General features: G+C 52.5%; 8 protein-coding genes across 16 annotated transcripts; 4 read left to right on the top strand and 4 right to left on the bottom strand.

Moving 5' to 3' along the window:
• The first annotated feature begins 20,186 nt into the window (after positions 1-20,186).
• Positions 20,187-21,621, top strand: Mymx (myomixer, myoblast fusion factor). The gene has a single exon (XM_052743983.1). The coding sequence runs from the start codon at positions 21,201-21,203 to the stop codon at positions 21,453-21,455; it is 255 nt and encodes an 84-aa protein (XP_052599943.1). The 5' UTR covers positions 20,187-21,200; the 3' UTR covers positions 21,456-21,621.
• Positions 21,622-27,257: 5,636 nt separating this feature from the next.
• Positions 27,258-37,403, top strand: Slc29a1 (solute carrier family 29 member 1 (Augustine blood group)). 6 transcript variants are annotated; one of them, XM_052745429.1, is made up of 15 exons: positions 27,265-27,378; positions 28,984-29,057; positions 29,434-29,534; positions 30,589-30,671; positions 32,430-32,511; positions 32,643-32,845; positions 32,929-33,068; positions 33,213-33,347; positions 33,445-33,542; positions 33,677-33,749; positions 34,338-34,435; positions 34,844-34,952; positions 35,163-35,248; positions 36,286-36,485; positions 36,818-37,403. In XM_052745429.1, the coding sequence occupies exons 4-15, from the start codon at positions 30,643-30,645 to the stop codon at positions 36,927-36,929; spliced, it is 1,365 nt and encodes a 454-aa protein (XP_052601389.1). In that variant the 5' UTR covers positions 27,265-27,378; positions 28,984-29,057; positions 29,434-29,534; positions 30,589-30,642; the 3' UTR covers positions 36,930-37,403. The 6 variants fall into 6 exon arrangements, with proteins under 6 accessions (XP_052601391.1, XP_052601387.1, XP_052601389.1 ...); XM_052745425.1 differs by having other exon boundaries at positions 33,677-33,755; XM_052745426.1 differs by having other exon boundaries at positions 29,277-29,534; positions 33,677-33,755.
• An 18,582-nt stretch (positions 37,404-55,985) lies between these two features.
• Hsp90ab1 (heat shock protein 90 alpha family class B member 1) lies at positions 55,986-61,835 on the top strand. The gene is made up of 12 exons (XM_052745421.1): positions 55,986-56,118; positions 57,431-57,577; positions 57,731-57,937; positions 58,187-58,346; positions 58,521-58,654; positions 58,744-59,052; positions 59,380-59,545; positions 59,743-59,933; positions 60,035-60,182; positions 60,291-60,559; positions 61,043-61,376; positions 61,481-61,835. The coding sequence occupies exons 2-12, from the start codon at positions 57,431-57,433 to the stop codon at positions 61,588-61,590; spliced, it is 2,175 nt and encodes a 724-aa protein (XP_052601381.1). The 5' UTR covers positions 55,986-56,118; the 3' UTR covers positions 61,591-61,835.
• Positions 61,836-61,954: 119 nt separating this feature from the next.
• Positions 61,955-65,795, bottom strand: Slc35b2 (solute carrier family 35 member B2). Of its 3 annotated transcripts, XM_052745423.1 has the most exons (4): positions 65,678-65,795; positions 64,963-65,156; positions 64,640-64,794; positions 61,955-63,366 (listed from the first exon to the last, which is right to left on the bottom strand). In XM_052745423.1, exons 1-4 carry the CDS (start codon positions 65,686-65,688, stop codon positions 62,431-62,433), a joined length of 1,296 nt encoding a protein of 431 aa, XP_052601383.1. In that variant the 5' UTR covers positions 65,689-65,795; the 3' UTR covers positions 61,955-62,430. The 3 variants fall into 3 exon arrangements, with proteins under 3 accessions (XP_052601383.1, XP_052601382.1, XP_052601384.1); XM_052745422.1 differs by lacking the exon at positions 64,963-65,156 and having other exon boundaries at positions 65,678-65,792; XM_052745424.1 differs by lacking the exon at positions 65,678-65,795 and having other exon boundaries at positions 64,640-64,790.
• Positions 65,796-66,924: 1,129 nt separating this feature from the next.
• Nfkbie (NFKB inhibitor epsilon) lies at positions 66,925-74,683 on the bottom strand. Its single transcript, XM_052745420.1, is given in 7 exon segments — positions 66,925-68,107; positions 69,447-69,686; positions 69,849-69,937; positions 70,871-71,093; positions 71,749-71,851; positions 74,068-74,228; positions 74,230-74,683. Coding segments are annotated over 7 exon segments (1,089 nt in total). The 5' UTR covers positions 74,437-74,683; the 3' UTR covers positions 66,925-68,041.
• A 5,766-nt stretch (positions 74,684-80,449) lies between these two features.
• Tmem151b (transmembrane protein 151B) lies at positions 80,450-87,961 on the top strand. Its single transcript, XM_052745418.1, has 3 exons — positions 80,450-80,734; positions 82,814-83,254; positions 83,993-87,961. The coding sequence occupies exons 1-3, from the start codon at positions 80,618-80,620 to the stop codon at positions 85,121-85,123; spliced, it is 1,689 nt and encodes a 562-aa protein (XP_052601378.1). The 5' UTR covers positions 80,450-80,617; the 3' UTR covers positions 85,124-87,961.
• Positions 86,944-105,613, bottom strand: Tcte1 (t-complex-associated-testis-expressed 1). The gene is made up of 6 exons (XM_052745419.1): positions 105,520-105,613; positions 102,230-102,314; positions 95,885-96,268; positions 94,154-94,722; positions 89,368-89,817; positions 86,944-88,765 (listed from the first exon to the last, which is right to left on the bottom strand). The coding sequence occupies exons 3-6, from the start codon at positions 96,156-96,158 to the stop codon at positions 88,556-88,558; spliced, it is 1,503 nt and encodes a 500-aa protein (XP_052601379.1). The 5' UTR covers positions 96,159-96,268; positions 102,230-102,314; positions 105,520-105,613; the 3' UTR covers positions 86,944-88,555.
• A 2,543-nt stretch (positions 105,614-108,156) lies between these two features.
• Positions 108,157-121,621, bottom strand: Aars2 (alanyl-tRNA synthetase 2, mitochondrial). 2 transcript variants are annotated; one of them, XM_052745417.1, is made up of 22 exons: positions 121,238-121,621; positions 120,497-120,688; positions 119,513-119,658; positions 119,128-119,295; positions 118,563-118,707; positions 114,140-114,285; positions 113,865-113,973; positions 113,526-113,564; positions 113,316-113,427; positions 112,746-112,879; positions 112,135-112,279; positions 111,724-111,896; positions 111,492-111,605; positions 111,250-111,390; positions 110,885-111,022; positions 110,696-110,805; positions 110,451-110,559; positions 110,048-110,170; positions 109,756-109,866; positions 109,182-109,259; positions 108,946-109,056; positions 108,157-108,564 (listed from the first exon to the last, which is right to left on the bottom strand). In XM_052745417.1, exons 1-22 carry the CDS (start codon positions 121,463-121,465, stop codon positions 108,400-108,402), a joined length of 2,937 nt encoding a protein of 978 aa, XP_052601377.1. In that variant the 5' UTR covers positions 121,466-121,621; the 3' UTR covers positions 108,157-108,399. The 2 variants fall into 2 exon arrangements, with proteins under 2 accessions (XP_052601377.1, XP_052601376.1); XM_052745416.1 differs by lacking the exon at positions 108,157-108,564 and having other exon boundaries at positions 109,182-109,266; positions 121,238-121,620.
• Between the last annotated feature and the right edge of the window lie 730 nt (positions 121,622-122,351).

The following is a 122,351-nucleotide window of genomic DNA, read 5'->3' as shown; positions in this document are numbered from 1 at the left end:
CATCACAAGCCCTCGGCAGAGTACCAAAAGAAGCCATAACGAAGGACGTTAGCGTCCCTGAGTAGGCTCTCAGGAGTACCCGCCAACATCTGGTTGATTTGGCTTCTCCTCAGGGTCCTTCCTCTGGCCTCCAAGGCTGGACTCCAGTGATGAACCTAGGACCCGCTTCTAGCCACTGCGACAGCTACTGGAGTGGCTGGACTCTTGTGTAAGGCCCTTCCCAGGTGGCTTCTAAGGTCCTGAAGTTCAATCACCCATTTTGCCCCTGAAGCAACTTCTTTAGGGTCCCTTTGTGGTCACCACATGTCACCAGGAACTTTGGGGAGTCTCATCTGGGACTCCACTTGTTATCAGTGAAATTTGGGTCAGCTCTTCGGAGCTCTTAGTCTCAATAGTAAACAAATTTAAGACCAAACCAGAAGGGAACCCCAGGACAACTGTATTGACATGCAAAGGAAAGCCTAGGGGGGACTGGAGGGGGGACCCTTGGAGAGGGAAGATAAAGAGGAGAAAGAGGGAAACCCACACCTTCAGAAGCAATGGTTAGGGTGGGGGACACTTCAGAGAAAGGGTAAGGAAATCCAAAGTCCAGTATTCCAAAGAAAGAGAAGAAAAGCAAACCAGAGGCTTTGGGAGTCAGGACTCAGACAAGCTGGAGGACCTAGGGAAGATGGTGGATCTGGAAAGGACTGGCCAGGGAGTCAGGACTCAGACAAGCCGGAGGACCTAGGGAAGACGGTGGATCTGAAAAGGACTGGCCAGTGCCAAGGTTTCTATAGGTGGACTTCTAAGCATGAGACTGATGTGCCGGAGAGAACACACACCTGTGATTATATGAGCGTTAAATTCCCTTCCTAGGGTAGTACCAACCGGTGCTCCACCAGCTACAAGAGGCGCCTATTTCCCCAGAGCATCATACGCAGAGCCTGTGGTGAACTCCTTGCATATCTTCAGCCTGCTAAGGGAATGATGGTAACTGACACGAATTTGGCTGTGGCATTTGGCTGTGGCTGGCGTTTCGTTTTCTATGAGCTGTCTCTATTTTTAGCCCATCTTTGACATTTTTTGTCTTCCTTTATGAAATTCTAGAAACACTTTCCTTGCTCTCTTTTTTTTTTTAAATTGTTGTCTTTTGTTGTTATTGTTTGAGACAGGGTTTCTCTGTGTAACAGCTCTGGCTGTCCTAGAACTTGCTTTGTAGACCAGGCTGGCCTCAAACTCACAGAGATCCTGAGTGCTGGAATTAAAGGCGTTCGCCACCATCGCCCAGCTCATCTGTTTCTTTCTTCATAGCAAAATATTGTGGTGGGAATTTGTTCCACCAATGGCTTTGGGGTACAGGCCTTAGGGCGTGGCTTCTTGTCCATGTACCTGACCCGTTTAAGGGGAGGGAGAAAGGGTCACTCTCTCTTGGGAGGTCAGAGACCTGATGGTTGGTTCCCTTCACCCCTGGGCAGAACGGAGGACAATGATGGCTGTTTACTTGTTCTGTGTCCGTGAGTGTATTATCTCCATTTTATATCTTAATAAATTCTTGATACCCTTTAACAGACTCTCTTGGGTTCTCATATATATACCTCTGTGGGCTCACGTATCAAAATACAAATACTGTTTCATTAGTTTTAAATTTTATGTGTGAGTGTTTTATCTGTGTGCATGTGTGTACACCACATGCAAGTCTTTGCCTCTGGAGGTCAGAAGACCATGTCAGATCTCCGGGGACTGAAGTTACAGACGGTTGCGAGCCCTGTGACGACTATGAGCTGAACCTGGGTTCTCTGGAGGAGCTGCCAGTGCTCTCAACCAAGGAGCCACCTCTCAGCCCAAGTGCTGTTCCTTTTTTTGAAATTCTAAGTTTTATTGAATGTGTAGGCGTGTGCATACCATGTGCATGAGAGTGGAGGCTGGAAACGGGCATTGGATCCTCTGGAGCTCAAGTCAGAGGTGGCTTAGACCTGCCTGACATGGGTCCTTTGCAAGAGCGACAAGGGCTCTTCACCTCCGAGCCATCCTCCATCCTGGTTTGCTTGCTTTTTTAAAGAAGGAGGAGGAGGAAAACACATTTTTAGGGGCTGGAAAGATGGCTCAGCGGTTAAGAGAACCTGCTGCTCTTCCAAAGGTTCTGAGTTCAATTCCCAGCACCCACATGGCAGCTCACAACTGTCTGTAACTCCAATTCCAGGGGATCTGGCATCTTCACAGACATACATGCAGGCAAAACACCAAATGCACATAAAAATAAAAACCTTAATATACAGATCTTTAAAGTTAATATATATTATATATATTATATATAATATATATTATATATATATATCTTTAAATTTTCTCAAAATGCAGCTGGGCAGTGGTGACACACCCCTTTGTTCCCAGCACTCAGGAGGCAGAGACTCGGATCTCAGTGAGTTCGAGGCCAACCTGGGCTACAGGGTGAGTTCCAGGAAAGGCTCCAAAGCTACACAGAGAAACCCTGTCTCAAACAAACAAACAAACAAAACAAACCAACCAAAAGAACAATAACAAAATGTCTTAAAATGATTACATTTGCACACATACCCCTGAAAACAGAGGTAAGTCGTTTTCTTAATCCTTGAAAAAAGAGTTTAGGATCTCAGAGGACAATTATCTGATAGGACAAAAATTGTGCCTGGAGCAGGAGTAACCGGCTCTCAAAGTTAATCCACACCCTCCAGCAGTAGGAACCATGTCATAGACCCAGAATTGAGTCAAGGATCAAGAAGACAACACCTGGGCCAGAGCTGTAAAATTATATAAACACCTCACCTTTTTAGTAAAAAAAAAAAAAAAAAAAGATTTTCTTTAAAGTATAAATTTAGAAACTTGTGTTAATCCCCAACCATCTGGATATCGCCACCTCTGTTTTACCAAAGGTGTCGTGTTAATTAAATACTCCTTTTTGTTCTCTGCCACTATTCTGTCCCTTTGACTGGCATAAGGCCAACCTTAGCCTGGAGAGGCCACTGTAGTGAGGAGTTTCTCTCTTAAAATTTTAGTTTTACTGTGCACCAAAGAGAAGGTGGGCCAGGTAACAACTTGAGTTTACAGGAGCGCTTACAAGTCAATTTGGCCTGAAGTAACTAAGAAAAACATAAGCACATTCTACATGGTATATACATACATGCTCACACACAAGGAGGGCTTTTTTTGTTTTGTTTTGTTTTTTAAACCAATTTTGTGAATGTTACTGCTTGTTGAGATTGTATCTTCTAGCCAGGTGTGGTGGCGCACGCCTTTAATCCCAGCACTCGGGAGGCAAAGGCAGGTGGATGTCTGAGTTTGAGGCCAGCCTGGTCTATAAAATGAGTTCCAGGACAACCAGGGCTACACAAAGAAACACTGTCTTGAAAAAAACAAAAACAAAAACAAAAACAAAAAGGCTCAGAGTTAGAGTGCAGAGTTGGAGGTCCCGAAGTGCTGCTCTGGGGAAGTAGTTCTCCATTGTGCCTTGGGCTGCTCATCGCAGGCAAGAGACTGGTTTTGGATCAGCTGTAGGACGGACGATGCCTCCTCTCCTGAAAAAGCCATGTGTTAGTCCATCTAACCCAGGAGCCCAGGACAAATGAGTCTAGGAGATATGTAACAAACACAAAGTGGGGCCTGTCTTCACCTCCCCAGCACTGAGATTTCCGGCAAACACCGCCTGGCTTTTTTTATTTGAGGGCTAGGCTCAAACCCAAGTCTCCACGCTTGGCAGCAACGGCTTTACCACCTGGCTGGCTGAGCCACTCCCCAGCCCCTATGAACCATTTCCGTTTTAGGAACTCAGCCGTTTGTCAGCCACAAGGGTTGAGTGTCTTTCCTCTTGACGCTGTCTTTCCACTAGGCTGTGTATGTCCGCAGCATAGACTTCGCTCCGTCACTCTGGTCTGTTCTCTCCCAGGCACCTACCACGAAGTTCCGTTCTCTTCCTCGTGACATGTGGCCCGTAGGTGTCTTGTGCCCTTGTGATTTCAGGAACTGCATATTATAATTAGAGGATGGAGTGCTTTGTCTAATTAACACGGGGTTCCGATTCCCCAACCCTACACAAAACAAAACATAGCTAGCATATGTCCAGTAACCCAGAAAACTACCTTTATTACTGCCTCCCACGGAATCCACTTCCTGTTCCGACCTCCCGGGTGCTTCCGTGTGTCTGTGTCTGTGCACATATTTACGTCTGGGCCTCTGGAGGACATGCAGCTCTCTTGCCTCTCTTGGTGTGCTGACTCTGCCTCCCAGGGCGGGCCACAAGGTGGGAGTTTCCCGCCTGGCTCGGATATCCCCACAGCAGCTTCATTGTCTCCCATTGACACCTCTCCCCGCCTGGCCCTCAGAACCCGGGTCTCCCGGGGCCTCGGAGTCACTTTCCGGCATCCGAGTCCATCTGCCACCTCCCCAAGGGCCCCGGGGTACTGCTTCTTGTTCCTGCCACCTCCCTGGAGGGATGTCCAAGGCTCCCTCAGGCTTTGCTTCTGGCCCAGGCCTTGAGTCCATTAGGCACTTCTTGAACTCAGGCTGTTCACTACTGGGCTTCCCGTCTTTGTTCTGATTCTTTGTCCCCGAACTCCCTCTTAGAGCGTGGGAGGGAGGCTTTTGTTTACATCCTAGCCACCCACCTCCGTTCCCAAGGCACTGCCCCACCCACTTCCTCCTGGAGACCCGCTCGGAGGCCCGCCTCCTCCTCTGGCCACGCCTCTTTTCCGCCCCAGCTTCCGCGCTCCGCCCTCCGTTCTCCGACCTTCTGCGTTTACCACCTACATCTGTTCCCCTGTACAGTAACTTCCTGAGTCCCCTGGTGCCCCCTCTCCTGAGTGTGTACTGAGAGCATGCTTTTCGTGGACGTTTGCACTTCCCTGGCATTTAGAGCCTGTGCCCAGTGAATCCTGAATGAGTGAGTGGCCCAGAGGAATGAATGGCTTCGTAGCTCCGCATGTCCCGACGCTCCAGCCGGGCCCCGAGGATCCATCCAGGTTGTGCAAACCTCTGTACCACATCTGCCTTGCTCCCAACCGCTTCTGTCGCCAAGGCTCTCTCTGAACCTCAGTTTCTTAATCCGTCAAAGAAGGAAGCCCAACACTGAGGGGGAAATTAAAAAGGCCAAGAGCACCGCTCACCTGCAAACAGTAATGTGAAAACGGTCTGGAGGGACGTTTTTTCGATACTTGGTTTTGGTTTTGGTTTTTGAGTTTTCGAGACAGGGTTTCTCTGTGTGCCTCTGGCTGTCCTAGAACTATCTCTGCAGAGCAGACTGGCCTGGCCCTCAAACTCACAGAGATTCGCCTGCCTCTGCCTCCCGTGTGCTAGGATTAAAGGTGTGAACCACCACTGTACGGCCAAGTGCATATTCTTGATTAATCATTGATTTGGAGGGCCCAGCCCAGGGCAGGTGTGGTTAGTGCCATCCTTGGTCAGGTGGTCCTCGATGGTATAAGAAAGTGGGTCGAACAAGCCATGGGGAAGAAGCCAGTGAGCCACACTGAGTTACACCCGGCCTGGCTCCAGAGTGCCAGCACCTAGCCTTAATTCAGCTTTCATTTCTCGGTTACCTCTGCTTCTCTTGTTGCCCTCTATGTGAATCTGGTCTGAGAGTTTCCCAAGGGTACAAAGCCTATGCAAAGCTTGTTTGGGAAAAATCCAGCCCACTGTGATAGTCCTTCATCCATTTGCATTGGGCACTGTCCCTTTGGAGACCAGTCTGGTTGTTTTGAGGATATGGAAATCAACTTGCTTAAGTGTAAATTTGGAAATTAAAAATGCCCTCGGCTAAATGAATGTGTCTCAGTCCATGAAGAGGCCAAGTCCCCCTGCAGCTGAAAGGCTAGAGACATCCTTAAGGTGCTCAGTGTCTTCTTCCCACGGACCTGCGTGAACTCACCCGTATAACAACACAGCACTCCTCCATGGCCTCTGTTTCAGCTCCTGCCTCCAGGTTCTGGCCTTGAGTTCTTGCCCTGAGTTCCTGCAGTGATGGACTGTGATATAGAACTAACTGTAAGCTGTAATAAACCCTCTGCTGCCCAAGTTGCTTTGGGTGATGGTGTTTATCACAACAGAAACCTAGGTAAGACCGGACGGCAGAGGACAGCTTGTGGGCTTGGTTCTCCTCCTACTCAGTTCTTCAGGCTTGGTGGCAAGTGCCTTTGCCTGCTTGGCCATGTAGCCAACGACGTTGTCTGCATTCCGGAAATGGGGTCTCCTGGTACTGAGAAGTGTAAGTGAGGATGACCTTGAACTCCTGATGCTCCTGCCTCTGCCTCCCAAATTCTGGGAGGATAAGCATTACACCACCATACCCAGATCTCCATAACACATTTTTATGGCCAGCTTACTCAGATCCAGACAGAAAAGAAAACACAAGTCATTGTTACTTGGCTAGAATTGCGTCAACTATTTTCTTTTTTTAATGTGGCAGTGGTTTTTTGTTTGTTTGTTTTGTTTTTTTTCCCTCTTGTGATTTTCATTTGAGAAAATGCCTTGACTAGATGAATATGGAGGAGAGCTAACATCTTTGTATTGTTTGTAAACTGGTACTTTTCTGACCATTCCTGGGCACAGGCAACCAGATATTTAAATCTCTCCTTTGGTCTCTGTAGTAATGTATTTGCATTCCCCATTACAGTCTTGCCCAATCGTTCTTAGTTTTTTTTTTCCCCTAAGGCCTTGTGGTTTATGCTGTTTTCTCTACCTTCATCGAGTATGTTCAGCATGTCTTTCCTCGTCTCTTCTTACAGACTCTGACCTCCCACCTCCTCCCTCCCACTGTCCTAGAAGCAGCTGTCTAGACTCAGCAGCTGATGTAGGGTGCAGGACTCCCACCTCATCCTTAGGCTGTCAGCTGAGTATGTGATGACAGCCGGCTGTGTGGGCACAGTGGCAGCATTCTCTACAGGACTCACAGGGCCTCGTCCTTCTGTCCGGAGCAACTGTTCCTAAGGCCAGTCTGGCCCCACCTGTCTGCTCCAGTCATCCCTTCCACAGCCTCCGCCTCCTTCGGTCTCCTTTACTCATGGCTTTTACAGCACTTGTAGCATGTTCTGCCCAGCTGCCTGTTGTGGGCTTGTCACTGTCTGAAATTAACTGGTGGGAGCCACCTCTCACCTCGGAGGAACCGCCGTTTACTGAGCATCCACTCAGTTGTCATATTCAGACGTAGACTTCACTTAGGCAGATGGTTACAGATCTATCAGTCTAAGCAGAAAACTGCTGTTTTAAGGGACAGAGCTTGTACTGTCTTGTGTCTGCCCACACTGCCTAGACTTGGCATAAAAATCTCCATCCCTTCTCCTTATAAGGGTCTCCTTATCAAGGACAGTCCTTGATAAGGCTGCCCGGACTGTTTTTCAGAGCTTTTTCTGTGGAGTTTGGAGATACTGCTCAGTGGGCAGAGTACTTGCCTACCACACAAGGAAACCCTGTGTTTGAGTCCCAGTATCTCATCAACCAAGTGTGGTGGTACATGCGGATCATCTAGCACTCAGGAGGTAGAGGCAGGAGGACTGGAAGTTCAAGGCCATCATCATCTGCATACTGAGTTTGAGGCTACATGAGACCCTGTCTCAAAAATGAAAACAAAGCTGGACGTGGGACCTCCGTTCAAGTGAAGTCCCATCCTTGACTGTACGGCAGGAAGGATGGTCAGGATAAGTCGGCGTGAAGCAAAGCACTCGAGTTTGTTTATTCATTATTTTTGTTTTTTGAGATAGGGCCTCTCTACATAGCCCTAGCTGTCCTGGAACTCACTATGTAGACCAGGCTGGCCTTGAACTCACAGAAATCCTCCTGCCTCTGCCTCCCAAATACTGGGCTAATGGTGTGCAGCACCATGCCCAGCAGCATATGAGTTTATTATGTAGAGATTTAGGTACAGTCATCTAGAGAAAAAGACACAGAAAAAGGAGTCTGTATCCAAGATATGGGTGCAGGCATCTCAAGAGAGTCATACTTGGATGTCTTTACAGGGTCTACTGTAGAATATTATTTTAAGGTGTGTTACTTTTGTTTATGTTGCATTTGTTTAACTCTGTGAAGCTGTGTTACTTTGCCTGTGTAAAACATCCGATGGTCTGATAAAAAACTGAACGGCCAATGGCAAGGCAGGAGAGAGAGATGGGCGGAGCTGGCAGGCAGAGAGAATAAATAGAAAGAGAAATCTGGGAGGAGTAGAAGGAGTCAGAGAAGGAGGAGGACTCCAGGGGTCAGCCACCCAGCTACACAGCAAGCCATGGAGTAAGAGTAAGATTTACAGAAGATAACGGGAAAAGCCCAGAGGCAAAAGGTAGACAGAATAAGTTAAGGAAAGCTGGCAAGAAAGAAGCCAAGCTAAGGCCGGGTATTCTTAATTAAGAATAAGCCTCCATGTGTGATTTATTTGGGAGCTGGGTGGCAGGCCCCCAAAAGAGCCAAAGAGCAAAACCCCCCAACAACAGTCTACATCTGTGATTCTCAGGCTTTCTGTGTGACATTGCTCAATGAACATCATTTACAGCAGGTGTGAAGACTGATTATTTTGTTTTGTGTTATTTTGTTTTGAGGCAGGGTTTCTTTGTGTAGCCCTGGCTGTCCTGGATCTCGCTCTGTAGACCAGGCTGGCCTCAAACTCACAGAGATCTGCCTGTCTCTGCCTCCCAAGTGCTGGAACTAAAGGTGTGCGCCACCACTGCCAGCAAGATTAAGTAACGTTTAAAGATTAAGTTTAACATATCCTCTCCCCTCTCTCTTTAGACAAGATCCACGTAGCCTAGGCTGGTCTCCAATTTGATCATCCTGCTTCTACCTCATGCACGTGGGCATTACAGGCGTGTACCACACTGGGTTTACGCAGTGCTAGGGAATAAACCTGGAGCTTCACGCGTGGTCAAACAGTATTCTGCTAGCTAGGTCCCAGCACCAGCCCCGCTTTCTTTTCTTCTCTTAAAGAATTTCCTTCTCTGCACATAAAACTTTAAGGTGCCTTTTATGGAGTTTCTTGTTTAAGGGCAAGAGAAGAGGGCTAAGACACTAGCATTCAAGATCAGAAGCATTATAGGTAAGCATCATTTATTTGCAGCCTTTATTTTTATTTATTTTGTTTTTTTTCAAGACAGGGTTTCTGTGTAGCCCTGGCTGTCCTGGAACTCACTCTGTAGACCTGTCTGTCCTTGAACTCACAGAGATCCACCTACCTCTGACTCCCAAGTGCTGAGATTAAAGGGCGAGTTATGACCCCTTTGGGGGTTGTAAGGCCTTTTCACAAGGGGTCGCATATCAGGTATTTACATTCATAAAAGTAGCAAAATTACAGTTATGAAGCAGCAAGGGAATAATTTTATGGTTGGGGGTCACGGAAACATGAGGAACTGTATTAAAGGGTCGCAGCATTAGGAAGGGTGAGGACCACTGAGCTACAAGCCAGCCCCTAGATCTGTTTTTAATTGCAGGTCCTAGCAGATGTAGTGGTCATGCCACGGAGTGCTCTGGAGCCCCTGGGTGGAGAGAGACAAACGTGATGAGGAGTCTCAGTGCTCCCACCGCTGGCCAGAACCCATTAGCTCTACTAAACTCTCAGCAAGGCATCTTCACTTGACCTGCACAGTGCCCATGACCCTGCTTGACCCTCAGTGCATCCAGCCTCTTTACCCTCTCTTGCAGCACCTGCATGTAACTGGCATGCAGTGAGCACACAAATGCTTGCTTGCAACACAGTGGCCAGATTAACTTGATGCTTTGCATATGGAAGGCTATGAGGGTTTCCAAAATGCTGAGACACAGACTTTTTTTTAGATTGACTAACAGGTTTTCTGTACCTGAATAATAAGTTTTTCCACCGACATAGTAAGCCGGGTCACGCTGAATTTAAAAAGTGAAAGGCCAGGTTTATTCTGACCAAAGCAGCTCATGGATGACTTCTTCAGCCCCCAGAGATTGAGGCAGGGAAATGAGCTGGAAAAAATCATGTGGCCAATCTAAAGGTGGGAACTTAAATACCTTGTAGGCGCAGGGTGATAAGTATCTTCCACAAGCTGGGTTTGTGCTCAATTACAGCGCTTTAGGCCGCTGGCAACTTCAGGGTAGGAACAGCCACTATTGAGCGCCTTTTCTGAGAGGGCGGGATTTGGAGAGGCAGGAATAGGACTTTTTCAGCTGGAAGTTCCTGCCGAACATTGACCTTGAGGAAACAAAAGGTCAGATTAGTCTCCTCAAAGTAGCCCTGCTCTCCCTGTACCCCCCCTAAGAATCATGGGAAACACAGGTCAGGAAGTACAGGCTAGATGCACTGTTAATGTTGTTAGGGTGAGAGCCTGTGCCCTGGGAGCCCCAACAAGCTAGCCTCAGTCACCAGTAAAGAAAGACATGATTGATTAACAAGGAAAGGCTGGGTAAAGAAGAGATGTAGTCAATGTGGCCACATACTGAAAGAGGGAAGAACACAGAGGTCCATGGTTATGGTCTTGTCGTGAATTTAGGTTTAAATAGAAAGTATGTTAGTTTGCTTTCTAAGGCTGTGATAAACACCATGACCAAAAGTCACTTACGGAGTAGTTAATTTCATCTTACAACTTCTTTTTTTTTTTTTGGTTTTTCGAGACAGGGTTTCTCTGTGTAGCTTTGCGCCTTTCCTGGGACTCACTTGGTAGCCCAGGCTGGCCTCGAACTCAGAGATCCGCCTGGCTCTGCCTCCCGAGTGCTGGGATTAAAGGCGTGCGCCACCACCGCCCGGCCATCTTACAGCTTCTAGTCCACCATGAAGGGAAGTCGGGTCAGGACCCGGAGGCAGAGATCGAAGGCCATGGAGGAACGCTGCTTACTGGCTCCTTCTTCAGGCTCAATAGCAGCCGTGTTGCCCAGGAGTGGTACCACCCACAGTGAGCTGGGCCCTCCCATCAATCACCAATCAAGAAAATGCCCCATAAACTTGCCTACAGGTCAGTGTGACGGAGGCATTTTCTCAGTGGAGGTTCCCTCTTCCCAGATACGTCTACATTTGTGTCGTTATCGGAAGCTAGTCAGCACAGAAGAGCAAGAGGTATGCACAAGGAAGCGGCCTGGTTAAGGTGCACCATCAACCTATCATGGTCCCAGCTCCTTTCTTTCCTTCTGGGTGGTCTGAGGAATTGTCAGAACTGAGTGAAACTTCTTGCGAGGGAGACAGGCCTCTCCTTTGGATAGCATCAGTGATTCCTGGGGAAATTTCAGTTGCTTGGGGTCCATTGTCTCAATAGTCTGATAGCCAAAGGGTGGGCCTCTTTAGAATATCTTCTCTCCTGCCAGGAAGATTACACCATTGTATGAGGCTCAGCCAGGAACTGGCAGCATTGTTTCCAGCAGGGAAAATGTTCGAGGCAGGCTAACGGGGTTTAGCAGGGAGGGTTATTCCAGGACAGGATGGAAAGGAGGCTGACAGAGGATTAATGCCAGGATGGGGTGGAGAGAGACCGAGGAGAAGATTCTAGGCATTCCTCGGACACTGCTGGGTTTCCTCATTGTCACTGACACCATAGCCTGTTTCCTCTCTGGGTCTCCCTAGTTCAGGTACTTGAGACAGGACTAGGGAAGGAATATATGTGAAGCCAGCTGCAGAAGACACAGTGTGATATACCGTGTGGTTTCTGGTGGCTGTGGGCATGGGGCGGTATCACAACCATCATAGATGTTAAGCTAGCCCTTGGTGGGGACTTCAGGGCTCTTCAAAGTTTGGAGGTTTCCAGAGGAAACCATCCAAACCTGCTCTTCTTCCCCTTTGCCCTGCTGTGGTTATTAACTGACCAGGCAGATGAAGATATTCTAAAGAGACACTTGTGTCTCTCAATCTATCAGACTACTAAAGCAGCAGACGGTAAAGAAACGACAGTCTCCCCTGCAGTCTGTGAGCCTCCATGTCCGGCTCAGAGCTTTCTAACTACCCCGCCTTTCTGACGTGCATCACCCAACCCAGGCACTTCTCTCCCGGAAGTCCAGCAAGATGAAACTGGTGGACATGGGAGCAACCCTGAAGAAATAACAAAGCCCGTGTTGTTGAGCCTGGTACCGTGTGATTCACAAAGCTCTCACCGGAGACAATTTGGGGAAAGCGCTTTGAGCCCGACAACCACAATCTTCTCAGCTGGTTGTGCCTCCTAGACTTAGAAACTAGCTCATAGTGCATTCCAGTGTGTGTGTGTGTTTTGGGGAATGGTGGTGGTGTTATTGTTTGTGGACCTTTTTAAATTTTAATTTAAATTTTATTGTATTACCCAGGCTGGTCTTGAACTCGTGAACTCACTACATAGCCTCAGAAGGCCTTACACTCTGATCTCACTGCCTTCACCTCTGGAATGCTGAAATTACAGGTTTGCATTGCCAGACCCTGGTTCTAGCTTTTCTTTGCATAGATAGAAATGCTTTGTCTGTGGCTTATGGCACAATCTCCAGACCCAGTTTCAGGAATGTGAAACTTAAAAAAAAAATGTTATTTTACAAATTCATGCATGTATACAGTGTATCTTGATCATCTGTATCTCCAACTCCCTCCCACTCTCCCAGACACCCTTCAACACATCCTCCTTCATGTCACCCCGGTTTTTTGGTAACCTGTGGAGTCTAAGCCACGCTGCCTGCTGCAGAGTTGGCTGGTCTGTCAGCTTGGGTTTGTGGGGGTCTTTCACGATATGTGAGTTCATGAGCAAGATGCAATGTCCCGAGACAGCATTTCACAGCTCTCCTCCCCATCCTCCAGCTCTAACATTCTTTCTGCCGCCTCTTCTGTGACAGTGCCTGAGTTCTGAAGGGGGTAAATATAAATGTCCCGTTTAAGGTTGAGCACTAAACTGTCACTTATTCTCACCATTTGATGAGTTATGATATGAGTCTCTGTGTTAACTGTTGCCCACTGTCGGGGGGGGGGGGGGGGAGCTTCGGTGACTAGGGTTAAGAGCTGCACTGATCTATGAGTATAAGCGTAAGTATTTACAAGGTGATTTGAGAGCATGTCCATTTAGCGAACTAAGGATAGAAAGTTTCCCACTAGAGCCGATGACCTCCAGAACCATGGGCTTTTAACCAAGTCTGAATTTCCTCTTGTGGAGCAATCCTCAAATCCAAAGAGAAAGTGGTTGGTTGTTGGTGTAACACTCATACCACTGGTGCGCCAATGGGCCAACCCTGCCTGGCAGGTTAGGATGCAGTGTCCACCCCGGAATAAGACCATGCATGACTCTCCTTCCTCAGCAGCCTGCATAGTCTTCCAGTCCTGTGAAAGCTAGCCAGCAGGGAAGAAGTGGGAATGTGAAAACATCCGGGGAAAGGTTCAGCTGGGGCTCAGGAGACCTGACTATGCTACCCCAAAACTTAACCTCTTTGGCATGTTGATTATTTCAACTGGCTGTTTGGAGAAACTGTGGGCACGGAGGTCTCTCTCAAAAGCTGCCCTTTTGTGAACGAAACTTCCACAAAGGAAATGACCACTTGTAAAGTCTTCCACAGCAGGAAGACAACTGTTCTAAAATAACTCTTACCACCCAGGTTTCTTTCTTCCCTGTTTTGCAGTGAGAGAAGTCCCCTGCCAGGTCAGCCGTCTTTACCGAGCTGCATTCCCAGCCCTCCTCCTGAGACTTACCCACATAACAAGCCATCTGCTCTCCCCTCTTCCGTGTCTCAGCCCCCCCTGGTTTGTCTCTGTCACCCCAGGAAGGCTCCTGCTGCTCTTCCTTTCTGTGGCTCAGGATGGTACATAGACCTCAATGCTTGCTTTTTTTTTTGGTTTTTCGAGACAGGGTTTTTTTTTGTGTAAAACTTTGCTCCTTTTCTGGAACTCACTCTGTAACCCAGGCTGGCCTCAAACTCACAGACATCCTCCTATCTCTGCCTCTCAAGTGTTGGGATTAAAAGCATGGGCCACCACTACCCGGCACTTTTTTTTTTTTAAATCCATGGACTTCCCATTAGTCCATACATAATTAAAATTGGTTTTCACCTATCAATCTGTTTTCAGGTCAATTTAATTCATACACTAGTCAAAGAACTTAGAAACTTCCAGGGACACAGCAACACGTTTTCTTCCCCTCAGTGCAAAGCCCTAGGCAGAATTTACTGTTCTCTGAGGCACTGTTAGGAATACTAAGGAGGCCAGTGCTGCCTGGAATAGAGAGTAAGACAGGCAAGAATCAGAGGCTAAGGGCTGGAAAGATGGCTCAGTGGTTCAGAGCACTTACTGCTCTTGCAGAGGAGCAAGGCTCAGTTTCCAGCATCCACATGGTGGGTAACAACCATCTGTGACTCCAGTTTGAGAGGATCTGATGCCCTCTTCTTGCCTCAGCAGGCATTGTATGCATACAGCTCATAAATATACATGTAGGCAAAACACTCATATACAGATGTTAAAAATCAATACAGAGGGGCTGGAGAGATGGCTCAGCAGTTAAAAGCACTAACTTCTCTTGCAGAGAACCTGGGATTTGGTTCCCAGCACCTACATGGTGGTTGACAACTGTCTGTAAAATTCCAGTCCCATGCCAGGTGGTAGTGGCGCATGCCTTTAATCCCTGCACTCGGGAGGCCGATCTCTGTGAGTTCGAGGCCAGCCTGGCCTACAGAGTGAGATCCAGGACAGGCGCCAAAACTACACAGAGAAACCCTGTCTCAAAAAAAAAAACTTCAGTCCCTGGGGATCTGATGCCTTTTTCTGGCCTCCACGAGCATGGGCATTCCTGTGGCTTACAGACCTACTTGCAGACAAAATACCATATACATAAAATAATCATAATACATTTTTTAAAGCTTTATTTATTTATTTATTTATTTATTTATTTATTTATTTATTTATTTATTGTTTTTTCAGGACAGGGTTTCTCTGTGTAGCTTTGGAGCCTGTCCTAGAACTCACTTGGTAGACCAGGCTGGCCTCAAACTCACAGAGATCCTCCTGCTTCTGCCTCCCAAGTGCTGGGATTTCATAATACATTTTTAAAGGAAAAGAAATCATGAACATACTTACAAATTCATAAAATATATTTTTTAAAGAATTTAGAAACTAAATCAGGAAGCCAAGGGAGGTCACATTACCCAGGGCCCTTGAGGGTGATAGCTAGACCCTTTGGGTTTTTTTGTGGTGTTTGGTTTTGTTTACGTTTTGGTTTGCCTGGTTCAGAGCTGGGAGTGAAACCTGGGGTCTCAAATCTTGTAGGTGAGAGGCCTGTTACTGAGCTGCACATCCTGAAATCCTGAAACCGTGGCCTTCATTGTTAAGGCCTTAACTTGCCCTAAAGATGAGGTGGGAACCATGGGCAGCTGGAAGAGAAGCAGGCAGATTCAATTCATATTTTACAAAGGCTGTTTGGGTCACAAAAGATAAACAGGAACATCAGTCTCATGGATGCTGTGGTAATCCTAGAGAGAACGGACAGAAGCCCGTGTGAGGGTGGTTCCAGTAGCATCAGGGACTGGCACAGGCTAGATAAAGTCATCAGCAATAGCAGGGTGGAGACGCTCGCTCTTCCTTGTCTGTAGACACTTGAAGAGTTCCCTTAACCCTCTAGGCCCCAGAGTCCAGAGACTTCCACTCAGGGAAAGCCTTTGACACAGAAGAGAGTTTCAGGACAAATCATTGTGAAGCAGAGCTGGAGTTTATCAAAGGGCATTTTCAGCAGATTGAAGAACAGGGAAAAAGTGAGACAGAAGGAAGTGTGGGTATGATTTTCCCAAAGGAGGTCACACACACACACTCACACACACTTTTGGTGGGTTTTAAAGCTATTATATTTAAGTCCTTACAGAGAATTTAAATGAAATCACAGGACAGTTCCTGAAATATGCAGGAAAGATCAGATAAGATAAAACCCTGGATCAGGATTGGGGATATAGCTCACTTGATAGAGTGAATCCCTGGGTTGATCCCAACCTCCACATAAACCAGGGTTTGAATAGGAATGTCCCTATAGACTCATATGTTCGAATGCTTGGCCCATAGAGAGCAGCACAATTAGGAGGTGTGGCCTTGTTAGAGTGGGTGTGGCTTTGTTGGAGGAAGTGTGTCACTGTGGAGGCGGGCTTTGAGGTCTCAATATGCTCAGGCCACGTCCAATGTGAAAGTTTACTTCCTGTTGCCTGTGGATCAAGATGTAGAACTCTCAGCTCCTTCTCCAGCACCACGTCTGCCTGCACACTGCCATGCTTCTCACCATGACGATAATGGATTAAACCTCTGAAACCGTAAAACACCCCAATTAAATGTTTTCTTTATAAGAGTTGCTGTGGTCATGGTGTCTCTTCACAGCAATAGAAACCCTAACGAAGACAAAGATCAATCTGGACTATGTAAGATCCTGTCTGGAAAACAACATAAAAATCCCATTGCGGGGGCTGGAGAGATGGCTCAGAGGTTAAGAGCACTGGCTGTTCTTCTAGAGGTCCTGAGTTCAATTCCCAGCAACCACATGGTGGCTCACAACCATCTGTAATGAGATCTGGTGCCCTCTTCTGGCCTATAGGCTGAACACTCATTGTATACATAATAAATAAATCTTTAAAAAAAAAAAAAAAAAAAAAAAAAAAAAAAAAAAAAAAAAAATCCCATTGCACACGGGATGTAGGAAGTTAGGATAGCTTTGCTGTGAACAGATGTGAATAGTTTTGTTTGTGAGACCCCCACAAATTATCTGGGAGAAGAGTGAGGCCCTAACCATATGAACTGGGGCATTGTTTGTTTTATTGCTACTTTAACATTTTTTTTTTTTTTTGGTTTTTTGAGACAGGGTTTCTCTGTGTAGCTTTGCGCCTTTTCCTGGATCTTGCTCTGTAGACCAGGCTGGCCTCGAACTCACAGAGATCCGCCTGGCTCTGCCTCCTGAGTGCTGGGATTAAAGGCATGCGCCACCACTGCCCAGCTTACTTTAACATTTTTTCGTTTGAAAATATGTCTATATAGGTGAAATATTGTCCCTGTGTTGGCAGCCTTCACAGGAAGTGTTAATTATGCTGGGATGCCTGCTTTTCTGCAGACCAGAGGCTTTAACTGGATTCTACATTAAGAGATTCCTTTCTATCCTCGTGTTCCCATAATTTCGCTGTCTTTTTATCCCACCTCAAACTGTCTACCATTGAGCTACATCCTCAGCTCCAGATTTTTTTTTTTTTTTTTTTTTTTTTGAGACAAGGTTTCATAAAGTCCAGATTGACCTCAAACTCTATGGAACCGATGATAGCCTTGAACGGTTCATCCTCCTGTCTCCACCTCCCAAAGGCTGGGATTATAAATAGAAGCCACCATGCCTTGCTCACAGGTTCCATTTTTTTTAAAGATCTGATTTGATTTTTCCCCCCCAAGACAGGGTTTCTCTGTGTAGCACTGTGTAGCATTCACTGGCTGTCCTGGAGCCTACTCTGTAGACCAGACTGGCTTTGAACTTAGCGATCAGCCTGCCTCTGCCTCATGAGTGCTGGGATTAAAGGTGTACACCACCACTCTCCATCAGTTTTTTTTTAAAGCTGAATCTGTGGTGGCATGTGTTTTTAATCCCAACACTTGGGAGACAGAGGCAGGTCTCTAAGAATCAGTCTGGTCTACACAGTGAGTTCCAGAACAGCTAGGGCCATGTAGAGATTTTCATTTTTATTTTTTTACACAAATTCTGTGTTTGTGCATGCGTGTGCGTGTGTGTGTGTGTGTGTGTGTGTGTGTGTGTGTGTGTGTGTGTGAGTGCAATGCCAGTGGAGGCCAGAAGATGTTGGATCTCTTTTTGGTTTTTCGAGACAGGGTTTCTCTGTGTAGCTTTGCGCCTTTCCTGGAACTCACTTGGTAGTCCAGACTGGCCTCAAACTCACAGAGATCCGCCTGGCTCTGCCTCCCGAGTGCTGGGATTAAAGGCGTGCGCCACCACCGCCCGGCTGGATGTTGGATCTCTTGAAGCTGGAGTTATGCTGCTTTTGAGAGCCGAACTCAGGTCCTTTTAACTGCTGAACTGCCCCGCCATCCTCCCCAATTCCATTTGAAAGTAAAGCCAGCCGCGGTGGTGGCGCACGCCTTTAATCCCAGCACTCGGGAGGCAGAGCCAGGCGGATCTCTGTGAGTTCGAGGCCAGCCTGGACTACCAAGTGAGTTCCAGGAAAGGCACAAAGCTACACAGAGAAACCCTGTACCGAAAAACCAAAAAAAAAAAAAAAAAAAAAAAAAAAAAAAAAGAAAAAGAAAAAGAAAGTAAAGCCATGTAGATTTACTACTGAGTGGAAACAGCATCAGGAATCTAGGAAAACACCCCAAATCATGGGAAAAATGCAAATTCCAGTTACAGAAGATAGGAAAATCTAAGGAAAGGGCAGGCCTGTTCATTCATCCAGTGTGACGGAGCAAGGTACTCTGATCCTTGACCTCAGGGCCCTCACTTTTGAAGTAGCTGTGACTGTTGCTTCCCTGCAACAGGTGGAGGTGAGAAATTGATCATGAACTCAAGACTCACCTGCTTTTGCTGGGTAACCACGCAGCGGCAGGCTGATGGGGTGGGGTATATGGGAGGGAGGTGAGGGCTGGGAAAGGTGTGAGGAAGTAGGAGGGTGGGACAAACTTGTGACTACTGAACCTGGTCACAGTAAGCAGGAGAGGAGCTGGATGCCTGTCATTCTACATTCCTACCACTTTCCATGTGTCCCTTCTTAACCCCTCCATTTTCCCCCTGGTTTTTCTGAGACAGGGTTTCTCTGTGTAGCTCTGGCTGTCCTGGAACTCACTGTGTAGACCAGGCTGGCCTCGAACCTGGAGATCACCTGCCTCTGCCTCTGGAGTGCTGGGACTCAAGGTGTGGGCCACCACCGCTAGTCTCTTCTTAATCTTTAACATTTTCCTCCTCCAGGGTTTTTGATGCTGATGAGGACAGCTAATAATGGCAGATGATAAGTGATCATATTCCCACATCTTTGAAGCTTGAAAACCTTCATGGCTACTGTATTATTCTGGGTTCTCTAGAAGAACAGAACCAATGGGATGGCTATATCAAAATTAGAGATTTTTAAAAAATTTATTTTTATTTTTTAATGATCATTGACAGGTGTTTTGCCTGCATGCTTATCTGTGTGAGGGTGTCGGATCCCCTGGAACTGGAGTTATAGACACTTGTGAGCTGCCACGCGGGGCCTGGGAATTGAACCTGGATCCTCTGAAGAGCAGCCAATGTTCTTAACCCCTGAGCCATCTCTCCAGCCCCCAAATTAAAGAATTTTAAATTAATTAGGGGCAAGAGGGACGCCAATCCAGCAGAAGTTGGATCATTTTCCTTCTGCCATGCTCTTTTGATCTGGACTGCTTCCAGAAGCTGCTGCCCACCACAGGGTGGTTCTCCCTGCTTCAAGTGAGGCAGTCAGCACGTTTTTCAGGAGAGGCCCCCTACTTTGGTGATTTTAATTTGTGGCACGTTGACATTAAGCCAACCATGACAGCCACTGTCTCCACTGAATCCAGCCTTGAGTTACAGCGGCTTTCTGAAGAATGAAACTCTTGTTAAGACTTGTTTATTTGTGTGTTTTATGTATGAGTGCTCTGTCTTCATGCACACCAGAAGAAGGAATCTGATCTCATTGGAGATGGTGGTGAGTCACCATGTGGATGCTGGGAATTGAACTAGGGACCTCTGGTGCAGTCAAGTGCTTTTGTTTGTTTGTTTGTTTGTTTGTTTGTTTTTTAGAGACAAGATCTCTCTGTGTAACAGCCCTGGCTGTCCTGGAACTCACTTTGTAGACCAGGCTGGCCTTGAACTCACAGAGATCTTCCTGCCTCTGCCTTCCCTGAGCACTGGGATTAAAGGCGTGTGACACCACCACCTGGCTCAGTCAAGTACTCTTCTGCTGAGCCATTTCTCCAGCCCTGAGATTGAAATTCTTTTTTTTTTTTAAAGATTTATTTATATATTATGTATACAGTGTTCTGCCTACCTATATGCTTGCAGGTCAGAAGAGGGCACCAGATCTCATTACAGATGGTTGTGAGCCACCATGTGGGTGCTGGGAATTGGACACAGGACCTCTGGAAGAGCAGCCAGTGCTCTTAACCCTGAGCCATCTCTCCAGGCCAGAGAATGAAATTCTTAAAAACAAAAAATACAAAACCAAATAAAATTTGGGCCATACACCCAACCAGATATCCAGATATAATTGGAACTATATATGTGTGTATGTATGTATGTGTGTGTGTATATATATATGTATGGATGTATGGATATATATTATATATATGTATATATACACACACATATATATATATGGAATCTCGTTTAGGCTAAAGCAGTGGAATGACTGGAGACAGTCTTGAACTGCATGCCCCTCCTTCTGTCCTTCAGTGGGCATGCCACCCAGCTGTATGGAACTGTGCTCAGCTGTGACAGAAGCTGTGTGTCCCATCCTCTGCCCCCACAGATGGCCTATCAGAGACCCTGCAGGCTCTGGCTGGCTTAGCCACTGTAGTAGCATAGACGGGGGTTAGGAAATGTGTCCACACACAGCTTTACTGCATCTCAGCTATCAACCACATGCCGTCCTCTTCTCTGATTCCTCCAGTTCTTCTTCCACTTCCAGAGGCAACACAACGAAGTGACTGGAGCCCAGAAGAGTCCGCATGCCTCAAGTCACACAGTTGAACTCTGAGGTCTGTCCTCCCAAGGGGAAATGCCTGCGTGTGTTCCTTTCTTCTCCTCCTCAGACTGGAAGAGGGAGCAGCTGGACTCAATATACCAGGTGCCAGCACACAGCTGTTGCCGCACTGTACCCCTCCACACCCAAGTGAGCTGAGCTGGGTGGAGGCTGAGGGGGTGGGGCTACCTCGTGCTCTCCAGTGATGCCATATCCACAGCCACAGCAGGCAAATGCGTCCTGAAATCCACTCCGAGCAGCAGTTCTGACTGGTGAGAGCCGCCACTGACTGGTTAGAGGTGGTAGATGGGAGGGCAAAGGAGTGCAGGCCTCGGGTCAGAGTATGCGGAGGGGGAGAGTGATTAAAGGAAGTGGGGAGGCCAGAACAGCAGTCTGTAGCCTCAGCTCCCCCCACTCCTGGGCTCAGTTCCCATCTGGACTAACAGTGAGTGAACCCCCTGAGCCAGCTGTCTTGTAGGGGAAAGGCTGCACCATAGCAAACCTAACCCACGAGTCGGGGGCTAGGGAACCAGAGGTGTAAGCGGAAGGGAGGACTCCCGTCCACCCGTGGGCTTTGCTAGGTGAGGTGGGTGGAGTCTGGAGCCTGGGTTCCCTCCGCAGGTCCAGGCTCTGCCATGCCCGCTCCGCTTCTCCCGATGCTGCTCCGATCGCTGCTGTCCCGCCTGCTGCTGCCCATTGCCCGCCTGGCCCGCCAGCACCTCCTGCCCCTGCTGCGCCGACTGGCCCGTCGACTGAGCTCCCAAGACATGAGAGAGGCTTTGCTGGGCTGTCTGCTGTTTGTCCTCAGCCAGCAACAGCCACCGGATGCTAGAGAGACCTCCAGAGTGGACCACTCCCAGAGGAAGGAGAGATTGGGCCCCCAGAAGTGAGGCCGTGGGTCGTGGAAGCAGCAATGTCCATCAAAGTACTTTCTTGTGGAGTGGGCTAGTCCAGGCATCTGCACTGACCGCAGAATGCTAGGATCGAGCAGACCACAGATACGGTGTTCTTCCCTCCTCTCTGCAGCTCCCACCAATGACCTCTGGCCTCCAGGGTAGACCTGTAAATGAGGGCTTCGAGGTCAGTTAAGAGACAATGTCAAACTGAGACAAGACAACTGAGCTAAGAGGTGGTATTTAAATCCAAACTGTCCAGTCTTCCAGACTTAAAATTTACCTTAAAATAATAGGACCTTGGCTCCCTTTTGAGACATGTATTCTCAAAGCTCAGCGTGCAGCACGGAGTCAATAAACAATGGTGGATTATGTTGCTGCTGTTTGTGAGATTGGATTTTATGTCTACCAGGCAGGCCTCAGACCACTGAGGATGATCTTAAACTCTGATCCTCCTGCCTTGACCTCATTACAGGTACACACCCACATCCAAGTCCAGCTTGTGTGGCACTGGGGATCGAACCCAGAACTTTGCATGCTAGGCAAGCACTCTACCGTTTGAGCTCCATCCCCAGCCCGGTGCTGGATGACTGGGGTGCTTCTGAAAGTCTCCCCACCCCTGCGCGTGCCTATCGACACGGTTTATCTGTGAGAAGCTGGGAGGGAGTGGGAGGGAAGCCACTGGCAAGACTTCCTCGGGATAACTTGTTCTATCTGTCTCTCAGTCTTCACAAGCTACAAGCTGTGTAACTTGGTTCAGATCCTCCCACTGAGGCCCAGGAGTGGCTTAGATCTGCAGTACAGCAAGGCTCGCTGGCTGGCGGGGAAAGGAAAGTTGATAGGGGCAAGCTTTGGAGACAGCTCAGCTGGAGGTAGTGGGAAAAGGGAGACTGGCCGGTGGGCGGTGGGCAGGGAAGTAGGGATGTGCATGCCTTTGACCGAGGTCATACTGCCCTCCAAGAAATAGGAAGTCACCTAAAAATCTCACGTCATAGGGCTGGAGAGAGGACTCAGCAGTTGAGAGCACTGGCTGCTCTTCCAGAGGACCTGAGTTCAATTCCCAGCACCCAGGTGGCCCCTCACAACTCTATAACCCTAGTTCCACACTCTCTGCTGGCCTCCAAGGACAACAGACACGGACCTGGTGCACAGACACACACTCAGGCAAAACACCCGAACACATAAAATAATTTTTAAAAACTTACTTTATTTCTCACTCCCCGTAGAGGCCTTGAGATCCTGTGTGTGTGTGTATATGTGTGTATGCATGCGTGGGTGAGCATTGTGTAGTAAGATCCCCTGGATAATTCGATTATGATTCCCACACAATAGTCCTTCTAGGAATGTCTTGGGGCTGTAAGTTAAAAGGGGTGTAGTGCGGAATACAGGCCTCTGTCTCGATCCCCAATCAAGTTGGGGATCCCCCTACAGGTTCCTATAGAAGCTTAAGGCTGGGAAAGGAGTGATATCTGAGCTGATCAGCAACTCCCCGCTCCCACCCTACCTCCCAGGCCCTGCCGCCGAGCTTTTCCCTCCTGGGTCCCAGCTGCTTCCTACAGAGTCCTCAGAAACTAGAGCACGTGCGAGCTGCGGGGACAAGCGGATTAAAGGCAGTCCCACCTTCCCTAACTCGTCCCTTCTCGGCCCCGCGGCCCCTCCCACTGGACCTCCTCCCGGCCACCTGGTGTCGTCGGATCTCCACACCTCGATTAGCACGGGGCGGGGCAGGCGGAGCGGAGGCCGTCCCGCTCAAGTCGGTGGCGGCTCCTCTCCAGCCAGAGACCGGCCAGTTCCGGCCTTGGCAGCTGCCCCCACCCCGAGGTGAGGAGGTCGGGAGGAGGCTGGGGTCCCCAGGGCCTGGCGATTTGGTTCTGCCCCGCCCCCGCCCCGTCCGGATGCGGGTGCCCTAGTCTCAGCAGGTGCGTAGTGGCTGGGCGCGGGAGGAGGGGAGCTGACCCGGACTGCACCGCGGTTCGTCTGTGTCGCGTCCAGCAGGCCCTTGAGGAGGAGGTGGCTCAGCAGAATCCATATCTGCCGCCTCTTGAGGAAGGATTTTTCCCCCCTGGGAATTTGTAGGCCCACAATTAGATGATTGAGCTCCGGACCACTTAAAATTGTCCCCTGCCTACCTGCCAAGCCAGAGGGTTAGGAGATACATCTGAGAATTTGGCTAGAAGCCCAGGCTCAGAGCACAGGAACAGTCACTTCTTGAACCCTGACCTAGTATCCATTCTGTATACACCTCTGTCTTTATTTGAGAAATTGATTTGGGGCATGGGGAGACTTGCTCGGTTAGTTCAATTCTCAGAACCTAAGTTAAAAGAAAAAAATGTTCTTTCAAAGCTGTGATGCCACTTGGAACCCTAACACTGGGGAGGGAAGGCAGGGGACCGATGGTTGGAAATCCTGTATCAAAAAACAGGGTGGGCCCGGCTGGTGGCACACAACACTGCGAGTTCCAGGCCTGCCAGAGCTACTTAGTGAGACCCTGTCTAAAAAACAAAACACACGGAAGCTGGAGAAATAGCTCAGCAGTTAAGGAGTGATTACTGTCCCTGCAGAGGGCCTGGCTTTAGTTCTCAGCACCCATATCATCTAGCTCACACGGTACCTCCAGTTCCCAGAGATCCGAAGCCCTCAGGCCTCCGAACGCACTGGCACCCAGGTGGTGTACACATACAAATGCAAACTCTTGAAAAAAAACCAGTGTGGCTGGTCCCTGGGGAACCGCATCCAGGGGTTCTCTGGCCTCCACACACGCAGTTTGATGTTGTATTCGTTGAGGACTTTTCCCACTACCTTTTTTTTTTTTTTTTTTTTTTAACAGTGGCATTAGGACTGAGGAGCTAGCTCAGTGGCAGAGCATGTCACTAGCGTGTTTCAGGTCCTGAACTTGACCCCTCTCCCCAGCATCACAAAACAAAACAACAAAACCACATTGCCTTAAAATTCCTCCCCATTGTTGAATCTTTTCGGTCTGCCCTTACGTTGAGCATGCTGGGCAAGTGTTTCTCCGGGCCTTCCCTAGTTCCTTTTCTGCCACGGAATTTAACCACAAACAGAGAACTTGAGGTGTGGCTTGTGACAACCCCCCAGGCCGATGCAGACACCCCTGCAGCAAACACAGATAGCTGTTGCTAACAGCTGAGAGAGCGCAGGCCTGGGGAGAGAGGGCTGGGGGTGTGGTATGGAGCCAAGCTACCTTCTAAAGGGGGAGGGGGAGAAGCACCCAGCCAGCCACAGTCCCAGCTGGGGTGGTGGACAGGACACAAAAGTGCCCATCAGGCCGGGTGGGCAAGCCCTCCTAAGCCAGCCTTAGGGGCAGAGGGGAGAGAACCCTGAGGCGAGGACGATGGTGCCTCAGAACCTGTCCAGACCCAGGCCTGTGGGAGCTGGCTTCCTGGGGCTGTCCAGCAGAGGGCCCTGGCACCAGTGACTGGCTCAGGCTGCCTGGGGTGTGGGTGCTGGATGGAACCCAGGCAAAGGAGCTTGCCAGATGGGCTGTTCTCCAACAACAACAGGCCTGGCCATGGCCATCTGCATAGATGGCCAGGTCCCCGTGGGCGTGAGGAGAGGAACCAGCCCTCCTCAGTCCGGCCAGGACCCTCACCATGTCTCTCCTTTCCTTTCACTTCCAGCCCCCTTTGTACACAAGGGCAGGCCCCTGGCCCCCAGCCTGGCCGTGCTTAGTGGATCTCTCTGACAGATGTGCCAGCTACTTGGCCGGGAAGGGAAAGTGGGTGTGAGGCGCGCGCGACCAAGGAAGACGGGAGGCAAAGGCAGGGGAGACAGAGACCGGATAAACAGAGGGCAGGAATCTGGGGTTGTGGACAGACATGAGGCTGCTCTCAAGCCATGGGATAGTGCCCAGAAAAATACCACCCAAGCCCGACTTCCTGCCCTGTTTACTTGGTGCTAGTGGGGAGATGCGTCATCTCTGCAAGGCTGGATGCACCCCACCAGGGTAGCTTGGGAGAGCCCACCTCCTCAGTGGAGTCGGCCACCTCCTCAGGGCCCAGTCTTTCTCTCGAGAGAATGACTGCACCTTTCCCCTGCAGGGTTTAGTACTGGTAATTGTTAATTAGTTACAATTCTTCTCGGGGGACAGGTTCCTTGGGAAGGTAGGTGAGGCAGGCCGCCTGGATGGAATGATCTCTCCTCAGGACCCTCCCCAGCCTCTGTAGGGACAGAGAATGAATCCTTCCCTCCTTGCTGCCAACAGGAAAGAAGGAATAATGAATCCTTGCCGGCCCCAGAGGCACGCGATGGCCTACCCCGCCGCCCCCGCCCCTCACACCCCAGCCATCGGAGGATGTGGATGACAGCAAGGCTTCTAGCCCTAACGGTTATCATCTTGGGTTGGGGCAGCGAGATGCCTGGGATGCCGGCTAGGACAAAGGGATGTGCAGGATGTGAGGCCTTTCCTGGCTCCCCCTTCTCCGGTCTCCAGCTGTGTTCCAGTTTTCCTAGAGACCTCAGGACTGTCCCCTAAATAAACAGCCTTCAAGGCAAAGTTGGTGGGGGGGGGGGGAATGTTGTTGGCAGTGTGTGTACGCCTGTCTGTGAAGGGTGGAGAGAAAACAGAACACACCCCTGCATCCGGGTTCCAGAACAATTAAGTCTGAGGTATCCCACCAGGGTAGGGGCGGAAAGTCTTCTCAAGGGAAAAGGAGGGATGGAAAGGAAGAAAGCTGTGTTGGAAGGGCGTGGGGGGGGTGTGTGCTAAAAGTAAAACGGTGTAAATGATGGCGTGGGCGGGGTTCGGTGAGGGATAACGGAACACCTGAGGTGGAGTGTGGCTGTGGGGGCGTCTGGGCCTGTGCGAGCACAGGCCTGTCTGTGCATGAGTCCCGAATGTGTAGGAGCACAGGCTCGGCGCGGAAATTAGGGGTGTGGGACCCAGCCCCTCCCAGGTTCGCGTACACTAGGGGTACCCAGTGTGGGACTGAGCCCCCTCCCAGGCTGGCATACACTAGCGGTACCCAGTGTGGGACTGAGCCCCCTCCCAGGCTGGCATACACTAGGGGTACCCAGTGAGGGACCGAGCCCCCTCCCAGGCTGGCATACACTAGGGGTACCCAGGGTGGGACTGAGCCCCCTCCCAGGCTGGCGTACACTAGGGGTACCCAGTGTGGGACTGAGCCCCCTCCCAGGCTCCCGTACACTAGGGGTACCCAGTGTGGGACTGAGCCCCTCCCAGGTTCGTGTACACTTGGGGTACCCAGTGTGGGACCTAGGCCCTCCCAGGTTCACGTACACTTGGGGTACCCAGTGTGGGACCGAGCCCCCTCCCAGGCTCCCATACACTAGGGGTACCCAGTGTGGGACCGAGCCCCCTCCCAGGCTGGCATACACTAGGGGTACCCAGTGTGGGACCGAGCCCCCTCCCAGGCTGGCGTACACTAGGGGTACCCAGTGTGGGACTGAGCCCCCTCCCAGGCTGGCATACACTAGGGGTACCCAGTGTGGGACTGAGCCCCTCCCAGGTTCGTGTACACTTGGGGTACCCAGTGTGGGACCTAGGCCCTCCCAGGTTCGCGTACACTAGGGGTACCCAGTGTGGGACCGAGCCCACTCCCAGGCTGGCGTAAACTAGGGGTACCCAGTGTGGGACCGTGCACCCTGCCCGGTTTGCGTGTACGAGTGACGGTTGGGAAGGGTCCCAAGACGTGCTCGCCACCGAAGCAAGCCGCCCCGGCGGCCCGAGGCGCTGGGTCCCTGGGGCTGGGAGCCCAGAACTGCTGAGGGGGGCGGCGGGGAACCGGGGGCGGGGCCAGGGCGGCGGCTGTCGCCGGAGGAGGTGGCCCGCACGGGCCCGGGGCGGGCCCAGCAGAGGGCGAGTTTGAAAGCGCTCGGGCGGGCGCGGGAAGCGCGGGTCGAGCGCGCAGATTTCGGCGCGGGAGGTGTCCTTCTCCAGCAGGTGCTCGTAGGGCCCGGGTCGGGCGTGCCGGGGACTCCGGGGCAGAGAGTGGCGTGTCCGGCCTGCCACGAGGGGAAGGGAGGCCTGGCCTGCCAGCTCCTCGGCCGCGACGGGGACTCGGGGTGTGGCCCCCACGCGGCGCGTGCGGAGCAGCGCAGCACGTGGCGCGCATGGGCCCGGCTCTGGGTTGGGGGTGGTCCTTCGGTGGGGACCCCGGTGGAGCGGGGCCCAGGGCAGCCTGGCTTCTGGGCCTGAAAGCCACTGTCGCTATACTGACCTCATCTGAGGGTCGGCAAGTGAGCGGTTCAATGTCATCGCTCCTGTCTGAACGGGAGAGAGGCTGCGTGGCTTCTGCCCCGAGGCAGGAGGATGGGGATTTGGGTATTCAAATGAAGGCGGGGGTGCTGCTCCTTTACCCGCTAAACTGTCCTTGGCCTCCCTTTCCTGGGCGCGTCCTCATTTACTCAACACGGAGAGTAAATGAGTGACAAGCCGAGGACGCGCACACCCAGGCTCCGGGTGGATGAAGGCTTAGTCACCCGACTCGGGCCCCCTTTCCAACCTAGTGTAGATAGCCAGCCCCCTCTTCTTGATTAACCCCCATGCTGTTCGTCTTGTCCTGTGTGACCTTTGCATGCAATAATGTATGTGTCATGGGATGGCTGTGAGGGGCCTTCAACCCGAGACGAATGTTATGTGGGACCAAGAATGACCTGAATCGCCCAGCTTGTTTTAACCCTTTAACTGGATCAGAATACGCCTCATCGAAGTCTACGGGGCTATCCGGGAAGCCGCTTTAATTTCTCCTCCCTCACCCCAGAAGAAATCTAGAATAATCTGCACATTGAGTATTAATGCTGGTCCCCCACTTGCTAGTTCTGCAGCTTCTGTCAAGTGCCGCAGCCTCTCTGAACCTCAGTTGGCCCCGTCAGTTTAGTAGAAACTGCCTGGTACTAGTTTCTGGGCCCCTGAAAGAGGGGGTATCTGCATATTGCAACTAAAGACTCCGACGTAGCACAAGCTTCATGGAGAAACAGATACGTGAGAGGTGCTGGGACCCTGAGACACAGAAGGCCTCAGATTGGTGGTTGTTTTCAGGGCTCCATCTCTACAGGTCAAGGCATGGCTGAAATGATATCAGAATCCCTGAACTGCTATCAGATGGCTGGACAGACAAAAACAAAGCACCTGGACAGTGAATGGAACCTTAGGATGTAGGCTGGACCCAAGGGCTGCTCAGGGCTTTAACTAATGCCCAGGAGTGGGATGGGGGTTGCTGCAAAGGAGGTGTGTGTGTGTGTGTGTGTGTGTGTGTGTGTGTGTGTGTGTGTGTGTGTGCATGCACAGAAATAAATACTTCTCCAAGCCTAGGCCAGTTTTCTGAAGGAAGAGTGTTAACGTCTGTCTGGCTTGAGGCTACATTCACTCTGCTGGTGTATGGGAGAGGTGGAGTGCTGTGCTGAGGACTGGCTGTGTGTGATGGGGGTCCCTTCCCTACTAGCTAATAGAAACCTGAGTCCTCAGGCTCTCCCCAGCCCCAGCAGAGCCCTCTAGTCCTATTAAAAAAAAAAATAGTAATACTATTGTTTACCACTCTGTCCCTAGTGCCTAGAGGGGTGCCTGGCTGACACACAGAGACCATCAGGAAATTGGAAGGAGCCTTCTGCCTCCATTAGGAGGTGTGTGGGTTTGCTGCCCAGGACTGAGAAGATCTTTGGACAGTCTGGGGTTTACCAATAGAAGGGTAGAAAAGCCATTGCAAGGCCTGGGGTGATCAGCTGTGACTCTTTGTCTGGGTGGGCGGGGCCTGGAGTTCTGGCTGCACCTGAGAGCTGACCTGGCTGCCACTTGCTTAGCTCCCCTGCCGAGTCTTGGACTTCTGCTGTCTTATCTCCCAGCTACAGGGTGGCCCTTTATCTCTCCCAGCTTCGCTGGCGCTTCCAGCTCCCGCAGCGACTTAGCTTATGAGACTGTGCTGAATGGGGCCCCTGGAGGCCTGAGGAATTCTCTCCTGATAAGCCTTTGCGGTCTTTTTCACTCTGGACCCTCACCCAGGACCCAGCCTTCTGCCTGAGCCTGAGCTAGGACCCCCTCCTAGGGACCACCCAGGTTCCTTTGGCTCCAACCCTTCTGCCAACGTCGACTGCACGAATCCGGTGAGTGATGAAGCATGGGCAGGAGCAGCCTGCCCTAGGCAAGAAATGGCAGTCTGAGCTGGGTCCATGTGAGGGGGTGCCTTGTATATTCTGGTCCTGCTTCCCTGCAGCAGCAGAACTGTTTAGCCTGCTGGTGCTGGGGTGTCTCCCCTGTGTGAGTGGGGCACGGGGAGGGATGCTGAGGGGGTGACTAGGAGCTTGGGAGCATCCTGCCTGTTAGCGCCACTTTTCCAGTTTTCCCTTCAAGGCCACTGTCAGAAAGGAGAAGAGGATAGTGGCCTGGGCCTGAGAAAGGAACTGAGCAGGGATCGGATGGCCCTGGGGTCAAAGTCAGGAACATGCTAGGCTGTGGAGAAGGCTACGTCCCCTCCCATCATTATGAGATATATTCTTGGAAAACTGGTCGAGAACTCAGGAAGCCCCTGGGCAGTGCTTGGAAAGAAAGACTTAGATGCTACCAGCAGAGCCCGGCGTCCCGGTTCCTCTAGGGAACAGGACGGGAAGGCCCTCCCCACCAGAGCCTGGATTGGGTGGGTGGGGCACCCTGGAGAGTGGGAATGCAGACACCCAGCAGGCCCTGGGCGACCTGAGTTCCTGCAGGTCTGTTTGCTGTTTCACGCTTTCTCTCCTTGCTTTCCCCCTCCGCTCGGCCTCCTCCCCTCTGTCCACTGTCATCACTGTCCCTGACCTTTCACCTCTTTCCTGTCTTCTTTGACTCTCTCTCCCTGCCTCTGGATCAAGCATCCTCCTCTTCTGATCCCCACCCTTCGGTTTCCAAGCTTACAAACTGCTTCTGCTGCTGGATAAAAATAGCGGTGGCAGCGGCCAGGCCGGCAGCCAGGTGCGGCCCAGTCTGGCAGAGAGAAGACAGAGCGGGCTTCCTGGGGCCAAAGGCCAGATGGGGACGGGTCGAGTGGTCCTGCGCCTGCCGAGGCTCCTAGGGACCTTCCCTTGCCTGCTCTGTGTGCCCAGCCCTACCCTCAGGAGTCTGAGAAAGGCCCAGGGCAGTGTGGAAGCCGAGCCAGACAGGGCCTCAATATTCCTTTACCCCTAGCAAGAGCCAGAGGGAGGGAGCTGCCAGCCAGGCACAGCCGAAAACACTGGAACCATGACAACCAGTCACCAGCCTCAGGACAGGTACTGGGGAGGGGACAGGGAGGGGACCTGGGCTGGGAATCTAGGGAATGGATCTCTAGGGAAGGGGTTGGGGTAGGTGTAATATTTGGGACTTGAAATTACCTTACTACTAGCTGCTCTCGGGCTGGTGGTTCTGAGTCAGGACTACATCCGGGTGGGGTGGGGAACATGCGTACCTTGGCCGGAAGCTAGTGTGCCTGCAGGGCTAGGTGGGCAGCAGTCCCCTGCTGGATTGTGTCCATGCGTCCACTGTTGCCCTGCAGGGAGACAGCAGCTTCTGGCTCCTCCCATGGCTGTGGGGAGACACTTGGCTGCCTCCCTCATTCCAGAACACATCTGGCAGTACTGCCCTGTCCCTGGGGGTTGCCCTGGGGCCTCTGCCTTGTGTGACCTCAGCCCACCCCGCTCTTCGGCCTGACCCTTCCAGGCTCGTGTCTCTGGAGCCTGTGAACGTCCTCAAGCTAGTTAAGGTCGGGAATGTGTGTTATGATGGAAGAGGGTCTGGTCATGTTCTCAGAGGGGCCGAGGCTTGTGAGAGCTGACGAAACTGCCGCTCCCTCCAGATGCCCGCTTTGTCCTTCGGGTCTCTGAACCCTCCCAGCTCCTCTGCCCACCATTGCCCTCCTGGGCCAAAGGCTATGTAACTAGGCCCATTCTGACTGGAAGATTAGTTTCATCTTTCTGGGACCGTTTCCCCACCCCTGTAACATCTGGCGAGAGTGTCAGCCTTCTGTGACTGTTTTCCAGGGGGCAGGTGGGGATTGGAAGTGTGGGTCCGAGCTTCCTGCCTCCTTTCCTTCCCAGGCTGCCTGGTGCCCCGGCCCAGCCCCTTGACATTCCACCCACTTTATTAGGAGCTGACTGGCCCCCTCCTCCCTCTGTCCTCCTGTCCTGTGTAGCCTTCCCTTGGAATTTTGCCTTCCTCTGAACCTCTGGACCATGCCTTGAACATCTTGATCTCAAGGGGAAAGTTTGAGGGCTATGATGGTCATGGCTCAGACCTGCCTATCTGGTGGTCCTGTTTAAGGTTTGCAAAGAGCTAAGCTCCTGTTTCCCTGGCCAAACCTGTCTCTGTGTTAGGCCTCTTCGACACCATCTCTGAAGTACCTGGGTGCTGGCTAAGGGGAGGGACCGGGGTTGCTAAGTTTATAGACAAGGACTATCCAGAGTCACTGCCTCTGTGCCCTCATGCTCAGGACCATATGGCATCCATAGGCCTTAATCTACCTGCCCTGCCCTAGGTAGTTTGGCCTACAAAACTGGTTCTGTCTGGTTAGGTGAAAAAAAAAAAAAGTCTATAGCTCCTTACTTCCCAGCCCCCTCAGGCACCCAGACCATCTGTCCCACTGGATCCAGAATGGTCTGGGTGTTTCTTGACCTCAGAATCCTTCAGGGAACTATTGAGTTCCCGCTTAGACAGCCTAATTACTTCTAGCCTATGTGGTGGGGTGGGAGAGGCTTGTGTTCACTCTTTTATCTACCCACCCAGCGCTTTAGCAAAGTTCCAAAGCCATGGCTGGATGTGTGGGTCACACTGCTTCCCAGCCTGAAGGCCTTCTGGGACTTGATAACAAAGGCTCTGTCACCCATGTCATTCAGAACTGTGCCGACGGCCTTCTCCCTTGACCCATTTTACATCCTGCTCTGTACCTTAGGACCCACACATCACCACACATGGACACACACAGCTAGACAGCTGGGAAGCTGGGGAGGGAGGGAAGGTGGTCTGGTAGGTTACTTTCCCTCTTTCCTATTCAGGTATAAGGCAGTATGGCTTATCTTCTTCGTGCTGGGCCTGGGAACATTGCTCCCCTGGAATTTTTTCATGACAGCAACTCTGGTGAGGCTGGGGGCAGGGGAGGCACTGGGTTCCAGAGGACGTGACCCCGAGGCTTTCAAGGCCTGATTCTGTGCCTCTGGGCACAGAGGGGAACAGAGGTTCCAAACATTCAACCTTTGAAAACTCCACAGTATTTCACAAACCGCCTGGACCTGTCCCAAAATATATCCTCAGTCACTGACAGATCGAGCGAGGACACGGAGGCCTCACCTGCCCCCACAGTGTCCTTGCCAGAGCGGAGTTCTCTCAGTGCCATCTTCAACAATGTCATGACCTTGTGTGCCATGTTGCCCCTGCTGCTCTTCACCTGCCTCAACTCTTTTCTGCATCAGAGGTAAGCCTCCCCATCCCGGATGCCCCAGGCTGCCCTCCACTCAGTCCTTTGCTGACTCCCACCCTGCCCCGCCTCTCCGACAGGATCCCTCAGTCTGTTCGGGTCCTGGGCAGCCTGGTGGCTATCCTGCTGGTGTTCCTGATCACTGCTGTCTTGGTGAAGGTGGAGATGAGTGCTCTGTCCTTCTTCATCATCACCATGATCAAGATCGTGCTCATTAATTGTAATCGAGGGACAGAGTTCGGGCAGCTCTGGGCCTGGGTTGGGAGTTGGGGCCCAGATAAAGGCAGTTGGGGTTAAAGCCCCTTGGGATCCCCAACTGCCAGCCCCTTATCCCTGCTGACATGCTGTCCATACTATTCCTCAGCATTTGGTGCCATTTTGCAAGCCAGCCTCTTTGGTCTGGCTGGTGTGCTGCCGGCCAACTACACAGCCCCCATCATGAGTGGCCAAGGCCTGGCTGGCTTCTTCACCTCCGTGGCCATGATCTGTGCCATCGCCAGTGAGTTGTACTGCCCCCACTGGCCGGTTGTGGGGAGGCTGGGCAGGATGATTTGGAGTGATGGAGTGTGTCTGAGCTTGTCTACTGTCCGCCCCAGGTGGCTCCGAGCTGTCAGAAAGTGCCTTTGGGTACTTCATCACAGCCTGTGCTGTGGTCGTGTTGGCCATAGTGTGTTACCTGGCTCTGCCTCGGCTGGTAAGCAAATGGAGGAAGCCGGGTTCGGGGGGTGTGGGAGGGCCCAAAGCAGGGGGGGGGGGGTCCTGAAGTTGAAAACATGGCAAGTTGGAGTTCTGGAGATGCCTCTGACTCTACTTCCCCATCCTGAACAGGAATTCTATCGCTATTACCTGCAGCTCAACCTTGAGGGGCCCTCTGAGCAGGAGACCAAGTTGGATCTTATCAGTAAAGGTCTTAATTACTAAAGGAAGTGGGGGGCGTGGGGTGGGGGGCGAGGGTACATTGTATTAACTGGCAGCTTTGAGTCAAAGGAGGACAGAGTGACCATGAGTAAGGTGAGGGTGACATGGTGACCCTAGGGGACTTGGAGTTTTGCTGAGTTGATTAGTGTTTGCACAAAGCCCCGAGTTGATTCCTGCACCGGGCAAGGTGGTGCACATGTAACTCCCACATTTGGGAAGTAGAGGCAGGAGGGTCAGAAATTCAAGGTCATCCTTGGCTATACAGTGAGTTCAAGGCCAGTCAGAGCTACACGAAACCTTGTCTCGATAAGGAAAATAAGAGAACTTGGATTACCCTGAATGTCTCAGGCATTTGTACTGAGAGAGCAGTTTCAGAAGAGACAGAGTAACATGAGCTCCGTGGGGAAGGGTAGCCCCCAGGGACTTGAGTCAAGGGCATCTAGGTCTATGGGGTGTTAGGGTGTAACTGTGGACCAACCAGTTAAGGAAGGTGTCCACCTCCAGCTCAACTTTCCAATTGCTCTGTCCTCCCCAAAAGTTAAAGATCCTTCTATAACCTCTCACCCAACAGGAGAGGAACCAAGAGGAGGAAGAGAGGAATCTGGGGTACCAGCTCCCAGCTCTCCACCCATCAGCAAAAACCACTCTATCAAGGCCATACTCAAGAGTGTATGTGGGACTGGGGTGTCCCGCCCTCCCTGCCTCACCCCTTCCTCTCCTTCTGCTGTGTCCATCTGTCCACCACCTCCCTTTCTGACCTAAGATTGAGCTTTCTCCTGTGTGTGTGTGTGTGTGTGTGTGTGTGTGTGTGTGTGTGTGTGTGTGTGTGTGTGTGTGTTGGAAATTCTTTGATCTTTTTTTGGGGGGGTGGGGCTCGAGACAGGGTTTTGCTGTGTAGCCCTGGCTGTCCTGGAACTCACTCTGTAGCAGACCATGCTGGCCTTGAACTCAGAGATCCACCTGCTTCTGCCTCCTGAGTGCTGGGATTAGGCCACCACTGTCCAGCTGTTTGGTCTTCTGTACTGCACAACTGGCATGACCCCCAGGAACCTGGATGAGTCTCTTTTCTCTCCCCAGATCTCAGTCCTGGCTCTGTCTGTCTGCTTCATCTTCACGGTCACCATTGGGCTGTTCCCTGCTGTGACAGCTGAGGTGAAATCCAGCATTGCTGGCGCCAGTGCCTGGAGTAAGGGCCCCCGCTTCCCGGGACAGATTCAGCCAGAGTCAAGGGCGGGACCAAGGGTGGAGCGTGGGCAACCTGGGGACCCTGCAGCCCAGCTGGATCTTCATGGCCTGTTCACCCTTCCATTGGCTGGAAACATCTCTGTTGTACAGTGAGGAGGCCAAGGCCCAGAGAGGGCCAGGCATTGTGTCTAGTTGTCTCTTTTCTCTCCAGATAGCTACTTCATTCCTGTGGCTTGTTTCTTGAATTTCAATGTCTTTGACTGGCTAGGCCGGAGCCTCACAGCCGTTTGCATGTGGGTAAGTAGAGGATGGGCTGTGGGACCCATAGGATCCAAGTGTCCAACTGAGGCCAAGAGGGACCCCAAGAAAGTACAGTGGTGGGGCTGGGAGTGTGGCTCTATGGTAGAAGGCTTGCCTTCCGTGTGTGGTGTGTGTGTGACCCTTGGGTTCCATCTGTAACCCCTCAAGAACGGAAAAAAACACAGTGGGAAGGGAACAGTCTCTTTCAAATCTACATGTAACTATGTGTAATTACGTGTATAATTCCTTTTTATTTTTAGATTTGTAAATTACTATTATTACTTTTTTTTTTTTTTTTTTGGAGACAGGGTCTCATTAGGTAGCCCTGGTTGCCCTTGAACTTGCTATTGTAGATCAAGTTGTGCTCAAACATCTATCTGCTTCCCAAGTGCATGTGCCACCATGGTCCAGCTAAGAGTGAATGTGGGGAGGAGGGGGTGTGAATGTGAGTGCAGGTACCACAGAGGCCAGAAGAGGGTGTCAGATCCCTTGGAGCTGGAGTTACAGGGGGTTGTGGGCTGCTTGGTGTGGGTGCTGGGTACTGAACGCTGGTCATCTGCAAGAGCAGCATTCCCCCTTAATTGCTGAGCCATCTCTCCAGCCCATGTACGGTTCGTAGATGTGTATCCTGGCAGGGTCACGTGTGTGCATGCACAGGTATCTCTGCAGATCAAAAGATACATTCCAGTATTTAGGACTGGGGGTATTGCTTAGTTGATAAGACTGCTTGCCAGAATACCTCATAAGTCAGGTATGGTAGTGCATGCCTGAAATCCCAATGCTTGGGAGCTAGAAACAGGAGGATCAAGGTTATTCTTGGCTACACAGTGAGCTTGAGGCCAGCCTGGAATAAGTGAGAACTTGTTTCAAAAAAAAAAGGAAGGGGGGAAAACATCAGTATCCCATGGGCTCTACTGTACCTCTGGCAATCAGCACCCGCAACGGTAACCAGGCCTAGAGGTTTTAGCAGTCTCTAGGGCCCTGAGTAGACAGTGAGTACTGCTGTGGGCTGGAGCGTTGCCTGTTTCTTGCAGCCCGATAAGGATAGCTGCTGGTTGCCGGTTTTGGTGGTCGCCAGGATTGTGTTTATTCCTCTGCTGTTGCTATGCAACGTGAAAAAGCACTACTACCTGCCTGCGATCTTTAAACACGATGCCTGGTTCATCATCTTCATGGCTGCCTTTGCCTTCTCCAATGGCTACCTTGCCAGCCTCTGCATGTGCTTCGGGCCCAAGTGAGTCGGGCCAGGAGGGAATTTGGTGACATCGGGCAGGATTTAATTAAGAGTTCCGGGGATGTTCCTCAGTGGAGGGGGATGGCAATAGTCCTTCATCTCAAAGCTGCAAGGGGCTGGCTGTGGCAAAATGCCCAGCTTGGGGGGTTGTGAGGGACAGTGGAGGTAAGGGCTCCCAAGTGTGCTCATGCTGAGTTTGGGAGAGGTGGAGGACGACCCCAAAACACATTTCCCCAAGAAGTGGGCTGGGATTGGGAATTAAGGATGGTATGCGTGCGGGGGGAGGCAGGGCTGAGCTTGGCTCTCCTAAGATCACCCTGCCTTCCTTTCAGGAAAGTCAAACCAGCTGAGGCGGAGACCGCAGGAAACATCATGTCCTTCTTTCTTTGTCTGGGCCTGGCTCTGGGAGCTGTATTGTCCTTCTTGTTAAGGGCACTTGTGTGACCACATGGAGACAGACTGACTGCACTGCCTGCCTGCTTCCTGCTCATTTTTCCTCCCTGCCTGGGATGAGCAGGGGTCCAAAGGTTTGCTCTTCTAGCTAACCTTGCCTTTCTTCTGGCCTGTGCTGGGCCCAGATGTCCAGGTCCCAGGGAGGGAGCCCCCCTCGGATGGACTTGAGATTGAGGGGTCAGAATGACAAGGGAGCACAATCTCTTACGGATAGCTCTGACTGTCCCTGCTTAAACCAAGCACACCCGGCTCCTAGGCTGAGAGAGCTCCGTCTATCTGCCTATCACGAGGATGGGTGGAGGTGGAAGGCTGGCTGGTGGATCATGTGATCTGTTGATGTTCCTTCTCCCTCATTTCTTGTACGCCTGTTCTTGTCCCCGTTCCTTGTCATGTTACTGCCTTTTTATACTGACAGAAACCAGGAGCCTTCGGAGGCCCTGGGATTAAATAAACGTTTTGTTTTGTTTTGTGTTTTCCTTCCTTCACAGCTCCCTGTGTCCTCCCAAGGCCGGCAGCCTGAGTCTAGAGCTTGAGCACGACCCAAGGCTGGGCCTGGGGATACGGGGAGGGTAGGAGCCCTTTGGCCTCAGAGGCTGCAGTGCCCCCTGCTGGGGTCACAGAGAAGGGACAGGCCTGGAGCCAGGACAGCCAGACTGTGGCCCAGATCTAGAGAAACTAAGTTCTTCTTTTCTGCTCACTTTTTCTTGAGACAAGATGCAGCTCAAGCTGACCTCACATTCCATATGTCCCCAAGGATGACCTTGAGCTGTTCTTCCTGCCTTCACCTCTTAAGTGCTAGTATTGCAGGCCTGTACCCCACCATGTCCTGAATCCAGGGACCGAATCCAGGGCTTTGTGCATGCTGGGCAAGCACTCTGTTAACTGAGCCACACCCCAGCCCCTCTTTCTTATTTCATAAGACTGGAAATGGAGGCAGCCTTAGGTCTTCCTCTGTCTTCACTATCCTCCCCTCCCCCACAAATGCTGTCCTCAGCCCCTGGAATGAACTCTGCCAAACTGGCCAGCACCACCCCCAGCTTCTGGCCATACTCCCATATCCCTGGGCAGGAAAAGGCTGAGGCCTGAGTTCTCCCTTACCTTGGCTCCAGGCCCTGACACCAAAGCCAGGCTGCCAGACTTCCTGGAGAACAAGGGACCTATGTGTCCTCATGTTGGAGTTGGACCTTCCTTTTTTTCCAACCGCACTGTGGTCTAAGGGAGGGTGGCTTGGTATGGGATGTGAGATTGACTCGGTGGAGGGGACATTACCGCCGGTAGTTGAGCTGAGGATTGCCTGTGTGAGTGGAGATGAGAGAAGACCCCTGGCCGTAAGCACCCTCAGCCCCAGCCCTGGGAGGTGGCTCTGGCTTCTCCCAGACTTGCAGGAGCTTTGGCCTCCTGGCCCGGGCTGTTTGCTTGCTGGTCCTTGACGGCTGATAACTAGTTGTCCCTACCTTTGGGACTTCCTTTTTCACGGAAATTTCGGTTAAACCAGTGGTTCTCAACCTTCCTAATGCTTCGACTCTTTAATACAGTTCCTCATGTTGTGGTGACCCCCAAACCTTAAAATTATTTTCATTGCTACTTCATAACTGTAGTTTTGCTACTATTATGAATCATAATGTAAACATTTGTGTTTTCCAATGGTCTTAGGCAATTCCTGTGAAAGGGTCATTTGCTCTCCAAAGGGGTCATGACCCACAGGTTGAGAACATTGATTTAAACAAAGGTTTTAGGCCTTCATGTAGTTTTTTTTTTTTTTTTTTTTTTTGGTTTTTCGAGACAGGGTTTCTCTGTGTAGCTTTGCACCTTTCCTGGAACTCACTTGGTAGCCCAGGCTGGCCTCGAACTCACAGAGATCCACCTGGCTCTGCCTCCCGAGTGCTGGGATTAAAGGCGTGCGCCACCACCGCCCGGCCTCAGGCCTTCATGTAGTAGTGATGTGTTTCTTCTCTCTCTCTCTCTCTCTCTCTCTCTCTCTCTCTCTCTCTCTCTCTCTTTGAGACAGGGTTTCTCTGTATAACCCTGGCTGTCCTGGAACTTTGCAGACCAGGCTGGCCTCTAATATAGATACCCCCTGCCTCTGCTGGTGTTAAAGGCCTGTACCACCACCCTTTGGGCTTCACTTGTTTACAACCCCCCCTCCCCCCTCCAGACAGAGTTTCTCTGTGTAGCAGCCCTGGCTGTCCTGGAACTCGCTCTGTAGACCAGGCTGGATTTGAACTCACAGAGATCCACCTGCTTCTGCCTCCCGAGTGCTGGGATTAAAGGCTTATGCCACCACTCCAGGCTTTGATTTCAAATTTTTTTTTTTAAGATTTATTTATGTATATGAATGCTCTGTCTGCATGTACACCTATATGCCAGAAGAGGGCATCAGATCCCACTATAGATGGTTGTGAGCCACTATGTGGTTGCTGGGAATTGAACTGGGAAGAACAGCCAGTGCTCTTAACCACTGAGCCATCTCTCCAGCCCCCTGTTTTCAATTCTTAATAAGGTCAAGCTTGATGGTGGGTTGGGGGTTAAATGTATCATTGTACTGGGCACTGAAGTCCATAACTAGTATGTCAAAACAGCATATGCCTGAGCTGGTAGGAATGGCCTCCCTTTGCTCTGGTTCAAGCTGCCTGTTCCCTGCTATGAGGCCAGCTGAAAAGGCAGGCTGAAGTCTCTTCTGCCTTCCCTTAGCTCCCCGACCTCTTCCTTGCCTGAAACTGGGGGGGGGGGGGGGGGGGTGTGTGGCTTTCGGCTTTCTCAGCACTGGCAGCACCGGCGGCACCCAGGGAACCTTTCTTCCCAAACCCTCTTCACCTCCAGCCCGCAGGCTAGCCCCTGGATTTCCTCCAGTCCATCCCAGTGTGGCCACAAGAAGCTAGCGTAGGGGTGAGAGTTGTTTTTTACTGGAAGAGGAGGTCTCAGCTTCTCAGAAGAGTGTTCAGAATTCACCAAGATGGTTCTTGTTACGCATTCCTTGCTGGCCTGGGATGTTTCCATGGCTAGCCTCAGACTCGTGGCTATCCTGCTCTAGCCTCCCGAGGGCTAGGATTGTAGGCATGGCATCATTACAAGGGGACTTCTGTGCAGCAATTACTGGTTTCTCCTGGAACATGGACCTATGTGTGAAAGTTCCCTGATGTTTGACCAGCCACCATCAGCTTGTGCAGCTTTCTTCCCCTTCTATACCCCGGGATGTGTGTAATGTGACCTATCTTCTTTCAGATTCTACCAGCCATGGGGCTGACCTGGTTTTGGGGTTAGGGTTTGCATTTTACCCAGGTTTTGCCTTTTTGAGCTGAGAGTGCAGTGCCTGGCTCCGGGGGGTTCTCTGAAGATGTCCCCTTCATTAGCTCACAACCATGGAGACCTGCCCTTTACACCGTTTCCATGCTCCACCCAGCTATGTGGTGGTATTTATTGCCCATGCCCTTGCCCCCAGCACTGACCTGAAGCGGTCGGGGGAAACATTTATGATTCAGTCACTTTACTATTTTCTGTACCTGAATCAGTGTTGAAGAAAATGGCTGGGATATAATCTCTTCCCCAAAGTCTTCTGATGCAGTCTTCTCCCTGAGTAGCTACAGTAATGGCTTCTGACCACATGCAGGCTGGGGGCAGGGGTGGGGGGGACCGGGAGTGGTTAAGCGCATCAGGAGTCGCTGCTGGTTACTTCTGCTTTCTATGAGGGAGGGAGAGTTGATCAAGGGACTGCCAGGTATCCTTCCTGCCACAGTGCTGGACACCACTTTCTGACATTTCTGTGCAAAGCAGTCTATTCAGCTTCTGCCCTCCTGGGTGGCTGCCACTGACGCACAAATGATCCTCTACTGTGCCGGCCAAGGTGGCGATGACTTCAGTGCGCCCACTTGTGGTCATAATCTACTGCAGCTGAGCAGACTGCAGGGACCTGTTTGGTTTTTTGCTGTTTATATGAGAAGGCTGATCAATTCTACCTTAAAATAAAATAAAATAGTTTAGCCGGTCGGTGGTGGTGCATGCCTTTAATCCCAGCACTCGGGAGGTAGAGGCAGGTGGATCTCCAGGTTCGAGGTCAGCCTGGTCTACAGAGTTCTTGGACAATCAGAGCTACACAGGAACCCAGCCTCGGAAAAAAAAAAAGAGCAAAAAGCTGATTTAGGTACAGAAAGGAAGCGTGGAAATGGGGATAAAAGGGAAGTGGAGTGACAGGGACCCCCAGTCCTCAAAAACTAAGTTCTTAGAATTAAAGCCGGGCGGTGGTGGTGCACGCCTTTAATCCCAGCACTCGGGAGGCAGAGGCAGGCGGATCTTTGCGAGTTCCAGGTCAGCCTGGTCTACAGAGCGAGATCCAGGAAAGGTGCAAAGCTACACAGAGAAACCCTGTCTTGAAAAACCAAAAAAAAAAAAAAAAAAAGAATTAAGTTGATAGCAAATCAAAATGGATGTGAGCAGAGACATGCACGGTCACTAAAGAGCTGTGCTGTGTGACCAGTGCAGACACACAGGAAGGGTGACTTCAGAAGGCTGGCCAGAAGATCTGGTGCCAAGGCCAGGCTGGCAGAGTCTGTGTAGGTCTCTGGGGACCATCTGTGTCCTAGGGTGGAGGTGGGCAGAGTCCTGGTCCCCTTAACCTATCAATGGCTCTGTGTCCTAGCCAGATCTAAGAGCCTAGCAGTCTACTAGGGCTCCCTGTGTGTTTTCAAGGTGTGTCCTCTACAGCTGTGGCAGTCCTGAGTGCCCTCCAGATAACCAGCTGCTTTCTGGCTCCAAGCTGTGGGGAAGTGCTAAGTGTGGGTCTGCAGGGCCCCATGAAGGCCTCTGCCCCAGACAGCAGCAACCTCTTCCTTGGCTTTTTCTGGGGGCAGGGCCAGTTGGCTTGAATTCACATCCATAGAGTATCAGTCTTGCGCCCCAGCTATGCAAACCCGGACAATCTTCTCATCCTCTGGCTCTGGTTCCTCACCGGGGAATGACACTATCAGCAATGACTTACTAAGGCAATTACAGCCATCTGTCCAGAGATGGTACAGGGTAAGAAGATAAGAGTCTTAGAACCTCAAGGTCCCCTGGTAACCAGGATGAGTCTGTGTGTCCCGGAGCGGTCTACCTAGGCTACTTGCTCCCCTCCCCCACACCGGGAAGCCTGAGAACCAAGCCTTACTTGCCTAGTTACTTCTTCCAGTGCGTGTTACTACACTGTGTGTAATATTTTACTTCCTGCTGCAGTCAGTCAGCACCTAGATATCAAGACAGTGGGGGGCAGGGTGCATGCTGGGGTTGGGGGAGGGGCTGCTGCGGCTGAGAAAGGTAGGTGATGTCACAGGTCCCTTAGTGGGGGCACCTTCCCCACCTGTTTGTGGGGGCATGTGGGGAAGGCAGACTGTGGGGCCTACCCCACTGCACCTTGTGTCCGGGTCACCTGGAACCAGGCACTCTCTGTGAAGCAGGGAGGGGAACCCCGGGAAAGCCACTGAGATCCTGAAGGAGCACTGGCCTGTCCCTCTGCCCAGCGCTTAGGAACACTGTCTCACGGCCCTCCCAATAGCTACAGATTGGGACTATTTCCTGCTTTACCTGTTTTACTCTATAACATGAAAGGAGCCGGTTCAAGGACGAAAAAGCTTCTGTAAACTGCGAGGTGCTAAATCCTTTAATCCTCGACTCATCTACTCTTCCCCCCACATACAGGCAGCAAAGTTCTCAGGAAAAGGGACAAAAAGACAAGAAGGCATTGCTGATCTTCCATCCTGCTGGAACACTAGAAACATCCATCCACGTGCCCAGGGATCCCAGGCCTGGCACGCTGAACTCTCAGTCCTGTGCCGCCCAGGATCACGGGGGCAGCCCTCCCAGTCCCATATCTGAGTAGAGGTAGGCCAGGCAGGCACAGAACACAGCACATGGCTCAGAAATCCAGTCAGCTGAGACCTGGATGCTGAGAAGGAATTACCAGTGCTTGGGGCAAGACGGGTGGCAGGCAGAACCTTAAGTAGGTTGTGTGTGTGGTGCCATCTAGTCCCTGCCTAGACCAGTCAGCTCCAGAATAAACTCCATTCAAGGTACTTTTTTCTGTCCCTTGAAGGGGTTGGGAACACCAGAGGTCAAGTCTGAGAGGTAGGAGAGGACAGGATGATGAATATTTTGGCCTGGTTAGTCACACACCTTTGGGATATGGGTCCTTGGAACAGGGAAGGACAGTCATGGTGTGATAAAAGGGCAGGTTAGCAAGGTTTCCATTTATATTTTGAGAAGGGGTAGGTCACAAATCCTGTCCCTTCTGTCACCGTACCACCCTTAGCAATTCTGTTCTTGCCCACAACTTCAGCTATCAGCTTGATGAGGCCTGGGTCTTCCATCCAAGTCAGTCCAGGCCTCTCCCACATATCCCTCTGCCTGCTGGACAGCTGGTCTTGGTGCCCACAGTTGCCTAGAACCGATATCTACCTCCCTCCAACCCAGGAGCACCCACTCCCCGACCCCACAAGGTTGCCCTGTGTAGTCTAGCTTTGAACTCATGACTGCAGCTTAGGGCTTCACCGTTGTAGATTGCGCTGGCCTCCAACTCACTGTGTAGCCCAGGCTGGTTTGGAACTCTGACCGTCCAGCTTCCACTTCTGAGTGCTGGGATTACAAGCCTGGGCCGCGCCAAGCTTTTAGCTCCTACCCTGTAGTCTCTTAGAAAGGACTCAGCCTCTCCCCGCTTGCTGCCTGACCTTCCTGCCTATAGCCTTCTACAAGACTTCTCCCTGGGAAAGCTCCAGGCTGGGTTTTGTGTGTTCACTATCTCCCCTCCCTTCTTTCTCCCTCTGGCTCCTCCTTCTTCCTTTCTCTCCTTGAGACAGTGTCTTGGGAAGCCCAAACTTCCTCTGTAGATGAGGCAGGAGTTGCATGCTGCATCTACTTCCTCAGTTCTAGAACTGGACTCCCAACCAGAGTCACTAGTTTTTGTAATTTGAGACAAGGTCTCACTATGGAGCACTGGCTGTCCTAGAACTAGCGATGTAGACCAGGCTGGCTTCAAACTCACAGAGATCTGCCTGCTTCTGCCTCCTGAGTTCTGGGATTACAGGTTTGTGCCAGCACACCTGGATTCATAGTCACTAATTTTAAAATCGTCTAAATGTGTTGTTAGTTTTCTTGATTACACCAGTAATTAAGACACATTTTTAATATAACAGAAAACTTAGTGACACCAGTTTCCTCCCTTTTTTCTTTTTAGTGGGTATACGTGTACACATGTATGTGTTCATGTCGGGGTGGTACACCTGTGTGGCCATGCATGCAGAGGTCAAAGGACAACCTGGGATGCATCCTCAGGAAAACTGTCTACTTCCTTTGAGATAGCATCTCCCCACGGCCAGGAGCTCACCAGTTAGGCTGGACGGACTGGCCAGGCAGAGGGTCCTTTGTCTTCTCTTCTTCAGTGCTGGGGTTTTAAGTAGACAACATTGCTCCACACTTATGTGGGTTCTGGGGGCCTAACTGAGGTCCTCATGTTTGCAAGACAGTGCTTCACCAACTAAGCAGGCCCCAGGTCTGTGTGTTTCCTAACACTGCCTTGTTTTGAGACAGTCTCATGTAGCCCAAGCTGTCCTTGAAGTCACTATGTAGCGGACAGCGATCTTGAATTTCTACTTCCTGAGTGCTGGAATTATGGGCTTGTGCAACCATGCCAGTTTATGCAGTACTGGGGTAGAACCTGGGGTTTTGTGCATGCACTTGCCACCCCCCCCTCTCTCTCTCTCTCACACACACACACACACACACACACACACACACACACACACACACACAAAAGGATCTTACGTAGCTAAGGTTGGCCTTAAACACACAGCTGAGGCTGACCTTGAAGTTCTCATCCTCCTGCCTCTGCCTGCTGGGATCACAAGCATGCACCCCCGTAACTAGCTATGCTGCATTTTAAAAACACACACACACACACATAGTATGTAAGTACACTAGGTACTAACCTGGTGCCCAGAGAGGCCAGAGGAGGTCGTCATCAGATCCCCTGGAACTGGAATTACAAATGGTCCTGAGCCCCTTGTGGGTGGTATGGATTGAACCCATGTCCACTGAAAGAGCAGCAGTGTTCTTAACTAGTGAGCCATCTCTCCAGCCCCACAGTATTGCTTTTATTTTGTTCTTTTTTTGTTTGTTTTGTTTTGTTTTTGTTTTTGTTTTTTGAGACAGGGTTTCTCTGTGTAGCTTTGCGCCTTTCCTGGAACTCGCTTTGGAGACCAGTCTGGCCTTGAACTCACAGAGATCCGCCTGCCTCTGCCTCCCGAGTGCTGGGATTAAAGGCGTGCGCCACCACCGCCGCCCAGCTTTTATTTTGTTCTTAATTGTGTGTCTGTGTCTGTGTGAGTATGTGTGCATGTTGTCAAAGGGGTCAGATGCCCTGGAGCCACCTGATGTGGGTGCTGGGAACTGAACTTTGGGTCCTTTGCAAGAGCAGAGTGTGATTTTAACTGCTGAGCCATGTCTCCACCTCTGTTTGCTGTCTTTAGTAAGGCATTTAACAAGCTTGACTGAATAGACTTCACCCAACGACTAGATGATTTATTTTCTCAAGCTTATCTGGGAAATTTACAAATATTAACAGTCTCATTTTGGTTTAGTGACTCATGCTTATTTTCCCAGAACTTAGAATCTGGTCATCTTGGGAAGGAGGATTGCCATGAGTTTCATGCCAGCCCAGGGTACACAGTGTTTTTTAAAAACAACTTATTACTTATTTATGTATTTGTGTTTTGCCTGCATGTATGTTTGTGTGAGGGTGTCAGATCCCCTGGAACTTGAGTTACAGGTAGTTGTGAGCTGCCATGTGGGTGCTGGGAATTTAATTCGGGTCCTCTGGAAGAGCAGCCAGTGCTCTTAATGCTGAACCATCTCTCCAGCCCCCACTACACAGAGTTTTGCAGGCCAACCTCAGTTACAGAGTCAGACCCTGCCTCAAAACAATGATGATGGGCCTAGAGAGATGGATCAGTGTGAAGATCACTGGCTGCCCTTCCTGGTACATACATGGCACACAGACATACATAGAAGCAAACATCATATACAGGCCCCATGTGGGGTGCATACCTTTGATCCCAGCACTTGGAAGGCAGAGGAAGATGGATCTCTGTGAGTTCGAGGCCAGCCTGGTCTGCATAGCAAGTTCCAGGACAAAGAGAACTATGTAGAAAGATCCTGTCTCAAAAACAAACAAGCAAGGGCTGGAGAGATGGCTCAATGATTAAGAGCACTGGCTCTTCTTCCAGAGGTCCTGAGTTCAATTCCCAGCAACCACATGGTGACTCACAACCATTTGTAATGAGATATGGTGCCCTCTTCTGGCAGGCAGAACACTGTACACACAATAAATAAATAAATCTTTAAAACAAACAAACGAAACAAATCCCCTACCTATATACATTCACACACACACACACACACACACACACACACACACACACACACGAGCTAGTAAAACTCATACCACACTGAAAAGGGAAAACACAAATATTTTCAATTAGTTTTTATTATTAGAGTAATGTACTGGTGCCAGGGCACCTGTGGAAATTAGAGGATAATTCTGGGGCCTTGGTTCTCTCCTCCTTTGTGTGTTTTGGGATTGAATTCTGGTTCTGTACCTTGCTCAGCAAGCACTTTCTCCGCTGAGCTGCCTTGTGGGCATAAAACACTTTTGGTGAAAGAAAAGCCCGGCCCGGTGCCGCACGCCTGTCTTCTCAGCTCTCAGGAGGCAGTGTAAACGGACCAGGAGTTCCCAGGGCTGTGTGGTCTGCTGAAGCTCCTGGGACATATCAAACAGTCTTGAAAACTGTGTAGCCTAAAGTCTTCATGTTGGGAAAGGCTAAAATGTAATGGGCTAAATATTAAAGTTAGGGAAGAGGGGCCTGGAGAGATGGCTCAGCAGTTAAGAGCACTGGCTGCTCTTCCGGAGGTCCTGAGTTCAGTTCCCAGAAACCACATGGTGGCTCACATCCATCTCTAGTGGCATCTGACGCCCTCTCTGGCATAAAGGTGTACATACACTTATACATAAGATAAATCTTTACATTTTTTAAAGTTAGGAAATAGGAAACAAAGAAAGAAAAGAAAAGGGCTGGAGTGTGGCCCAGGAGTAAGTGCTCGCTGCTCTGTTGGGGCCCAGTACCCACAGTGGGTGACGGACAGCCACCTGTAACTCCAGCTTCGGAGAATCGAGTGATGTCACAGAGGGCGTCAGAGTGCCTCTGGAGCTGGAGTTGTAGGTGGGTAGGAGCCACCCAACAGGATGCTGGGAACTGATCTCGGTCCTCTGCCTTTTGATTCTGTGGAGGAGCAGCAAGTAGTCCTGACTGCTGAGTCATCTCCACAGCCTGTGTCCTCCTGCCTCGGCTTCTGGAGTGCTGGGATAATGTTTCAGTTGTTCCACCCATTGGAGACTTGATTTATTTCATTTTTGTTTTTTTGAGCAGGGTTTCTCTATGTATCCCTGGCTGTCCTGGTACTTGCTCTGTAGACCAGGCTGGGCTTGAACTCAGAGATCTGCCTGCCTCTGCCTCCCGAGTCCTGGGATTAAAGATGTGTGCCACCACTGCCTGGCTGAGACTTTATTTATAACCTAAAATATGATTAATATTTATTAATGCTCCAACTATTTGGGGGGGGGGGTGAACAAGATCTCACAACATAACCTTATAGAGCTGGCTAGCTTGGAACTTGCTATGTAGACCAGACTAGCCTCAAACTCTCAAAGATCATCCTGCTTCTGCCTCCTGGGTGCTGGGATTAAAGGCATGAGCCAGCATTACCAGGCAAATGCTCCAACTTTCAAGATGGCCCTGGGGAGATGACTCAACTATTAAGATCGATTGCTGCACAATCATGAGGACCAGACTTTGGATGCTAGCACCCATGTAATCACCTGTGGGACTCCAGCTCTGAGGGATCCAACCGCTTTTGTGCAGGAATAGATTTGAGTAGCCACACACACAGGTATGCACACGCACAACTTTCAAAAGGGCTAGGGGCTTAAGGCCAGTGATAGACCTCTGGTTTAGCATTTGAGAGAGACCCTGGTTTAGTCCCTAGATCGGCAAAGAAATACAGGGAAAAGATCGGATTTGACTTCTTAGGTGTCAGATCTCCTGATGTGTGAGTGACAGGAATCTGTGAGCTACTCAGCATGGGTACTGGGATCCAAACTGAGTCCTCTGGAAGAACAGCAAGATCTCTTGACTGCTGAATCATCTCCCCAGCCTGAGATTCCTTTACACACACACAGTCACACACACACACAGTCACACACACACACACACACACACACACACACACACACACACACATATACACACCAGGCAAACTACTATGTAGTGCAAGGATGGCCATAAACTTTGATTTCCTTTGTGGTATGATTGAACATTCCTTGGGTATATGCCCAAGAGTGGTATGGCTGGTTCTTGAGGTAGATTGATTCCTAATTTTCTGAGAAACCACCATACTGATTTCCACAGTGGTTGTACAAGTTTGTACTCCCACCTGACTGGTCCCGCGGGCCAGGTTATTTGATGAGACCCGAGGAGGCACCTCCTGAAAGATCAATGGGGACAAGAGAGAAAGGAGACCAGGCGCATAAAGGAAGACAGAGTCAGTCTGAGTCGCGTCGAGGTCTCGTTTATTGACTGGGTATTGAGGCTTATAAGCAGGGCTTCAGGCAGGGAGGGGGAGCAGGGGAAGCAAAAGGAGAGAAGAATGGAAAATTCCTAAGGAAGGGTGAGGTCGCTTTGGTCCCAGGCCCCTGCAGCTGGCTGATTAGCACGTACTCCAAGAAGTTGTACAGCCCGCAGTTAGGCCAGGAACCTGTTTTTGCAAGGTTTGATAAAGTAAGGAAGGTCACACAAAATTCAAGACACAGCTGTCTGGAGTCGGTCCCCAACACCCACCAACAGTGGAGTAGTGTTCCCCTTGCTCCGCATCCTCTCCAACACAGACTGTCATTAGTATTTTTGATCATAGCCATTCTGACAGGTGTAAGGTGGTATCTCAGAGTCGTTTTGATTTGCATTTCTCTGATAACTAATGATGAGCATTTCCTTAAATGCCTTTCAGCCATTTGAGATTCTTCTTTTGAGAATCTTCTGTTTAGCTCTGTAGCCCATTTTTTAATTGGATTGTTTAGTATTTTGATGTCTAGTTTTTTGAGTTCTTTATATACTTTGGAGACCAGTTCTCTGTCATATGTGGGGTCTTTTCCCATTCTGTACATATACACAATGGAGTACTACTCAGTAGAGAAAAACAATGACATCATGAAATTTGCAGGCAAATGGATGGAACTAGAAAATATCATCCTGAGTGAGGTAACCCAGACTCAGAAGGACAAACATGGTATGTACTCACTCACAAGTGGATACTAGATATAAAGCAAAGGACAATCAGATTGCAACCCACAGATCCAGGGAGGCTACCTAGCAGGGGAACCCTAGGATGACTGTGGCTTATAATAAGTTTTGGTTTTGCCCAATCACTGGGCATGCTTTAGTGAAACATGTCACTATTAGATAAGAATTTGTACTATATCAAGCCGACGAAAGAAAATGCTGGCCGTACTTTAAGGAGGGGAGGCTAAAATCTTTTTAGATTATGGGTTACCCTATAGAAAAATGTCTGCCGTAAATCAAACAGTGAAGAGGAAGATGAACAGGAATCTCACTTACACAACTTAAGTAAAACATAGCTCTCTGAACAGATGAAGATAGGTTTCTTCTGTATCCCATAATCTAATCAATATATATCTATATATCTATATCTATATCTATATATATATATATATATATAATTCAGCTATCATTTGGCTTAAAAGGGCTTATTGGGAAATGTTATCATTTTTAATGTTCTCTTTTTCTTTCTTTCTTTCTTAAAAAAAAAGATTTATTTATTTATTATGTATACAGTGCTCTGTTTGTGTATATCCCTGCAGGCCCAAAGAGGGAATCAGATCTCATTACAGATGGTTTTCAGCCACCATGTGGTTGCTGGGAATTGAACTCAGGACCTTTGGAAGAACAGCCAGTGCTCTTAACCTCTGAGCCATCTCTCCAGCCCTCATTTTTACTATTGTCTACAGAAAAAAATATTTTCCTGTTTAAAATAACCCTGGACTTTTGAATTATAACCTGTTTTTATGTTCCAAAAATAAATAAATAAATGCATACTGGAAAAAAAACAAAAACAAAAACAAAAAACTTTGATTTCCTGCCTCTTATCTCCCAAGTGCTAAGATTCTAAGATTGAACCATCATAACTGGTTCAGTCAGTGCTGGGACTCCAACCTAGGTCTTACTGCATGTCAACCAAACACTCTCTACCAGCTGAGCTACATTCCAGCCTTAAAGTATTTCCATTTGGGGAGTTGGAGCGAAGGCTCGGCAGCTAAGAACACTTGCTCTTGCAGAAGATGGTTAATTCCCAGAGCCCGGGGTATGGCTCACGATTATCTGTAACTTCAGTTCTAGGGAAACAGTGCCCTCTTCTGGCCCCAAGGGGTACTGTGTGCACATGGTGCACATAGAGGCAGGCTGGCAGAGCACCCCATACAACATAAAATAAAATTTAAAAATAAATGAATAAATAGAAAAATACTTTAAAAGACGCTCAAAACTTTCTAGAGACTAAAATTCAAATTTCCTATCATTTTCACTTATCAAAATACCATCTTTAACTCAGGCATGGTGGCATTTGCTTGTCCCAGCCTTCTGGAAGCTGAAGCAGAGTGGCCTGGACAACACTGGGAAACCAGTCAAAGTGAAAGGAAAAGACAGCTCAGGAGAGTGAAGGCAAAGAGGAGTGGGGTGGCGGGGGTGGGGTGGGGGGGTGATCTATTCCTGAATTTTTCTTCAACTCACTAGCAATTGTAAAAAGAAGTCTTTGCCTACAGGTCACAGAAAAGCAAGCATGGGCCCAACAAGCAGCAGGTAGTAGCCTGTTAATACCTGTTTTAGCTGGCTGCCTTCCAACAGCTTCGAGACCTGGTCATGAATAAACACCACTTGGGAACAATGGTGGCTGCAGCTGCCTCTGGCTGGGAGGGAGGGTCCCTTAGGGGTTTAAGGTTGTCTCTAAAGGCCTTCCTCACCCTCCAGGTTAGGGCAGCGTGGCCCCTGCCTTAGGGCCACTTTCAGTTCTTCCCCAGGGTTCTAGAAGGAATTCCTGAGCCATGGTTCCTCTCTAGTCACTGGGTGTCTCCTGGCTTTTTCTCTTCTGGAAGTGGACTTCTGCACTGCTCTGGCTCCACAGGCCCTAAGCATGCCCCTCTTCCCAGGCCACCCTGGTTCATCCTTGGCCTGCTATGGGCCCAAGTGGGCCGAGAGTCCCTGTGTCCTGCCCCTCCAGGTACACACACCTCTTTGCATCCTCAGGCAAGGCTTTCAGGGGGAGCCTAGGTGTGTTAGTTAGTGAAGGAGGGTGGAGCTACTGGACACAGGTCTCCCAGACTACTTCCTCAGAGGGAAATGGCACTTTTACTTGTGTTGGTGTTACAAGGTAGGCAAGCATCCTGCTACAAGCTCTCTCTCTGGCCCTCCTCCCCTCCTTTTAAAAAGCGTTATTTTTTTAAACGGGGTCTTACTATAATGTCTGTCTGGCCTGTAGACCAAACTGGTCTCATACTCACAGAGATAGAACCTGCCTTTGCCTCCTAAGTGCTGGGTTTAGGCAGCCACCACCTCTGGGTTTTGTTTGTTTGTTTGTTTTTCCCCCAATGGCTCAGCAGTTAAGAGTGCTTACCCACCTTCCATAGGCCCTGAGTTTGAGTCCAGCACCCAAATCAGGCAGTTCACAACTGACTCTGATTCCAGTTCCAAGGGATCCAACGCCCTTTGGCTTTTCGGTGCCCACACATGGTTCATGTACACACTCACACATAAAATTTTTTTTTTCTTTTTTGAGACTGGGTTTCATTTTGTGGCCCTGGCTGTCCTGGAACTCGCTCTGTAGACCAGGCTGGCCATAAACTCACAGAGATCTGCCTGCCTCTGCCTCCTGAGTGCTGGGATTAAAAGTGTGCACCACCACTGCTCAGCACATTTTATTAAAGTAAATTTAAAAAGTAATTTTATTAGTATGTGTGTGATGTGTGGGTGGGTGCATGTCACAGCACACTGCAGGCTAGGGGACAACTCTGGGGACAACTTTGGGAAGTCAGTTCTTTCCTTCTGTGGGTTCCGGGACTCAGGTCATCCCATTTACACTGCAAACACCTTTACTTACTGAGCTAGCTCACCTTTAAAAAGATTTGTTGGGCCAGGCAGTGGTGGCGCACGCCTTTGATCCCAGCACTCGGGAGCCAGGGCAGGTGGATCTCTGAGTTACACAGAGAAACCATGTCTCAAAAACAAACAAACAAAAAAAAAGGTTGGGGCTGGAGAGATGGCTTAGAAGTTAAGAGAATTGGCTGTCAGAGGACCTGGGTTCCATTCCCAGCACCCACACGGCAGCTCACAACTGTCTGTAACTCCATTCTAGGGGATCTGGCTCCCTTGCATGGACATACTTGCAGGCAAAACACCAATGCACATCAAATAATAAATAAATTATAAAAAGTTATTATTAAATTGTGTGTGTGGTGTGTATGTGTGTGGTGCGTGTGTGAGCGTGTGGTGTGTGCGTGCACTTGAGTGCAGTTGCCTGTGGAGTCCGAGGCTTTCTTTGTATGTCCTGGAGCTGGAGTTACAGGTGGTTGTGAGCCATCTAACATGAATGCTAGGAACGGAGGTTGGGTCCTATGGAAGAGCAGCAAGTACTCTTAACTGCTGAGCCATCTCTCTAGGCCCCAGACCATTTTGTTTGCTTGGTTTGGTTTTAAAAGAGAATTTACCAGCCGGGCAGTGGTGGCGCACGCCTTTAATCCCAGCACTCGGGAGGCAGAGGCAGGCGGATCGCTGTGAGTTCGAGGCCAGCCTGGTCTCCAAAGCGAGTTCCAGGAAAGGCGCAAAGCTACACAGAGAAACCCTGTCTCGAAAAACCAAAAAAAAAAAAAAAAAGAGAGAGAGAATTTACCAGCTGGGTGTGGTGGTGCAGTCCTTCAATCCCAGCACTCGGGAGGCAACTGTATCTCTGAGTTCAAGGCCCTCCTGGTCTACAAATTGAGTTCCTACAAAGCTGCACAGAGAGATACTATTTTTTTTACATCCCCCATCCCAAGAAAAAGAGAATTTATCATGTGTATAAGATATATGAGCCAGGCTGGGCAGTGGTGGTGCACGCCTTTAATCCCAGCACTCAGGGAGGCATAGGCAGGTGGATCTCTGTGAGTTCGAGGACAGCCAAAGCTACACAGAGAAACTCTGTTTCCAAAACAAAACAAACAAAACAAAACAAAAAAGATATGTGAGCCAGGCGGTTGTGGCATATGTCTTTAACCCAATCACGTGGAGGCAGAAGCAGGTGAATCTCTGAGTTCAAGGCCAGCCTGGTCTACAAAGCTAGTTCTAGGATGCCAGGACTATAAAAAAAACCTTGCCTCAAAAAAATAAATAAATAAATAAAAATAAAATAAATAAAAATGCATGCGTGTGTGTGTGTGTGTGTGTGTGTGTGTGTGTGTGTGTGTGTGTGTGAGAGAGAGAGTATGGGTACACAGGCACCTCTGTGCACATACAGATGTCAGAAGACAACTCAGGAGTAAGCTCTCTCCTTGCACCATGGCATCTGAGGATCAAATTCAGGCCTGTGAGGCTTGCAGGACAAGGGCAAATGTTTTTAGCCACTGAGTCATCTTGTTCCCTGAGCAGCCCTCCCCCTCAGTGTTTCAGACAGAATCTCCTACATAACCCTTAACTGGTCTGGCACTGTGTAGTTCAGACTGGCCCTGGAATTACAGGCATCCTCCTGCCTCAACCACCCTAATACTGAGACAGACATGTGCCACCAGACTCAGCAAGGTGAAAGGAATCTCTATGTTGGTGCAAAATGACTTTCCCGGTTTTTATTTAACTATTGATGCAACAAGATCTCACTGTTAGCCTATGCTGGCCTATAACTTGTAATCTTGCTGCCCCTGGGCTGGAATTACAGGGGTGTACCACCATGTCCAGTGAACCTTTCCCAACTGAGGAAGTCCCATGAAGCTGCTGAGAAGCCTTGGTCCTGATATTGCTGGGGGACAGCTAAGGGGAAGCCCATGCATAGGGGTGGCTTCTGGTCTGCTTCAGGCGCGGGTCGTGGAAAGAGACCATGCCCTGTCCCCATTCCACTTCCAAAACTGAAAGGATCCAGGGTTAGTGACCCTGCTATTCATGGAACCCTTCATTTTCCTGTTCATGAAATGTATAGACTAGCTTTCACCTGTTCAGAGGCCAAGGAGAGGCTGTCAATGCCGTTGGAGAACTAGGGAACCAGGGCCTAGTATGTGTTAGGTAAACACTCCACGCCGGAACTAAATGTCCAGCCCATAGAGCAGCTAGGCCCCTTTTACTGAGAGGGGATATGGTGAGTGTTGAAGTTCCTGGTTTCAGATTTTGATCCAAAGCAGCACCCTGGGGTCTCTTTGGCAATTCCACCCAGTATCTACATTCATTGATTTCTCTACAGGCCTCTCACACGCTACAATTAAGGAGAGGATGAAGGCAGGGCAGCATCGGGTGGTAACAGATGAAGTGGACAGAGGGACAAAGGAAGGCGAGAGCACATGAGGGAAGCCGGGCCGCATGCACGCACTGGGAATGAAGGTGTGGGCGGTGGTGTGGGGGACCCCGGCCAGAGTGGGCTGAGGACGGAGAGGTACATTTACAGAGCACCGAGTGGCCATTGTCCCTTGGAGGGTGCATCAGCCCAACAGGCTTCCAACGCGGCCTTGGAAAATGGCAAGGCTAGATGGACAGCCGCAGGGCCGGCGAGGCATGGAGGGCCGGCCGGCTCAGAGGGGAAGGCAGGGCGGAGGTACTAGCGCAGCTCGGTTCTGGCACCTGGAACTGGGCCAATGACCAGCATCATCATCTTCATGCAGCTGCCTAGAGCTCCCGCTAATCCGAAAAGATGGGGACCTTCTCCCTAGGCCCAGAGAGCTGCAGTAGGGAGGAGGGCTAGAAAAAACGAAACCAGCTTGAGAAACAGCTTGCTGTGCTCTCAAAGGGAGGAGGGCGCATGGCTCGGGGGCTGAGCGGTGGGGACTGTTCCACCCAGCAGCGTCCGGTTCCCTGTCTGTGCACACAAAGGTGTCCGCAGTCACTCACCCCCGCGGATCCCGTGCCCTGATCCGGGTCAGCCATCCCTCCCTCGGGGCTCCGCACCCCACCCCGCGCTCCACACCCCACAGCGAAGTGGCGGGCCTCTCAGGGCCACGCGCAGAGGGGCCTCTAACCGCAGCCCACAGTTGCGGGGCTGGAGGAAAGACACCTCGGCAACAAGACGCCGGCACTGGGGAGCGACTGGCCGAGCTGCTGCCCCCGCCGCAGCGGGGGAGGTGGGGCCTCGGGGGGAGGGGCTGAGACCGCCCAGACAGCCCTAGAAACTGCTGGAAGAAATCGCAGTACCGCCGCCGCCGCTCCTTCCGCCGCGAGCCGCCAAAGAGTCCCTGCCCGCCCGGGCCCGCGCCCCTCCCCCCGGAGGAGCGGCTCCCCCGCCTGCCCCTGCTCGCGGGTCTGGAGGGTGGGGATCCGGGGCTCCCTCGTGTCGGACCACGGGCTTCTCGTGGTCCTGTCCTCTCGATGTGCGATTTGTGGCGAACACTAGGGAGATCGGGTCTGGGAATGGCAGCCGAGTGCGCCGTCCCCGTGCTCTGGCAAGGGTTCCCTGAGGACGGGACTGTGGGAGTGGAGGCGCCGGCCTCTGGGGTTCCTGGGGGATCCGTGGGATGTCCGCCCGCGGATGCACCACGCGTAGCATAGGCGTGCTCCCCGGCCCTCACCTCGGGGGGCCGGGTCCAGACCGGGCCGTGACTCGGCGCCCAGGCCCCGCTCCTCCCCGCCCCCTCCCCGATCTGCTGCCATGACGTCAGGGTGGGCGGGCGGCGGCAGGTGCGCGGCTGCTGGCCACGCCCCCGAGGCGGAGGGATCCCAGGGAGGAGCCCGGGCTGTGCTTCGCCTTATATAGGGCGGCCGGGGGCGTCTGCGAGCTCTCTTGAGTCACCCCCGCGCAGCCTAGGCTTGGCGTGCGAGTCGGACGCGCTCCGTGCCCACCGTGCTCTGTGCTACCGCTTGGCTTTTCCGTCAAGGTAAGGCCGCGGCCTCCCGCCCTGCGGCTCCTGCCCGAGGCTCCTGCCCGAGGCTCCTGCCCGAGCCGCTTCCCCGGTTCGCGGCTGTCCTCCAGGCTCCTGCCGGGCCGGGCGGCCTGTGAGATGACGGGGCCCGGAGAGCCTCGAACTGTCTGCGTTTGGCCCCCGCGGGCTTGCGCGGCGAGGCTCCTGGGGGCCCCCGGGTGGATCCCCAGCGCGGGAGGCGGGGGCGCGGTCCAGCCAGGTGGTAGGGAGCCCCACGTGCTAGCCGCCGACCCGGGACGCTGCCATGTTTGCCCTCCACTTCCGGGCGCGGCTGCAGGGTCCGCAGGGTCCGCGCGGTGGCGGGTTCCCCTGCGTGACTCAGCACGGCCGGGCGAGATTGGCCTGGCCACCCCCAGTCCCCCGGACGCCTTTCCCAACGTGCTTGGCTGTGGGGAGGGGTCCCCGGGTGGGCAGGGACGCTTGAATCCACTGCGCCTTCCCTTTCTAGATCTTTCCCTGCTCGCCGGGTGGAGGAGGAGGAGGAGGAACGGGGAGGGGGCTGGCACGGGAGGATTCATAGGTCCCTCCCCTTCTCCTCCCCTCCCCGGGAGCTCAGATTGTTCTGGAAGCTTCTGGTGCCCCGCCCCAGTGCCCGGATGCTGGGGCAGTGGGAGGGCTACGGTGGCGCCCCCTCCCCTTGGGGCTCCTGCCGACGCATGTCCGGCAGTGACGAGGGTCGCGGGACGGCTTTGGGCCACCATTTTACATCTGTTGAGTCCTGTGCAAGGCTGCGCAGTGGTGGTGGAGCTTTACCTCTTTGTCCTGATTTAATTGCCCTTTGAGCGGCTCCATGACTGCAGCCTCGGGTTCTCTTGCCCTGCTGGGAGGGAACAGCACAGATACATCCACGGGGAGCAGCACGGAGAAATAGCTGCTGCCTCTGTTAAGTTTCTTCGCCCAGAGTGGTGTATGTAGTTAAGGGATTTCCTCTTTCTACACGCACAGGGGTTGCCTGGGGTTCTTAATGTGGTTAACGAATTTCCATTCTGGAATTTTAACACGGTGCGTCGGCAGGTGTTGAGATTGAGAACCTGATGGTTTAGCTGTAGCATGCCGTTGAGAAAGTCTGACTTGGCGTTGGCTTGAAGAACCATTTGGGTTTTTTTCCACTCTGGATTTGCCTTCTCACTGTACCTTCAAGGTCTTTTTAAAAATGGCAGTTCTCATCCCGTGGGAATGGATACTACCCAGTTTAAAGCAGTTTGAACTGGATTTTAAACTGCAGCCAATCATGGTCCTTGGTGATATGTGATCTTTTCGATCTTAGATGCCTGAGGAAGTGCACCATGGAGAGGAAGAGGTGGAGACCTTTGCCTTTCAGGCAGAAATCGCTCAACTCATGTCCCTCATCATCAATACTTTCTATTCCAACAAGGAAATTTTCCTCCGAGAGTTGATCTCTAATGCTTCTGATGTGAGTATTCTGGTGTATTTAAAGCTTTATAGAGTGTAGTGGGAGTGATTGAGAGGAAGAATCCAGCAGCTGATGCCCAAGTCTGCCACAGTTTAAAGGGAGGAGACTGTTTGGATAAATGGAATAATGGTGGCTGTGTATATTTATTTACAGGCCTTGGACAAAATTCGCTATGAGAGCCTGACAGACCCTTCCAAGTTGGACAGTGGTAAAGAGCTGAAAATTGACATCATCCCCAACCCTCAAGAGCGAACACTGACTTTGGTGGACACAGGCATCGGCATGACCAAGGCTGATCTCATAAATAACTTGGGAACCATTGCTAAGTCTGGCACAAAGGCATTCATGGAGGCGCTGCAGGTGTGTGGCCTGTCATCCAGTCCACAACATTCTCCATTCATTATTGCTTTTGACTAGTTAATTTTTCAAAGCCCCTTTCACTGGTGTATGTGGTAGGTTTAAAAATAAGTACATGTGGAGGTCAGAGGATGATTTTGACCACTAGGCCACGGGGATTGAACTTCATTGGTATACTTGATCAGCAAGCACTTTTACTTGTGCAGAAAGAACCATTTTGCTTCCCTCTCAACTTTGAAACCCCTTTGGCAGGCTGGTGCGGACATCTCCATGATTGGGCAGTTTGGTGTTGGATTCTACTCTGCCTATCTAGTGGCAGAGAAAGTGGTGGTGATCACAAAGCACAATGATGACGAGCAGTATGCCTGGGAGTCATCCGCTGGTGGATCCTTCACAGTCCGTGCAGACCATGGTGAGTGAGCTGTCTGTCAGAAGTCTCGGTCATTATAGGTTCCTTTAATTCCAGCACTTGGGAGGCAGAGGCAGGTGGATCTCTTGGGTTCTAGTACAGACAGCCAGGGCTACACAGAAAAAATTGAGTATTTTTGTTGTAGTTTTTACAATTTATTATGGTTCACTTTCATAGGTGAGCCCATTGGCCGGGGTACCAAAGTGATCCTTCATCTCAAAGAAGACCAGACAGAATACTTAGAGGAGAGGAGGGTCAAGGAAGTGGTGAAGAAACACTCACAGTTCATAGGCTATCCCATCACCCTCTACGTGAGTATGGGATTGACAGTCCTTGAGCAGGCTGTGGGCTTGGCTGGTACTGAGTTCTTGACAACTCATTATTCAATTTGCTGATTTAGTTGGAGAAGGAACGAGAGAAGGAGATCAGTGATGATGAGGCAGAGGAAGAGAAGGGTGAGAAAGAGGAGGAAGATAAGGATGATGAGGAGAAGCCTAAGATTGAAGACGTGGGATCAGATGAGGAGGATGACGGTGGCAAAGATAAGAAGAAGAAAACGAAGAAGATCAAGGAGAAGTACATCGATCAGGAGGAGCTGAATAAGACTAAGCCCATTTGGACCAGGAACCCTGATGACATCACTCAAGAGGAATATGGGGAATTCTATAAGAGCCTCACCAATGATTGGGAGGACCACTTGGCAGTCAAGGTGAGTGGTATGCATAGGATAGTGCCCAGCAACTTGCTCAACTGGTTGGTACAGAAGAACTGAAGCCATGGAACCTCATGGCTGTCACTGGGAACTACTCAGGCCTGTGCTTGGCAGTGGTTTCTTTCACTTTACCCTTCTGGTGGGGATCTGGGGGGTGGCCTTGACCGCCATGGTTCTGATTGGAGAGATACTTACTGCTACTAGTATTCTAGGTTTACTTGGTATTTGGGCTGGTTTCAGGAGTGTGCATGGTTTCATTGTTAGATGTCTGATCCTGGGACTTGAGGCCATCTTGTCCTGAAATGTACTACTGGTTTTTTTCAGCACTTCTCTGTAGAAGGTCAGTTGGAATTCAGAGCATTGCTCTTCATTCCACGGCGAGCTCCCTTTGACCTTTTTGAGAACAAGAAGAAGAAGAACAACATCAAACTGTATGTGCGTCGTGTGTTCATCATGGACAGCTGTGATGAGCTGATACCTGAGTACCTCAGTGAGTATCTCCTGAGCTTAGGTTATTATGTAGTACAAACTCTTAATAGATCTTCAGCATATAGCTGGGACTGTCTTTAACCCTGATAATTATAGTCCTTGGCTTCCCAAACCTTCACTTGGCTGGGATGTTTAAATCTGATAACCAAACCAGGTCTGATCTGGCTCTTCCTTGTGTTCTGCTCTGGTTGACGGTAGACTTTATCCGTGGTGTGGTTGACTCTGAGGACCTGCCCCTGAACATCTCCCGAGAAATGCTCCAGCAGAGCAAGATCCTGAAAGTCATCCGAAAAAACATTGTGAAGAAGTGCCTTGAGCTCTTCTCTGAGTTGGCTGAAGACAAAGAGAACTACAAGAAATTTTATGAGGCCTTCTCCAAGAATCTAAAAGTAAGATGAGCAAGAGTTTCCTCTCCTGGTTACTTTTTTGTGTTTAGGGCAGTATTTTTTTCCAGCTCATAATTGGACTTTTCTTTCCCTGCCCTTAACAGCTTGGAATCCATGAAGACTCCACAAACCGTCGGCGCCTCTCTGAGCTGCTCCGCTATCACACCTCTCAGTCTGGAGATGAGATGACTTCCCTGTCAGAGTATGTGTCTCGCATGAAGGAGACACAGAAGTCCATCTACTATATCACTGGTATGTTGGTGCTTCAGTCATCAAAGCTGCCCGTGGGTGTGGGAAACTGGGGACAAGTGGCAGTATGAAGGCCTGTTGGTCACTGAATCACATTTAATAAACGTATAGGTGAGAGCAAAGAGCAGGTGGCCAACTCTGCCTTTGTGGAGCGTGTGCGGAAGCGGGGCTTTGAGGTGGTGTACATGACGGAGCCTATCGACGAGTACTGCGTGCAGCAGCTCAAGGAGTTCGATGGGAAGAGCCTGGTCTCTGTGACTAAGGAAGGCCTGGAGCTGCCAGAGGATGAGGAAGAGAAGAAGAAAATGGAGGAGAGCAAGGCAAAGTTCGAAAATCTCTGCAAGCTCATGAAGGAGATCCTGGATAAGAAGGTTGAGAAGGTGCGTTTGTGTTGGAAGGTTTTCCCCTAGAAATGTTATGCTAGTGGTGTGTGGCATCAACCAGGCCCTGTCCCCGTCAATATTGTCGGTCTCTCGGTGAAGTAGGAATTTTTTCATATTCATAACTGATTACTGTCTAATCTGTGTTGCAGATTATCCTTGAATTCCTGTACTCAAGCCACTTTGAGCCTCCAGAGTAGCTGGAGTTTAGTCATCTTCCACTTTCTTATTTTGTATTTCATGTGCACTGGTGGTTTGCCTCTGTGTATGTCTGTCAGATGCTCTGAAAATGGAGTGACAGTCCTGAGCTGCCATGTGGGTGCTGGGAATTTAACCTGGGTTCCTCTGGAAGAGCAAGCAGTCAGTGTTCTTAACCACTGAGCCATCCCCCATCTTCCACTCTTAAATTAAAACAAAGAATCTTACCTAGCAGTTTCAGGACAGACAAGGCTCCATCTTGTGACTGTATTTGATTGTCCACAGGTGACAATCTCCAACAGGCTTGTGTCTTCGCCCTGCTGCATTGTAACAAGCACCTATGGCTGGACAGCCAACATGGAGCGGATCATGAAGGCCCAGGCCCTTCGAGACAACTCTACAATGGGCTACATGATGGCCAAAAAGCACCTCGAGATCAACCCTGACCACCCCATCGTGGAGACCCTGAGGCAGAAGGCGGAGGCAGACAAAAACGACAAGGCTGTCAAGGACCTGGTGGTGCTGCTGTTCGAAACTGCTCTCCTCTCCTCTGGTTTCTCACTTGAGGATCCCCAAACCCACTCCAACCGTATCTACCGCATGATCAAACTAGGCCTGGGTGAGTTGGGCTCATGAGCTACAGGTGGCAAGCTGTTGAACTGGCTGGACCTTTGGACAGACAGAATACTACCATCTTGTTCAAATCTTGTCTTTCTTTCTTAGGTATTGATGAAGACGAGGTAACAGCAGAGGAGCCCAGTGCTGCTGTTCCTGATGAGATCCCCCCACTCGAGGGTGATGAGGATGCCTCCCGCATGGAAGAAGTAGATTAGAGACCCCTGGGAAGCCCATGTCCTCTGTATAGTTTCCCTTTGGCTCCCCCAGCAGCCTTGACTAGCCCTGACCTACCTGGCTCTCTGCTCATGCTAGAGGATCTCTTTTGTCCTGTCCTTGTGCCTTAAGGCAGGAAAATCCCCTCCCACAGAATAGCAGGGTTGGGTATTGTGTATTGTGGTTTTTGTTTGTTTTATTTTGTTCTGAAATTAAAAGTATGCAAAATAAAGAAGATGCCGTTTTACACAGTCCTGTTCTCCTTATACAGTAACACTCAAAATGCTGTGAGCCTTGCCTGGCTGGTTTGGTAGGCCCTCTGAACACTACCTCTCTTGAGTCCCTTCCAGCCAACCAGAACACATGGCCAAGTCACTGCTGCAGTTTAATCAAATAAGAGCAAAAGGTGACATTTCCCAAGTACCAGAACTTAAGCAAGGAACACAAGGGCCCCAGGGGGATGGGCAGGGCTCTGTTTCCTTTGGCACAGCACCATTTTTCACTAGCCCCCCAGGGAAACCGCATTAGGACCTGTAAACTTCGGTGCTGCCCTTGCCCAGTGTCTGGCAGTCTCGGTGTTAAAGGGAAAAAAGCAAAGGCCTGGTGCTGGTTCACAGGTCTGCCAGCTAAAACCAAGACCTCGGGTTGGGGGAGGAGCTCCATCTGGATTACCACTGTAACTCAGACCCACAACTGCCACTTCCAGGAAAGTAGGTGGGGCTCTTAAGGCAAGAGGCTGCCTCCAGGGTTCCAATCCTCTGCTGGATACTGAGAAAATTGCTGCCCTTGGGCCAGAGCCTCTGAGAAGCTACAGAAAAAGTGAGGGTCCTTCACTCCACTCCTCATACCTTCTGCACTGGGGCCTCAGTTGGCACAGCCTTCTTTCCCCGCTGCTTCCGTCCCCGGGCATAGACTCTAAGTAGGAGGGCAGTGAAGACCACAGCCACTCCCAGCCCCCCCACCACAGTGACAGTATGGCCATAGAGGAGGCAGGAGAGAAGGATGGCAATAGCCTGGCGGAGAGTCATGATGATGGTGAAGACGGCAGCACCGAACTGTCCAATGGTGTAGAAGATGAAGAGCTGACCGAAGGCAGAGCAGATGGAGAGGAGGAGGGCATGGAGTGCAAACTCACTGTGCCGCCCCATGAAGCGGGCTCCCTCCAGTAGGGCGCCCTGCTCCAGTAGTGAGCCTACTGTGAAGAGACAGGAGAACAGATTGACCCCAAACATCATCTGCACTGAGGACATCTTATAGGCAAACAGGGCATCCTGCCAGTTTGAGGTGAAGCTGTCAAAAGCGATGTAGCCTGCCAGTAGGACCAAGCCTGAGAGCGTGGTGGCTGGAGAGCTTCGGGGTTCTGGTCCACTGGACAGCAGAAACATGCTAACCCCAATGGAGATGAGGCCTGCAGTCAGGTATTCCCAGTGTTCATAGCTTCGCCTGGACACCAGCTTTCCCATCATCATGACAGGAATCACCTTGGAGGCCTTGGCCAGCACCTGGGTAGGGAAGCTGACGAACTTAAGCGCTTCATATTGGCACCAGCTGCTAAGCACGTTTGACAGACTGGCAAAAGAGTACCGGTACATGGGTGCGCCATGACGGGGTTGCTTGCGCAGGACACAGTAGAGACCTGCCACAATCAGTGCCAGCACACGGTTCATCAGCACCAGGAACTGTGAGTCCGTGAAATGCTCTCCTGGTGATGTGGCTGTGGCCCCATAGCTGCCGGTCATCACTCTCTCCTGCAGTACACCCCAAGTCAGATAGGACACCTGGGGGGTGGGGGGAGAATGGAAACTGAACAAGAAAAGGAAAAGGTAGAAGTCTATTTTCTCTCTTCCTCGGGATGCTTGCATATGATGTAACTGTCACCATCCTTTTTGGTTCCTCTGTAGTAGAGGCTTCTTTCCTAAGCTTTAATTCACCACCTGCTTTAGGACCAGACCCTGTCCATCTCATGGCACAAGTCCATTAGAGCTGGCTCCACATACCATATAAAGTTTTATTGATTTTGAACCAATTCAAAATAAATTGGAATGTTTGGAAGCCTCAGAGAGGGCTGGCCACTTTCGGTTCAAATATATATAAGGTGGGCTGGAATCCACTCCAAACTATGGCCTGTGAGAGCATCCTACTCACAAAGGCGGAATGGCGGCCTAAACTTTTTTGTGTGTGGTCCTGGGGATTGACTGAGGTTTGTGCATGGTAGACAAGTGCTCTATTGGGTTATATGCCCAGAGCCCCTCTCACATTATTTTATTTATTTATTATTTTGAGACAGGGTTTCACTATGCAGCCCTAGTTATCCTGGAACTGGACATGTAGACCAGGCTGGTCTCCAGCTCAGAGATCCACCTGCTCTGCCTCCCACATGCTGGGACAAATGCACCACAATGCTTGGTTTTGACAGAATCTCACACTAAATTGCTCGGGTAGGCCTTCAGGCTTCTCTCTCTCTCTCTCTTTTCTTTTCTTTTTTTGCTTTCAAGACAGGGTTTCTCTGTGTGGTTCTGGATGTCCTGGGACTTCCTCAGTAGACTAGGCTGGCCTCCAACTCAGAGAGATCCTCCTGCCTCTGCCTCCAGAGTGCTGGAATTAAAGGCGTCCACCACCACCACCACCACTACCACCAGGCTCAGGCCTTGAACTTTTGGTCCTTCTACTTCAGCTTCCGAATAGCTGGGATGACAGCTTGTGCTACCATGCATGGCTTTCCCCAAAATTTTGTCAGTGAGATTATATATTAGACACAGTACACAGAGCAGAAAAAGAGCACAGAAAGAAAAAATATGGACAAGACAGGCTGTCTTCCACACTAGACATGTTTACATATGTGTATGGTGAACTGTCGGGACAGGTGTTGGAGGAAGAAAGGCTAAGAGGAAGAAAATACTTCAGCACTTTCAGGGTGGGGCTGCATCCTGCAGGGACATAAACCATACCTAAATCAACAAACCTTTGGTGTGGGCAGGACAACTCTGGTTTCATTAAGTCCCTGGCTGCCTGTACCCAACCTGGGAAGAGAAGGGGAGTCTGTCTACTTACCTGGAGCCCTGAGGCACAGAAGACCAGCTTCAGGACCTGCCAAGAGGGCGTAGTATCCGCTGCTTCTGTCCGGGGAGCCAGTGGAATCTCATCAGAGGCCTTGGGCTCATTGCCAAACACACAGGCTTTCACCAGGGGAAAGCAGAGACCCCTGCCTGAAGAAGACACACAAAGTCAAGTTCCACACCTTCTCCAGAGCAGCCAGCCAGCCCCCGTCTCTGACCTCCTGGCTCCCCTCCCTTCCCAAGTCACGTTCCACTTTGAATGTCCGCCAACACCTACAACCGTACCTAGCTCATTTCCCCACCCTTAGACCACATTACCTGTCTCCAGGTAGTTCTTCCGTCTTAAATATTGCACCAGGAGGTAGCCAGGTACCATAAAGCTGGCATAGCCAGCAGCATTCAAGAAAAAGCGGAAGAACCACAGCTGTGTCCAGGACTGCGGAGGGGCTTCGGGTGACTCCCCACCTGCTCCCAAAGAAGGGAGCGCGGCGAGCACCACCACTGCCCACCATCTGCTGGGACAGCCAAAGCAGCGATTAGGGTTGCGGCTCTTCAACCCCTCTGCCCTCCGGAGGGGGACTGTACCAGGGAAGTGCCCAGTGGCGTCCCCGCCCCCTCCGCTGCAGTCCAGCGGGACGGACAAAGAGCTTCTCTCTCCCTCTCTCTCGGGGGGTCCGACGCAGGCCAGGCAGAACCTCCTCCCTTCCCGGGGGCGGCCCCGCCTGCCCAGCCACATAGGTCGCCTCTGTTCCCTCCAGCGCGCGGGCAGCTCAGGCCACGGGCGCCTCCCCCCCCTCCACCCCCCCCACTTCCCGCTCCGGAGCGCCACGGTCCCACATCCCCTCCGGGAGACGTCCCCGAAGCCCCCCGGGAGCACAGGCCACACGCCGCGCCCCCATCCACACCGGCTCCTGACAGCGCTCCGCGGGTCTGCAGCTGGAGGACCCCACCCCGCCTCCCGAGCCCTGGGGTCTCGGTCACGTGGCCCCGGGGTCTCAGTCACGTGGGCCATGGCTGCCCGAGCCCCCCCCACCTGGCGTCCATGGCCCAGCCGCGTGGGGCGGAGGGGGGACCGGGGAATGCGAGTCCCCGGGCCGCACGCTCCCTCCGCTCCCTTCGCCGCCCGCTCCAGCAGCCAGCCAGCCAGCCAGCCAGCGGAAGTGCCGCGCTCTTCCCGCCTCCTCCCCGCCGGTGCCCCTCCGCGGCCGCCCGGCCACAGCGCCCCCGCGCGGCCCGGAGGCAGACCAGCCCGGTTCTCGCGGGGAACCCCGGTTGGGACTCCCTCCCAATTCATCAGCTTGCTTGGTCATAGCCATCCACCCTTGCCATCCCAGACACAGGGACGACTATTGCCATCTAGTGGACGGGACTTTTGAGCATCTGAGACCCAAGCACTTCCCCTTAGGTCAGTTTTCCCGACAATGTCTCCTTCCTTTTTCGGCTGGGTCAGTGATCATCCCCCTAGTACCTGTGACCGTGACCTTCGAGACTCTGCACGACCACGTGCGTCCTCCTCGCCCACTCACTCGCCCAACCCTGTAGAACCCTGCTGACCTGTTTGCAGTTCCTTAAACTCATGGGAGGCCTTCCCCTAATGCTGTCCCTTTCTTTGCTCATCCTACGTCACAGTTTTTCTTTTCTTTTTTTTTTTGGTTTTTAGAGACAGGGTTTCTCTGTGTAGCTTTGCGCCTTTCCTGGAACTCACTTGGTAGTCCAGGCTGGCCTCGAACTCACAGAGATCTGCCTGGCTCTGCCTCCCGAGTGCTGGGATTAAAGGCGTGCGCCACCTTTCTTTCTTTCTCTTTCTTTCTTTCTTTCTTTCTTTCTTTCTTTCTTTCTTTCTTTCTTTCTTTCTTTCTTTCTTTCTTTCTTTCTTTCTTTCTTTCTTTCTTTCTTTCTTTCTTTCTTTCTTTTCTTTCTTTCCTTCCTTCCTTTCCTTTCTTTCTCTCTCTGTCTCTCTCTCTCTCTCCCTCCCTCCCTCCCTCCCTCCCTCTCTTTTTTCTTCCCAAGACAGGGTTTCTCTGTGTAGCCTTGGCTGTCCTGGAACTTGCTTGGTAGACCAGGCTGGCCTCGAACTCACAGCAATCTGTGTGTCTCTGTCGCCCTGAGAGTGTTGGGATTAAAGGAGTGTGACCACCACCAGGCTCTATGTCCCAATTTCTGTAACACCCATCTGAAGCTTCCCCTCGGCCACCCAGAGAATGATTCTCCACCCACTCCACTGTCCCCGTTCTTGCTAGTTTTTCCTTCCCAGCACCCCTTGAAACTTACGACCATGTATTTAGTTGTTTATAATTTTAATAGCTGTCTCACTCACAGGATGCACTTGCTTAGAGTTTATAAGCGCTAAGCATCAGAAACTATGTTGGCTTATTTCCTCTTGTTCTTCATGGCAGTCATGGGCCTGACCTAGCAGGGCCCTCAGTGTGTGGAATCTAAGGGAAGAAAAGTAGAGCTGTAGTTCTCTTGTCCTCCATGTCCCCAGGCTTCTTCAGGGACACGGCTCCATATTCCTCCTTCTCACTCTCCATCCCTGGGCAGTTCCACATGAAGGAGATATGTCTGTGCTGGCAGCAAACAGGCCTGAGAACTCTCAGTTCTCCTACCCTACCCAGCAAGGCTCTGCTCCCCTTGCTCAGGGCCCAGTTTCCTTCCCTCTGCCTTGACTTCAGGATCACAGGTCAGGTCTGCCTACGCATACAACTGTAGAAGGGAAACATTTTTTTTTTTTTTAAAGTCTCTCTCTTAGTGTCATGTTACAGAATTATCCCTCCCAAAGGCTCAGTTTGGAGCCTTATGTATGAAGTCTTTAGATAAGTGTGTTTTCCCAGGCTCACTGCCACCAAACCTATATTCGCAGCTACTCAGGAGGCTGAGACAGAAGGATCCTAGTTCAAGGACTGCTTGCTACAGAGTGAGTTCCAGGCTATCTCAGGCCACTCCGTGAGACCCTGTCACAAAATTCAAAGTAAAGAGAGGGTTGGGGATAGAGCTACATCATAGTAAGCTTGCCTACCAATTGTAGGTGCTAGGTTCAACCCCCAGTCCCAAGCACACTCACAAAGGGGTTTTAGGCAAGACCCCTCAGGGTCCTGTTTGCTCATCCCTGTCTTCCTGATGGTTGGTAATTTCAGCCTGTGCCATCTTCCACAGGAGCAAGCAGGCTTCACTTGGGATACCTGGGGCTTGGAGGGTCTTTCAAGACTCTCCATCCTGACCACCTGGGAAGCTCTTCCTTGCAGAGTGGTTCTTCCTCATTTGCAATCCTTCCTCTCATTTTAGGACTACACTAGCCCCAGGCTCCAGCCTCAGCAGAGGGGCGCGTTGCTTGGGCCCCAGCTGCAGCAGCTGTGGCTCCAGCTTCCAGGCGTGAAGAGGTGGAACCCTCCTCCTGGCTTCAGTCAGTACACAGCAGTGGCTTCCCGGAGATTTTCAGATCATCAAAGGGCAAATAAGAGAGGAGCTGAGAAAGATAATGGAGGGAAACAGAGTTAATGTCAGGAGAGAGGGCAGCAGGGAACTGGGAGGAACTGTCAATACTAACTTCCCAGACGGTGAGTGACCTGGGCATGGCAGAGGTCCAAAGCTTTAGCCAAGCTCTAAAATAAATCATGCAGAATATCAGAGCCAGGAGTGGCTTAGAGCTGACCCAGTCCATTGGACTATCCTTTGCTGGAGTTGTTGGGGGGTGGGGAAGGGCAAGCATTATATATTTTGAATATTTTTGTTTGTTTCTTTGTTTTTGAGAGAATTTCTCCGTGTAGTTTTGGTGCCTGTCCTGGAACTCACTCTGTAGACCAGACTGGCCTCTAACTCACAGACCTCCACCTGCCTTTGCCTCTCAAGTGCTGGGATGAAAGGCATGTGCCAGCATACCTGGCTGAATTTTTTTTTTCTTTGGTTTTTCAAGACAGGGTTTCTCTGTGTGGTTTTAGTGCCTGTCCTGGATCTCGCTCTATAGACCAGGCTGGCCTCGAACTCACAGAGATCCGCCTGCCTCTGTCTCCCCAGTGCTGGGACTAAAGGTGTGTGCCATCACCACCAGGCACTGAATATTTTTTTATGTATAGAAAACGTGAGTTTTGCTGGGTGGTGTCGGTGCATGCCTTTAATCCCAGCACTTGGGAAGGAGAGGCAGGTGGATCTCTGAGTTCCAGGCCAGCCTGGTCTACAAAGCCAGTTCCAGGCCAGCCAGGGCTACACAGAGAAACCCTGTCTTGAAAAGCAAAAAAACCAAAAAAAAAACAGTCTAAGACCTGGAGCAGGTATAGATTTGTGTGCTGCGGACATTGCTGAAGTTGAGTGCGGACGGGTGCTGAGGTATAGCTCTTTGTAGTCCATCTGGCTGCTCACCGATTCACTCCTGTGAGAGTCCATGTTTGGGCTCTTTGGGCCGGACCAGTTTAGAGAACTGGCTGAGGGGCAAATACAGCCCAAGACGTCACAGTTGTTAAGAACAGTCCTGTTCTGCCCTAGCAGTTTCAGGGAGGAGAGGGGTTGAGGTAGGAGCTCACGTAGCTTAGGCTGGCCTTGAAGTTGCTATATAGATGAAGACCTTCAGCATTTGACCCCCCCCCCCCACGCCTCCATTCCCCAAGTGCTGGAATTGCAGGTATATGCCACTGTATGTGGTGCTGGGCATTGCACCCAGGGCCTGTTACATGCTAGGCCAGTATTCTGTCAACTGCTACATCCCCTACCTGACCCCAGCACTGTTACCTGGCTGGAGTCCTTTGCCTAAGGAAAGAGCCTGACTCTGTTATGGGTGGGAGGCCCTGCAAGGCAGAGCGTATGTGTCTTACATCCTCAGCCAGGTCCTGGGGTGTCTCATCTTCTACATTCAGCAGCAGGGAGTCGGCACCAGCCTCACAAAGAGCGGAGGAGATACTGTTGAGGCCCCGGCCAGCTGCCAGGTGCAAAGGTGTGCACCCATTGAGCATGCGGGCATCTACCCGGGCACCAGCCCGGAGCAGGAACTGTACCAGGCTGCGCTCCTGGGTTTCCACAGCCAGGTGCAGGGCAGTCTTTCCACTGGTGGCCTCCTGGAGAGGAACAGGGGAGTCAGCTGGAATGTTAAGAGGTAATATGCTGAGCCTGAGCTCTGGAGATGGGGGGTCAACATGTTTAACACTAACAGGGGACCTGCAGTCAGACCAGATGGGGGCAGGTGGTGGGCCAGGTGGCGCCCTGACTGGTAGCCTCACCTGTGCGTCAATGTCAGCTCCATTCTGAAGCAGCAGTTCTATAAGTGATTGGTTCCTCTGCAATGTGGCGATGTGGAGACAGGCCAGACCTGAGGTGGAGTAGGTGGAGATGCTGTTTGGTGTCTACTGGTCCTTTTCTCCAGGGACTACCCAACCCTTTAGCCTCATGGGACTCTGCCTACTCAGTGCCTCTAATCACAGGACTGTTAAAATACCACCTCCCCAAAACCCCCTCACAAGTCTGAGAGGAAAGGAACTCAAAGTTTCCATTTTTTCAGTCATGATATTGAAACTTTCATGCTTCAAGGATCAGGCTGCCGAGTGACAGCCCCAAATGCACACATCCTTCCAATAGATACCCCACCCCCACTAACACCAGACTTTTACCTGCCTGGGGATCCTCACAGGCCCCGTCTCTACCTGGGGATCATTTCTTCCTATATGCCCCAGGGCTTTTATTTTACTTGATTTCGCTATTTCCTTTCTGGTCTAGAACCTCCTTCCTTTTTCTAAATGTAATAGAGACCTAGATTGAAACTTACATCCTCTATCACTTTCAAGTCTGTTCTCTTCTAAGATTCCTGACTCTGAGGACTTCCCTGACCTCCCTACCAAAAAAAAAAAAAATCACCCTAACCCTGCCACCTCCCAGCTCTCCCTCTGCTCCTCTACAACGCCCACATTGTAGATCTATCATCTGTCTTCCTCTTTCTTGGTTTTGCTCACAGATGTAGGCTCTGCTCCTATGACCATGTGTGGCACACAGAAAGGGAGTTCCTTTGTTCATCTAATTGCTACTAAATTAAATATCTTTAGGGCAAGATTTAGATGTCTGCTCGTCACACTGCAGGCACTGGGAAAATTCTCAAACAAATCATTCCCTCAGTCCTTTAGTAAGGCTGAATTGAGTGCTCGTGTCCTTAGACAGGAGGAGGAGCAGCAGGCAGGGTAGGCACCTCCCTTTCCTGTCACTTGGGCCCGTCTACCCCTAGGTGCCCCCCAGGCCCTGGGGCTACTTGCACCTTGCCAGTTCTTCAGCTGGAGGTCCAGGGGGTGAGAGGGCTCCCTTCCTGGCTCTGGCTGCTCCTTCAGCAGGCAGCACGCACAGGCCAGATTCTGGCGCCGGCAGGCTACATGCAGGGCTGTATCACCGTGTTGGTCCTGTAGTATTCGGCTGGCTCCCTTCAGCACCAGCGCCCGGACGATATCAGGCTGGTCCAGGTGCACAGCCAGATGGAGTGCTGTCTGCAGGCACAGAGGGTCACAGGGTCACAGGGCCACTGCAGCAGGCTCCTGTCTCTGAGAACATGTTTGGGGACGGGGTACAACCATCTTTAAGTCCTAGCATCGTCTCTGAAAGTAGCTGTAAAAGCCAGAGTTGGATTTTCCATGAAATTACTCCCAAGATCCCCCATCCTCCCCCAAGTGCTTGGGACTCCAATTCTGGTAGCAGGATAAGGGAAACAGAGCCCCCTGCTCTAAGTCCTTTATCCTGGAGACATCTGTGTTATCCTCAAGGGCTGGTCTGCAGCCTTGGGTGAGGAGAGGAAAGACAGAACAGTCAGGGTGGTCTCTCACCACTTGCTCCCTCCTTTAAGGCTCAATTAAGATGTCAACTTTTATGTGGCCTTCTTTGCCTGTCCCTCAGAGACACCAGCCCCCACTGAAGCTGCTGTGATCTTCAGTACAACTGTTATCATGCTGTATAATTAGGTGCTGGTGACGAGGCTGCGAGCACCTTGTGCGTGGGCAGAAGCCGCCGCATCTCACTCATCTGTCTTCGTGATGCAGCTGCTGGCTGTGTCTGGCAGATGGCTTCCTATGGCCTCTGGTTTGGCTGCTGGATTTGGTGATCAGGCTACAGACAGGTATCTGGACACAGCTTTTTCTCTCTACTCACCTGGTAAAGGTTGTTCTGAATGTCCAGGACTTCCTGGGGCAGGAAAGCCAGGCAACAGAATAGCACTGCTGGGGCTTCATGAATCACTGCCAAGTGGAGCAGCCTGGAGCAGGAGAGGGCTAGGGTCAGGGCCCTGGCCAGAGAGGGTATGCCGGGAGCTTGGGGTTAGAATGAATGCATCAACCTCTAACTAGCTACCCACAACCAAGTCGGTGCAGGAAGTGAGAGTTTGGGCCAGGAAGTAAGGGGTTGGCACAGGAAGCCAGGATTCTGGATGTGGGAGCACCAAGATCTGATGGCTAGACCTGCAAGATCTGATGGCTAGACCTGTGGAGGGCCTTGGCTGGGTGGGTATGTGGGCAGGGTGCTGACGGGGTAACAGCCGTCCTGGCCAGCTTGCCCACACCCAGCTCCCTTCTGCCCCCAGGGCCTTGCCAGGCCGGCTGCAGCTCAAAGCTAAACTGAAGGCTGCTGGGGGAACTCGGAGGGGGTTTCCAGGGCTGAGTTACCCACCTCCCCACAACAGGGAGTACAGGAGGAGGAGGAGGAGGAGGCAGATGTGGGGTTCCCCCCAAGGTCACACATTCCCAGGGAGGGAAGAGAGCAAGCACAGCATTTTGATCTGCTGCCCTACCCATGAGTCAAAGGGCCATTCCTCCTCCTGCACGGGCCCGCAGCGGGGGCCTGGTCAGAAACCCTCTCCTAAGTACAGCTCTGAGGGGAGCTGGGTGCAGCGCAGGCAATGTGCTTGATGGGGAGGGGATGACAGGAGTAACTGGGGCATCTGGGATGGGAAGTTCCAGTCTTGGGGTTTCCCCACAGCAGGTGGGAAGAATGAAAGCCAGGGTTCAACGGTCTAGACCTGGACAGCTGCCTGGGGGCAACTTGGCTAAAGGCCTGTCTTAGGGCTAGGGAGGGGGATACTCAGGCAGGAGAGGGGCAAGCTCTGGCTGTAGGCAGGCGGTAGAGAAGGCCAGGAGAGAGTGACGAGGGAGGGAGGAACCGCTCTGGAAATCCCCTCGGCCAGGGCCTGCTCTCTGGGTCACATTCCCTGCAGCCACCTCCCTCTCCCCTCAGCCTCCCCTCCTCCCCCTTCCTTTCCCACTTCCACACTTTCCACAGTCCAGCCACCTCCAAAGGAGGAAAGAGCTCTGCTGGGGGGGGGGGGGTGTCCCCGATGCTTCTCCGCAAACACACGGCACCTGTCTCTAACCAGATGGTCAAGGCTGGAGCTCAGAGGCTCACAAAGGAGGACAGGAGAAGTTGTGCATGGAGCCCCCCAAACTCTGAGGTTCTGGGCTAAGGGTTTGCGACCCAGGGACAAAGTACAAAAACCTAACCTCCTCTCTCCCACACGCTGGGTGGAGACTATCTTTGCCAATACCCACCCAAGACCCCCACATCTCCAACAAGCAGGTCGGGACAGGTACCCCCTGCATTCCAGCATCTCTCATCTGGGACTCCAACTGCCCCTACTCTGTCTATCATCTCCAAAGCCCAGTCACTCCCTCTGCTAGCACGTTCTTCTACCTAAGGCCATTCTCATACTGGCTACACTTGATTGCCTCAGTCCAGCTACATCTGACTCCAGCTGGGCCTAGGGGAGGAAAAGGAAAATGAAGAGATTAAGACAGGACAGTGAGGAGAATTTGGGGAGCTCAGGAGGTGCAGGGTGTTGGGGAGGCTGACACCAAGCCATCACTTCCCTTTTCTCAGAGGAGGAGGAGGAAGTGAGCTGGGGCAGCCAGCTGCCTATCCTGTTTGTTGGGGCAAGAATTCTCAGTCTACTCACCAGTCTTTTGGAACCAATTCCAAACAGGCAACCTGGGAGCACCCTTAACTCAACTTCCTGGGTTCAAATGGCACCTGTAACCTGGTGTTGTCTTTTGTTCCTTGGGATAGGGCGTTGTGAAGTCAGGCACTGGGATCTCAAATATTGAGCAAACAGGGACATCCCCTCTCCCAAGAAGAAAAACAAAAACTGAATTGGTTGTGGGGAATTTCTCTTCCCAGGGGTGGGTCACTGGTAGATTTTTAAGATTCTAGCTGGGCGTTCTAGGTTCCAAGGGCCCTGCTAGCTCTGCCCACTCCCCAAAGAGGGAGATGGTGTCTGGTCTTTTGGGCTGAACCTGACTACAGCTTAAAAAGTAGGCTACGAGTTAAGTTTGGAGTTTGGAGAAGAGGGTTGGCCCTTCCAGGGAGGGTGCTTTGAGGGTCTATCCTCTCAGGTGATGATGGTGGTCGGATGCCCAGCCAGTTGCAGCTCCTGGGGAGGCTCTGACTGTGAGCATCTTTTCTCAGCCTATCCAGTTTACTCACGTGTCTCCATCCTCAGAGATGTATGTGAGCGCTTCGAGTTGCTGAGGGCTCAATACCTCCGTGTGGGGCAGCGGTGAGTCTGGGGCCGGGTCCTCCACTTCAGGTCTCCCCAGCAAGGGCAAGGACTCAGTGAGAGAGGAGGAAGCATAGGTGGAGTCCGCCCCGCTCTCCATCTGCATCTTCTTTCTCCCCTGGTTCCTTGTGGGTCTCTGGAGGATGGCTCCAGGGCTGTGGGCAGCCTCTGTGCGATGGTCCGGAGCCTGGGGACGCGGCAGGCTCGGGCAAGGAGCGCAGAGAGCGCAGCGACTCTATGCCGGAGTCGCACTGGCCGTCGTCCGCCTCGTCCGGCCCCTTCCGCGCATCCGACATGCCGGCCGCGCCAGCCCGGGCGTCCGGGGTCCAGCGGGATCTAACTCTGAGATGTGCTGCGCGCTTTTCCGGGTTTGCGGGTCCGCCTAGCAGAACCAGAGTCCCTCTCCGAGCGGTCTCATTACCCGCTGTGCAGGCGCCAGGAACGGACACGAAGCGCGAGAGGTCCGGGGCTCCGGCCAGGTCCACCGCAGCGGATGCTTTGGGCAGCTGAACGGTCCCTAGTCCAGTCTTCTCTCTTGCCCCGCCCCCGGGCCCAAGAAGAGGCGGCCAGCCACCGCCACGCCCACAGCCCCGCCCCTCAAAGGCGCTTCCGGGTAGAGCCCCGCCCCTCCGGAATCCCCCTGCTGCTTGCGTAGGCTGGGAGTCTCTGGTTACCAAGTCTTGACTCACTCCTGCGTTGATTGTTTCGCCCATTCACTCATTCATTCATTCATTCGTTCGTCATTCATTTCACTCTTCCCCTCCCCTTTTTATTTCATTCATTAATTCCACGCATTCTTTCGTTTGTTCTTTTAGTTCTGTGTCTTCCTTTCCTTGAGTTCATCGTTTGAAAAGTGTATTTCATGTGTTCATGAACACATTTCATTAGGTTCATCGTTTAAAAAGTGTGTTTCTTGGTTTTCTGCACAAACTCGCTGCTTTGTGGGGAGACTGCATAGGTTGGTGGGATGGTGTCTTAGAGTTTCTATTGCTCTGAGGAAACACCATGATCAAAAACCAAGTTGGGGAGGAAAGGGTTTACTCAGCTTGCACTTCCACATCACTGTTCATCATTGAAGAAAGTCAGGTCAGGAACTCAAACAGGGCAGGATCCTGGAGATAGGAGTGGATGCAGAGGCCATGCAGGGGTGCTGCTTACCGGCTTGCTTCTCATGGCTTGCTCCACCTGCTTTCTTATAGAACCCAGGACCACCAGAATGGGCTGGGCCCTCCCCATCAGTCACTAATTAAGAAAATGCCCTACAGTTGATCTTTAAAAAACAACATTTGTTTATTTATTTATTGTGCATACAGTGTTCTACCTGCATCCCTGCAGACTGGAAGAGGGCACCAGATCTCATTACAGATGCTTGTGAGCCACCATGTGGTTACTGGGAATTGAACTCAGGACCTCTGGAAGAACAGCCAGTGCTCTTAACCTCTGAGCCATCCCTCCAGCCCCCCTACAGTTGATCTTCTGGAGGCATTTTAATCGAGGTTCCCTCCTTTCACACAACTATCGCCTGTCAAGTGGACATAAGACCAGTCAGATGGGGAGGCTTTTCTTCCTACCCTCTGCCTGTTTTTTCTCAATTTCTCTTGCCTCTCCATCATATACTATCAGCGCTCAGAGGTCTGGGTGGGGGGGGCACACTTCATTATCTTTAGGAAAGCAGCTTTTTCCTGGGGAATCTTTATAGACAGTCTCCTGTGTCAGCTCCCCAGATCACAGATTTGGCAGGAGGATGTGATTTGGAGAAGTGGGTTTTCTGGGGCAGGCTTGTCTAACAAGTCATGGTGGTCATGTGGTTTCTTCTTCCTCACAGGGTGGTGCACTCGCCTTTGGTGGGTACAGTATCTGACTACCCCAGTAGTCAGAGAAGTTTAGTTCCTCACAGTGGGGCCAGGATGGGGAGGTCCCTGACACTGTTGAGGTCTCCACCCCAGCCCCAGTCATGAAACATCTTTCTCTCCCTGTCCTGCTTTTCCTCGACATAGCTGGGTTGGAGAGAGCATCCCCCCACCCAGGTAAGCCCTTAGCTGGAGCTTTCTGCTGCTCTTTCCTTGGGCTAGCAATACCCTTAGAAGGTCCTCACCAACCAAGGAGCAGCTTCGTTGCAGTCCTAGCCCTGGAGAAGGGAAGCTGGGGTAGATAGCTACTGAGCCATTCGGGAACCTCACTTACTCATCCAGCCATTCACTCATTTGCAAACATATGTGGAGGTGTTTTTATACATCCGATAGTCTCTAATACGAGAGACAGATCAATAACCACAGTAACAGTAATAACCAACAGCCATTATCATTTTCCCATTACCATCACCATCACCACAAGGAAAAAAAAATCCAGCCTTCTAAAAGTTTCTGGCAGGGGCTGGAGAGATGCTCCAGCAGTTAAGAACACTGGCTGCTCTTGAAAAGGGCCCAGGTTCAGTTCCCAGCACCCACAGGGGGGCTAATAACCACCTGCAATCTGATGTCTGATCTGATGCCCTCTTCTGACCTCCATGAGCACGTGGCATGAACACAGCACGCGCACACTTGTGCAGGCAAAACACTCATACACATACAATAAAAATACACAGATCTCTTAAAGTTTCTGGCAGTTACAACTTAGAATGTTTATCATCCAGTCGGGCCAACTACTTACTCAGTGGGGAGAGGGACAGAGATGTTTCAGTTTGAGCTGGAGATGGGGTGGGGGAAAGAATTGAGACGAGAGGCACCCCTTCTCACCCTCTGTTCTCCATTCAACTGGAGGACTAGTGAGAGGACATGCCAAGCAAAGGCAGATTGGAATCCTGTCAGGACAGCCCAGGAACTGAGGTATCTATTAGGAATGTAGCTCAAACGTAGAATGCTTCCCTGGTAAATGCAATGCCTTGGGTTTGAGCCTTAGAATGATACCCCAAAACAAACACCCCAGTCCATCAAAACAGCAACACATAAGGGGCAAACGTTTTCAACCTCTTTTCCCATTCTCAAAATTTAAGCAACTATATTAGCTACAGGTTTTTTTTTTTTTTTTTTTTGGTTTTTCGAGACAGGGTTTCTCTGTGTAGCTTTGCGCCTTTCCTGGGACTCACTTGGTAGCCCAGGCTGGCCTCGAACTCACAGAGATCCGCCTGGCTCTGCCTCCCGAGTGCTGGGATTATAGGCGTGCGCCACCACCGCCCGGCTAGCTACAGTTTTTAAAAAACCTGTGTTTTATACGTTTTCTTCAATGAAATTCTTATCAGGATCTAAATCTCACCGATGGTGGAAGCTGCGCACTCTGCAAGGGCACAGGACTCAGGAGAGTGCAGGGACCACCTTTCTAATTCACAATTTGAAGATGACTATTCCAACCCAACCCGCTGTCTGGTCCTGAGCCCTAACAGATGTGCCAACCCCCTTATTGACCACATGAGGGCAGCATCGAGCCACCCACAGCCCCAGCCCCAGCGCCAATGCTCTGACAGAGCCTTTCTGTCACTCCCGGGGTGAGGAGAAGCACCCCAGTGGCAGTGTTATCTGAAAGGATGGCCCTGGCCTTTGACTCAGGCTACAGTTTGGTCAGGTTCTGACTTTCCTTAAGAACAGTCCTCTCCCAGTTGTGGCCACTCAGCCCCTCCCTCTCTGCTGGTGTCCTTGGTTCCCTTTGGATGGTTCTACTCTCCACCTCCATCCACTGGGCTAGGCTTATCTTCAGAGAAACAGGCCCAGTTTCCATGGTGACCAGGCGGTCAGCTCCTTCCACTCCCCCCTCCTTTCAACCCCCATTTCCTGGAGCTTCCAGGGAAGGATATTGGCTATGACCAGAGAAGATGGGGGGGGGGGTCTCTTGGGAGTTCTGGAGTTGACCAAAGTTGACGCTGTCTCTCTTCCAATGTCCCCTGAGGTAGAGACAGTGGATGGGTATCAGGAAGATCATTACTAAATTCAAAGTATGGTAAATCCATGTAGGTTAGGAAAGGCCAGTGTCTGTGCAGGAGGTCTGAATATGGTGAGACAGGCTGAAGCCAGAGTGAGGAGCTGGAGTTGGCTGTGAGGTGGGTGGGAGCCACTGGAAGGAGCCACCAAGAGAGATTCCTCTTGTGTCATGGGTGTGGATGGGAAGCTCTCCCTTTTGGAGACTACATCCTGTTTGGGGGAAAGAATAGACTTTTTGACCTGAAGAGGGTCATTCAGGCTGATACTTCAAAGCAGTAGGGGGCCAGCAAGTCGCCCGGTCCTCACTTGGGAAGGGAGGGATAGGAAAACCGAGACAGAGGCAGGGTAGGGATGCAGAGAGTGGCTCTCCTGGTCCAGAAGAGGCGGACTTCCTGTCCCCAAAGACCAGGTATCAAAACTGCTTAAGGCTACTTCCTGCTCTAAAGGGACTCCAGTACTGGGGATTAAACTAGGGCTTCACACATATTAGACAAGTGTTATACTCCTGAGCTACAGCCCCAACCTACTACTCCCCCTCTCCACCCCTCCACCCCGCTTTCTTTTTGGTGTTTTCGAGACAGATTTTCTCTGTGTAACAGTCTTGACTGCCCTAGAACTCGCTTTGTAGACCAGGCAGCCTTTGAACTCACAGAGATCTGTCTGCCTCTGCCTCTGCTAGGATTAAAGGTGTGTGCCACCACCGCCTGGTCAACCTATCCCCTTTTTTGGACAGAGTTTTGGTATGTAGTCCAGGCTGTCCTCAAAGTATTGGTCCTCTTGCCTCCGATGTATGTCACTTCCCTTCATGAACTTTTTTTTTTTTTCTCCTCCAGAGAAAGATCTGGATTCTAGGAGTAATTCTGTGGGTGTGGGCAGGTGACTCCACAAGCGCCCCCTTGCCCTCCATATGCCGTGGTTCCCTATGGGTAAGGAAGAACAGTTATTGCATGTCAAAGACCCTAGTCACAGTAGGGTGATGGTACAGTGAGCACACAGAGTGCCCATGCCTGGCCTTCATCACACTCTTATTATAAAGATTGTTTTGCATGTCTTCCCAGTTAGGAGTGCTTCCTTTTTTTCCCCCCTTGGTTTATTTATTTATTTTTTATTTTATTTTATTTTTTTTTTGGTTTTCTCGAGACAGGGTTTCCCTGTGTAGCTTTGCGCCTTTCCTGGAACTCACTTGGTAGTCCAGGCTGGCCTTGAACTCACAGAGATCCACCTGGCTCTGCCTCCCGAGTGCTGGGATTAAAGCCCCCTTGGTTTATTAAGACAGAGTTTCTCTGTGTAAAAGTCCTGGCAGTCCTGGAACTCGCTCTGTGGACCAAGCTGACCTTGAAATTACAGAGATCTGCCTGCCTCTGCCTCCCGAGTGCTGGGATTAAATAGTCGTGCGCCACCACTGCCCGGCCTAGACTGTGTTTCTTGAGGGTAGGAAATTATATTTTATTTCTAAACATGACACACAGTAGGTGCCGAGTACTTGTTCATTTATGGATGGACCCAGGCACGCATGCCTGAGAAAGTATCAGTCTCTTGTGTGTCCCAGGCAATGCGGGGAAGAACAGCAGGGGGTGGGTGGGTGGCACAAAGGGCTTGGCTGCCTGCAGTCACCCAGCTTGCCTGCCCACCCTGGCAGCCTAGTGGGGAGGCAATAGGGGCGCAGAGCGAGACGGTGCTTGTCTAAGGTCGCAGAGCCAGAACCAAGAGTTAGAACTCAGGTGTCCTTGACCCCTAGCTTACGGCACTGGACACACTTCATTGCTTTTCTGGGGCTACCCTTGTCGGGGGCTTCCAGCGTCTCCAGTCTCTGCCCTCTAGTAGTCCTTTCTGGAATCTAGCTTCGGCGTTTTCCCTTCCACCCTATTCCATCCCTTCGGAGTCCGGTTCCTGACGTAACCCTTCACCACGCAGTTAGGACTAAGGGTCTTCCCTAGGATGCCCAGACTCCTTTTCCTCTCCCCAGCCTTCAGCCTCAAGGACCTGAGGATGGGAGAGGGATGCTGGTCGACTCCCCAGGGCCCTGCTAGCGAGGGCAGCTGGAGAGGAGCTGAGGCTGCGATCTTCCCAGGATGGGCAGGCAGGAGGAAGATGCGGTGAGCAGGGCTGAGGGAAAGGGCGCGGGGAGCCCCTGTTGCTTCACCCCTTTGGCGGTGTGGTGGTGGTGGTTATTAGGAAGGCTTGGTGAAGGCGGAGTTTGGGGGGCCGGGGGCGGGGCTCTGCTGCACTGGGAGGAAGAGGGGGGGCGCGCTGGCTCCAGCTCGGCTCAGACAAAAGGCGGCGGCGGGAGCGGGCGGGAGGCGGAGCGGCGCCGCGAGGGCCTCAAGGTGACACCCGCCCCCGGCCCCGGCCCCCCCAGCCCGGCCCCTCCAGCCCGCCCTCCCACCCATCCCCCTACCTCCGGCCCCCCCCCTCCGTGCCCTTTCTAGGCCCCCTCCCCCCGGCGGGGGGTGGGGAGCAGAGAGGGCCCCGCCCCTCGCGCCCCCTCCCCAGGGCCAGCGCAGGATGCCCCCGGCCCCTGGCAGCCCCCCGGGAGGTCCTGAGCTCGACGCGCCCCCTCTACGCCATGTCCCCCCCTGGCTCGGCCGCGGGAGAGAGCGCCGGCGGCGGCGGCGGCGGTGGCGGCTCCGGGGTCCCGGAGGAGCCCATGGCAGCGGCGGACGAGGGCCCCGCCCGAGAGGAGGTGAGAGCCGGCGGCCCTCGGTCCCCCCCCACCCCCCGTCCCCGCACGGCCGCGACCCGGCCCCCATCCCCCGCGCCTCGCACGGTCCCCGCCGGTTCCGCCGCAGAGCGGCCGGCGCCCCGCACCCCGAGCAGCCGGCCGCTGCAGCCGCAGTCCGGCGCCAGTGCCCCGACCTGGCGGCCCGCTCGGTCCGCGGTGGCGAGGAAGGGGCCGCGCCGGGGGCGGGGCGCAGGGGGGTCCTGGGCAGGGGGAGGGGCCCGGGGCGGAGCCTCGCAGACCCCGGGCTGAGCGGAGAGGGGCTACGTCGGCCCCCGGTGAGAATGGTGGACGGCATCCCACCTTGAAGGCCGGGAAGGAGGGCTGGAGGGGTGAGGAAGCAAGAAGGGTGCCTCGGGGAAGCGATGGTGTCACCCGAGCTGGGACGGCGGGAAGGTCAGACGCGTACAGAGGCCATCCCCCCTGGGGTCACTGGGAGCGTGAGTGTGTGTGTAAGGGGGCTGTTCACCTCTCTCTCGCACTGCCGGATGCTCCCCCTAGGGGGCACTAAGCTTAAGGATTTTTGAGTCAGTACTAAGCACGTACCTAGTTAGGGTCCTACTTCAGTCTTTTGAAAACTGGAGACAAAGAAAACAAGGGAAGTGCTATAAGCCCTCCGCCCCAGCCTCACGTGCACACTTGTGCACACTGCACAGGGGCGGGAGGAGAGTGGGCATAGACTTGCGGGCAGGCCCTTTCAGCTGTACTCACATTGGGACAGGCACATAACCAGGTGGGCACACAGGTGCACACGTGTACCCGGCTTCCAAGGACACAGCTCCCTCCCTTGCAGGTACATGCTGGGTGCTGTTTCCTGCTCCTCCTACCTAGCCACAGAAACCTAGGGCCTGCTGCTTGTTAACTGTACACTTCGTTTCCACTGGCTTCTCTCTCTCTGGCTGGCCCCAAGGCCAGGCATGAGGCATTAAAGGGGCCAGTCAGCTCTGCAGCAGCAGAAGGGTGTGTGTGTGTGTGTGTGTGTGTGTGTGTGTGTGTGTGTGTGTGTGTGTGTACGTGCGCGCACACATGTGCATGGGTGTGCCACAATGTAGGAGGGGTGCAAACAGGCTGTTTGAGCAATCAGACTCAGCCCTCATTGATTATATGCCTGTTGGGTGTCATTTAGGAAGCAAAGAGAATGAGACACGGGCCCTGCCCTCAGGAGCAGTCCATCTGGTGGAGAACTAGACATGTAAACAACTCCGAATGTGCCAAGGGCTTTTAACAGACAGTCCCTAGGAGAGTATCAGAAATTAGTGACAAATGGCTGGGCTTCCAACGCCTTCCTCACTCCCATCCCCCTCCTCTCCTCAGCCACAGGCCTCTGCCCTTTTGGACTGTCTTGTGTGAAGGGGCCCTAGCCCTTCTTTCCCATCCCAGGACAGAGGGGAAGAATGTGTGTTTGTTGGGAGGCGGGTGTGAACCGTGGGGAGACTCACAGAAGAACACAGGGAAGGTGGGAGGAATGAGGTTGGCCTGGGTTAAGCCCCTTCTCCACAGGAAGTATCAGACTGTCCGTGGGGGCTGGGGAGAGGTGGGTGAACCAAAGGAGAATAGCTTCTCTAGAACCCGGGACCGACAGTATCCGCAAGAAGTCAGGGCCCCACCTACCTGTTAGGAGAGGAGATGATGTCAGAGGGTCCTTCCCTACTTTCCTGGGTCACCAGGAAGAGGTCTGGGCTGGGGACCTACCTTCGCTAATGCCTATTTGTCTGTTCCTTCTCCCCATCCTTCTCTGTTTCACCGCCGTCTTTGTGTCTGTCTTTGGCCTCCTTCTGGATTCCATCCTCTCCGTCTGTCTTTTGTGCCTCCTGGGCCTCCACTTCCGCCTCTTGGGGCACCTCTCTTTGCACCTTCCTGTACTGGCATTCTGGCCCCCTTTTCTGTCCTCATGGTTCCGTCTGGGTCACTGGCTCCCATCTCCTTCTCTTCTGTTACATTCCTGTGTCTCTCCATTTCTGTGTTCATCGTCTCTGTGCTGGGTCCTGCCATCCCGTCTCACCTCTTCCTCATCTCGGCACCTCTCCCCGCCCATCTAAGCAGCAACGACCCATCCAGCCCTCTTTCACCAAATCTCTCTGCCGTGAGTCCCACTGGAAGTGCCTCCTGCTCTCGCTGCTCATGTACGGCTGCCTGGGGGCAGTGGCCTGGTGCCACGTCACCACAGTGACCCGCCTCACCTTCAGCAGCGCCTACCAGGGCAATAGCCTCATGTACCACGACAGCCCCTGCTCCAACGGCTACGTCTACATCCCCCTGGCCTTCCTGCTCATGTTGTACGCGGTCTACCTGGTGGAGTGTTGGCACTGCCAGGCCCGCCACGAGCTGCAGCACCGGGTGGACGTGAGCAGTGTTCGGGAGCGCGTGGGCCGCATGCAGCAGGCCACCCCCTGCATCTGGTGGAAGGCCATCAGCTACCACTACGTGCGGCGCACACGTCAAGTCACCCGGTACCGCAACGGAGATGCTTACACTACCACCCAGGTGAGAGGCTGGAGGTGAGTGCAGGCTGTTCAAGAGGAGAGGAGGTTGCTTGGATTGCCTGCCTTTCTCTGTGCTTGAGAGGGAGCGGGAGACAGCAGTGAGCCCCCACTGGGCGTCCAGGAACAACAGCGAACACCAGCCGAGCCCAGCTCTAGGCACTTACCGACTTTAAACTTTATTTAATCCTTACAGCAAACCCATGAAGTGGGTATATCCGTTTTAAAAAGGAGCAAAAGGGTGTGTACTGGTTAAAACAAGCCAACAAACCAGCCAGCCTGTCCAAGGTCAAACAGGAAGTGAGGAGGTGGGCCTTAAACTCAAGCTGGCTGGCTCCAGAGTGGAGTCTGTTCAGGCTTCGTGACTGCAGGCGGCTTTACGTGTATATGCTTACCCGTTCAGTGACGTAATTATTACTGAATACTTAATTCACAGCTAGGGAGACCTCAGCTCAGACTCGCCTGAGGTTGCTTCTACTTGGCAGTGCTAGACTTAAAAAACCCAGGTCTCTGGAGATCTCAGCCCAAGACTCTTAGAGGAGGTGGGTGTGTGTGGTACAGAGTTTTCAGGGCAACCACCACTTACCGTATTAAACCCCTTGGGGTTAGGAGAGGGAGGGGGAGGAGAGGATGGTGGAGATGATCCCAGGTATAGTGACTTCTGCCTCAATATGGAGATGGGTAGACAAGCCGCGGTATGCCCCGCTTGCTTGCGACTCCAGCCTCCTCCTGCGCGCTGCAGGTCTACCACGAGCGTGTCAACACACACGTGGCGGAGGCCGAGTTCGACTACGCACGCTGTGGCGTCCGGGACGTGTCCAAGGCGCTGGTGGGGCTGGAGGGTGCGCCGGCCACGCGGCTGCGCTTCACCAAGTGTTTCAGCTTCGCCAGCGTGGAGGCGGAGAACGCGTACCTGTGCCAGCGCGCGCGCTTCTTCGCCGAGAACGAGGGCTTGGATGACTACATGGAGGCTCGAGAGGGCATGCATCTCAAGAACGTGGACTTCCGCGAGTTCATGGTGGCCTTCCCCGACCCGGCCCGGCCACCCTGGTACGCCTGCTCGTCGGCCTTCTGGGCCGCGGCGCTGCTCACGCTGTCGTGGCCGCTGCGCGTGCTGGCCGAGTACCGCACGGCGTACGCGCACTACCACGTGGAGAAGCTCTTCGGCCTGGAGGGGCCGGGCTCGGCCAGCAGCGCGGGCGGCGGCCTGAGTCCCAGCGACGAGCTGCTGCCCCCGCTCACTCATCGCCTGCCGCGGGTCAACACGGTGGACAGCACCGAGCTCGAGTGGCACATCCGTTCCAATCAGCAGCTGGTACCCAGCTACTCGGAAGCGGTGCTCATGGACCTGGCGGGGCTGGGCGGGCGCTGCGGCGGGGCAGGGGGCGGTGGCTACGCGCCCACGTGTCGCTACGGCGGGGTGGGTGGCCCGGGCGCGGCGGGCGTGGCCCCGTACCGGCGAAGCTGCGAGCACTGTCAGCGAGCCGTCAGCAGCTCGTCCATCTTCTCGCGCAGTGCGCTGAGCATCTGCGCCAGCCCGCGGGCCGGCCAGGGGCCCGGAGCCAGTGCGGGATGCGGGGGCAGCCGCTTCTCGCTCGGTCGCCTCTACGGCTCCCGGCGCAGCTGCCTGTGGCGCAGCCGGAGCGGGAGTGTCAACGAGGCGAGCTGCCCCACGGAGCAGACGCGTCTGTCGAGCCAGGCCAGCATGCGGGACGACGAGGACGAGGACGACGAGGAGGAGGCCGGGCCACCGCCGCCCTACCACGACGCCCTCTACTTCCCTGTCCTCATCGTCCATCGTCAGGAGGGGTGTCTGGGCCACAGTCACCGGCCACTGCACCGCCATGGCTCCTGCGTGGAGACCTCACTGTGACCTCCTGCCCTTGGAGGGAGCCTGCGCCGTTCTCCCTCCTGCCCCTTGACGTTCTGTGCTCCCTGTGTGTGGCAGGGGAAGGCAGGATGGTGACCGAGGCCAGGCACGGTATGCGTGAAGGCGGGAGGTGAGGGGCACGCCCAGATGAGACCCCAGTGGGCCTGAGACTGCTTCCCTGTACACAGACAGAGGGTGGGGGAGGTTGGCAGCTCTCCGAGAATCCCACCCAACCGGGGCAGAGGTGGCTCTCTGCTAGTCCCCACCGAGTTCCTACGGGGACACTTCCTTTTCCACGCACACTCGAGGTTTCCCGCCCAGGCTTTCATCAAGTCTTGACTGTTACTAGGCAACTATGATGTGGGACCCGTTTTTGGCCTCCCCACCAAGGGAGCCACCATGGCAAGCCGCAGGAAGGGCGTTTGGGGCTTTTTTTTTTTTTTTTTTTTTTGCCGGGCCCCTGAGGAGGGGGCGGTGGTCTGGTGAAGAGCAGGGCTGGTTTCCAGCCCGCTGAGTTCACCGGGTCTGAGGGTGGGGCCGACTGGCAGCCCGGTATTCCTCTCCACACCTGGGAACAGTTCTGGCCTCTTGGCGCTGGCGGGGAAACCTTGGCGGTTCCTGCCTGCCACGCCCACCACGGTTGTTTATTTCACTGGGCCCCAGAGGTCCGGTCCTGGAGGGACTTCTCATCACACCCATGACGTCACTCACCTCCGGGCTTACTGGCTCTGAAAAGCTGTTGTCAGGGTGCAGGGGGCGAGAAGGGAAGCTGGGGGAGGGCATGCCCCGGCCCTTTCTGGAAAAGACCCAGCCTCCCATCAATCAGAAGCTTCCTCCCCTGGGTTCTGGGTAGGTGCTTCCGTTAGGGAGGCTAAGGTGCCATCCTGGAGGCCCTCATTAGAGTTGGCCAGGGCGAGTGACCAAGTGGACCAGAGCTTGAGACACACCTTGGTGTCAAGAGAACTCAGGAGGCTGGTAGGAGAAAGAGCAGAGTTGGTAATGGTGGGCGGAGTGAAACCAGCTCTGAAGGGGCGGTGGCGGGCGGCGGTGTAGCTTTTCCTCTGGGAGACGCTTAAGGAGTAGTATGTCCCTTACACATGCCTGGGTGGAGCTGAGTCCATCACAAGCCCTCACTGGAGAGGTACTCAAATGCAGGGGCAGGAGCGCAATTCTTGCCAGACCCTCCACGTCCTCTTATCCTGTGAGCTGAAGTTCTAATTCTTCAGAGGGGCTTCACGCCACAGCCCCAGGGCACCAGCCGCTGTCCTGTCCCTTCAAAGCTTTGACACCAATTTTGCTCTCCCGCTCCCTGTACTCCCCCCGCCCCCCGCCGTGCGTCATTGTGCATGTCTGTGTTTGGCCCCTTGCTCTCCCAGCTGCCCTGGCTGAAGTTTTCCCAGCACCCTGAGCACCCAGGGATCGGGCTCACATCCATCCAGTCTTGCTCCCTAGGCTTCTTGCTTTGCCTCCCCCATCAGAACTCCATCTTCTCGGCCTCCCCTCTTCCTCCTGGCTGTGCCAGTCCTACACCAACCAATGGGAGTGGCCCCTACCTATGCAACATCTCTTCTGGCTTCCTGTCCCTTCTTCCCAGGGGCGGGGGGATGTGGGAAGCCCAGATCGTGGGGATGCCGGGATATGGCTCAGATCGGGGTTGAGCTTTCTAGCCATACAGAGATGCTTGGGTGGGAGAGCGGTGTCATCAAGGGAGAGGTTTGCACAGACGGGATCAGCATAGCTGCCCACCAGGGTTCCTGAGCAGCAGTGTCCACTGGCCTGTCAGCACTGAGCCCTCAAGGACCCTGAGTTTGAGTTTGTCTGTGGTGGGGGGGGTGTAGTTTGGCTTTCCCTTGAGCAGACATCTGTTGACGCACAGGTGGTGGAGGAGCTGTGGCCTCGGGCCCCAGTCCTTGGCCAGCTGGTACCTGGATGTCTTGTTCTCATTAGGGGCAGCCTGGCCACCTCACAGCTCCAAAGAGGGAAGGGCTTGGCTCCTTCTCCATCATGCTGGGTCCAGAGACGGAGCTTGGCCTTGGGAGAGGAGGAGGAGAATTATTATTTCTGTCTGACCATTTCTGCCTAGGTCTTTTCATACAGCCAGCCTCACCTCCCACACACGCACAGACTTAGAGAGAAAGCAATTCTTTGGTCTCTTTTCTTGGTAGCTTTATTGATTGCCAGGGAAAATGAAAACCAGAAAATTAATTAATCTCTAAAATTAAACTTTACACTGAATGTTCTTGTTTCTCTAATTAGAACCTCTGCTAGCAGCTGTGGCTACACACAGACACACACACACACCCTCACACTTACATGTTTGCACTCTGGAACTGTCAGAGGGTGTCAGGCACAGATGTCTCTAGGTTGCCCGGACAGGCACACACATAGTCACTCCCAAGCCCCCTCTGGTGCTCTGCTCAGCGCCTGCTTGTTGCAAAGAGTCCCTGAAGTGCAGGCCCTCCTGGACTGCAGCTGCGGTTCAGTCTCCCATCTTTTGGATAGGCGGGCTCGGGACCACTCAGCTCAAGACAAGTTGGAAGATAAGGGGCTTGGCCTGAATTGGTCAGTCAGGTCCTCTTGTGGACCCGTGGGCTGATGTGATTCCTGTGGGTGTAGCCCCAGGGTGGGCAGTCGTAGAGTGACAGGGACTCATGGAGGGTACCAGGAAGACTGTCTGTCCTAAGGATAAGGGCTTGTGGGGTGGGCTGGGCCTGGCTCGGGAGAAGACAGATCTCGGTCAAATTGGGTGCATCACACTGTGGCCTTTTTGTCATGGAATTCCAAGCGCAAAGATTGTACAAATCACACTGGTGGACAATAAAAGTGTGGACGACTCACCGACGCCCCTCCTCAGAGTGACATTCATTCCCTGCCCTTGGCAGGAGGTCTCTGTGTCTGAGCCCCTCTGCCCCTTGGTACTCCTTCCCAGCTTGAGAATTAGTGATGGTACAATGTGTAGATGTGGAGCACACCAAGGTCATGACAGCCAGGGTGGGAGAGCAGAGAGACCAGCATAGCTTTGGGGTGTGTGTGTGTGTGTGTGTGTGTGTGTGTGTGTGTGTGTGTGTAGATCAGAGCTCCAGGGTCTGCTTAGTAGAAAGGGAAAGGGATGGGGTGAATCAAGAGGTAGATGGTCCTCATGAAGAGTTTGGGCAGGTACATTCTCTTTAGAGTCCTTCGCCTTCCCTGTTTCTGGAAACTGACCATTTAGACAGGTCGAGAAATGGCCATTTCCAGGTCCAGGAGTTAGCTTACCAGCTCTTCATCCTTAGGCCCCCTTCAGCATCTTCATGCATACAAACTCACTCTGAGGAGGTTTGCGATCTCCTCTTCTCCCTTCTTCCTCAGGACCAGGGACAGGCACAGGAAGGGTGTGAAATGAAGGTCTGGCTGCCACAGTGACCCGTCAGATCACTGTTTTACCCTGCCCCCATCTTAGCCTACTGAGTTCTCGGGGTAGTTGTTAGTTATGGGTGACATGAAGTGGCCAGGATTCAGGGTCCGCTGGCGGGTGGCCTCTCGGTTGACATGCAGAGCCTGGCCAATGAGGTACTCGCTCTCCTGGGATACATCTGACAGACGCAAGTCAAACTCCAGAATGGTCTTGTTGTCCGACATGCCGTCCAGGAGCTGCTTCCCACCATCCTGGGGAGGGGTGAGGCAGAGGATCATTTTCTATTATGTCCCAAGATCACATGTACACACACTTCCACACAGATGGGATACCTTTTATGAAGCCACGTGTAACCTGTCTGTTCGGGACGTGGACCTGGGAAGCTGGCTCAGTGGGGAAAGCACTTATGAGCAAGCATGAGGACCGGAATGAGGATCTCCAGAATCCATGGAGATGCCGAGTGGGCATGGCAGCCCACTTGTAATTCCAGGAAGAGATAGAGGATCTTCAGAGCAAGCTATCAAGCAAGACCGGTCATTTCAGAGAGCTCTGGGTTTGCCTGAGAGACCCTGCCTCAATGAACAGGGTGGAAGAGCAATTGGGGATGATTCCTGACATCAGTCTCCACAGGCACTCACACATGAGCACAGGCTCATACAATGCAAAATACATGTGTGCATGCCTGGATAGAACAGACACATGAAGACGAAAGGAAAAAAGAATGGACACTGGAGTGCACACTACAGAGGAGGACCTAGTCTCTCTGCAGCACACCGCACAGTCTAGCGCTTTCCTGCAAGTGTGGTAGCTGGATTCCACCCCATGCCCGCCTGCCCCAGAAGCCATGGCTCACCAGCCCAATATGGTTGCAGGAGAGGTTGAGGCTGATGAGTGTGGTGTTGACCGGGAGCACCTGGGATAGGAGTGTGGCTGTGGGCTCGGACAGCTCGTTGCCACCGAGGTGCAGGGTGGTGAGGCACTTGTTCGTCTCCAGGGCATGGGCAATTGCTTGGCCGCCCTCATCCTCGATGCAGTTGAGGCGGAGGTTGAGGGAGACGAGGTTGGTGTTGTGGGCCAGGGCGTGAGCCAGCGACTGTGCCCCGGGTGCCCTCACTTGATTGTTGGCCAGGTTGAGCACTCTCAGGCGACTGTGGCTCAGCAGCTTGGCTGCCGCTCGAGCTCCACGGTCTCCAATGAGGTTGTGGGACAGGTCCAGCTCCTCGAGGGCCGGGTGGTCCAGCAGGCTTCGGATCAGGATGCGCGCCTTGTCGTCGTCCACCTTACTTCGGGTCAGCCTGAAGATCTGCAGGCAGGTAGGAGTTTTATAGCATCTGCCAGTCTGGGGTAGCCTGCACTACCTAACTGCGCTGCTGGTGAAAAGGAAGATACAAAGTGGCTGGAGGCTCAACACTCGGTCTTGGCCACCTGCCTGGCTTTTAAATGGAAGGACGATCTACCCAGTGATACAGAATTGGTGGCAGGTGGCAGTGGGAAGGGTATCGCCATGCCCAGCCCGGTCCATGTTTTCTGCACTCTTTTGACCAAGCAACTGACAGGAGAAAAAAGCTCACCTGTGTCACTGGCTGGTATCACAGAACCTTCCAGCACGGTGTGCCAATCCAACCGTATTTCTCTGGACAACAAATTCTCTCATAATCTGTGACAATTTCAACCTTTCCAGTCTCCTCACACGCCAGCGTTCCTCCGAGCCCCCTTTCCACTGATGGCCTCTCTTCTGTTTTCCTGACCACTAAACAGGACCCTCTACAGTTTTCTTGATGTCAATCAGACCTCCACGGCAATTCAGCACATGCCAACTGCCTCACTCCTGGTCTCAGCCCCAGCAAGAGCTGTCCCTGATCCACGAGTCGCTCTCCTAGATATAACTGATGATGTTGTTGCCGACAGATCCAGCATGAAATCCATGCAGTTTCTTATCCAGAGCCCCAGCTCCCTCGTCTATCCCAGCTCTGCTTCCCACTTCACAGTCAAGCTCTTGACAAAACTGATCACAGCCACCTTCTTCCCTCCTCACTTCCCACTCTCTCCGTCTCCACAGCTGCCCAGCTTCTGCTCCTGGTACCCACTGAAGTGCCCCGCTCCCAGGGACCTCCCGGGCCGCTAGGCCAGCCCTGGCCTCCATCCTCCCCTCTGGCTGTCTCCTTCTGTTTGAAGCATGCCCCTCTCTGGGATCTGTGACACAATGCCGCGCCCTCGTCCTGTCCCCACCTCCCCCTCTTTCCTCACGCGTCGGGCTTCTGCCTCCCTTTTGGCACTTCCTTGTAAGACTCCATCCAAACGCAAGGTCACACATAAGACACAGTTTTCAAAGCTCAACTTAGACTTCCCCTCCCAGCACCGGGTTCCCTACCCAGCTATCAGGATGCTCTCTGCTCTGGCCCACTTGAGCTGGGTGGGACTCATGCTTTTCCCTCAGAATGGTCCTCCTAGTCTGTTCCCTGGCTGCCAACAGTTCCCACAGCATCTGGTCTCATGAGAGGGGGATGCCACCTCTGCCTCTTCCTTCCTGTCTCCATCCTCCTTACGTCACGGTGGAGGTGATCTGACTGTGCATCTCTCCAGATTCTTTGCTCCACACATTTTTTCAGATATGGCTGTGGTTCTAACTACCCTCATTTTGGGGGGGGGGCAGGGACACAGCTTAGGGTCATCTGAGAAGAGAGGCTCACTTGAAGACCTAGATCAGATTGACGGGGAGAATGTCTGTGTGGGACTGACTTGATAGTTAATTGATGTAGGAGGGCCCAGCCCACTGTGGGTGGCACCATCCCTAGGCAGGTGGTCTTGAACGGTATGAGAAAGCTAGCTGAGGGGCTGGAGAGCTAGCTCCAGCGGGCCATAGCTGGTACTGCCCTTGGAGAGAACCAGAGTTCAGTTTCTAGTACCCACACCGGGTGGCTGATAACTCCAGCTCCAGGAATCTGATGCCTTCTATTGGTCTCGGTGGACATCTGAACTCCTGTGAATGTACTCTCTCATACATATAATTTATAATAATAAAAATAAGCCGGGCGGTGGTGGCACACACCTGTAATCCCAGCACTCGGGAGGCAGAGGCAGGTGGATCTCTGTGAGTTCAAGGCCAACCTGGTCTACAGAGCTAGTTCAGGACAGGCTCATGACGTGCACGATAGACAAGTATCCTGCCAGCAGAGCTACATTCTCAGCCCCAGCCTCAACTTTATCTGCACTTGCAATGGTCTCCTAGGTGACCAACCATGTCTGCTGTGGCTCTTTCCAGGCCATTCTCTTTCATAAGCCTGGTGGCTTTTGCCGTATGTACAGTCCAATACCCCTGGATGGCACTTTACTTTGGATGAGGTCGACAGTCCCCCCACCCCCACCCCCACAAAGATTCTTGTGCTAAAGCTCGGTCCCCTATGGGATGCTGAGAGACGGTGGGACCTTTAAGAGGTGGGGCCTGCTGGAATGCAGCTGGGTCACTAGGGACACTGCTCTTGGAAGAGACCGGTGAGGCTCTCTTGGGACCCAAGTTCTTACAAGAGTGGTTTGCTTGTTCTCTTCTGCACACGTCCCTTTCTTCCTGCTTTTCTACCGTTCGTGGAGGGGAAATATGAGTGCTGGCACCATGTGGCTTGAGAGTCCCTTCAGCCACCAGAATTTAAGCCAACTATGCTTTCCCCCTCTCTCCCCCCTCCATGTTTTCTGTTTTATTAAAAGAGATTTTTAAGTACGCTAGGCATGTGTGTTTGTGTGTGGGTGTGTGGGAGGCTAGAAGAGAGTCAGATTCCTTGGAGCTGGAGTCACGGGCAGGTGTGAGCTGATGTAGGTGCTGGGACCTCAACTAGTGTCTTCTGCTAGAGTAGGGTGTGTTCTTGACCACTAAGCCACCACTTGATTTTTTGGGGACAGGGTTTCCTGTAGTCCAGGATGACCTCCACTCACCATGTAGCCGGGCATGGCCCTGACCTTTCAACTGTCCTGTCTCTAATTCCAGAGTGCTGGTATTACAGACAGGTAACTCCACACTTGGTTCATGCAGTGCTGGTGATCCCACCCAGGGCTTCATGCACGTGAGGCGAACACCCTAGCAACTGAGTGTCCCTCATCCCATTTTTTTATTTTTACATTTTGGTGCCAGGAATTGAGTCCCCAGACTCGTGCCTGCTTTAAGCATAGGCTCTGACTTCCAGCCCCAGACTGGGCATGTTACATGTGCTCAGCATCTTGTCTTGTCACTGTGACAGAATACCTCACAAAAGCAAGTTAAGGAAGGACGTGGTCGTTTGGCTCTCAGTGTTGATGGTAGGGCTCATCACGGCGGGGAAGCAGCATCAAGATACTAGCTAGACTCTGTGAAAAAGAGGAAGAAGTGCTGCGTCCTCGCCTCACCAGCTCTGCAGCCGGCAATAGACAGACAGTATCAGGCCCTGTCCCAGGTGCTGAAGATGCAGAAACAAGCAGAATTGCACCATTTGTGCCCTGTGGAGCGAGCAGTCTGGTGGTATGAAAGGCACTAATGAGCAGTGATATAAATGTAAAATTGTAGCTAGGCTGCGGCTGCCAGATTTCACAAATAGAAACATGGGACGTCCAGTTCAATTTGAATCTCATATAAAAACCACAATGTTTGGATATACAGCCCAACTGTTAACATGGGACATACCTGTTTGTCTGAAATTTTCAGTATAATCAGTGTGTTGGTTAGTATTGTCAAGTTGACAAGATCTAGACTAACCTAGAGATGAGCCTCTGGGCATGTCTTTGGGGGATTATCTAGTTAAAAAAGCTAGCTACATTTCCTAATTAGACTTTTCTTTTTCCCCTTTCCCCCTTGAGACAGGGTTTCTCTGTGTAGCCCTGGCTGACCTGGAACTCACTCTGTAGACCAGGCTGGCCTCGAACTCAGAGCTCCACCTGCCTCTGCCTCTCGAGTGCTGGGATCAAAAGCGTGCGCCCCCAGGGCCCAGTTTATCTCGTTGAACTTTAACTGTGGGTGGGGTCCTAGACTGAATGAAAAGGAGAAAGCTGAGCACCACCACTCCATACTCCCTGCCTGACCAGCTCCTCAAGTCCCTGCCACCATGACTTCCCTGCCATGATGAACCATGCCCTTGAAACTGTAGCCAAATAACCGCTTTTCTCTTTAAGTTGTGTCTGTCAGGAGTTTTAACCACAGCAACAAGATGAGTGAGTGATACAACTAGCTATCCTGTGACAGAGGCTAGACCCAGAGCCTCCCACGTGCTCACAACACTCCCTGCCTCTGCGCTGCACCCTCACCCTGGGCAGTTTTCGTTTGGATCGGTTCTCAGCACCGCGGAGACTGGGTGTGGTGTACACCTGCAAGCCCAGCACTCAGGTGTGTTTGTGTGTGCTAGTGTGCATGCCTATGTGTGTATACTGTGGAGGCAGAGGATAAGAAATTCAAGGTCATTTTCAGCTACCAGTGAGTTCCAGGCCAGCCTGAGCCATATGAGACCTTGTCTCCAAAAAAAAAAAAAAAAAAGCTTCTGAAAACCCAAACATCTAAACAATCCCCTTCTCCATTGGTGAATGAAAAGGAAATGGGAGGAGATGATGGAAGGAGAGGAAGAGGTGGGGAGAAGCAGTCCTAGAGGCACTGAGAAGGGAGGAAGGTGAGTGGGGGGGGGTACCTTGAGGGTGTGGCAAGCTTTGATGGTGGTCGCCAGAGACTGGCAGTCGCGAAAGGTGAAGAGGAAGAGGTTCCACTCGAAGTTCATGCCACAGTCTTTGACACCGTACACCAGGTCCAGCTCCTCCAGGTGCTTGAGGCCAGCCACCAGCTCCTCCAGCTGGTAGTGGTCCTTCTCAGGCTCGTTCCCCTCCCCCTCACTGCCGGAGTCGGACTGGTCGTCAGGGTGGGGCGGGGTTGGCAGCCGCACGGGCGGCAGGAACTGATCCACCTGGATTCGGCGCACGTAGTTCTTGCAGAGGGGCAGCAGGTCCAGGATCACACTGGGGTCCGTGGTACCTGGGATGAAGAGCTTCAGCAGGCTCTCCAGGTGTCTCTCAAAGAACATTCGCTTCCAGCTGCCACCGTGCTTGGCCACGTGGCACACAGGCCAGCGCTTGACGCAGCAGCGGTGCCAATAGCTCTCATCTTCGATCAAGTTGGCAGTCACCGTCAGCGGCAGGTCAGGGGGCAGGTGGCTCAGGACCTTCTGCTGGTGCTCTGGGAGCAGCTGCTTCAGGATAGGGTTGTCTTTGGGAACGGAGGAAGGAAAACAGGGTTCAGCCACGAGGCTGGGGATATCACAACGGGGCGCCCTGGGATGTCCTGCCTAGGGACACTGAGGGAAGGGAAGGCCCTTTGCGGTATTGGGAGCTTTGCTCTGAGAGGAGAAAGAGTCTCTTAAACAGACGCTCTTCAGGGTTCTCTCTGCCATTGCACCAGGCAGTGTCTGGTCCCAAGCTGACCCACCTGGGGAAGAATGGACAGACACACAGAGCCAGAGCCCAGTGTGTTATCTAGTCTGCTGGAGAGACAGCTGACTTCATGAGGTTCTCTTCTGCTCTCCACATGTGTCTGTGGTGTGTACCCCCTACCCTGCCTCTCTCTCTCTCTCTCTCTCTCTCTCTCTCTCTCTCTCTCTCTCACACACACACACACACACACACACACACACACACACATACACACACCAATACATTTAAATAATAGCCAGGGGGTGGTGGCGTACACCTTTAATCCCAGAATTCAGGAGGCAGAGGCAGGTGGATCTCTGTGAGTTCGAGGCCAGCCGGTCTACAAAGCAAGTTCCAGGACAACCAGAGCTATTACACAGAGAAACCCTGTCTCGAGAAACCAAAAAAAAAAGGAAAGAGCCAGGGCCCTGGCCTCTTGGAGTTCACACTTAGCTTGCTGGAGCACATGGCCAATAAACAACAGAGGAACCTGCTATGTTAGGTGGCCAGTCCTCAGGAAGCCCTTGTCTCAGAGAGCAGGAGAGGCCCACAACTTTTCTCTAGAAAGGACTAGAGTTCAGAGGACACCAGGAACCCATTTGCATTCTGGAAGACTCTGTCAGATGGGAGACAAGAACCAGAGTGTTTCTTGGAGGAGGAAAAGGAGAATGTGGCCAAGACCAAACTTACTGGAGAGAGCAGATGTGAGGAGAGAAGGGCGAAAGCATGGAGAGCACAGTGTGCTGTGTGTGTGTGTGTGTGTGTGTGTGTGTGTGTGTGTGCGTGTGCGTGTGCGTGTGCGTGTGTGTGTGTGTGTGTGTGTGTGTGTGTGTACGTGTATGTGTCTGGGGTGGGGACAGCAGGAGACACCCTGGTGCTGGATGGGAGTGGATTTAAGAGTGCTCCCAGGCCTGGGTTTGGTGGCCCCCCCTCCTCCAGCCCAGGGCAGATGAACTCACTCTGGAAGTTCTTGACGATATGTTGAATGCAGAGTTCTGTAAGGAGTGGTACAATGGCCAGTGTCCACTCTGCGTCCTCAGAGATGATCCGGCGCATGCGCCGGACATTTGGGGCCTTGGGCTTCAGGTGGGCTGAGGGGGCAGGGCTTGGGCCAGTCTTCATGGGTGGAGGCCCTGAGCTGGCACCGCTTACGGCGGATGCCTGGCGCTGGATGTTGAATGTCGATTGGCTGCGAGACCCAGGGCCGGGTGATGTTGCTGGGATGTCCTGCATGTTGGCTGCCGGCGAGGCAAGGGCAGGAAGCCCTTTAGCAACTTGCAACAGGAAACTTCTTAAACTGGAAGATCCTCGATGCAGGCAGGATGCGGGATGGGGGGTCGTGGCTTGAGCAAAAGGAAGGGGGACAGTGTTACTTGGGGGGAATTTAAGTGGCACAGAGTGGTGCTTGAGGGTCAGTTTCTGGAGGGCAGTAGACCCAAATGAGAATCTCAGAGACCGGCTGTGTGGCTTTGGGAAAGTGACCAGAGGTTTTTGAATTTCAGATGATGTCCCTCTGTGAAGTGAGGGCAATAGCCACCAACAGGATTCTTAGAGGAGTTGACAAAATAGTGTATTCAAAGGGCCCAGTGTGTGCAGGGAGCAGCTCCAAAGCTTAGATAATAGTTATTCAGCAACTGTCGCCATTACTGCACACTGGGTATTCATTTGTCATAAAAGTGTGTGTGTGTGGGGGGGGCTGGAGAGGCGGCTCCAGGCAGTTAAGTGTGGTTAAGAGCACTGGCTGCTCTTCCAGAGGACCCTGGTTCAATTCCCAGCACCTACATGGCAGTTCACAACTGTCTGTGACTCCAGTTCCAGGGGATCTGACACCCTCACACAGACACACATGCAGACAGAAGGAAAAACACCAATGCACATAAAATAAAAATAAATTTAAAAAAAACCTTCTGAAGGCCGGTGGCACATACCTTTAATCCCAGCCAGCACTCGGGAGGCAGAGGCAGGTGGATCTCTGTGAGTTTGAGGCCAAAAAAACAAACAAAACAACAACAAAAACCTTTTGGAGACAATAACTCATCTTCATCATTTTTCCCCCTAATGGGTAATGAAGCACAGAGAGGTCATTGACTTGCCCAGTGTTGCACAGCTTACACTAAACGAGAAGGAACTTATTTTTATTTTTTAAAGACTTTGTGTGGTGTGTGTGTGTGTGTGTGTGTGTGTGTGTGTGTGTGTGTGTGTATGCACATGTGTGCACAGAGGCCAGAAGAGGGCATTGTTTTCCCCTGGCACCAAAGTTACAGGCAGTTGTGAGCACCCTGACGTGGGTGCAGGGAACTGAATTCAGTCCCTCTGCAGGAGCAGAGCAGTAAGTGCTCTTAACCACGGAGCCTCCTCTCCAGTCCCCATAAGAATGGATTAACTCGGTTTCTCCAGTCATATGATGGATTGCTCCTGAACTGCCCCCTCTGAGGGTGAGTGGGAGGATAGGGGAATGCTGAAGGGAGAGCTGTAGTGAACACTGTTTAACTCAAAAGCTCCCTGCTCCCAGATGGTCCTGGTGGCCTGACTGAGGACACTGGCCGACAGAAGCTGATGCAGGCCTGATAGACTGCTTTGTCTTTGTATTTATTTATTTTGAGGCAAGGTCTCAGGCTTCCCAGGCTGGCCTCCAAGCTGCTATGTAGTCGGGATGGCCTTGAACAGCTGACTCTTCAGTCTGTACCTCCCGAATGCTATGGTTATGTCTCATCGCACGCAGTGAGTCTTGTGCTGTGGATCGAAGCCAGGGCTCCGTGCTCACGTCAATCTTCAGACCCTGTTTTGTTTTGTTTTGGTTTTGGTTTTGGTTTTTCAAGACAGGATTTCTCTGTAGCTTTGCGCCTTTCCTGGAACTCACTCTGTAGCCCAGGCTGGCCTCTAACTCACAGAAATCCATCCGCCTGGCTCTGTCTCCTGAGTGCTGGGATTAAAGGCGTGCGCCACCACCGCCCGGCTCCAGTCCCTGTTTTTAACCTTTCTAGCAACCACATTTAAAGAGAAAGCAGAAGGGCTGGAGAGATGGCTCAGCAGTTCAGAGCACTGGCTGCTTTTCCAGGAGACCTGAGTTTGAGTCCCAGCACCTACATGTGGCTCACAACCTTCTGTAACTCCAGAACTAAGGGATCTAACCCTTTTTCTGGCCTCCAAGGGTACTTCATGAAGGTGGTGCATGGACAACATACAGGTAACATACATATAAGACAGGGTTTTTTTCGAGACGGGCTTTCTCTGTGTAGCCCTGGCTGTCCTAGAACTCACTTTGTAGACCAGGCTGGCCTTGAACTCACAGAGATCCTGCCTCTTGAGTGCTGGGATTAAAGGCTTGTGTCACCTCCACCAGACAAAAATTTTAAATATGGAGAAAAAGGCTTAAGTAAAGCTGGGGTGGGGGTAGCTCAGTAGCGAGCTTACCTAGCACCCCTAGCTAAAAACAAAACAAAACAAAACCCCAAACAAACAAAAAGCCTATAGGAAAAGCAAAACAAACAAAACAAGAACCCAAAACAGCTGAAATTAATTTTATAATTAACCCAGTGTGCCCCAAATATTATCATTTAAGTGAGTAATTTGTATACAGTTTTTAAGTTAAAATAAAAAAAGATAAAACCTAAACAAGTGAAATTTACAATTAATGTAGTGTGCTCAAAACATCATTGAAATGTGTAATCTGTATACAGTTTTTTAATCCATTTCTTTTTTAAATTTATTTATTCTTATTTTATGTACGTTGGTGTTTTGCCTACATGTATGTCTGTGTGAGGGTGTCAGATCTTGGAGTTACAGACAGTTGTTAGCTGCCATGTGGGTGCTGGGAATTGAACCCTGGGCCTCTGGAAGAGAAGTTAACCGCTGTTAACCCCTGAGTCGTCTCTCCAGCCCCTGTATACAGTTTTGTATATTTTAATTTATTATTTAAGTGCACATATGTGTCTGCACACAAGTGCATTTGGATGTCCATGGAGCCAGGGAGGGTGTCAGATCCCCTGGAACTGGAGGTTAAGTGAGTGTGAGCCACCAGAGGTGGGTGCAGTGAACCGGACATGGGTCCTCTGGAAGACCAATCAGTAAGCACTCTTAACTCCTGAGCCATCTCTTCAAACCTCTGTGGGAAGGTTTTGAATGGGAAGAACAGGTCCGTTTGTATTCACATCATATCTCAGCCTGTGGCCTCCATTTAGGGCGGGGCAGTTGGGAGGGACAGAAGGGGACCAGAAGACACAAGCCTGACCAGAGTGCCAGTGCCTCTCCTCACACCCTTCACTCCTACCTGGCTCCCACTTCAGTCTCCCCTCATACCAGACGGTGGCAGGCAGGCGTGGGAGGCGAGAAGGCAGCTAAATATGGGGCTGAAGCTAGAGGAACGGAGGAGAATGATGTCTGGGTCTGGGGGACCTTCTGAATGCGGCCACCCCTTTACCCTCCTGCTGCAGGGACCCTGCCAGTGAGCTGGAGGCAGAACAGGGGTGTCTGGGCCCTCTGCCCTTCCTGGGGAGCTTCCCTCTGTGCTGCGGCCACTGAGAGGGAGCACCCTGCTCTAGCAAAGGCATCCTTGGCAGAGGGAGGGACCAGATGGTATTCCCTACCCTGCCAGGCAGCTCAAGGAGGAAAAGCCTGGGGAGAGTAGCACTGTAGGAAGATATTTATGTATTGTGTCACCCTGTACGCAAATCGAATGTAAATTCACATTCTCTGTCCATCTTTAACTAAAGCCTTTAATCCCAGCACTTGGAGGCAGAGGCAGGTGGATCTCTGTGAGTATGAGGCTATCCTGATCTACATGGTGAGTTCCAGGACTTCCAGAGAAACATAGTGATGGGCTCAAAAAAAAAGGACAGAGCTAAAGGTGGGTAAGGTGAGTAGTACTATTTACATAGAGGCATCAGTTGGTTTTCCATTTCTGACTTGCTGTGTGACCTTAGCCAAGTTGCATAACCTATCTGGACTTCAACTTCCCTTCCCTTGCCTGTAAAATGGGATAATAATGTCTTCCTATGTAGACCTTTGTGGAGATTGCTGTCTAGTGTGCTGAGCTGTGTCATCAAGTGGATGACAGGTCTCTGAGCTTGTCCCCGACTCTACAGAAGAGGGTGGAGGGCAAGGGGTTAGTGGTGACTTGGGGATCAGAAATTCAGGGTCATCCTTGGCTACATAACGAGTTTGAGGCAGCTTGGGCTACATGTCTCAAATAAACCAACAATTAAAAAAAAATCCATTTTGAAAAACTAATAACGGGGGATAGAGAGATGGATGGCTCAGCAGCTGAGGGCGTACGCTGCTCTTGCAGAGGGCTTGAGTTCAGCTCCCAGCACCCACAGAGGCAGCTTGCAACCCACTCCAGCTCCAGGGGGATACACCCATCTAGCTTCAGAGGGTACCTGCACTCAAGGGTACGTACCCACACAGAGATGCACAATTACAAATAAGACAAGGGGGCTGGAGAGATGGCTCAGCAGTTAAGAACATTGGCTGCTCTTCCAGAGGACCGGGGTTCAATTCCCAGCACCCAGATGACAGCTCACACTTGTCAGTAACTCCAGTTCCGGGGGATCTGACACCCTTACAGAAACATATATGCAGGCAAAACACCAACATACGCAAAATAAAAATAATTAAAAAATTAATAAAATTAAACTTAAAAATCTACTGGTAATATATCAAAGTACACTTAATAGGACAGTGCGTAAAAGAAATTGCTTGGTTCTGTCACTCCTGGCTCTTCCTCAGCCTCTCTCGCCATTTTCTTTTTAATTTTTAATTTTATGTGTGTGAGTGTTTGCCTGAATGTCTGTCTGTGCACCACGTGCATGCCTGGTGCCTGAGAAGGCCAGAAGAGGACACTGGATCTCCTGGAACTGGAGTTACAGGTGTTTATGAGCTACCACCTGGGGCCTGGGAACCAAACCCAAGTCCTCTGGAGGAGCAGCCAGTGCTCTTAACCTCTGAGCCGTCTCCGCAGACCCTCTGAGCACTGGTTTGCAGATGTCTGCATGGCAGGCCTCAGGCACTCTGTCCAGCTCAAGCTCTGCCCACCTTGCTCCTGCCTTGGGACCCAGCTCCCCAGTCTCCTTTGTGTTTCACACCCAGGTCCTGAGGCTTCCGTCTAAGTCCCTCAGACTCAACCCACACAGAAGGTAGAGCTGAGAGCAAGGGGCCAGCCTTTCCTACAGGCCACACAGGTGACGGCCTGTCCCCTCTCTGCTCTCTGCTTTCTTACGGCTGCGCCTCAGCGTGGGGACTCTGTGTCTGTCACGCACAGCTTCAGCTGCTCAGCACCTGGCCCTGGCATCCAGGCTGGTCCTCTCACGGTCAGCCCTGCACAGCCAAGGTGGCAGGCCTCTTCAGTGGCTCATCACTGCCGGAGGGCAAAAGCCGGCTCCCTCAGCTCCTCAGAGGACAAGGGCCTTCTGCCATGACCAGTGGCTTTTTAAAATAAAGTCTGCTCTCACCCAGGACACTGAAAGCTAGTTGGGGCCTTTGTTCAGGCCACTCCTTAAACTTGGGATGCCTTTCTTACCATCTCCTCCTAGGAAAGAGACAGACTTCCACCCCCGGACTAGTTCAATCACTACTTCTTCACCCCCCAAACCATCCCTCTGCTGGAGTCCCAGCTCCCCAGGACCTGTGCCCCTCACCCTGAGCCCAAATCTAGAGCAGACAGAGCTCTGCATCTTGGATCTGCATCCCCAAGGCCAGTGCCAGGCCTGCCTTAGGCAGGTAGCTGGTTTGGGTCTGCCCTATTTGCTTCTAAGAATAGACTCTGAAGAGTATCCTATTGGCTAGAGCAATTGATGGGCATGGCTTCCTAACGTCAGCCAATCAGAGACTTCCTTAGGATTTGTCCAAGTAGAGGCTGACTGAAGGAAGGACGCTGTGTGTCCTTGAAGGAGCAGGAGCCCCACTGCTGGGAGTCACTGTCCCTGACTTAGACAGAGCTTATCTGCCGCAGCAGAGGATGAAGCCTAGTGGCGACTGGCCGCCATGAAAACCAGCGAGGAGAGTGGCCAGAAGCCCCAGAACTGCGGGCACTCAGGTCTCAACATGCAGCCTCCCTGCATGGCCCTCTCTTTCTCCACTGGGACTGCAGGGTCCTGAGCATTGCTAGGCTTACTGCTTGGTGAATGAAACAGAGAACCCCTAAATCAGAAGTTCAAGGTCATCTTCTACATAGGAAGTTTGAAGTCTATCTGGCCTTACACGAAACCCTGTTGAAAGAAAAAAAGAAAAAGGAACGAAGGAAGAGAGGAGACTACCCCACTGTGAGAAGAAACCAGAGGAAAGGGGGAGACAGGCATAGCACTTACATCATTCACTGGTTGGCTTTAGTCTGGCCGGCTGTCGCCAGGCTGCCCTGAGGTGGTATTGAGTGACACCTTCTTCCCTGGGACTCTGCAGGGATGGACAGAAACCCATTAGCTGGGGATCCATGGAGCAACCAGACACTCCCAAAGGCCCACAGAAGGGAGACAGTTCCTGAAGAGAGACAGAGAAGCCAGCTTCCCCTAGAGCAGTGGCTCTCGACCTTCCTAATGCTGCGACCCTCTAAACAGTCCTCGGGTTGTGGTGACCCCCAACTATAAAAGTATTTTGTTGTTACTTCATAACTAATTTTGCTACTGTTATGAATCGTAACATAAATATCTGATATGCAGACGGGCTTAGGTGACCCCTGTGAAAGGCTCAGTCGACCCTGTCAGGTTGAGAGCTGCTGTTCTAGAACCTGTCTCCCTTGGAGCCTATGGGGTGGGGGAGAGAACTGAAGCTTAGTACTACAAGCCTGTTCAAGATCCCACTCCCTGTTCTATGGCAGGAATCTCTTTGGCGTTCCAGAGAAGTTAGGGCCACCAGAAATGTGTGTGTCTTGTGTGTCTGCGACGTGATGTCTCTGCCCTTGGAGTGCGGAAGTGGGGTGGGTGGGGACAGACCTAGCTGACTTCCATCTTGGGGCCTGTCTCATGGGCCTGTGGACTTTACATGACTGTGTCTTCAGCACCAAGCACAGCCAACCAGGATAACTACTGGCAGGAAAAGGCCGTTCTTTCTCCAAGTCCATCTCCATGTCCTCAGGGCCAGGACAGGGGTGTGAAATCACGGAAGATGACATCCACACAAGGTCACAACTCTAAGGGTTGGGGATTTCCAGGCCTCGGGTACAGGCAATAAAAATGGTGTCCCACTTTGGCCGGGGTTGTCCTCATTTTGGATGGCTTGTGTGTGGTGGGCAGGTGGTCTGGGCTCACACACAGCCTTGGCTCTGTACACCTATGATTTGTTGCACTACAGGTGTGCATTAGCAGGTGCCCCAAGGAGGCCCTACAGTGGCCGGCTGAGTGCTCAGGCCTTGGACTGCCACATCCTCACTCTAATGCTCGCTCACACCTCCAAGATCTTGGGCAAGGACTCAACCTCCCCAAGTTTCAGCGTCGTCATCTGTCAAATGGGGATAGTAATTAATATCACCTTCATCACCCGTCACTCATGTAGACGGTTAATGGCTAACATTTGTGGCATTTCACACAAGCTTGGCCTAGAGCCAGCACTCAAGACATGGGCATTAGAAGAAGCATGCTCACTATGTGAAACTCACCAAGCTCTCGGAGTCCCGGGTGAGGCTTGTCTTTATGACACCATTGTCCCCACTTTACATGGGAGGAAACCGAGGCTTAGAAAACTGAAGGGACTTCCTGTCACCAAGCCAGGAAGGGAGAGCGGCTCTTCCGGTGCAATGTCTGTCCAATGTACCTTCTCTGAGGGGCAGCTCACTTTCCTTTTCTTTCTTTCTTTTTTGAGATAGAGTTTTACTGTAGAGCTCTGGCTGTCCCAGAACTTGCTCTATAGACCAGGCTGGCCTCGAACTCACAGAGATCTGCCTGACTCTGCCTCCCCAGTGCTAGGATTAAAGGTGTGTGCCACCGCTGCAGTGGCCTAGCTCACTTTTTTTTTTTTTTTTTTTTTTTTTTTGGTTTTTTCGAGACAGGGTTTTCTCTGTGTAGCTTTGCGCCTTTCCTGGAACTCACTTGGTAGCCCAGGCTGGCCTCGAACTCACAGAGATCCGCCTGGCTCTGCCTCCCGAGTGCTGGGATTAAAGGCGTGCGCCACCACCCGCCCGGCTAGCTCACTTTTCTAGTGAGCCTTCTGCGACTTTCTCCCACTCATGAGCATCACCACGGTGGGGCTCAGCCATTACCCCCCAAAGCCCAGCACTCTTATCCCAATTCACTGTTGGCACCAGAAGCTTCCATAAGGCTGGATCGTTGCTGACATCCTGTGGCTTGAGGACTCCACAGGGGCCCAAGAGAAGGGTGTGGTTTTGTTCTTCCACACTACCCGTGCTGGGCCCTTCATGTTGCTCACAGACCTGGAACAAGTCTTGATCTCCAGCATATTCCCTCCATTTTCATCCTTCTCAAGTCCCCAGTAAAATCTGGCCATGTCAGGGAGGTTCCTGCCACCTACCCAAATGGGATAGCGAAGGATCCTGTCATGCCCCATGTTCCTCCCAAAGTGTAGCTATGGTGGTCTGTTGGGGGACTTTGGGGTCTCCACTCACCTCTCTGTCTCTGCTTCCTATGCCTTCTCAGTCAGCTTCCCACCCTTACTTACCCCAGGGTCCCCCCCAAAGAGAGCCCTCCTCAGGCCCCCAGGTTCCTGTTTTCATGGCCCTGGACTATCGTTTACATCTTCTTTTTTTTTTTTTTTTTTTTTGGTTTTTTGAGACAAGGTTTCTCTGTGTAGCTTTGCGCCTTTCCTGGAACTCACTTGGTAGCCCAGGCTGGCCTTGAACTCACAGAGATCCGCCTGGCTCTGCCTCCCGAGTGCTGGGATTAAAGGCGTGCGCCACCACCGCCTGGCTCGTTTACATCTTCTTTAACCTGTCTTTTCTTGCCCAAATTCCTGTTGTGAATTCCCAGTTTCTGGGACTAAAGGAAGAGAGATGTGTGTGTGTGTGTGTGTGTGTGTGTGTGTGTGTGTGTGTGTGTGTGTAAGCTTTTCTGAGAGCCTGGGCTTGGTCTCTGGCCTAGAGAGATCGCTTGTCCATAATCCCCTGGGCTGTCCCCCTCCAGCTCAGGCTCCTTTATCTGCTGTACGGAAAGAGACACCAGCAGTAGCTCCCCAGGACTCCAGCCACCTTCCCTCAGCCACCCCAGCAGGAAAAGCAGCTCCAAAGGTCAGCAAGTCCCTCCTCCTCCCCTTGGTAACCCTGAGAGACCAGGTCCATGGGGGGGCTTGAGGGAGCCGCGGAAGCCACTGGGCCTGCAGCATTGACCTCAGCTGAGGACTGGAGGCCCTCCTCTTCCTAGGTCCCCCCACTTTCTCTACTTGAACTCTAGGCTTCTGGACCAATTTACAGATGGTGGGATGCAGAGCCAGGGTCCCACCTTCACAAGACTGGAATGGTCTGTGGGCCTCAAGTAACCGCAGAACAGGTTCTCCCATTCATTACAGAAAACAGGAAGTTTAAGATGATGGCTGCATGGCCACAGACCCGCGTGGGTGGCAGGAGCTGGTGGGGGCTTTGGAGCTAGACCAGTTTGAATGGGGTCTGAATGGGAACAGCAGAGTTGGGCATCCCCTCGCCCAGAGGTCGCCTCACCTGCTCCGGGGACCCAGGAGATTGCTTTCACCTGCGGTTGGCGCAGTTGGTCGTTAGGGACGCCTGGGTCGCCAGGGGGGCGGGGCCGTGAGCCCTCCGCCCTGGGCGTTGGCTGGCTCCTCCTCCACAACCTCCCCCCTCCAAGGTCGCAGCCCCCCCCCGCCCCCCCCCCCCCCGGCCCCCGCGTGCTCAATGCACGACCCTGTGGCCTTGGGCTCTGCTTTCGGGATGCATAAGCTTTTCGCAGGGAGAGGAAGTACTTCTGGTTAGGAGTGGGGGAGGGGAGACGGTCCAAACCAAACAGAGGTGGCGGGGCAGGCACAGGTACTTAAGTCACTGGAATTTCCCCTGCGGCCGAGCTGTGGACGCCAACTCTGCCGGGAGCCCCTTCACCTTTCTCCAATAAGGCAGAGAGGGCCAGGGCCTCCACAGCCGCCCCTTCACTCAGCCCGAAGCCTAGCGCCTGCAAAGCTCCCAGCCCCGGCGTGCCGGGATAGGGTTGCTGTCTCGACGCCAGGGATCTGGCTGTGTATAGGAAGAGAAATCGCTCTCCAGAGCAGAGGGACGGCGGACTGGTGGAGGGTTCCAGGGAGGCAAAGCTCAGCTTCTCTGGTCCCATGTCTCTGCTGGCTCCCGGGTTTGGTGGCCCTGGAGGAGCTGGGCCTGTGGTAAGCACTATAGACTGGTCTACCCACCAAGCTCCAGAGGTCAAGCCATGAGTGAGGAGCCAGGCTTCTGTTCCCAAGTCCCTTCGAGCCCTGACAAAGTGACTTACAAAGGATCACTTGTGTAGTCCTGGGCGACCCTTGAACTTCTGCCGTTCCTGTCTCACCTCCCCAGTGCTGGGATTACAGGGGTGTCATTTGGTTTGCTGGGTTTATGTGGTGCAGGGGATCCGACCCCGGACTTTGTACATGCTAGGTACCCTGCCACTGGAGCCACATCCCCAGTCCATGTGTAGACAGGTGCACACGTGTCCATGTGTAGACAGGTGCACGTGTGTGCCCATGCATATGGGGGGTAGAAGGCCAACCTCAGGGGTTACTGTCCACCTTGAGAAAGTCTTCCACTGTTCTTCAATGAACAGGCTAGGCTGGACGGCTCACGAAACACAGGGCTCTGCCCGTCTGTGTACCCCGCACTGCACAGCTGTGTTATGAGGGCACCCCACCACAGCTAGCTTGAACTTGGGTCCCCATGCTTGTCTTCTGCTTCAGCTCCGCCTTGGGGCAGGCGCTGTGGTTAACCGTTAAAAGCCTATCACTGGCTGGGCGTGGTGGTGCACACTTCCAATCTCGGTGCTTGGGAAGTTGAGGTCTCTGTTAGAGGCCAGCCTGGGCATGCAGGGAGTCCCAGGCCAACCCACAGCTATACATGGAGACCCTATCTCAGGTAAAAAGTCCACTACTGGTCTGACCACCCATGGCTTCTCCATATCCTTCCTCATAGCCTGGGCATTCCCTGGCTGTTCCTTCAGCTCAAACACCTCTCAGATTTCCTCAAGGCTCGCACCTTGAGGTAACTTCCAGCTAAGTCACCTGGTCACAGTGACGCAGTGAGGCCACACTCCTGTCCTCCTGTGCCTCTTTCTTTCCTTTTTCACTGACACGCCTCTTTCTGCCCTCCCCCTGGAAGCAGGTCCCACAAGGGGAGAAGCTGTTCTGCCTGGTGCCTGTCGCTGCCAGCTGACCAGGCCCTGCTGCTCAAAGTATCAACAAGCCACCCTGGCCTCACTCACTTCAATGACACAGGGGTGTGTACCCCGCCCTTCTGATTTTCACAAGACATTCTGGAGACCCTTCTTGGTACCCCGCCAATCCTGGCCCACAGACCTCATCTCAAACTCTGGTGGCTGGATGGTCTGGATTTGGGTGTACTTTCCACTAGGGTGGGTGGTCAGATTAGTGATGGGGTACACGTCATGCTGAGGAAGGCCACTCTTGCATTGCATCTGGGCATCATATATTTGCATCATATATTTGCAGGGGCCCACAGAATGCAGGAAAGGGATTTGGGTGTGCTGATGCTGAAGTTATAGGTGACTGTGAGCCACCACGTGGGTGCTGGAACTAAACTTGGGCCTCCGGAAGAGCAGTGAGCACTCTTAATAGCTGAGTGGTTTTTTTTTTTTTTTTTTTTTTTTTCGGTTTTTCAAGACAGGTTTCTCTGTGTAGCCCCGGCTGTCCTGGAACTCACTCTGTAGACCAGGATGGTCTCAAACTCAGAGATCCACCTGCCTCTGTCTCCTGAGGCACGTGCCACTACTATGAGACCAGGTCACTCTTTTTAAAACAACAAAATCCTCCAGAACTTACAATCTTCTGTAAAATACTTCTTCAAATTTTTTTTTTTATTATTTTGTGTGTATGAGGGCTTTGCCTGCATGTATGTCTGTGTATTATATGCATGCCCATGCCTGAGGAGGTGGGAGCCTCCATGTGGATGCTGGGAATTGAACCCAGGTCCTTTCCAGGAACAAGTGCTTTTTGCTGTTTTGTTTTTGTTTTTTGAGACAGGGTTTCCTGGCAGACCAGGCTGGCCTGGAACTCACGCCTGCTTCTGCCTGCCGAGTGCTGGGACTACAGGTGTGCACCACCACGCGGCTGGAACAAGTGCTCTTAACCACTGAGCCAACTCTCCAGCCCCATGAAATACCTTTAATAGGCACCCTCAGCTACAACAGCCCAGGTCGTCACATTTGTTGGGGTGGCTGCTTCTCAGTCCTCTTCTGTTTCCTCTAGTCTCCTGGTGTCAAGTGGCCCAGGTGTCCCTCTTCGGCTCAGACACCTGGTCCTCTGCCCCAGCCTCCAGGAAGGCCAGGAGGCTCCATGAGGGCTCCAGATGCTCGCCTCTGATTCCTTTGGGTCCTGGTGGGCCTGGTCAGAGCTGGTTGAGTGCGTAAGCTCGGGCTGTCCCGAGGGCAGCCTCCAGGTCAGCAGTGTGTCCAGTACCCTGGGCTATCACTCGAGAGCCCCAAGCCTTGCCTCCCATGTGGCTGCACACCGCCAGTGCCCAGGCTTCTGCTGTGAAGGTGGGCGTGGCACCCTGGGGAGAGAGTCAGGAGGGGAAGCCATGAGGAGCAGTCCTCACCTCCACCAGCCATTCAGCAGACCCCTGGGGATGAGTCACCAGCAATGAGCACCCTCTCCCGGGCTGAGCACAGGGTAGGGCATCTGGTGAGGCAACAGGAAAGGGCTGGACTGGGAATATGGATGGAACTTTGCAAGGAACTGAGGCGTAAGAGGCAGGTGACTAAGAAATCTCACCATGCCTCCTGGGGAGGGGACAGGGTATCTTCAGGGACAAGGAGAGATTATTCCTGTCATAGGTTATCTCCCCCTACCCTATATCTCCTGCTTAGAAGGAGTAAGAGGTGGAACCGGAGCTAGGCAGGGGCATTTAGGACGGGCTCTTGGGTCCCCTCACCTGGGCCACCTGGCAGGCACAGAGTACGCCGCCCCTGGGCTGGGGGCTGAGCAGCAGCACGGACATGCTGGGGGCCTTTTCACACAGCTGCCGTACCACCTTTACCAGCACCTGCATGAGGACGACACCGTGATTTACCACTCCCCAGCTGCCCAGGACCTCCCGGTCAGGACTCGGGCCTCCTGCAGGCCCTAGGCAGCCGCCCTCCACACCCCTCCCCGCTTCACAGCACTCACTGAGAGGGACTCAACCGAGACAGTGTCCACAATCAGAGGCCCCTCTGAGTGCCGCTTCAACAGCTCCTGGGATTTTTTCTGCAGCCTGTGGGGCAGGAAGAGCAGCAGAGGGGTCAGGCATGGATATTCGGCTTCTGAACTGAGCTCCGGTCTAACAGCCCCCTCCTCCCCATGCTCTCCCTCGACAGAGGCCATTAGTTCTGAGGAGAGCTGGCAGGGGCTCGGGCTGGCATGGCCTGCTTTCTCGGGTTCCATCTGTGACCTCCTGAGACTGCCTCACCTCTTCTATTCTGTCATGGGGCCCTACGAAAGCTGCTGAAGGTCAGAGGGAGAAGCCAGATGGCACAGACGGACTGGGAGGGGACCAGGAGCCCACAGTCAAGGAGCAATTATGGCTGACTGGCATTCGCGTCGGGAGGCTGCCCAGTGGGAAGGGCAGTGGTAAATGGCTTGGTAATACGGTGCCTGGTGGCAGATCAAGGAGGAAGCTGCCTCCTCCTCTCCCAGTTCTGGAGGCTCTAGGGTTAGTGCGGGGATATCCGTGAGTACCAGGCATGGCTGCGCCTTCTCTCACCTGGCCCTTCTCCAGTTTCCGGATGGCGGTGTTGGCACGGCGCTGCAGCATCTTCAGTGTGGTCTGGAGCTCCTGCCGCTGCCACTGAGGCACCACAGCGGAGTCTATGACCTATGGGAGAGCCGAGTGTCACCCTTGCCACAGTCTCAGAGAAAGGATGACGGAGCCGGGCAGACACCGGACCCACCCTGAGGACAAGTGTGGGCCAGCTGGAAGGCTGGGGAGGGACAGGAAGGGTCCAAAAAAGTACAGGGAAGGAACGGGGCCAGTGGAAGGCGAGGGTGGCCCTGACCTCAGTGAGACGTCCTATGTCCTTAGATAACCGATGAGCCTCTGGCAGGTCCCGGATTCCCCGACTCAGTCGCTCCCTGGCTGCCTCCACTTCCTGGGACAGGCTCTGGCCCACCTCTCGGGCCTACAGGAGGGGCAAGAAAGTGAAGGCTCCCAGACTACACTCACCCTCTCCCAGACTACACTCGCCCTCTCCCAGGACAGGCCTCGGCTCTCACTGCAATCAGGGCCATGTCAGAAATGGTTACCAGTTGGGGCCGGTCAAGGCTCCAGTCCTAAATCAACAGCTGCTAGCTGCCAGCAGCTGCTACAGCCGCAGCAGTGTGTGGACAGGGAGCCTAGGTGTCAGCTGGGTGTCCCCTCACCTCCCACAGTCAAGTCTCCTGGGCTTCTAGCATTCTGACCTGTTGGGCCTGCTCCCCAGTGACGGCTAGTAGGCGAGTGATGCCCTTGACCAGCTGCCGATCCCCAATGATCACCAGGTCCCCCACGGCCCCGGTACGTAGCAGGTGCCTATACGGAAGACGAAGAAATGGGAGGTGACGGAGAGAAGGGACAAGTCTGAGCCCAAAGCGAGGGCTGGGGGCTGCGGCGATTGAGGAAGGGTGAGGATCCGGGGCCCAGGGACAGGGTGGCAGCAGTGACTCACGTGCCGCAGCAGAGCTCCACCGAAGTCTGCAGTGCGGCCTGGGAGGCCGGTGCCAGTGCCTGGGCCACAGGAACACCCACCGACACTACCCTCACGGGGTCTGGGTACACCTGGGGGAAGGTGGGACGGGGGCTCTCAGCTGCCTGTGAAGGACGGGAAGCCCTCCGGGGTCACCCTCCTACCACTCACCTCATCCAGTGAGCGGAGTCCAGGGACGTGAGCTGTGCGTGCCAGGGGTACCTCCTCCATGTACACGGCCTCATCCTGCCCCACAGCCTCCTGCACGTGGTTCTCTACCGTCCGGAGCTGCTCTGCGGTCAGTGGGGCCTGGGGTGGGGAAGGGAAACAAAGCCATAGGAACCGGTTTGGAAACTGCTGTCCATGAAGGGGGAAGTGATGCTCCCACGGGGAACAGGAAGGTGAGGAGTGGTGAGAGGTGACAGGTAGTGTCCCGAGTAGAGGGGGCTTGCTGAGGTGAGGTTCCACAACCCACTTCCTGTTTGTCTTGCAGCATGCCATTTCCCATAATGACCGTCTTCCTGTGCCCAGCTCACCTGGGTGGCCACATCGAAGCGCAGCCGCTCAGGGTTGAGATGGGAGCCCCGCTGCTCGGCGGTGGGTCCGAGGGTCTGCCGAAGTGCCCAGCTCAGCAGGTGGGTGGCCGTGTGCTTCACCATGCATCCCATTCGCCAGGCCTGGAACACTTTTGTCACCCAGGGTCCTGGGTGAGGGTAGGAGTGGCCAGGGAGAGGGGATGCAGGCTATGTAGAGCAGCTGGGCTAGGGAAGGGCCTTACCTTGTCCACATACAGCTGCACTCGATCCCCCACCTCTAAGCACTCGGGGGCCACTGCCTCATGCAGGATGAAGCCCCCACAGACCTGCGCCCGGGCCACAGGGAACAATACATCCTGGGGGAGAACATGGCCAAGACGCCACAATGATGGCCTGCAGCCATCCCTGCACTTGGCTGCCCCCAGCCTCACTTTTCCCTCCCACAAAAGTCAGCGTGAGGTGCCGGATGCTCACCTGCTGACCTGTACGAACAAAGTAGCCACGATCTGAAGCCTGGCCCCCTTGTTCAGCGTAGAAGTTGGTTCTGTCCAACAGGAGGCCACAGCGCTGGCCTGCCCCCACAGAGGTCACAGCCGTCCCATCCTCTGAATACAGCTGTAGTACTTGGGCCTCACAGAGGCCAAATTCTGCCAGAGGCATAAGGATTATCAGTGTTGGGCCTAGGGTTGTGATGGGTTTGGGATCTGAGGCAAAGGCATCCGACTTCAGAGGGTGAAGTAGGGAAGGCATTTCTAGATGAAAGAGGCAGCGACCCCTGCTGGGTAGTCTGGGGAATGCAAGAAGCTGGTGGCTACCATTTCTCTCCTTCCCAGTCAAGGTCAGGTAAGTGTGGGACTGACTACCAGCCTGGGTCTAGGCTCTCACCATATTCCCCGTTGGGTCGAAGAGAGTAGTTATACTTGGGGCTGTCATCAGTTGGGGGTACCCCATGACGGTGCAGCTCCTCCAGTGCGTGGACATCAAGACACAGTCCTTCCTCCGGAACTGGCTCTGCCTGCTGGGCCCGGTGCTGCAGGACAAGTGTGTGTGTGTGTGTGTGTGTGTGTGTGTGTGTGTGTGTGTGTGTGTATGTGGGGGTGGGGGGTGGAATGGGGAGCAGGTGCAGAGAAAACAGGCTGTGGGCCCTGCAGCCTTCGTGGAATAAGACCTAAGGGGCTTTGCTGGCTTCTAGAGGGCCATCTTAGGTAGCTGGTAACCAGACATCACAGGCGCCCTGGGGGCAGGCCTCCTTGCCCACAACCACCCCTGGGGACCCTCTCTCTAGGACAGTGTGTTGGCCTCCTCTCTTCCGCTCCTGTTTGGTCCCTGGGGCTGAGGTTCCTCTCTACAGACCGAGTAGGGCTGAGGTTCTGTTTCCTCTCCCATTTGGTGGGAAAGACCCCACCTCAGCTTCCAATCCTATGACTAACTAATTCTTGCCCCAGTTCAGGGCTGAGAGAGGGACTGCTGGGTCACCAGAGTCCAGCAGCCTGTACCTGAGCCTCCTTCTGGGCTAGCTCTTCCAGTCCCGCAGCATCCAGCTGCACCCCCTTTTCCTCCAGCATTAACTCCACCAGGTCCAGCGGAATCCCCAGGTTTCCAGACAGTGACAATGACCAGGCCACCTCAGCTGAGGAAAGAGAACAGAGTGCTGAGAAGTGGGGGGGGGGGGGGGGGGGGGGGGGCGGATCAAAGGAGGGGGAGGAAGTGGGCGGGCTCAGGCTTTCTCAGCCACACAAACCTACCAGTGCCCCCACCCCCAGACTAGGTCTTCCCAGGTGAGGAGCCATCTAGCTTCAGGCTCCAAGGTCAGGCAAGGGTGGCCTAACACACTCCCAAGACACATGGCATTCTGGTGGTCTCAATTTAAGTATGAAGCTGCCTTGGAAACAAGGGATGGGATAGAGGGGTGGCTTCTGTGTGGTCAGGTCAAGCTCCTGCGAGAAACTTCTGCCAGAAGTTGGGGGCGGGCTGAGTATGAGGTCCTTGGCGGGCTGAAAGCTGCTGCCTCTGCTCACTCTGGTGGGCCTGAGAGCCCCTTTGCTTTGGCTAGGCCCCCAGCTCACCAGGGAACAAATCAGAAGGCCCCAAGCGCTTAACGGTGCGGTCGATGATCCGACGGCCTCGCTGCAGGGAGGCCAGGAAGGCTGCCTCATCCTCGGACACCAGGCTGGCTATCTGAACCAGGGCAGGGCAGAGTGGAGCTGTGTTTCCTTGGAAACAGGCTTCTCCCTACAGCTCCGGGGCAGCCTCCACCTCCCCGTGTGAATCAGTACCTGGACTGAGCTCTTCTCAAGTTCTGGGTAAGCGGCTCCCTAGGGGTGGAGGAGTGTGGAGAAGGTAAATGGCCCACCCGGGAGGCTAAGATGCTCTGAGAACTGGGAGGGACTCAGACGGGTAAGTGGTTTCCCAGTGGGGCAGGCATATGAGTGGAAGGGAACCCCGAGGTCAAAGGTCTAGTAGCCTGAGGTCTCCCTGCTTTTTGTGAGCAAGACCAGCTTTCTCAGGCTCCTTGATGGGGTGCGGGACTGGACAGTGAGGGGGGAACACTGTCGGGGCTCAGTGGTAGGCTCCCAGGGCCCAGGGGGCACGCAGAAAGGAGGCTCTGTGCTTACCAATGTCTCCACCACCACTGGCACCAGGCTGCCTAGAAAGCCAGGCGGTGCCCGCAAGACCTCTGTGGAGAAGCGCACAGCTCGACGGAGAATCCGGCGAAGAACTAGCCTAGAGGGGTTCACAGCCCAAGTATGAACCCCTAGCGTCAACTGACCAGCAATATGGGGAGTGGGGTGCTTCCTCTATTTCCTCTGAGCCCTTGACCTCATTTCACCTCCCCATCCCCTCCCTGATAGCCTGGCCACTCCCGCAGCACCTGCCCGTCCAGACTCACGGGGCACCTGACATCCCTGGGTAGACACCATCGGCAATGCAGACACTGAGCGTGCGGATGTGATCGGCTATGACTCGGTACGCCGTGTCTATGCGTCCCTCATCTGCTGCCCCTACCCGGCCAGAGTAAGGGGGCACACTGCAGCCCTGAAAAGCAGGAAGACAGACATAGGTGCCAGCTCTGCCAGGCCCAGGCAGGTGCCTGTCTCTGCCCTAAAACAGACCACATCCTGTCAGAACACAGTCCAAGGATGGAGTCGAGTGAGAATTCTGAGTGCTTTCGAGAAAACTCCAGGAAAACAAGAGTCTTGTGACCTCAGTTTCCTCAGAACACAGAATTGTTCTTGGAATGTGTTTTCATGCTCCTCTCAGGTGTGGCAGATAGGAGAGTTAACTTCAGCTGTTGTTATTTATATGTCTCTGTGGAAAAACATGTTTTTGCCATGTGTGGCTTGTCCTTGTGATTGTATACCTTATATAGAGTGACTTCTCTTAACCCTCAGAATATAAACTGTCCGATGCTTGAATAAAGCTGGCTACTGCATGAGACTTCAGTTGGCCAGGTTCACGCCACCAACTAGAGTGGTAACAACATCCAGAATGACCTTCCCAGCACTTGGGAGGCAGAAGCAGGTGGATCTGTGTGAGTTTGAGGCCAGCCTGGTCCACAGAGCTAGTTTCAGGACAGCCAGGTTCACACAGAGAAAAATCCTGTCTCAAAAAAACCAAACCAAGCGGGGTGGTGGTGGCGAATGCCTTTAATCCCAGCACTCGGGAGGCAGAGGCAGGTGAATCTCTGTGAGTTCGAGGCCAGCCTGGGCTACAGAGCGAGTTCCAGGATAGGCACCAAAACTACACAGAGAAACCCTGTCTTGAAAAATCCAAATAAATAAATAAATAAATAAATAAATAAATAAATAAGAATAAAGCTATATGAGACCACTAGCTCCTTAGGTGCAGATTTGAAGTAAGGTGTGACTCCAGTCACACCAGGCTGGTGTGACTCCATGCTTGGCCCTCCAATCATCCTAGAGGTAGGGTCAGGGGCCAGGGTGTGGAGTGGGGGAAGCTGGTATACACTTACTTTAATGTGCCGCGGTGGGCCACTTAATCTGCCCAGCTCCGAACGTACTCTGGTACAGGCTTGTATTAGATGTCCAGCCACTCACGATGCTGCTTAAGCCACGCCCCCAAACCACCCACTGACCTTTGTGGGTCTTTTCCTTTGACCTCTGCGAGGCATCTCATCTCTCTTGTCTCCGGCCACCGCCTAAGCTGCACCCCTACCCTGGCTTTTGCCTGGATTGATAACAGGGCAGTGTTTTTGGCTCTCAGTGTCATCTGGCTCTAGCTCGTCCTCCACAGCACCAGAACTGCCCTGTGGGAATGCACAGCAGATCCCACATCCCCTCCACCCGAGCCTTTCTCCTCAGGCACAGAATAAAAGCCTCTCTTTGGACTTCAAGCCCCCACAAGATGGGACCCTTGCTACCTTCTTTGCAGTAAACTATCGTAAAAACGTTCTTTCCCTGAGCACAGGCCACTCTGCCAAAGGACTCTAAAGCTGCTTCCCATCAACAGATCTCATCGACTTCCCTCCCCATCTCTTGAGCCTGAAGCTGCCCAGTGACTTTCTCTGGTCGACAGAACATAGGAGGGAATCTGGTGTAGAGGTGCACACCTCTAATTCCAGCACTTAGGAGGGAGAAGCCGGAGAATCAGGAGTTCAAGGTCATCTCTGGCTACACGGCAAGTCTGAGGCCAGTCTGGAATGCAAGAGGCCCTGCCTCAAAAAAGAAAAAGAATACAAGGAAGGGCCACTTCCACCTCTGGCCTCCTTCTTAGAACCTTGCTGGGAGGAGACAAGCCTGCACTAGAGCCAGCCAGCTGGACGGCAGCAGACACATGGCTTAGCCACCCCTGCTGTCCCAGACAGACAGACTGACAGTCAACCAAAGCCTAGAAGCAGAGCTGCCTCCTACCCAACCACAGATGTTTGGATGAGCTCATGCGAGACCAAAAGAATGACCCAGAAAAGGTGGCCCAGCCTGTGCCAGTGCCCAGACTCCTGGACTGGGTGGCAGCTGCTGACTTATAGTACTGGCATGTCATGCAGCCAACGCTCTGGCATGGGCTCCATCCACAGCACACAGGGTTCTACCTCAGCTACCTGGCTGTCCCTCATGCCTTTCCCAAAGGGCCTGGAAGGGAGAAGAAGGTCCCTAGCCAGGGATCTAGTTTGTGTTTCCTGTTGGCTGAGAGTCAAGACACTTCAGTACAACTGATAAAACTGAAGCACTATCCACCTGGAGATAGGGCTTGCCTTCCTAAAACTTCTCAAACAAGGCTGTTAAAAGCCACACACTAGGGGCTGGAGAGGTGACCCAACAGTTAGAAGTACCTGCTGCTTTTCCTGAGGATCTGAGTTTGGTTCCCAGCACTCACACTAGGTGGCTCACAACCGCCTGTGACTCCAGTTCCCTGTAATCTGATGCTCCACCTTCTGGTCTCTGTAGGTAACTACACACAGACACACAGACACACACACTCACATACACGAAAACAAAAACAAAAAACCAAAAACCAAAGAACCACAACAAACTATGCTCATTTGGGGCCCGGAATATTTGTGGCTGTAAATTTTACTTTATTAGAACACTTATCTCATCCCTAAATGTAAACAAGGCACTTCAGAAAACCACCTTACAATTTAATTTGCAAAAGGAATTCTTGGAGAAAGTAAATAAGTTTGTATTTTTAAATCCAATTAATCTTTAAACCTTGCTCCAAATGACATCCTTTGAGAAATATACCTTAGAAAGCCACAGGACCATACATGCAGCCACTGTGAAGACATCCAAACACAGTTCTTGTAGGGAGGCGGGGGTACCCATGTTTTGGGTGTCTTTCTCCTCTAGGTCTCCGGCTAAATACTTAATAAACTCACTCACGCTGACCTTCTGTGGTGCAGCCAAGGGCCCTGCTTTATCTGGACGGAGGTCCTGAGGGGTGCTGGACTGCATCTCCTGCCATTGCTGACAACGGCATATGTCAAGCCTTTCTTGCCGCGGTACCCACTGTGGTCTGCCTGCGGTAAGCTTTCTCTGCTGACTCTCCTTTCAGGTTTTAGATCAAAGGTCATCTCCCTGGCCAGGCTTCTCCACACAAGTGGTCTAAGATTCCTCTGTAACACCCCCGCCAGCGACGATCCGCCAGGCCGGTTACCGGCTCAGAATCCGTGAGCTACGATCTTGTTCTCCTACACTCTGCTTTACTGTCTGCCACTCATGCTTGAAGTAATCTCCGTATCTCTTCTATTCTGAGCCCCTGTACCAAACATAAAGGTGTTGGCTGAGAGGGCTAGTCAAGCCACACCCAGCTTCTCTCTTAAAACCACCGTAAAGAAAATGGCAAGCGCCCTCCCAAGGGCCTATCTCTAGCTCCTCACGTGCTTAGATTCCAGGAGAATGGTGGTGGTGCCATTCTTACTTCCCCAAGGCAGTCTTTAGGCACAGGACACCAGACTCCAGGCACCCGAGGGCTAATGGTATAGTGGGTTAACTGGAGTAGATGAACTCTCTCTGTCACCTCCCCCTCAGTCTAGAAAAGCATAGTCCTTCTCTGGAATACAGGCCCGTGCTGTGGTCCAAAACCTTCCCTTCCTCTAAGAAAGGACACCACTCAGCTTCAGAGACCCGAACCCTCTTCAGGGCCCCCACCATGCTGTCTGGCTCTGGTGCTGGGGCCTGAACTCTCTTCAGAGCCCTACCACACTGCTATCTGTCTGTCCATGAAGTTAATAACTCTTTCAATAAATCTCTTTCTCAAGAGGACAATCTGCCTCGGTGTCCCCTTGAGCCCCAAGCCCAGAGTCTTTCATAAAGGACTCAATACACATCTTAAATGGTGAAGGGGAGGGGTTAGGAGGAACATCGGGTAGCAGCGAATCTTAGCTGCAAACTTGACACCCTGGGATCCTTGGTCTGTACTGTCCCACAGATGGCAATACTGAGATCTCAACAGATACATAAGCACTATGGGGTGGGGGGTGCTGGGGAGATGGCGCAGTCGGGGTGGGGGGTGCTGGGGAGATGATGCAGTTGGGGAAGTGTTTGCTCCATAAGCATGAGGACCTGCGTTTGATTTCTACAGCCCATGTACAATTGCTGCCACAGTGGCATAGGCTTGTCATCCCAAAGCTGGGGAGGCAGAGACAGGAGGATCCCTGAGGTGTGATGGCCAGCAGGCATGCCTAATTGGTGAGCTACAAGCCAATAACACACCCTATCTCAAAGAAGGTAGACATCATTCCTGAAGATGACATCCAAGGTTGTCATCTGGACACACACACACACACACACACACACACACACACACACACACACGCACGCACAGCAATGGGGCTGAGGCGGAGGCGGGCTCACCTGGTGTATGGCGCTGAGCAGTGGAGAGAAGAGGTCAGTGTCATAGGTGGAACATCTGCCCTGCAGCACAGCCACCAGCCTTTCCAGGCCCATTCCTGTGTCCACGTGTCTCTGGGGCAGCGGCTGCAGGTTTCCATTTGCCTCTCTGGCCAGGGAAAGTGTGCAAGGTGAGGCCAGGTGAGTCTGCCAGGTGCGAGGCAGGTGCTCAAGGTCAGCAGAAACACAAGGACCCAGGGGCTGAGAGCCGCAGGAACCTGCAGGACAGTGTCCCCTTCCCCTCCCTATCCTTTCTCAAAAAGGTGAACTCTTCTTCCTCGTGCTTGGGCCTTTGTCTGGACCCAGACATGCCTACTAAGCCAGACTCATTGTTTTCAGAGAGGCATGTCAAGACATGTTACAGGAAAATCTTAGTGACCACTAAACTCAACTCCATTATACGCTAAGAGGCCAGAGAGCTGCAACTAGTTGAAATTGTCATGGACAAGGACTAGAATTTGATCAGTTTCTATTTTTAAAAGGCATGTGAGCTCAGCTAGGGACTAATGTTAGCTTCAGCCGCCATTACCTGTTGTGCTGCATGAAGACCAGATTCCAAAGCTCTACCAGCTGGGGGGCTCCCACTCCCCCAGCCAGATCATAGTGGATCTCAGTACAAGGCCCACAAGGCCCGGTGTCTCCCATCTCCCAGAAGTTCTCCTGCAGTCCGAAGGAAAGCATGCGGCTGGCAGGCACTCTGGGGAGAAGGCCAGGAAAGTGGTGGAAGATGGGCAGGTTTAGAAGTTGGCACGTCCTCTGCTATCAGCCTCCTACCTAAGCCCAGCTCGGGAAGAGGGGTCCTAGCGCTGACCCACAGCATGCTCACACCTGCTGAACTCTGATGATTTGTACTGACAGTCTGCTTTCCAGTCCTCCTATTGCCTGGGGTGGACAGAAGGAAGGGGCCAACTTACCCCAAGCTAAGCCAGATGTCTCTGGTCTCCAGGTCTGGGTCCAGCCCTGTCTTGGAGTCACCACCAAAGTAGGAGACCCATAACCTGTCCTCAGGGATGCCATAGACCTGAGTCAGCAGTTCCCAGGCCATGCTACAAGCCTCTTCCTGCAGGGCAAACCAGGGTGCAGAGATTCTCCAGTCAGGCCATGGGAGTTCATGAACCCAAGACAAAACCATGCTCACTACCCACCCTCAGTTCAGACCAAGTCATGTCCATTCTTGCCTGAGTTCTTCCTGCCCAGAAAGTGTCTCCATTCTTATAAAGCCCGCCTCCTTTCCGTCCCAGGTGAGTTCTATCTTCTCCACAGACTCCTCCACCCACCACCCTGACCTGGGGACTTTATGTCCAGTGACCATCCCAGCATTGCTGTCTGGACATCTGTTCATCTAACTTTTCAGCAGCCCTCAGGCAGGAGACACAGTCCCTTCCTTCACTCAGGGAAGTGAGCCACATTCCTTCCCATTCTATGTCTGTGTGTGTGTGTATGTGTGTGTGTGTGTGTGTGTGTGTGTGTGTGTGCGCGTGTGCGCGCGCGCGCACGCGCGCATGTGTGTTGGGAGGTGTTGGGGAGTCAGATGGGCTAGTGCACATTTGCACACACATTAGGTGTGGGTATGCACGTGTGGAAGTCAAAGGACAACTATGAGTGACTATACAAAACAGGGTCTCTCATTCGCTTGGAACTTTGAACGTAGGCCAGACTAGCTCGCCCGTGAACTTCCAAGGATCCTCTTGTCTCCATCTCCCATCGGGAAGCTCCAGAATGATAGCACACACTATAATTGGCCTTCACTTGTTATGTGAGTTCTGGGGGATCCACAAGCACTTTTACCAGCCAAGTCATCTTTCCCTCTCCCCCACCACACACCTTGTCCAGCACTTGGCCACAGTATCCAGCATGAGGGTTCAAAGAATTAACTCTACAGCTCCCTGGAATCTCACCTTAAAATATTCACCCCCAAAAGCCCAATTGCCAAGCATCTCAAAGAAGGTATGATGCGAGAGATCTCGGCCCACGTCCTCCAGGTCATTGTGGCGCCCTCCGGCCCTCACACATTTCTGGCTATTAGCAACACGTCGGAAGCCTGCCATCTCACTTCGTGGATCCACTGTGCCCAGGAAGATGGGTTTGAACTGGAAGCACACACAAATGGGGGAGTTCTTTAGTTCCTTAGCAGAAGGTTAAAGTGGGGCGTGATGAAGATGGCTGTTCAAACTCGAGGCTATTTGGGACCCCAAGAGTGCAATGTGGTCTTGGCCCGGGGCACCCCAGGATCTCTGGTGTATGTGAAGCAGAGAAGAGGCGAATAAATCGAAACCAAAGACCTCTGCCTAGTAAAAGTGGCAAAATTTACAGATAAGAAGTGGTTGGAGAGAGTCAAAGAACGTAGCAGCCGCGCAATAAACATCTACTTAATGGAAGGGTTATATTTATTTAGTCTTCCACTCGGAGCCTGACCCTCGGGGCTCCACACTTGCTGTCCAGGGATAATAAACTTAATTTCTCCCCTCAAGTCTCCAAACTAATTCCCCAAGACCTAACCAGGCCCCCGATCTTTTTACCCAGCGCCTCTCCCACAAGAGCTCTGGGTTCCGCCCCTCGCTGTTCTGGCCCAATCCTGACGCTCCTTTCTCAGGCAAACGCCCGAGCCCCGCCCCCGGCCGGCGAGGCCCCGCCCCCACCTGGTTCATGCCGGCGTTGACGAAAAGCAGGCTGTGGTCGCCGCGCGGCCTCACGGAGGCGGAGGGCACCAGCCGGTGGCCATGGCGATCCCGGAAGAAGCTCAGGAAGGCGTCCCGCACGGCCGCTCCGTGGGGTGGACGGGACTCGGTTGAGAACTGCTGCCATGGGCACGACCTCCCGATGGCTCGCCGCAGCCTCCCGGCGGCAGCAGCCACCGACGCCGCCATCTTAGCTCCGGGCAATGGCTTCGCAGGGTCCAAGAGGGACGCGTGAAAGGAAGCCTAGTGTTTCCTACAGCGGCCCCTAGCGGATGGAAGACTTCGGGGGCGAGCCTCAGCTTCTGGTGGAAATGATTCTGCAAGGACATTCCCCCTCCCCACAGCGAGCGGTCCAACATATCACTTTGCACACAGTAGTCCCTTAATTCATCCAGCATTAAACCGATATTCATAAAAAGATCATTATGTGGCTTTATTTTGAACGTTGGTAACAAGATAAACACAATGCCTCGCCTCCCAAAATCTATATTCTGGTAGTAATGGTTGTTAGGTTATTGATTTTGTTGGGTTGCTAAGAACAGGTGTGGATGCCATTCCGTGCGTGGGTCGTGTGGTTTGTGCTGTTCCAGGCCGAAGAGTGCCAAGGGATCATGAGTATTCAAGAGGCGGTCAATAAGAGCAGAATCCTGTGTTAAGTGCCAAGCACCGCTCTGGACCTGGCCATTTCCTCCTCTGCCCTCGGTTTTGGAGAGAGCCACGTTGTCCTTAGGGACTGAAGCAGGAGCAGGAGCCTGGTGGAGACACAGAAGCCAAACTGCATCTGCCCCGTTATTAATTGCATAATGACATTTGGTCTTTTAATTTGCCTGGGGATGAGAGAATTCAGGTCGTCAGGTCAGGACAGAGCTGTTGGCTGAAAGCTGCAGCGATGGCCTCCCATAACCTCCCGAGGTCCTAAGGTTTTGTGTGTTTTGCTGAGGGTAAGGAATACCTGTCCCCCAGACCCAGTGCCCTTGACTTCCTTTCCATGGTGACAGCAGTAACTGAGATGCCCACAGACCCTGCTGGTGCAGCTGGACAGCTCAGGGGCTTCTCATGATGACCTTGGCCTTTA

Source organism: Peromyscus californicus, unplaced genomic scaffold (genome assembly GCF_007827085.1).
Source record: "Peromyscus californicus insignis strain IS unplaced genomic scaffold, ASM782708v3 Scaffold_19__1_contigs__length_69161282, whole genome shotgun sequence".
In the NCBI taxonomy this organism is placed as follows: domain Eukaryota; kingdom Metazoa; phylum Chordata; class Mammalia; order Rodentia; family Cricetidae; genus Peromyscus; species Peromyscus californicus.
This window is presented reverse-complemented; position numbering and strand designations above follow the sequence as displayed.

Bases quoted from the DNA above. Each gene is read 5' to 3' on its own strand.
- Slc35b2 (XM_052745423.1), bottom strand. The intron at 64,795-64,962 runs GTAATGTGGTCT...TGTCTTCTTCAG, and splicing joins GAAGAACTACCTGGAGACAG to GCAGGGGTCTCTGCTTTCCC. The intron at 63,367-64,639 runs GTAAGTAGACAG...CCCACCCCCCAG, and splicing joins TCTGTGCCTCAGGGCTCCAG to GTGTCCTATCTGACTTGGGG.
- Slc29a1 (XM_052745431.1), top strand. From the start codon at position 30,643: ATGACAACCAGTCACCAGCCTCAGGACAG. The intron at 32,846-32,928 runs GTAAGCCTCCCC...CCTCTCCGACAG, and splicing joins AACTCTTTTCTGCATCAGAG to GATCCCTCAGTCTGTTCGGG. The intron at 36,486-36,817 runs GTGAGTCGGGCC...CCTTCCTTTCAG, and splicing joins TGCATGTGCTTCGGGCCCAA to GAAAGTCAAACCAGCTGAGG.
- Hsp90ab1 (XM_052745421.1), top strand. From the start codon at position 57,431: ATGCCTGAGGAAGTGCACCATGGAGAGGAAGAGGTGGAGACCTTTGCC. The intron at 58,347-58,520 runs GTGAGTGAGCTG...TCACTTTCATAG, and splicing joins CACAGTCCGTGCAGACCATG to GTGAGCCCATTGGCCGGGGT. The intron at 58,655-58,743 runs GTGAGTATGGGA...TTGCTGATTTAG, and splicing joins GCTATCCCATCACCCTCTAC to TTGGAGAAGGAACGAGAGAA.
- Mymx (XM_052743983.1), top strand. From the start codon at position 21,201: ATGCCCGCTCCGCTTCTCCCGATGCTGCTCCGATCGCTGCTGTCCCGC.
- Tmem151b (XM_052745418.1), top strand. From the start codon at position 80,618: ATGTCCCCCCCTGGCTCGGCCGCGGGAGAGAGCGCCGGCGGCGGCGGC. The intron at 80,735-82,813 runs GTGAGAGCCGGC...CCATCTAAGCAG, and splicing joins AGGGCCCCGCCCGAGAGGAG to CAACGACCCATCCAGCCCTC. The intron at 83,255-83,992 runs GTGAGAGGCTGG...TGCGCGCTGCAG, and splicing joins ATGCTTACACTACCACCCAG to GTCTACCACGAGCGTGTCAA.
- Aars2 (XM_052745417.1), bottom strand. From the start codon at position 121,465: ATGGCGGCGTCGGTGGCTGCTGCCGCCGGGAGGCTGCGGCGAGCCATC. The intron at 119,659-120,496 runs GTGAGATTCCAG...TTTGCCCTGCAG, and splicing joins TTGGGGGTGAATATTTTAAG to GAAGAGGCTTGTAGCATGGC. The intron at 114,286-118,562 runs GTGAGCCCGCCT...CCTGCTTTTCAG, and splicing joins TGCTCAGCGCCATACACCAG to GGCTGCAGTGTGCCCCCTTA.
- Tcte1 (XM_052745419.1), bottom strand. From the start codon at position 96,158: ATGCAGGACATCCCAGCAACATCACCCGGCCCTGGGTCTCGCAGCCAA. The intron at 89,818-94,153 runs GTACCCCCCCCC...ACCTGCCTGCAG, and splicing joins AAGCTTGCCACACCCTCAAG to ATCTTCAGGCTGACCCGAAG. The intron at 88,766-89,367 runs GTGAGCCATGGC...ACCCCTCCCCAG, and splicing joins CCTGCAACCATATTGGGCTG to GATGGTGGGAAGCAGCTCCT.